The following is a 129,705-nucleotide window of genomic DNA, read 5'->3' on the forward strand; positions in this document are numbered from 1 at the left end:
GAGTAAGTTTGCTAATAGTGTCTGTTAAAGCTAACAGGCAGTCAACAGAAATAAATAATAGCGCTGTTTTAACAGCACCCTCCTTTAACTGCGAACAAATGCACCCTCCTCAGAGTGCACCCAAATGCAGCAGCGATTCATTTATTCAAACTCATAACAGAAAGAAAGAACCGCAGTAGCCTATGTTCAGGAAAGAAAAGCATTTTATTTAATTAAAAAAACACAATGGTCGGGAAGGAAACAAAGAGAAACTGGCCTCTTTTTTTCCATTATAACTGTGTTTACAGGCCGTTCCAGTGTTTATCTGTCTTACACACTCGACCAAACAACAGATAAGTTAAAAATCAAAATGTCTCTTCCAGCGAACATAAAAAAAAATCCCCAATGTAAAGTTTAGTCTTTTGTGCGATTCGGCGCATCTCAAATAAATAAATAAATGAATGAATAATCCAAAAAAGTAGCTATATTAATGCTGAAACAAAGAAGAAAAGAAGGTAAAATATTCCCTCCAAACAAAACTTATAAATTCTTTGACAGGAAAACAAGCATTTTTACTTTATCCGGTTTTAGTAGTGTGCGCAGGTGGTTAACAATATTATGATGCGTTCTGAAGGTGTGCTTGTGGCTGGTATACACAGATATTTCCGTGCCATGTGTGACATCAATAGGAAATGTTTTTCATGAATTTTCCACCAAACCAGTGGATCGTCTTCTCTGTCTACGACCTCCTCGGTGAGGTAACAGTCCATTTCTATCTGCGCCTACTCCTGCAGTGTGCAAGTTGGCAATTAGTTCGTCCATGTTTGGACTTCTTCTGTGTTGTAAACGGGCAAATCAGTCCGTGCATTGTTACATCACTCTGCCCATCGAAAAGTCTGTGCATCCATGAATATATCGTCTATCGTCGGTTATTGGACTGACGATTGTCGGTTGGAAAATTTTTACATATCGCCCAACCTTATTCTCTGGACTACAACACTGTGTGGGAATTTCCGGCTTGGCACTTTTGTGGATAAAATCATATCTTTCTAACAGGAACTTTTGTTTTAAGTTGGGTTCTGCTTCATCATCTGTGGCCCCTTTACAATGGGGGGTACCGCAGGGCAGTACTGTTTTCATTGTTTCTCCTGCCACTGGGTATGATTTTTCAGAAAACACGATATTTAATTTCATCTATATGCTGACGTTTGCCAGCTTTATCTACCTTTCAATCACTCTGATATCTCCTCAATTGGACTCCTGCTTGTTTGTCTTAGCGATTTGAAGTCATGGATGGCTCCAAAAAATGCATCTAAAAATAAAAATCTAAAAATATTTCTGCTGTGCAGCACTTTGATCGGCTATGTGTTGTTTTTAAAGTGCTATATAAATAAATTATGAATGGAGCTACAGATGTGTGCTGCATTCAGGTGCTAGTGGAAACACTGAACATCTGTATTTCATGTTGTTTCACTGTTACTTTCTGTGTCTTTCATGCCGCAATTGCTTTTATGAACTGTTGACGGTTTTTTCTTTTTTTTTTCTTTCAGACACATCTGCTCTTTGTAAGGTTGCTGCTAATGAAAGTCTCTGCCCACAGGCAAACTCCATCCACATGCCTTCACCTCTGCCCAGCCCTGCCTCCTCAGACATCACCTGTGCAGCTAAAAGTGATGACCATTGGAGAGGCAGCCAAAACTCACTCTGCATTAAAGGGACAGATAGGAGAACCACAGACAGGAAGTCCAGTGGGCAGAGACAGCGGACAGCATTGTTGGCGCGCCCGACAAATCAGCCTTGTGTCCTCTGTGGAAAGATTTTCCGCCATCGAGGGAATCTGTTGAAACATGTGAAATTGCACTCAGACTCCCCCGAGCATCTCTGCGGGGTCTGCAAGCAGCGCTTTGAGTCATCAGACAGTTTGTCAGACCATCTGAGATCTCACATGGAAACCATGAGTGGTGGAGGCGGGACCTGCAGGGTCTGTGGGAAAATGTTTCAGAACATGGAGACACACATGAGGAGCCACACTGGAGTTAAACCTTTCAGCTGCGTCCTCTGCCAGAAGAGCTTTCCCCGATCCGGAGCATTGAGGCGCCACAAAAAGATTCACAGCAGAAGAAGCACTGACCCTTGCCCCATCTGTGGACTCAGCTTTGCTCAGAGTGAACTTCTCCAAGAGCACCTGAAGATCCACGAGCACGGTGGAGACCAAAATGAGAAAGACAGCGGGAGTGAGGACAGTCAGCCGGACTCACTGAAGCCAAAGCGCGAGGGACCAATGCCAGATCTGAAGTCAGCAGTGCTCTACTGCAGAGTCTGTGGTGATTCGTTCCACAGTCAAGGCTTCCTTAGGAAACATGCCCAAATGCACTGCAGGGAGTCAAAGAGCATGTGTGGCATCTGCGGACAGCAGCTCGACTCGCCAGATGTTCTTCTAACACATTTGCAGTCACACAGAGAGACTGGTGGGACCTGTGGTGTCTGCGGAAAGACTTTCCAGAACATGGAGACACACATGAGGAGCCACACAGGCCTCAAACCGTACCACTGCTTGGTCTGTGGCAAACACTTCCCCCGGCCAGGTGCGCTTAGGCGCCACAATAAGATCCACAGTGGTGAGCGCCCGCATGTTTGCAACTGCTGTGGCAAGACCTTCATAGAGAGCAGCGCTTTGAAAACTCACAGAAAGAGTCACTCATTAGAGGGTCAAGATGGCGAGTCACCGGCGCACTCTCACACCAGGACATCTGACATAGAGAATGCCAGAATGCCGCCACGCTGTAAAGTTTGCGGTGAGTCTTTTCACAGTAAAGTAAGTTTGAGAAAACATGCCAAAAATCACTCGGCAGAGTCTGTCTGTGGGGTCTGCGGTGAAAGTATGCCGCCATCAAAAACGCTCACAGAGCATCTGCAGAGTCACAGAGACACCGGCAAAATCTGTCACGTATGCGGGAAAACCTACCAGAACATTGAGACTCACATGAGGAGTCACACCGGCATCAAACCGTACCACTGCAGTGTCTGCGGGAAGTCCTTTCCGCGGTCTGGTGCTCTGCGGCGCCACAAGAGAATCCACAGTGGGGAGCGACCATATATCTGCGAGTTCTGTGGCAAGACGTTCATCGATAACGGCGCTCTCACCTTGCACATCAGGAACCACACCAGAGACAAACCATCCAACCGCATCTCTTGCGAGACATGTGGGAAGAGCCTCGCCTCCATCCACGTCCTCGAGGTTCACAGGAGGATCCACACAGGCGAGAAACCCTTCCAGTGCTGCATCTGCGGGAAAGCCTTCAGGCAGGTGGGAGGGCTGAATGCCCACAAGCTGACACACACAGGTGAGAAGCCATTCAGCTGCAGCCTGTGCACTAAGAGCTTCAGCACCAAAGGTTACCTGGAGACACACCTCCGCTTCCACAGGAAGGAATGCGCGTTTAGCTGCCACCTGTGCTGGAAGGCCTTCGTCACCAAGAATGACCTGAAAAAGCACCTGCTGACGCACAGTGGGGAGAAGCCATACAGCTGCCGGCTCTGCGGCAAGAGCTACCAGGAAAAGCGCTCCCGGGACGTGCACATGAAGGTCCACGCAGACGCCAGTGACGACCCAATCACGGAGCAGGACACTTTGCAGCCACAGCTGCTGCAGCTGTAGAGACCAGTCCAGACCAGTTTGTACTGGTTTTACTAACTGATCGGAGACAGAAAATATTTTCACAAGACCAAATAAAATCTTCCTGAATATGTATGTTTTTTGGTGTTTGCAATAAAAAAAAAAAAGCTCCTGCAGGGCTTCAAAAACAGAGGGCCCTGAAAGGATCCAGTTCTTTAACCCAGGATTGTTTATTCTGAGTTCCACTGAATCCTGGGTTCCTGGTAATGTGCTAAAAATAATCCTGGGGTGAATGAGTCAACTACTTTCATTAAGAGTTTTTAGCTAATGAGCTCAAAACATGTTTGAGACCACAGGACACATTTCTGTTTTTTTCCAGCATTTTACTCTTCCCAAAACATTTAAACATTCAGAAATAAATAATTTGGTTTGATAAAATGTTCTCATAAGAAAATTAAAAACTACAGAAATTTAAAGGTGCACAATTTAAATGAAAAATAAAAATTTAGTTCATAAAAAAAATTATATTTTTTAATTTCATTTTCCAGTTTTCCTCCTAATGAAGCTACTGAGTACAAAGTTCTTCAGTTATTACATTAACAGTAGCCAGTGCTGTTCATTATTGTAGCAGTGGGGTGAATTTAAAACTTTTATATCAAACTGCTGCCATGTTTTGTTGTTTTCATGGCTCAGTCTGACTACTTTGATTGATGTAATGTAGTGACCTCAGAGAAGAGCAGCAGAATGAGTGTGTACATGACAAATGGTTTTACTGTCCGTTAAAAACTGCAAACACGAGTAAACCAGAAACGCTTTCTCGTGTCTGTTTTTTTTTTAAATTGGAAATTTGAAGACCAACAAAAGGAAGTAAAACAACATCATTAAAACTTGTCCAGTGCTTTTCTGTTAATACTCACTCAGTTACTGCTGTAAAAGTACCCCTGACCTCGACTTTTACTGCACTGGAGTTACTGTTTTTTGGGGATGACTGCCACCATCACCAAATATCAGGTTCATCCTGGGTCTCCAGAGCTCCTCAGGGACTTGGACCAGAATCTGCTGGTGATTTGAGTTTAGCTCAGAGAAACACAGGTACGGACCAATGACTGTAGAAACACGGACCCATATCAGATACCCTGCCTTCGGTCTGATCATAGTATCTGTAGAACATCAGCAATGAGAAACCTGGTGGTGACCTTCAGAATGAGGATCTTCATTTCAGTCTGAGAGGAGATCTGCAGCTTTGCAGCTCTAACCTGAGCTGATGAGGTGTCTCGTCCCTGCCAGCAGCCAGTGAAAGGAGTCTGCTCTTGTCTCAGTGCTTACTTACATTTCTTTGCTTCTGTTCACCTTTAGAGCTTTCTGCTCTTATATAGCTGTGGACTCCAGTCTGGCTGCTACTGTTCATTGTGTGAAAGTGCGTTTGAGTAGTCCATGTTTCTGATGAAGTTTCCTCACTGAGAGACATGACCCTGTCTGTGTATCTGTGTGGGAGCCATAATCAGAGCAGTTCCAGTTTCCAAACACTAAGGAAAGGAGTTCCTTTATTGTTTCCTTTAGCAAAGGCCACACTGGAGCATCCTTTGTGAAGAGGGAGGAGCTGAGATGGGTGATGCAATTTTACTGCAGTCATAGAAATTCCAAGCAGAGCAGAACACAGCAGGTGAATATAAGAAAATAAGATGGATTAAATTTTATAGGCTAACAGACAGAATAACTGAGACAAATTACTGTGATGTGTTCAGTCACAGCATGATGTACTTATAATGTGCTGTAATTTATTTACAAAGACAGAGCCAATTCACTTCAGTAATAATAACTGCAATCTACCAAGAGCAGAACACTAGTCTCTAAATTAGTTGTTACAGTTTTTCTCGATTGCTTAAACACTATAACCAGGCCTCTAAACTAAAATTTCAAAACCGTAATGCTATTGTTCAAAAAGCTCACCCATTTCCCTGAACTATAAACACTATTCCCTGCTTTGACACATGACTCAAATTTGGTGAACTGTTACTGCAAAACTCTACACACAAATCCCTACATTTTACAGTGCTTACACCATGTAGTCATTTAGAAAGCACTAGCATGCAATAATGTTAACTTAAGTCAGCATAGCTTGAGCTCAATTAGCACACAATTAACCAGGTGGAAACACTAGGAGTCAAAATTTAGCACACACCAATCAGAACCTGCGATGGATAGATAAAAGGGCCAAAGCCAGCTCATTCAGGTTTGAAACAATGGATCCAAAGAGATGCAAAGGAAGAGGACGTGGTGGAGAAAGAGGACGTGGTGAAGGAGGAGGACGTGGTGGAGGAGGAGGACGTGGTGGAGGAAGAGGACATGGTGAAAGAGGAGGACGTGGTGGAAGAGGAGGAGGAGGTGGTCTAGGACAACAGGAAGGTGGTGGAGCAGGAGGGAGAGGTGGAGGAGGAGGAGGACGTGGTGAAGGAGGAGGACGTGGTGGAGGAAGAGGACTTGGTGAAAGAGGAGGACGTGGTGGAAGAGGAGGAGGAGGTGGAGGAGGAGGAGGACGTGGTGAAGGAGGAGGACATGGTGGAGGAAGAGGACATGGTGAAAGAGGAGGATGTGGTGGAAGAGGAGGAGGAGGTGGTCTAGGACAACAGGAAGGTGGTGGAGGAGGAGGGAGAGGTGGAGGAGGAGGAGGACGTGGTGAAGGAGGTGGAGGTGGAGAACGACGGCGACAAGGAAGGGGAAGAGCAAGGGCAAGAAGACAGTCAGTCTCGGATGAAATTCGAGCCACTTTAGTTGACCATGTCCTTGTCCATGGGATGACTATGAGGGAGGCTGGGCAACGAGTACAACCAAATTTGAGTCGCTTCACTGTTGCCTCCATCATCAGAACCTTCAGGGAGGAAAACAGGTAGGTGTACTTGCAGTAAGACTGCTTTGTACAGTAACATTTAAGTTACTGAACTTATGTGTCTTGAGTTTCAGTATGTTTCCATTATTTGCCTGTAAAATGAATGTGTGACAGTTACAGTAATGAGTGCTTCTATTTTTGTAGGACACAGAGACGACCACCTGGTGGAGGCAGGTTAAGGCTTTTGTCGGAGGAGCAAGAGAGGGAACTTGTAAACATGGTAATTGCAAATAATGTAATCCGCCTGCAAGAGATTCAAAGGAGAGTGATTGAGGATGATCATCTTTTTCGAGGCATAAATGCCATCAGCCTCTCCACAATTGACCGCATCCTCCGAAAGAATCAATTCCGGATGAAACAGGCATACCGAGTCCCTTTCGAACGAAACTCTGACAGAGTGAAAAACCAACGTGTGGAATATGTTCAGGTATGAGTTTTCATACTGTATAAAGTATTGTGTACCATCACAGCATGGCAGTTTATGCTGCCATTTCAGCACTCTTGAACTGTGGTTCAGGGTACCGATTGACTCTACTGTGTTATGTGTTTTGCAGAGAATCTTTGAGATTGAAGGACGGCCTGTTCCCCATGAAATAATCTTTGTGGATGAGGCAGGTTTTAACCTGACCAAAAGAAGGAAAAGGGGGAGGAACATAATTGGCCATCGGGCTATTGTAAATGTCCCTGGTCAGCGTGGGGGGAATGTCACTATGTGCGCAGCCATCAGCCAACGAGGGGTACTCCACCGCCATGGCGTACTAGGACCCTATAACACTATGCTTCTCCTTGCTTTTCTTGATGGTTTAAGACAACATATGTTCCAGCTGGACTACAGGGAACCCAGCACAGCCAGAGCAGCCTCACTACGTTGTTGTGTGGGATAATGTCAGCTTCCATCGCGCTGCTCTGGTTCGTGACTGGTTTACCAATAACCCAAGGTTTTCTAATATCTTTCTGCCTGCATACTCTCCCTTTCTAAACCCGATAGAGGAGTTATTTTCGGCAACTGTATGACCGAGAACCTTATGTCCGTGCTCACCTCCTTCAGGCCATGGAAGAGGCCTGCCTAGACATATCAGTAGATGCATGCCAGGGGTGGATCAGGCATGCAACAGGATTTTACCCCCGCTGCCTGGCTGGGGCCAATATAGCCTGTGATGTGGATGAGATTCTCTGGCCTGACCCAGACCAAAGACAAGATGCTGAGGTGGGATAATGTTTCTGGTGTGTGTTGTACTGTATAGTACATGAATGACAATGTGCTACTGTACATACATTGGTTGCGTCTTTTGTGTTTATCATGTGACAAGGGTTTTGAAGGGGAGAACCATAAGCAACCTATTTGTTTTGGAACTATTGTTTTGAATTAATTGTACCAGTGTGCAAAACTCTGTTGTAGTGTGTGTGTTTTTGAGGGCTTGTGTTTGATGTCTGAGGGCAAAGTTTGGTTTTTCAGCAGGAGTGAATAGTTTTGGGTGTAGAGCTTCATTTTGACCTGGAAATAGGATGTTTGGGAAATTGAGTGAGATGTTATGGATTTGTGTTTACTGTTGTGAGGATATGAGGCGTAGTTTCAAGAAATGTGTTTTAGCAATCGAGAAAAACTGTAAAAAAAATTAAATGTTGTAAACTGTTTCACCATAAACCTGAAATCTGTGTGAACAGCTGGCCTCCACAATGTATAAAAAAACATTATTTACGGTCAGCTCACAAGCTGTCACAGTTAATGTTACTTTGCCACACCATGTTTTTAGTTTTGTTTTGTTTTTATAGCACACTGCAACATTCAGACAATAATCTAACACATTGACACAATTCATTAAAAGATGGATTTTCTGCATTTATCTGTTACAGATTCAGTAGAGAAAAGTGCCCCTCAGAGTTCAGTTCATTTCTGCCTGTTTCAGTAAAATACAGTATTACTGGGGAGCAGAAATAAGTGTATTTGCCTCTAACACAGCATGAAAACTGAGTGAAGACGTTTGTGACAGAGTTTTGGTAACGAGCTCACAGCTTTGAGCCAATTATGCACTTGTTCTCAAGACATGTCCCCCTCATAAACTTTTCTAGTAGCAGCTATCACAACCACAACAGGCAGAAGAAGATTTTTTTCTGCGTTAGATTTCATGCAGTTTGCAGTAAATTGTGTACCACAGACTTTAGATCACGCAATTGTGAATTACAAATATTTTCCAAATCCATATGACATAAGGCTGCAAAAATCCTCTTGTCCACACCGTTCAGTCACAAACTGACTCTTCTTCAATAATTCCAGAAGCTTTGTGCCGTTATATAACTCAACTGTGTCCGTCTTCGGCTCCAAGCCACGGTCAGCATCTGACTTCATTTTTTCTGGACTCCACGAACAAAAGATTCCACAAAACCTTTCAGCTGAAAAACTTCATTAACAAACAACATTGGGCTGGTAGCAGCTCTGTGTGAAAAAGATGTGGACTCCTCTGGCTGTCAAAGAAGCTCTTCAGATGCCACTCATATTTTTCTTTGTAGTGTCTCACCTTTTAAAGCAGTTTTTGCTTTAGTGCCTTTTGCATTTTCTGCTATCGTTTGAGTGCTTGATGTGCTTAGGATTGGTTTTGCACAGAAGCAGTGAAATGACTGCACACAGTATGCGAACGTCCAGACGTCACACTGTTCCCGCATTGTGGGCTTTGTTGTTGTGGAGGTGTAATCAGTTTCCTGTGACAAGTGTTCCCTGTGAGATTAATTCTGTGTGATTATATCTCAGCAGACAAAGAATTTCCACAATTTCTATAAATAATAATGGCTTTTATTTCAGGCACTATTTACAGGGTTTAAAAAAAAACACTAATCCCTTAAAAATAAACAAATGATAAAATAGTCTGCAGAGGTACAAAACCATCACCTGCTGAACAAATCAGATAGCCCATAAGCTGGAGAGGAAATGGTGTGTCACTAATTTAGAAGATCTTCATTTAGCCTGGAAAAAGAGTTAGTTGTTCGAATTCATTCATCTGTTTATGCTCAGTTTGGTTTTCAGATCTCCTCGTTCATCCTCACAGCAGAGTCAGACCTGAGCCTTGGCACAACTTTGTGTACCGACTGGATCCTCCCGCAGATGGCTTCACAAGACATGGCTGCTCATATCAAATTTACCCTCAAGTTTTACCAGCCACTCTGACTCGTTTATGACACTAAAGAACCGTTAACGGTGATTGAGTGCTCCTCTCGACTTGCTGTCTGCTGTCTCCTGTTCCAAGTTTGGATGTTCATATTAAACATGTTTCTACTTCATGCTCCTCCAACCACTGCCAGCATCTTACATTCAGCAAGCTCTGTGCAGGGCCACCTCCTGAATTTTTTCAATGTATGGCCATATGGCGACCACTAAAAATATTGGGGTAGCACACCAATTCAAAACAGCACAGGGGTGTAGCAGGAAACCGTGAGGGTCATACAGGGAGTGCAGAATTATTAGGCAAATGAGTATTTTGTCCACATCATCCTCTTCATGCATGTTGTCTTACTCCAAGATGTATAGGCTCGAAAGCCTACTACCAATATAGCATATTAGGTGATGTGCATCTCTGTAATGAGAAGGGGTGTGGTCTAATGACATCAACACCCTATATCAGGTGTGCATAATTATTAGGCAACTTCCTTTCCTTTGGCAAAATGGGTCAAAAGAAGAACTTGACAGGCTCAGAAAAGTCAAAAATAGTGAGATATCTTGCAGAGGGATGCAGCAGTCTCAAAACTGCAAAGCTTCTGAAGCGTGATCATCGAACAATCAAGCGTTTCATTCAAAATAGTCAACAGGGTCGCAAGAAGCGTGTGGAAAAACCAAGGCGCAAAATAACTGCCCATGAACTGAGAAAAGTCAAGCGTGCAGCTGCCAAGATGCCACTTGCCACCAGTTTGGCCATATTTCAGAGCTGCAACATCACTGGAGTGCCCAAAAGCACAAGGTGTGCAATACTCAGAGACATGGCCAAGGTAAGAAAGGCTGAAAGACGACCACCACTGAACAAGACACACAAGCTGAAACGTCAAGACTGGGCCAAGAAATATCTCAAGACTGGTTTTTCTAAGGTTTTATGGACTGATGAAATGAGAGTGAGTCTTGATGGGCCAGATGGATGGGCCCGTGGCTGGATTGGTAAAGGGCAGAGAGCTCCAGTCCGACTCAGACGCCAGCAAGGTGGAGGTGGAGTACTGGTTTGGGCTGGTATCATCAAAGATGAGCTTGTGGGGCCTTTTCGGGTTGAGGATGGAGTCAAGCTCAACTCCCAGTCCTACTGCCAGTTTCTGGAAGACACCTTCTTCAAGCAGTGGTACAGGAAGAAGTCTGCATCCTTCAAGAAAAACATGATTTTCATGCAGGACAATGCTCCATCACACGCGTCCAAGTACTCCACAGCGTGGCTGGCAAGAAAGGGTATAAAAGAAGAAAAACTAATGACATGGCCACCTTGTTCACCTGATCTGAACCCCATTGAGAACCTGTGGTCCATCATCAAATGTGAGATTTACAAGGAGGGAAAACAGTACACCTCTCTGAACAGTGTCTGGGAGGCTGTGGTTGCTGCTGCACGCAATGTTGATGGTGAACAGATCAAAACACTGACAGAATCCATGGATGGCAGGCTTTTGAGTGTCCTTGCAAAGAAAGGTGGCTATATTGGTCACTGATTTGTTTTTGTTTTGTTTTTGAATGTCAGAAATGTATATTTGTGAATGTGGAGATGTTATATTGGTTTCACTGGTAAAAAAAAATAATTGAAATGGGTATATATTTGTTTTTTGTTAAGTTGCCTAATAATTATGCACAGTAATAGTCACCTGCACACACAGATATCCCCCTAAAATAGCTCAAACTAAAAACTACTTCCAAAAACATTCAGCTTTGATATTAATGAGTTTTTTGGGTTCATTGAGAACATGGTTGTTGTTCAATAATAAAATTATTCCTCAGAAATACAACTTGCCTAATAATTCTGCACTCCCTGTACAAAGTGACACAATACGAATGGCAAAATAGTATATGCAGGAATAAATAACGGTTAATGTTTCAACTCACTGTAGGGTGTCTTCCTCTCTCTCTAACCTCATGTTTATTAAAATAATACCAACATATAACAGCCTTGCTAGGGTGGACCAGTGCCCCCCCCCCTCCCCGGCCCCTCCTTGTGGCGACCCTGGCTGTATGATATCACACAGAGAGGATATCCTCACAGTCATCTCATCATAGTTTGTTTACCTGTATGAAGGAAGAAAAAAAAAGATAAAGTTTCTATTTTCAGATCAGCGTTCACTTCATACAGGAATCACAAGATCCCAGTATGAAGCTGAGCCTTCAGCTGTACCAGTTCAGTCCAAACCAACAACCACAAGTCATGTTTTCAGTAGCTTCATGTTGTCTTTTTTTCTCCAGTAGACACAGCACAATATAATACTTACAAGGTTCTGTTGGCAGAGAACAACCAATCAAAAGAGAGGAAGAGGCCGCACTATAACCCAGAATCAGACACAGAAGGATTATTCTGAATACGGAATCATGCAAAGCTTCTCTAACAGAATCAGAAGAATAAAAGGAGGAAACAGCTCACCTTAACTGTATTTACTGACTTCCTTTGGAGTCGACTTGCTGTATTCAAGTGTGACCTTTACAGTCAAATAAGAGAAACATTAATGTGTGTTTTCATTAACAGGAGAGAGTGGGAGGAAGGCAGGACACATGTGAGAAAGAGAGCAAGAGAGTCTGAGTATGAGGGTGGGTGGTGATCATTTCCAGGAAGAGGTACAGAGAGGGAGAGTTTGTGTGTTTCCAAGTGACTTCCTGGTATACCGGGTGTATCCTGTTAAAACACACACACACACACACACACACACACACACACACACACACACACACACACACACACACATTCTTTGGTTCTCTATATATGTGTTGTGCGTGAACTTTATGGACAATAACAGACTTGCAGTGTGACGTCATGTGTGGCTGTTAATGAACTTTAATCTAAAATCTCTCCTTACAAAGAGGTCAAAGGTCAGCAGTGAGTTCAGAGATGCTGGAAGTTTGATGAGAAACTGATCAATCATTTAACTTAACTGATGTTAGATAATTCTATGAAAGTTGAACTTTTACTGAGCGGAAGGAAGAATCACAATCATCTGTCTATAATCCATAATCACCCTCAACCTCAGTCATTTTACTCGGGGTTCAATCTAACTAATCAACTGACTAGTGCCGGTATCCAATCAATAAAACCAACTGACGGACGTTTTGTCATAGCTGCAGACAGCCACCAGGGGGCTCCATATCCACATGCTCACGTCGCAGAGCAGCTTATTTATATAAAGTTTTTGATTAAAAGTAATATTTCAGCCTATCAGGCCTACCTATGCGCAGAGCACGGCGAGGAGGGAGTACTGCGAGCAACACATATATAGCCTGTGTCACTTTGGTAACTGAATACACGTAGGTTCAAGCACGCGCTTCAGTTCGCGTTTTCAGGACTGCCCTCTTACCCTCCACACCCCCTCAGTGTGCGCGCACGGCGGGAGGCTGGATTATCACCGGGATGGTTTGTGAGCGCGGAGAAGCGGAAACGCGCCGGCAGCAGCGGGGCGCGAGCCTCCGGTGAGCCTCCGGTGAGACAGAGTTCCCACCGAGTGTTCACGAGGCTTCCTCCTCCGCACGAGCTGCCGCTGAAAACAGCTGGATGTCGTTCTGCGGACACACGGAGATGCGCTGAGCGCCGAACAGGTAAAACAACGTCAGCCGCTCCTCTATTGATGAACTTACACAGGAGAAAGGCGCCGCGAGTTAATAAGCAGTTAGCAGAAAGTTATTTTTAGTTCTTTTCTTAGTCTCTGTCCTGGTTACGCTTTCAAATGAACGAAGACTCTGATTTTCCTTCTTCATTTTAACCGAAGTCTATCTGCCTTCAGACAAAACAGCCCACATTAAGAATACATTCAGTTCAACTTGATTTATACATCGCCAAATCACAACAGCAACAAAACAGTGAAAGCCAGCAACCATTAAGCACTTGGCGACACTGGAAAGGAAAAACTCCCTTTGAACAGAAAGAAACCTCCGGTAGAACCAGGCTGAGGGAAGGGCGATCATCTGAGAGACTGGATGGGCATGAGGGGACAAAATATTCATAATCGATCGCGAGAATGATGCATTTGACATCCACGATATCATTGACTGTTTTACATAACAATAGTATTATTAATAATAATAAAAATGATATGTGAAGCACACAGACGGACACACAGACACTCAATGGTCAGATGGACAGTCACCTCAGAATGAAAGTGAGAAAGTGTATTTTTTTGTATGAGGTTTGATGTGTGCACAGATCCTGATCCTAAAGAAGCTGAAAGTTTAGAAACAGACCTGAGTGCTGACAGCTTTTTGTTCCGTGAGTGATGTGTTTGAGTCTCACTGATGTTGCAACAACACTTATATACAACAATGGCACACACACACAGACCGGGTGGCTGAGTGTGTTTTACCTCCATCTCTGGACAGTAAAGTTTTAATCAGCATCAAAAATCCTGATGTGTTAAAGACACTTCAGCCTGACTGAAGTTGGCCTATACTTCTTCTTCCTGTCAGATTTCCTGCTGCCTTTTTTCACAGCAGCCTGCTGTCAGAGATTTATTCATGCGCTCATATATGCGGAGAAATGGGATGATTAAAGTCTGATTTTGTTTCCACATACAGAGAAGCTATGCACGCATTTCAAGACCACACATCATATTACTTTGCGCTACCTCCCACCATTTGGACAGACCCAGAAACACACGCTGCATTTCAAAACTGGGATGTGAGGGCGTTTTGATGGATTCTTGAGTTTAAAGTGGGACCTACATTTTGGTCAACAGCTCAACAACAGGTGTGAGTCATGTAGGCTGAAAGCCGAAGAGACCAGATCATCTGTACTCTAAATGTGTGGAATCATAGGCAAATTAACATCACCATAACAACCATAACCCTTTACTTAAAGAAAATGAAATAAAGGAGATTTCAAAGTTATTAGGGAGAGCCCAATTCTGTTGATCTGGGCGTAGCATTTTCAGTGGGAGAAACATTTTGTCACTCTTGTTCAGCTCGTCAAGAAACTGACCTTACAGCCCATTGTTCACCAGTGGAGTTAGTTTGAGTCATTATGCAAATGTACTGTTTAAAAGATTGGGGAAACCTACAGCTGAGACTGAAGAAGTCACTTGGATGAGTGATGAAACGTTTCTCCCACTAATAAAACTATGTCCAGATGATTGAGCATGCATCAAGAGTTATTAGGGAGTGGTTTTACTCAACCAGCACAGCTGATGAATTTGAATGGTAAGTGGCTCCGGAATAAAGCGTTTGACATCCCTGGTGCAGATACTGGTACTGCATCTGAAGCTTGACGCCAATGCAGAAGCACTCTAATGTCCAGCAGGGTGCAACTGCTTTGGTCTGATTATACAGAAGTCTAGGGGAAAATGAGCCCACTCCTCACTTGATCGCCGAGCTCAGTACACACTTTCCTGATGAGTTCATGATCTCAGTCCCTAGTTTTAAATCCATCCGTCCATCCATCCATTTTCTTTCACCCTGGACTGGCAGACCTGGTTTCAATTCTTACTGAATAAAACATCAGGTACATATTTTGGAGCTTGTTTATTCATTCTCCTTGAAATTCAGTCATCCCTGGAGTGCATTTGATGAAAGAGAGCCAATTAAGTCAAATGAAATGATCCGAGCTGTCAAGTTGCTATAATGCGAGTGGACTGATTCCAGTCATGGAGCCACACCACCTGGCTTCAAACTTCACCGTGACCTCAGTTTTGTTTCTCTCTTCTTTGTTCGCTAACTGTTAAAGATGAGAAGACGAGAAAAGGATCCTTCGTTGTTTGGAACAGCTGATGAACTAATGCTGTCACCATTAACATTGTGTTGTCTTTGACCTCTGCTTACCTCATTCCTTGTATTTTATAATAATAATAATAATGGATACTTTATTGATCCCCATGGGGAAATTACTTGTTTTTCTCTGCATTTGACCCATTCACTCAGTGAAGCAGTGGGCAGCCCACTAAGCAGGCGCCCGGGGAGCAGTGTGTAGGGACGGTACCTTGCTCAGGGGTACCTCAGGGTAGCCGTTAAGTGGATTCGAACCGCCGACCTTCCGATCATGGGGCGACCACTTTACCTACTGAGCTATCCCTGGGATGAATTAGACCTGTTTTAGTATTTTTAATTCTCTCCTACCTTGTTAAAGTGACTCAACTCAACATTTTCTGCATTTATTTCAAATTAAAAGCCCTGTTAGCTTTGCAGTACAGAAACTGTATGTCCATATGTCAGTGAGGCTTTTATTATGGAAACTAATGGATAAACCGTGCACATCTGCTTCCTCACGCAGGTGTTACCCTATCACAGGACTGTATAAATGAGGTACAGAGAAAGATGACAAAGGAAACCCAGGTAGAGCAGAAAAATGTGAGGAAGAAGCTGATGAAGATGTTCAGATTAACTCTGTGGTCTGTTGAAAGGAGTCACATAGCTCTGCAGCTCTGATCAAAAGGGACTAGGAAGCCGGGGAGGATTTGGAGTTTGATGAAACCTTAACCCTAACATGCAGTCAGACTTCTCCCATGCGTTCGTTTAGCTTTTAAAGAGAACAACTCATTTTATTCAGAGGACCCTGAACTCTGATGTGTTCTCTCTTCACTCTTTAGTTGGCCTTTCCCTCACACCTTACTCTTATCATTCACCTCTGTTCGGTTTTACGGCTCTATGTTACCAGGAACAGATGGACTGTAAGAGCGTGACTGCTTCACTGACTCTCACAGCAGCAGATTAGATCTAATTGTCACTCACATTACTCATTAATCAAACGGTAAACATGGTCAGGCTGCTGTTTAACAAGCAATTATCTTGGACCGGCCCAGTGGAGGACTTCAGCTTCATGTCTGCAAACACATGGCCACGTGAAGGATGGATAGATCCCACTCAATGATCCCACACGGAAACTCGCACAGACTTTCCAGAATTCCCAGCAGCTTCAAGTTTCAGTAGCTGTTCTGATGAATAAAGGTTTGTTTTGAATTTTCTCTACAGGACACGCTGATTAACACTGTGTTATATTTTCCCCACAGCTCGTCTGACAGGCTATTAACGCCTCTTCATCATGCTGCCCTGGGCCTGTCCCTTGCTCTTCCTGGTCCTTCTTCCTGCCCAATCAGCTGCAACCTCTCTAACTGCTGACAACAGAACGGAGGACCTTCAGGAGGTCACCCTGGCAGCCATCTTGCCTCTGACTAACACTAACTATGCATGGGCATGGCCTCGGGTTGCGCCCGCCATCTACCAGGCATTACAGCAGGTGAACTCTGACCCCTGGTTGCTACCAGGTCTGAAGCTGCGGCTAGTTTATGGCAGCTCAGAGAGCCGCGACGGCTTTTGCTCAGACTCCATAGCGCCGCTTGTAGCCGTCGACCTCAAGCTGTCCCACGACCCCTGGGCCTTCATTGGACCCGGCTGCGACTACTCATCCTCACCTGTTGCCCGCTTTACCACCCACTGGGATGTTCCCATGGTGACAGCTGGTGCCCGAGCAATCGGCTTTAATTTGTACGCTGCGGTCACCAACACGGGCCCCACTCACAAAAAGCTGGGTGAGTTTGGTGTCAGGATCCAGGAGATGTTTGGCTGGCAGCGGCACGCCACGGTCATCTTCAGTGACAACAGGGACGCCAATGATGATCCGCTGTGCTACTTCGCTGTGGAGGGGCTGTATGAGCTGCTGGGCAAACGTAACATCACTGTCCACGACCACGTCATCCAGGGCGACGTCAACTACAAGTCGATGGTCCAGGATATCCGTGACAATGGCCGAGGTCATATTCTTCTTCTGCTGCTTTCATTCCTCATGTTTTAACAGTTGTTGTTGTCCTCATCCCACTGCTTTCTGTTCGTCCTTTTCTCTAAAATTAACTGCGTAAAAGCTACGCTGTTTCTGCTCACTCTTTAAGAGCAGACATCTCAAGGTTACTTATTCTTTTACGTTCTCTCCTTCATGCCATTCCTTTTAGCCGAGGTGATCCATGATCTTGGGGAAGATGGCTTTTCAGCTGCTTTTGTTGCCCAGTTTCAACTCCTCCAGCCTTGCTTCTTTTTCATTTCTTCTTCAGACACTTCAACTGATTTAGCATTATTTTCTTCATTCATTTTGTTCTTTTATTTTCCAGTTTTCCTTTTTGCTTCCTTCCTTAACTGAGTTTTTTTCTTTTCATTCTTTGTTCTTTCATTCTTTCATCAGATGAAAAGCTGTGGTCAGATGCTTCATTTGCTCTCGTGTCACTGATTGTTTTTCCTTCATGACACTCCTCCTTCCTCCTTTCCTTTCCTCCCTGCCTTATTGTTGTTCTCCTTGTTAAATGATGGTTAATTATTCTGAGATTTTTATCCTCACTGGTTAATGACTGACTTCACCTCTGTGTGTTTGGGTGCTCCTACATGTTTGTGAGGAGTAATTTCATTTTAAGACCTTGGAGTGGGGACAGTCCTGTGGGGACCTCCGCATGACAGTTCAAACGTCATTTTAGAGGAAAATTATATTTTCAGTCTCTAACTTATTAATGGAAATTAGCTGCTTTGGACTTTGATTTGCAGTCAGCGGTGGTCAGACTGGAAGTGTCAGTCATTTAGCTTAGTCTTCAATCAATGACAAGCGTGTTCATGGTGTTTGGGCAGCACTGGCTGCTGAAGGTGACTGAAACACAGCTGGAGCTGGAAATGCTTTGCATGATATCAGGTTCAGTTTGTGGGTAATGATGTGAGTGAGGGTCTACAAGTACAGAAAACAAATGTGTGTCTGTGTGTGTGTTTGCTGAACACACATGTAAACAATCAGTCTGTAATTTAGTACAGAAGAAGAAGCAGAAGTGAGCCTGTTTGCTGTGTTTCTGCTCCTCGCCGTCAGCACGTTTTTATTGTAAGCATCACTGAAACGCTGCTCTGATGGCGTGAAAATGTTTGCAGTGACCTGCATCGCCCGCTGATGTCACAGTGTGAATTAGATCACGAGATCAGAGCTGTGTGACATGATGACATCATCACAGACACACTATCGTCCTTTAACCAACGCCAGCTGCTGCACCCAGCAACATGGACGTCCTAGTAATTACCTCTGAACCCACACCCACCATTGGACACTACATGGAGAAACATTATGAGCACGCTTGTGTTCATAATGTTTGTGTGTGTGTGTGTGTGTGTGTGTGTGTGTGTGTGTGTGTGTGTGTGTGTGTCAGCATTAATCAGTCAGTCCTGTTTTCTTTTCTGCTTCCATTAAAAGCACTTTTGGCTGCAGACAAACCAACATGTGACTTTCTGCCTTTCGCATGTGAAATTCTCAGTATTCACATTTTTTTGTCCACCTTGGGGACTGTGTGGACAGAAGGGGGTTGGGTGGTGGTGGTATTTGTCTTTTTTCTCTGACAGTTGATTATTTTCAGGCTCTGTTATAGCAAGGTGGGGGATGGGGGGTGTTTTTGTTTTTCTCATCCCACATTTATTCTTGATTTCTCTGGAGAAAAAAATAAATTCAGACCATGAAGTTCTCATCAGTTTTTTATCAGGAACCCCAACAATACCCCACAACAGTGTGGGAGTGGTGAGAAAGAAGTATATAAACGACGGATAGCCAACCAAGAGTTCACTAAGCACCATCCATGTTGGTTTATTATTTCAGGAAATGACCAGGAGAGAGTGGCATGCTAAGTTATCAGCCAGTGCTAGCTGATAGTCATTTATGAACTGAATCATTGTACATTTGCCAAATTCTGAACACATTTTAATGAACACCATGATTTTAGCTATCCACAATAATTAGTTAACACAGTTTTTTATATGTTGATTTGGGATTTTTTTAGAGACCTGGAATGTAAATATGCCTGTCTTTAAAGGACTTTGGGTCAGCTTCTGTTGTTTAAATGTGGTATGGGCTATAAAGAATTGACATCACAATATTTTTTCATTAAAAAAACTTTCAGTTCAGTGGGATTCAGTGAGGTCAGGTTAATTGGTGATTCTAAATTGCACATAGGCGTGAATGTGAGTGTGAATGATTGGCTGTCTGTGTGTTAGCCCTGTCACTGCGCAATTGCGGAAGAAAATGTATGGATGGATGGTAAGGTTGGGCGATTGGACGAATATCGACCATCAACAATAGGCTGAGTTTTTCACTGATCGTTTTTACTAGAGCTATTTATTTATTTATTTATTTATTTGCCCATGAGTAAGTTAGCTACTAATGTTGGTTGAAGCTAAAAGAAGCAGCCAACGGAAAAAATAATAGGGCTGTTTTAACGGCAGCGTCTTCCAGCTGCGAGCAAATGAACCCTCCTCAGTGTGCGCCCAAATGTAGCGATTCAAACCCAACAATGGTGGGGAGGGAAACAAAAGGAAACTGGCTTCTTTTTTCTACGTGTTGACAGGCTGTTCCAGTGTTTATCCGTCTTACACACTTGACCAAACAGCAAATACAAAATTAAGTAAGTTAGTAAGTAAGTTAAAGTTAAAGTAAGTTGAAAGTTAAAATGTCTCTTAAGCACAAAAATGGTCCAGAGGTCCAGTTCTGGTGAATCCTAACAGACAGCTAGCAGCTCCAGCTGCCTGTGTCACTATCCACCTGTCAGTCAAAGAGGCCACGCACCCAAATAATATTACCCCAAAATAATGGGGTAATGTTTACACATCTCAGTTTTTTGACTTCAGAGAGGTGCTTGCTCTGTCCTTTCTGCTTCTCAAAGGTGCTGCCTGGGTCATGGACTGCTGCTTTGGTATGATGAGATGTGATTTCAGATTTTAGAAGATGAATCCAAGACTGGTTATGAAAGGTGAAAGAGCTACAGAAAGTTGTGTGGGTGTTATTTTTTAATTTAATTTAATTTTTTTAATAACAAATTAGGTTTTTTGAGACGTTTGCAACAAAAAGGTTGCGCAAAGCCTTTCTGAGGAAAATGAACTTTGAAGAGTTTATTGAATCTGTCTTTATTTCTATTCCTGCCCAAATCTGTCCCATGAAAGGACACATGTGGGTCTGCTAAGAAGAGGAGGACGTTACCAGCTCTGGGCTGTCCCTAACATCTGCATGCTTAAATCAGTCACCACAGGTCAGATTTCGCACATGAGCAGCAGGATTTGAGACATGACAGGTGCTGTAGTCTTGGACTTTGGCTCCAAACTTCAATTTAATTTTAGTCTTAATTTAGGCATCTCAGTTTTTTCTTAGATTTAAGGTAATTCTGGTTGACTATATATCATAAGATTATAGCAGACTATATCTAAAGCTGATTCAGTGACTAAAATCTAAAGTTTGAGGAGTTGTTTTTAGCAGTGAGAGTTGCTCCACATGGTTTACAAATTGATATAATATTTGAAATTTGTCCATATGTCTGCTCTTCTCTTCCTCTCAAGAATTGAGATTTTCATCAAATGACTGCACCTAACCTTACTGTACAAGGAGATTCTTTTTCTGATTGGATTGCATTCAAACTCGTCCCGCCTTTCTACGCAACTTAATTAGCTCTGATTGGATCTTCCATCTCTAGAATCACCCCACAGGGTGCGCAGGAGGTGTGGACTAAGTTTGTGAATGCGATACCTTGAGAATTAAATCTCGGATGAGTTCACATCTCAGTGACCTCAACCTAAAGGTCAAGGGTCAGAGGTCAAGTTTTCTGAAAATCTTGTGAATGTGATAACTCGAGAATTGGGATGGGAATTGATAAGAATTTATCGATTCAGATTCCATTATCGATTCTTTTATCAATCATCTTATCTCATCTTATCTCATTGGCTCCATTTTGAGAGTCACCACCAGCAATAAAGAAATTAGGCTCATGCAAATTAATAGCATGCTGTCGATCAAATGTTTGTGCATGTTTGTTGAGGTTTTTCCCCTCTTTGATATGAGCAGTGTTGTTACTTAAAAAGGCCATTATTACTCATATTACACAGAACACCTTTCTTAAAACTAATGCAGTATGTTACTTAATTCAATTCAATTCAATTCAATTCAATTTTATTTATATAGCGCCAAATCACAACATAAGTCGCCTCAAGGCGCTTCATAGATACAGAGAAAAACCCAACAATCATATGACCCCCTATGAGCAAGCACTTTGGCGACAGTGGGAAGGAAAAACTCCCTTTTAACAGGAAGAAACCTCCGGCAGAACCAGACTCAGGGAGGGGCGGGGCCATCTGCTGCGACCGGTTGGGGTGAGAGAAGGAAGACAGGATAAAAGACATGCTGTGGAAGAGAGACAGAGGTTAATAACAGATATTATTCAATGCAGAGAGGTCTGTTAACACATAGTGAGTGAGAAAGGTGATTGGAAAGGAAAAACTCAATGCATCATGGGTAGGGATGGGTATCGTTTAGGTTTTATCCGATACCGGTGCCAAATCGGTACTTTTGAAACGGTGCCGGTGCTCAAACGGTGCTCAAACCGGTGCTTAAAGAATGGAGAACACAAAATTGGTCCAAAAACCTCTCATGTTCAGCTGTTTTTTGTAAAAATATAACAATGTTAGCCTTTTCTGCAGCTATGGGGCATATATGGTATCACTCTTGGCTGGAAGCAGTGCTTAAACAATGGAAAAAACACAAACTTTGTCCTAAACCTCTCATGTTTAACTGTTTTCCACTTTTTCTTTGGTCATTTTAGCCTTTTTAGCCAGGGTGAAGGGAGTATCTGCCATCAAACAAGAGGACAGCCGCATGTAGCTATGATGATGTTTGCTAGTTCACCTTACATGCATTAATGTAATAACGTGGTTAGCCTACTCAACGTAAATTAGCTACTCACGCAGAGAAGAACGGCTGCTGCCACCATCATCCGTCATCATTTCTGCTACACTGGCAGGGCTAGGGGCCAGGACTCTCCTCTTCGTGTTTTTGGGGGATGTTGCATAACAGGCAACCCACCCGCAGTAGATGTGCTCGGTGTGAGGTCTCGCAGCAAGCTATCAAATACGGCGCATTTCTGGGCTTTTAAAAAAAAACGCTATGCGTCGCCAGGTGTTTCATCGGATTTGAGGTGTTACCTCCTTTGACAGTATCACAGTATCAGCTTCAAGCACTTGTTGCAGGCTGCTGAGTTTGCATCTTTTGCTGTGAAGTACAGCCAGACTTCTGACCGCTTCGCCTTGGACATTTTTAATCTGTAGCTCTGCTCTAACAGAACTACGTACCTGGCCCCGCCTACTATCCTCGGAAACGTAAAATGATTGGCTAGAATCTAAAGTGTATCACAGCTCAGGAAAAAAAAGCACCGAAATAAAGCACCGAAATGTGCGCTGCTTTTCGGTCTGGTTACTACCGTTTATGATGGCACCGGACACCGGTACCCATCCCTAATCATGGGAATCCCCGGCAGCCTACATCTATTGCAGCATAACTAAGAGAGGATTCAGGGTCACCTGGTCCAGCCCTAACTATATGCTTTAGCAAAAAGGAAAGTTTTAAGCCTAATCTTGAAAGTAGAGATAGTGTCTGTCTCCTGAATCCAAACTGGAAGCTGGTTCCACAGAAGAGGGGCCTGAAAACTGAAGGCTCTCCCTCCCATTCTACTTTTAAATACTCTAGGAACAACAAGTAGGCCTGCAGAGCGAGAGCGAAGTGCTCTAATAGGGTGATATGGTACTACAAGGTCATTAAGATAAGATGGGGCCTGATTATTTAAGACCTTGTATGTGAGGAGCAGGATTTTGAATTCAATTCTGGATTTAACAGGAAGCCAATGAAGGGAAGCCAAAACAGGAGAAATATGCTCTCTCTTTCTAGTCCCTGTCAGTACTCTTGCTGCAGCATTTTGGATTAGCTGAAGGCTTTTCAGTGAGTTTTTTGGACATCCTGATAATAATGAATTACAGTAGTCCAGCCTGGAAGTAATAAATGCATGAACTAGTTTTTCAGCGTCACTCTGAGACAGGATATTTCTAATTTTACAGATGTTGCGCAAATGTAAGAACGCATTCTTACATATTTGTTTAATATGTGCATTGAAGGACATGTCCTGGTCAAAAATGACTCCAAGGTTCCTCACAGCGTTACTGGTGGCCAAGGTAATGCCATCCAGAGTAAGAATCTGGTTAGATACCACATTTCTAAGATTTTCAGGGCCGAGTACAATAACCTCAGTTTTATCTGAATTAAGAAGCAGAAAGTTAGCGGCCATCCAGGTCTTTATGTCTTTAAGACATTCCTGCAGTTTAACTAATTGGTGTGTGTTATCTGGCTTCATGGACAGATAGAGCTGGGTGTCATCTGCATAGCAGTGAAAATGTATGCTATGTCTTCTAATGATACTGCCTAAGGGAAGCATGTATAATGTAAACAGAATTGGTCCTAGCACCGAACTCTGTGGAACTCCATAATTAACCTCAGTGTGTGAAGAGGACTCTCCATTTACATGAACAAATTGGAGTCTATTAGATAGATATGATACAAACCACTGCAGTGCAGTACCTGTAATACCTACAGCATGTTCTAATCGCTCTAATAGGATATTATGGTCTACAGTATCGAACGCTAATTACTCCCAGGAGAAAGTAATTTGTTATACTGCTCGTTACATTACTTTCATATTACTCTGTAAAATAGCTGAAACACTCATAATCACAATTTAACAATATAAACTTGAGAGGCTACAATCTCACACCGAACCAGCACAAAAACATGAAATGTGAACAGGTAGAAAGGGAGGCTGCAGCTCATCTTTTTTTTTTTTTTTACATGTTGAAGTTAAGGGTCTGGCTGCTGGGGTTGGCATTCACCCTGGGTTGTTGGCGGGCTTAGCAATAGCATGCTGTCTGGGCAGATGCTTACAAAGAACCAATGTTATGTTAGCAGCATAATGCGGTTGTTTCTGTCATGCATGCAGAGATCCACTTTACCATTTATTCCATCCTTTAGTGCAAAAAAAAATAAATGTGACTACGTCATTATTTTCCCTCTCTGACACCTTAACTGAAATCAGCTGATTGTAGTGTGAGTGCAAGAACAGATACGTAGGATCGATAGGCAGGCAAACTAACAGTTCCAAAGAATTGGACTACTGGGAACCAGTTTCCTACAAGAACCAGTTCTTGATTCCCAACCCTCGAGAAGGACTCTTCTGGAGTATCAAACTTAAAGCACAGGTGTGTGTACTATGAGACTGAGGGGTAGCACTGGTGGTTGCCATTACATTTATTTTTTTTCATCAGAAAAATGGTCATTGATGAAAAGTATTGGTCATGGAAATTGAGAAGTCTTGTTGATGAGCTGGAATGGGGCTTTTGTTATCCAGGCTTCCACGCAGGTCACACCATGAAGCACACATGGTGTGTGTAATAAAGATTTACCATCAAGCGTTGGCAGCTGTCTCTGTTCCTTTCCTTTATGGAATAACATTGCTGCTTCTTTGTCTTCAGTTGTGTACATGTGCTGCTCCTGGGACATCTTCAGGACGTTGATGGTCCAATTCTGGAAGGAAGGGGTGGAGCTGGAGGACTATGTCTTCTTCTTCATTGATCTTTTTGCTGAGGGTCTGGACGGGAGCGCTCCCATCAGGCCCTGGTTCAGAGGAGACCAGGAGGACTATGCGGCTCGCAATGCTTTCAGGGTGAGACAAGATGCTCTTTCATTGTTAAATTTTAAAGGATGCTCACTGATGTAAAGTGATCCGGTCAATTGATTAGCTTGTTATTGATTTCGTCAGAGTGTGAAAGTGCTGACGTATCTGCAGCCCCAGAATCCCGAATATCTTCAGTTTGTTAAAACTCTGAAAAAAGACGCAAAGGCGATGTTCAACTTCACCATCAGAGACTCTATGGTACAAATAACAATCCTTATTGATTAACTGAATCTGATATTTCAAATTTTTATTCAAATATGTGAGAGACTGATATTCATCTATAACAATCACATGCTTTGTCCCCTCAGTACAACCTGATTGCCGGAGGGTTCTACGACGGGGTGATACTGTACGCTCATGCTCTGAACGAGACCCTGAATTTGCAAGGACCAGGACTGGGACCAATACTGGGACCAGTCCAGAGGCCCAGAGGAGATGAGGTGACCCGGAGGATGTGGAACAGGACAATCAAAGGTGAGCACAGATATTTGTCAGCGGGTGACTAATCAGAGCACAGCACTGGGCTGAAAATCGCATGTGCACTACAAGTAACTGAGTAAAGTAGCACAGGTGTAGACTTCTCTAACTAACTGGAAAACCACACGTGGCTCTCTGATTGGCTGCCTGTGTGTGATGCTGTTGGACTCAGAGTAGAGGTCATGGACACCCAGTACTGGGTCCCAGTAAAATCTCATTTTGGAGTTTTAATTAGGATTCATTTAGACTGAAGATTGGACATGAATAGGAATCCAATCAATCCTGTATGAAAAAGCCGAAGAAACATAGGAACACATCAGATCAAATGCAAGTGAAAAGAAACACCGACACTAAAGCTTTGGGTTTTAGATTTGCCTTTATTGGATAGTGGCAGTGGAGATAGGCAGGAAAGTGGGGAGACACAGAGAGGATTGGACTCAAACCTGGTCGGCTGCTCTCCTTGCTATATGGTCACCTGCTCACCCACTGGCTAAACGCAACTGCACAACTTTCACACACCTCATCACCCTGTCAATGCCTTATGAGCTGTGGTTGGTGGATGCATGTTGCTAATGTCGACAATGACAACAGAAGTTGATTCAGGTCACTGAAGTCCAGCCTGAGGCTCCAGTGGTAGTTCAAGTTAAAACACTGCTGTCACAATGCGAGAGACAGGTTGCACCTGGACAGATAACCGGTCCGTCACAGGGCTGACACACAGAGACATTCACACCTGCAGTTGATCTAGAATCACCTCTTGTTCTAACAAGCTGTATGGTATTCATTGATCTAAAGTCTAAAGTTTGTAAAAGTTTTTAGTTAAAAAGTGTTCACTGGCAGTTCATAATACACACAGATAACACAGTTATCATGCTCCAGATGTAAGTTGGTGCTCGCAGATTTAGGTATAGAGAAAGCGGGGCCTTTGAGTGCACAGGTCAGGGACAGGGTCTCTTCAGTGTCATCCTGAACCATAATATGACATTAATCATAAGCTGGAAAATGAACAGCTTTCCAGCTTATGATTAATCTAAGAATTTGCAGGGGGTAAAGCATGTTAATGTCCTGTTGTTCTTTTGTGCGCAAAAACAATAAAAAAAAAAAGATTTTCATATTATTCTCTAACATCTGAAAGATCTTAGTTGAGAGCTCATTTTAAGAAATGCAGCATTTTGATGGGGGTATTATTGACATCATGCAGGACAGGCGGCGAGGACACTAAAGATTTTGTGAATGCAATGACTCGAGAACAAAGTGACAAAATAATTTTGAAATTGGTACCATAGGTGCATCTATTAAAAATCTCAGAGGAGGTCAAATTCTGGTCACCTGAAGGCCAAAGATCAACTTTCCTGAAGATTTTAGGATTTTTAAACTGATACCACAGATGCACCTACTGGGAGGAAGCCACCAGTGTTTTTAACAGTCTGCAATGTCTTTCTTATTTTTGTATATTTTGCTCTTGATTGTATATATTTCGCCTATTCGCTGTTCATTCCTGCTGTCTTCGATTTATATTTTATTCCGGCATAGTTGATTTGAAGCACTTACAATTTCGTTGTACCATGTACAGTGACAATAAAGGGCTTTTCTATTCTATTCTATTCTATTCTATTCTATTCTATTCTATTCTATTCTATTCTGTTCAAACAGAAGAACAGACTGGGCAAAAGATAGCAGGGCAGACAGGAAGGAGAGGAGAAGATTACAAACATGATTGGGGGGGGGTCCAGGTGTAGAAAACGAATGTCCACCACAGGATATAACAGCCGGACTCAGCTGGAGATGAGCGCTAATCCGATCTGTGTGTGTATATTTGTGTGTATAAGAGAGAGTGTAGTTGGTCATGTATAATAAAGTTTCATAATGCATAAGAAATGAGGACGAAAGGCTTCACAGACCTGGCCAACCTGTTCATCTGCAGTCAGTGTTGTGAAGGTTACTTTTAAAATGTATCCCACTACAGATTACAGAATACATGCCCCAAAATGTATTTTGTAATGTATTCCGTTACGTTACTCAATGAGAGTAACGTATTCTGAATACTTTGGATTACTTCATATATTATCATGCTTTTTTACAACTACATGAATGTACTATTGCTGTGTGATTTATTACTATTACTGAAGGTTACTCGCCATACGAATACAACTAGATTTTTAAGTCTTAATATAAAATGAGTAATAGTAGGGTGGACATTAGGTGAGGCTGCACTTTTTGCAGTGATCTCGTATAGAAAACTATTCCGTACGTATATAAAACAGGTCCGCGGCTCCGAACCGTAGTAAAGGGACCTCTGACTAATACGTCGGGCTCCGTGTCGGGCTCGTAGCTGAAAACTAGCTTTACTTTGTTGTCTGGGTCGACTGCTAGCGAGAGACAGAGAGAGGCATTGAAAGGCTGCTCCAACGGAACTTGCTGTTTCAGAGAAAACACGAACACAGTGTACAGTCGAGTCTTAATAGCTTACTTACAACTGGGCTCGTCAGGGACTCTTTTTGGCTGCAGTGGTTATTATTATATTTACATGCTTCCAGCTCCCGTTTCTGCTCGGTGACAGCTCGTACTTTTCCTTTTTCTCCCTCCCTCGCGCTCACAGAAACATAACGGGTATGGCAGTCCATTCTCCCTGCAGCCCAGACTACACTGCTCATGAGAGGCTACATTCTTTAGGGCGATGCCTGTAACACTCTCTTATTGCCTACATATTAAATCATTTTTTAAAATATTTCCTCACGTCATTATGAGACGCTAGATTGAGACACAGACATTAGAGCCTCTGTGTTTTGTTTGGGTTTCCACCGGCGTGGAATTACCAAAAATAGAGAGGGGACAGCCTAACATATGAAACAGGAAAGTACCGCAGTGTAATCCATTTATTTCAGCAAAGTAACTATTCTGAATACCACCTTTTTAAATGGTAACTGCAATGGAATACAGTTACTCATATTTTGTATTTTAAATACGTAACGGCGGTACATGTATTCCGTTACTCCCCAACACTGTCTGCAGCTGTGAGTCAGATGTGAAGCACAGTGTGAGCCTGCTGACTGGTGCAGACAACGCTACACGTGAATCTCTCAGGGTGACTTTTTTAAGCAAGCAAACATGGTGGCAGGAAAAATCTCCTCCTGGTTTATCATTCATTTACAGCACACACTGAACATGACATTGATTTTTTTTTTTAAATTACATAAAAACAATAAAACTGCTTAAAGGAACAGAACACAGCAGATTAGCACTTCATCAGCTAACATGGTTAGATCCTATTTTAATATACAGTGTGAACACACTGATCTCCAGTGTTCTCTTTCCATGTCACTGGTGCACTCTGACCCACAACCACACACACACACGTTGGTCCATGTGCAGCGTAAACTCTCCAGAGGGGACTGGGTTACCATCCTGTGCTGCCGATTGGTGTGGATCAGGGAAGGACGTCCATCGATGGTCCAGTCAGTTTAGGATCAAGCTTTCATGTCCCATAATGACTCGGCTGTCAGAGCGTCTGTTGGAGGGAGTGGAATTAAATGTTTTTCTATGCATTTCCTAATTGCCATGAAGAACCAGTTAGGTCAGTCCTGAAAACTAGTCTAAACTGGGATAAATTACAACTGCATTCTCAAACTGGAACAGCTCGAGCCTGGTTTCCTCGCAGTGCTATTTCTGTTGTAGTATTTTTGTAACCCTGTTTCCAAAAGACTTGGCCGACTGCTAAAAACAATGTAATCATTTACACTCTGTCAGGTCTCAAATTTAATTGAAACAAGTCCAAAGACTTATCATGTTGAATTTTAATGAAAGACAGAAAGTTTTAAAATTCCCTTTTAACAGGCATAAACCAGAAGACAGGACAAGACATGCTGTGGAAGACAGCCAGAGACTGATTAATAACTAATGATTAAATGCAGAGAGGTGTATAAAAACACAGTGAGTGAAAAAGGTGACTGACGTAGAAACACAGAGGAAGGCACCAGCTGCATAACTAATGGGTCCCGTGATCCAATCATAATAATATGCTTTATCAAAAAGAAAAGACAATAAAAACCCCTTGCTTTACTCTGCAACAGTCTGTCTCTTCAGAGAGGTAAAGATGAGGTGATACAGCTCAGAGGAAAACGAGCTAAACTTCGGCCATGTGCTGTTTTCTGTTACAAGTCAAAGTCTCTCTATTTTACGGAGCCCCTCTGATGACATGGTCCAAAAAATAAATAAATTGTGGCCACAAAATACTATTTCGAGGGCACGAAATAGGTATAACGTGCGCAAGAAATGCTCATTTGTGGGCACGAAACACTTGACCGATAACCGTGATCCTTCCCAGGCCCTTGCAGTTGGTTGACAATAAAATCTATCCCGGCATCCAGGTCGTACTTACGTCTGTAAAGCAGCTGGGCTCATAATATCCCGTTTAAATGTCTCTCCGTAATAATGGTTCCTTGCATTGCCAGGCTTTTCAAAATGCATTTGTAGCTCATTCCCAGCCTAAAAAAAACCTCAATCATACTGTCTCTGTCCATGGTGTATAGGTTTAGCCTACTCTTATGCTTATGTCTCTACGCAGCTGTCCAGGAATTGTATCAATATGATGTGCCCACGTTATCTATTTTGTTGCCACAAATGCGTAATTCATTGCCACGTTATACCCAATTCGTGCCCACAAATTAGCATTTCGTGCGCACGTTATACCTATTTCGTGCCCTCGAAATAGTATTTCGTGGCCACAATTAAGTATTTCGTGGGCACGTTATACTATTTCGACGGCACGAATTAGTATTTTGTGGCCACAATTTATTTATTTTTTGGACCACGTCATCAGAGGGGCTCCGTACTATTTGTCTCCCTTGGGAGATATTTTTTTCAGTTACACCACACAGACCCCTCCACACAATCACAAAAATGATACATATATACATAGAATAATAAAAACATTAAAAAGATTGTTCAGAGTAAGTAAATAAATAAATCAAAATAAAAACACTTATCCCCCCCCAAAAAACAAACAAACAAACAAAAAAACCCCCAATGGAATCCAACACATGCATCTGTAACCACAATAAAACATTTTTAAGGAACTAAGCAGCCAAATCTGTGCAGTGTTTTATTTTTCTGGGCCTGTTAATCTCGTGCTTTGTGTGGACTATAAATAATGTGTAAGGATCACCATCTACTTTATTAATATTTGGAATGAGCATTTTTTGGAAACAGGGCTGTACCTTAGAAACAGATATGTCCTTATATTTATCACGTATATGTCAACCAGCACTAATATAATCAAAACCAGAGTCAGACTCAGGAGCGGGACGCCCAGGTCCCACTGTGATTTCGGTGTGTGTTTCTTCAGTGTGTATGCGAGTGTGTTGATGGTGCTGATAAACAGGCTGCTCTGTGTGCTCTTTATTAGATTGAACAGCTTTTATCCACAACATACACCGAAACACCGTCAGCGGCCATCAATCAGTGGGCATTTGCGTCAGAGGTGTGTGAGATGGTGGATGGGGGTACAGGAGAAGGGGAGGGGAAATGAGGGGGTGGTAGTAAACAATCCTAATAGATGAAAGGAGGACAACAGTAGAAATGAATATAAACCTTTAACAAAAAGCAAACCTTCACCAAGCCTATGTAGTATTTGCCATTAAAGAATAATATTGTATTCTCTATATATTCTATTAATTTTATTTCTCTTGAAACACACATTAAGAGGTTTGTAGTGCAGTAAAAACAAAGTGCTAAGTGCAGTCTTTTGATACTTGCCTGGCTGAAATTCATTTTAATTTAACTGACATCATTTTGACTACAGATATAATTTTATTATTTTTTATTTATGCGCATACAAGTGGTAAATGGCCTGTATTTGTATAGCGCTTTTGCTAGTCCCACCTAGGGACCCCAAAGCGCTTTACACACCCAGTCATCCACCCATTCACACACTGGTGGAGGCAAGCTACAGTTGTAGCCACAGCTGCCCTGCGGCAGACTGACAGAGGCGAGGCTGCCATATCGCGTCATCGGCCCTTCTGGCCAACACCAGTAGGCAGTAGGTGAAGTGTCTGTGGGGTGGAAGGGTTCTCTCTCGGTATAGAGTGAAGAATTCAGTCATTAAGGAGGGACTACAGGTGCTGATCCTCCACATTGAAAGGAGCCAGCTGAGGCAGGCATCTCCAGGACAAGGTGTTATAGGCAGAAATGTCCTGCCATAAGGATAGCATACCAGCATAGAACTGGGACACGCTGGAGAGATTACACCTAGGCTGGCCTGAGAAAGGCTCAATGTTTCCCAGGAAGAAGGGGTGGTGATGAAGAGGTCTGGGCTTCCCTGCTGCCCTAACGTAAAGGCTAAACTCAAGGTACAATGTACAAAAGGGGCGACCGTGGCTCAGGGGTTTGGGAAGCGCATCTGTAACCGGAAGGTCGCCGGTTCGATCCCTGGGCTCTCTGTTCTGGTCGTTGTGTCCTTGGGCAAGACACTTACCCTACTCCGTCCACCAGTGTGTGTGAGTGAATAATGGCATTGTAAAGCGCTTTGGGTGCCTTGAAAAGCGCTATATAAATCCAATCCATTATTATTAAAAGTATCAGTTTCTGGAAAACAAATTTGAGATCAAAAACCTCTTTTCAACTTGATATTTTTTACTAAACGTTTGGATGAATTTTATTAAATGATAAAATGAATGTTACATGTACTATATAGGGGCGATCATGGCTCAAAGAGTTGGGCGTTCGCCTTGTAATCGGAAGGTTGCCGGTTCGAGCCCCAGCTCGGACAGTCTCAGTCGTTGACTCCTTGGGCAAGAAAGCTAATTTCTGCCGTTTTGATCCGTGATCTCATTCTAATGATAATGTTAAGAAAACATCAGGCCGAGATTAACGGAGTTTTGGTGTTTCTCACCAACAAATTTCCATCTGGTGGCAGATGGCTGCATAACATTAAGATACAACAATTTACTGGCATTAAGCATCAAAGAAAATGTAAACAATTAGATTAAACGACTAGTATGTCTGGTACCGACTAGTAACAGGAACAACTATTAGTTGACTAGTTGCGCACAACCCTAATAGTTATCAGTTATCGTTAACCATCACTTTTCAAAGAGCACTGAAACATCTAGGAATAGTAAGAACTACCCGAGGACTACATGAGGACTTTTCATGGACTACAGCTCACCATGATCCCAGACATCCTTACCAACAAACTGGACCACCTCAATATCCCCCTGTCCTTCTTTTGCGCTGGTGCTCAGAAAATACCTTGAGCTGAATATCCCAAAGAAGTCATAATGGACTCCAGGAGGCTCAGACAGGTCTACTCCCCTCCCATTATAAATGAAGAACGGGTGGAATCTTTCTCCACCTTCAGGTTTCTGGGCACCCACATCTCCGTCAATTTCACCTGGACTCACAACACCAACACCCTGGTAAAGAAGGCCTAACAGCAACTGCACTTCATCTGTGTCCTGAGGAAGAAAAAGCTGGACCAGAAACTGCTGCTAGCCTAGCATGCCTCACTGGAGAGCGTGCTCGCCTGATGCCTGGGTGTTTGGTATGCTTGGGCCACTACTGAGAACAGTAAGGTTGCACAGAAGGTAATGAACACCGCTCAAAAAAATCATTGGCTGCCTTCTGCCACCCCTGGAGGTCATTGCCAGATCCTCCTGTCTCAGAAAAACCAGGGCCATGATGACTTGCCTTGCATCCCACCCACCACATGTTTGACCTGCTGCCCTATGGTTGGTGCTTCAGGTCAATCAGGTCCCACACCTCCAGACTTAAAAACAGCATATTCCCCTGGGCTGTTCGGACTGTCAACAAACACTATCCCCCACATCACACCCCTGCCCACTCACCTCACCAATCGGAGCCTTCATCTGAGTAACCATCACCACTCAGACCACTCGCACGTGGACTCTTTTCAGACCGAGTAATTTGCATCCTTGCACTGCCTTTTGCAATTTCTTCTGTAATGTGTGCCTTTTGTGTATACCCCTCATGATTGTATGTATTTAAGCTGTTTGCTATTTATTCCTGCTGTCTACTATTCATATTTTACTCCAGCATGGTTGATGTGGAGCACCCACAATTTCATTGTACATTTTCAATGACAACAAAGGGCTATTCTATCCTGCCTGCTGTGTCCCTTGCATCTTGTTAAGTCCTCTTTGCTGCATGAGATAGCCCCTTTTAGTTACTTCCTGTTTTATTTTGTTAGTCTCTTGTCTCATGTGTTGTATTTAGTTGGATTTTCTGTTTGGAGTTTCCATTGTGCAGTTTATGTTCTAAGGCTTTTTGTTAATTGTGAACCAAGAAAACATTAAGTTAACCTTCATCATGTTTGCAGACAGAAAGACATAAAAGCACTCAAAGGTGCTCACGATTACATCTCAGTGAGTTTATTCACATTTCTTTAAATTTCAGAGCATTTCACCATAACGCGCCCACTAAAGGACAGTCTCAGGTAACTGAGCTTTGCCAAAATGCAGCGAGTATGAGGGAATTCTGATGGACATTTGTTGTGTCTCAGTTACTCATTAAATGAGGCTGTGCTGGAGTCTAGCTTCACTGTGTTTAACTTTGTTGTGCTTCACTAGAAGCATTGTTGTTTCTAGCTAATCAGAAAATATTCAGTTATTACAAAACTGTTGAGTAAAAGAAAAAAAAAGTTGACAATGACATTTTATTTACAATAATCTCTTCTCTCTGCTTGGTGGTATTACAAACAGGGTGGAGAACCACAGGGCTTTAAATGAGGAACCATTTCAGCTTAAAAACCCTCATTTGTCCCTCCATGTCCATACAGAACAGTGGGGTGGGGCAGGCTGCAGTAACCATGACCATACCACTGTAAAACCAGAAAATCTGACAGCTTTTATTTGATAAAGGTTGGTCGGTCGGCTGATTCTTTGAGGTCCCTCCCCCCTCGAGCTTGTATATTGCTGTTGTTTGCTGTGACACAGTGTCTCCATTCCTGATAATGGTCAGGAAGAAAACAAGCTCCTGTTTCACTGATTCCTTAAATTGAAGGTGAACCCGAGTTTAAATCCTGCAGGCTGTTGAGCTGTATGCAGTTTAATTGGCTCAGAGACTTCACTAGCCACGAGCCCGAGGAGGCCATGCTTCAATGTGCAGATTGATTTCCACACAATTGTGTGCATTTATACATATTACTACAGGCATAATAAAAAGCGACAGATGTTTGACTGACTGAGGAGCCAAAATCAGTGTGGAGAATTATTCCTGTAAACAAGCCGCTCTGTCAGTGATCATTCCACCTTTTTTTTTTTATTGTTGTTGGTGTTTGTCAAGGGATCTGAGAAGACTGCAGAGTGGTCGCAGTATTTTTCCATGTTGGAGCAGAAATGTGAGAATTACATCACCAACCCGTCAGGCTTCAGTTCACATTTGTGTTTGTCTAAGCTAGATCTTTGACCTTTTGGGTATGCGAGATAAAGACTTCCATCATTCAGGGTGCCAATAAAATATGTCAAATAAATAAATTTGATTGTGAAAGTAAACATTTCTCAGAACATGGTAAAAAAAGATTAACGTGACCTCACGTCAGTTCAAACTGTGCCCGAGCTGAGTGAAAATATTTCCCCATCGCTGCAAAGCAAACACTCAGAAATAACAGAGAAAAGAGTTAGTGTTCTCCAAGATCACAAACAGATAACATCTGCTCTGTGGCGTCTCTGCAGGCGTGATGGGCCCTGTGGAGATGGACGAGTTCGGGGACAGAGAGATGGACTTCGCTGTGTGGGACATGACCGATGTTGAGTCTGGAGAATTCCAGGTAAGACTATTGATGTCATCATTGTCATGTAACACCTTAGAGGTACGATAAAGGCTGCAGAGCTACCGTAAAACCGACTGGAGTAAAGTTCAGTGTGTCAGGGGAGACCCCGACGAGCGAACCAAGCTCTTGCAATGGTTGTATAAGGATCGAATGGCCCGTAGTAACGGGCCAGACACCCTATACTCCCCCAACAGCTCCCACAGGACACCCCGAGGAACACGGTCGAATGCCTTCTCCAAGTCCACAAAACACATGTAGACTGGTTGGGCAAACTCCCATGCACCCTCAAGTATCCTTGAGAGGATAAAGAGCTGGTCCAGTGTTCCGCGACCAGGACGAAAACCGCATTGTTCCTCCTGTATCCGAGGTTCGACTAGCGGACTCTCTTTTCCAGCACCCTGGCGTAGACTTTCCCAGGGAGGCTGAGGAGTGTGATCCCCCTGTAGTTGGAACACACCCTCCGGTCCCCCTTCTTAAAGATGGGGACCACCACCCCGGTCTGCCAGTCCAGGGGTACTGCCCCTGATCTCCACGCAACATTGTAGAGGCGTGTCAACCAGGACAGCCCTACAAAAAATAAAATAAAAATAAAAGTGCCAATAATCCCCAAACCAGAGTTCAAATTCTAAACCCTGCGTCCCCAACCCAGGGCCCTGACACACCAATAAACCCTATTCCAGGGGTGGCCAACTCCAGGCCTCGAGAGCCAGTGTCCTGCAGGTTTTAGATATCACTCTGGGTCATCACAACTGAATCAAATGATTAGTTCATTACCAGGCCTCTGGAGAACTTCAAGAAATGTTGAGGAGGTAATTTAGCCATTTAAATCAGCTGTGATGGATCAAGGACACATCTGAAACCTGCAAGACACCAGCCCTCGAGGCCTGGAGTTGGCCACTCCTGCCCTATTCGATACTGTTAGGGAGTAAGTGAGATTGCAGGCTTTGAACAAAGTGAAGAAACCAGTTGTGGTGTGTGTATGTTCCCAGGTGGTGTGCGTGTATAACAGCAGCATAAAGCAGCTCATCCTGCAAAATGGTCTAAACTTCCACTGGCCCAAAGGTTCTCCGCCACCAGACATCCCCAAGTGTGGCTTCAAGAACAACAACCCAGCATGTCTCACAAGTACGAACGCACAACTACAGACTACAGACCAAACTGCACAAAGGATGTCACGAGAACCAATGCATGGACTGGTTCTTATATAGTGCATTTGTATATAGTGCTTATAGTGAAGTTTGATATGTTCAAAAGGGTCTTTGCAATGGCTAACGTTATACATCCTTAAGGTAACTTAATGGAACTAACTTTAAAGTAACACTAACAGTATACTCAGTCATTTCAGCCTCTGTGCTGTCAAAAAATATAGTTAACACTTTAAAGAAACAGCTTGCTGCCAGGATGCCATTGATTTATTAAAGTAGTTTATCTTTAAGTACATGGGATGATAATTTTTTTTCCTATTGATAATCATATAATTTTAATGATTCGTACCTACATTTCTGGTATTGTGACATTGCTAAACTGCAGATCACAGGCTACGTCACAAAAACGTCACATTTTGAAGCCTAAACATCAGCATTTTTTTCTGCATAATCCATCATATACAATTGAATCAAATGAAAAAGTCTCTTTTTGAAACTTGTTTTTATTAGTATTTATCTTTTGCTTGATGCAATGTGCATAAAGTTTAAAATGAAATTATATGGAACAGTCTTTGACTTGAAGAAATTTGTTTAACAGTTAAACCTGTTTTCTGCGTATTCCAGCATATTACACTTGCTCTTTCAAACAGATGCAAGTAAAACACAGCAAAAAATAAATGAAATCTAAGATTCAGCAGCACTAATTCTATTTTCAGCTGATTAGCAGAAGCAGGGCCGGTGGAGGTTTGCCTGGTGCCACAGCGGTCATGTCAGTGGGGGGATCCGGGGGGTTTCTCTGTGAATTTTACGTTCCCATGGCAGCGTGCTAGGTGCTTGCTGAAATTTTGAAATGTAATTTTTCACTGTAGAAGGAAGTTTCATTCCCACGCAGAGTGTACAGCAGACACTAATGTTTTGGTCACTTTTTATGGAATCAAACTCAAAGTAATGTCAGTACTTCCAAGCTTTAAACGCTGCACATACTCTCTCCCACACTCCATATTATCCATTGTTGATCTACACACGTCTGTGGCTGCCACAGACGTCACACACTTGTACGTCATTGTCATGAGACACTCTCACAAACAAAATCACTGTTTAGTAATGCAGCATGCTTATGGGAAAGAAGTAAGAGTAATCTAATTACTTTTTTGCAATAGTAATCCCTTACTTTACTTGTTACTTTAAAAAAGTATGCCTTACTGCCCATCTTTGCTTATAACACATGTTAAGCCCCATGGACTGAAAACCGCTTCACCCAGAGCAAAAGAGCTCAAACTGGTCCTCACTCCTGCAAACAGTAATGGATTTTCTTCCTGTCTCATCTTTTAGGTACAGTTGCTATGCATCAGATGGTTGCAATGGTGATCTGCTTTGTCTTTGTCATCATCGTTACTGTCACCATCTTCATCTACAGGTGAGCCAAACATGTTTGTATCTCTGTACTGAGTATGAAAACTGGACGTATGACCCCATTGCGACCCCGGCAGATCTCAGTTTAAATCATTACACTCATGCTGCACATCAGGCCCAGAAAGAAAGGAAGGCTCGAAGGAGAAATCCTCATCTGACTTCAACAAAGAAAACCCTGATTTGATTTTGAGTCATTGAACGTGAAAATGAACAAAGCATAAAACTGACAAGAAGCTCACTCATGCACTCAAATTCAAAAACTGACTCCATACAGGCAGGTGAGACTCTACTGTTACGGAGGTTTGTTATCATCAGTTCATAAGCTGAAGTCATTCCCTTGCTCTGGTCTGGCTGCTTTTCCACTTATAGAGCATAATCCTAACTGGAACAAACGCTAGTGTAAAGCCAAGCATCTCTGACTGAGATCCTCAAAGCACACTCAAAGCACTTTCTACTACAAATTTCATCCACCCAATCGCAGACATTCATCCAATGCTTTTATCCATACCTAATACTTTCACACACGCTCACACGCCAGTGCTCCAGTGGTTCTAACACCAGAGCCACAGCCGCCCCACCAGATCTCTGTGTAACTCATTCAGCCTGTTTATCCTTTCCATCAGCTTTCTCTCCATTTTCCTTCCCCTCAAATTTCAACACACACACTCGCACATATGCACATATACACACTCTCTTCCTGTCTGCTGAACAGGAAGCTGAAGCTGGAGAGCGAGCTTGCAGCTCAGCTGTGGAGAGTTTCCTGGGATGACGTCCAGATGAGCAACCTGGATAAAGTCCTGAGGAGAGCGTGCAGCAGGCTCACCATGTCTCTGGTAACACAGCTGTTATTATACTATAAATAAATCATCCGTACTCACTGGAAACATATTATACCTAATACAGTGCCTGTCTTTACTTCCTGAAATTTTCCAGTTTCAGTTTATAGTCTGAAATGTGTTTGCATTTGTAAACAATGACTAACAGATGGAACAGGAAGCCTTCAACTGGATTTCTATTTTTCCCTTTCTGGAATTCCCGGCTACACCGGAAGCTCTCTGGGCCTGGATCAGCTGACTGACTGATTTGTTCACATTGAATTAAATCATTTTCCTAAATTCTTCATTGTATAGTAGAGTTGTGCAAAAAAAAGATAATTGAAGTCTCCTTCAAACCATAAACCTGGTTTTCTTTTCTTTATATAATATATATTATGTTATATATTATATAATTATTCACTGTGATGCTGATTACTCTATTAATTAGTAACTACTGGGCTGGACCACCCATGCAAAACATGAGGAAAAAAGTTTCCTCCGTATGGTAGTGCTGCATGTTATCCAGGACCTACACTCTTCATTGAAAAAAAGCCGAGTGTCTCGATTGTTTGTGCTTGTGTCTGCAGAAAGGATCCAACTATGGTTCTCTGATGACCATGGAGGGAAACTTTCAGATCTACACTAAAACCGGATACTACAAGGTCTGACAGACGCTGACAGTCCCATCACATGTTCCTCTAACAAGATGGTGTCAAGTGGTAATCTGGTTCACTGTGTCTCCTGCAGGGAAACTTGGCAGCTATCAAATACATCAACAAGAAACGCATCGAACTGACCCGGAAGGTTCTGTTTGAACTGAAGCATGTAAGAACTATCTGCCCACTAACCTACCAGCTAACACTGTACCTGACTGACCTAGCTTATAGGTCTTCTTGCAGGATGTTGAGCTTTTGTATTTGTAGCAAATGAAATAATAGCCTAGCGACTTGCTATAGACTGAAAACCTTACCTACTTGCATGCATATATATATATATGTGTGTGTGTGTGTGTGTGTGTGTGTGTGTGTGTGTGTGTGTGTGTGTGTGTGTGTGTGTGTGTGTATACACCTATCCGATCTAACCTCCTAAATGATCTCAACCTACCAATCTACCCATTTTGTTTGTAGAGCATGATAGGATTTAAAGTAGCAGCCTCTGTGTTTTTGTAGATGCGAGATGTCCAAAATGAACACCTGACCCGCTTCATTGGCGCCTGTATTGACCCGCCGAACATGTGCATCATCACAGAGTACTGTCCAAGAGGCAGCCTTCAGGTACGTCACACCCAGCTAATGTTTTGCTAGAAATCTGTGCATTATTTTTCATCGACACTTTCAGCTTGCATGTCAAAACCCTGGTCCAGTTTTACTTTATACAGATTAGAAATATTGCAAAAAGTCAGAACAATATTTCCAAATAATATAACTGCACACCTTGTCCACATCCTCAGTTTACTTTGGTTAGATCGCGACAGCTCTTTGGATGCAAACTCTGACATCAAACATGGAGATGGCTGCTGTGTGGAGCTCGTGTTAATACGGGAGCAGTTGAAAGCTGGTTAGGCATTAAGATATCTAAATGATGCAGTGGTTTCTACAGTCAGGAGGTAGCACTGCAGCCATCCTCTGCTCGTTCATTCCTTACATTTTTTCATATGAGATGTTTTTTGTGTTTCAGATGTTCTCTCTCCTCTCAGCTACAGTTATCTGTCAGCACTGTAGCATAGCAACCTCCCAGCACAGTAACCTAGCAACATGCAAAGGTTGATGTGGGCCGTGTGGGGGTTTGGGTTGTTGTCAGATGACCGCTGGATGTCAGGGCTGTCATCCTAACACAGAGCAACTCAGGCGGTTTGAGTTATTTTGAGTTTGTGCTCTGAGATGAGGATGATGCTTTTAGTGTGGGGAGGAAGAATGAATATCAAATATCAGCTGAAGCTGCTGCTTACAGATAGTCACAAGCAAAGACACCATTACTCTGCTGAGTGATTCAGTATTCAGTACACAATTTTAACCATGCACAGAAATGTCCTCGCAGAGCAGAAGTGTCCTCAGTGTCTGTCACTGAGGACCAGTGTTGGTCAAGTTACTTGAAAAGAGTAATCAGTAACTAATTACTGATTACTTCCCCAAAAAAGTAATCCAGTTACTTTACTGATTACTTATTTTCAAAAGTAATTAATTACTTAGTTACTTAGTTACTTTTTAAAAACACGATTTACAACCTGAAGAGGTGATAAAGTGATAGATCTTTCAGCCCAATTCTACTTTTTCTGCATAATCCATCATACAAAATGTAATCAAATGGAAAAGTTTCTTTTTAAAACTTGTTTTATTAGTTTTAATCTTTTAACTTTATGCATCAAGCAAAAATTTAATTATATGCAACATTCTCTGACTGGAAGAAATTTGTTTAATATTTAAACCTATTTTCTGCACATTCCAGCACATAAAATAATTTTTTTGTGTGTGTTTACACTCACTCTTTCAAATAGATGCAAGTAAAGCAGAGCAGAAAATAAATAAAGTCAAAGACTCAGCGGTCCTGTTGCTCTATTTTCACCTGTAAAGCAGGAGTAGGGCAGGCGGAGGTTTACCCTGGTGCAGGTGTGCCGTGGTCAGTTGAAGAATCCGCGAGTTTCTCTGTGAGTTTCCCATTACGTCATAGCGCACTCGGTGCTTGCTCGGAAGTTTAGGGATTTTTTCGCTGTAAAAAGAAGTTTTCTTCCCACGCACAACGGACGCTAATGTGTTTGTCACTTTTTATGGAATCAAACTCAAAGTAAGGTCAGTGCTTCCACACTTTAAACGCTGCACGCTCACATTCTCTCCCGCACTCGATATATTGTCCATTGTTGATCTGCACACAGCTGTTGTCACGAACGTCGCACTCGCTTACGTCGCTGTCATGAGACATTCTCGAAAAAAATCACGGTTTTAGTAACGCAGCGTTACTACGGGAATGTAACGGTAATCTCATTACCGTTTTTGCAATAGTAATCCCTTACTTTACTCGTTACTTGAAAAAAGTAATCGGATTACAGTAACGCGTTACTGCCCATCTCTGCTGAGGACCTCACTTGGACTGAATGGCCAACATGCGTGTGTGTCTGTCCCTCAGGACCTGATGGAGAGTGACAGCATCACACTGGACTGGATGTTCAGATACTCTCTCATTAATGACATTGTCAAGGTAAAAACTTGTCTCTTTGGCTTGGGGGGTGGGGTTACAGAAAACACATGTAAATGAAAAAGTATGAACGAGGTCTCTGACATCAATGTTGGACTCATGTTTCGATTCTAGAGAGCTTCAGACTTTTCACCTGAATGAGCTGTCTGTCTGTTTGCCTCCAGGGAATGGCATTTCTCCACAACAGCGTCATCATCTCCCATGGTAACCTTAAATCGTCCAACTGTGTGGTGGACAGCCGCTTTGTCCTGAAAATCACTGACTATGGCCTGCAGAGTCTTAGGACCAGAAACTGCCCCGAGGACACACATGCTTACTATGCACGTATGTATTGAAGCTGACGCTCATTAAAGACTGTCTATGAGGATGTTGTTTTCACTGATATCAGTTATTGATCACTTGGCAGGGAAGCTGTGGACAGCTCCAGAGCTGGTGAGGATAGATTGTCCTCCGAACTGTGGGACACAAAAGGGGGATGTGTACAGTTTTGGAGTGATCCTGCAGGAAGTGGCTCTGCTCAGAGGAGTTTTCTACCTCGACTCACACTCTCTCTCCCCTAAAGGTGAATGTGTGTTTCTCAGGGTTAAATTAATTCAGTTCAACCTTATTTATACAGCAGTCACCTCAAGGTGCTTTATATTGTAAGATAAAGACCCTACAATAATAGGTCAATAGATTAATGTGTGTCTGACCTGAGTCGCTGCTGTAGGACAAATAAACGAGACTTGACATTCACACCAATTGTCCGCATGCTGAGCTTCTAATATATAAGGGAGAAGGTGATAGACAAAGCTCCATTTTTAGATGCTTGGCAGCTTTCTTTTGTAGCGATGTCACAGCACCAAAAACCGTTTTACAGCATCTTCCACTTTAATTTGAGGCATGAATCGAGCAGCAACCTCATAATAGCATCAGCTTCAGGCACCACAGCCAGTTTCTTTACTCACATGGATATTTCTGCTCGAGTTCAACTACAATCCTAATGGAGTTATCATCTCTAAATTGGTGCCATCGGCAATGACCTCTCTCAAGTCCCAAACCAATTAGCAGTTTTTTCACTGTAAGAACAACTGAAGGACAGAAGAGTTGTGTTATTTCACTTCAACGTGTGGAAACAAAAATTAAAGTTTTTGTCTGGAGTCAGGTGGTCATAATCATTTTAACTGCTATATTCCCTCCTGTTGCTGCTAATGAAATACACTTCTGATCCCCCCCCCGTTTTTCAGCTTCACCTGAGCTCTGTTCTGACAGCTGAACTTCTAAAAACATCAGTTTCTTACTTGTGCTCACTTTTGGAGTGGCTGTAGAGCAGGTCATCTGCTAACTGGAACATTGGTGATTTGATCCCTAACTGCTTGATCTGCGTGACAACTTGCCCTTGAGCAAGATACAACCCCCCGAGTTGCTCTGTGATGTTTTTATCGGAGTGTGAATGTTTGAAAGCAGGTGGGAATAGGGTATATTGTATAAAGTGCTTTGCATACTCAAGTATAAGAACCAGTCTAATTAGCAGACAGACCATTTCTTTGTTTTGATACTTCAGCACTTCCAGGTGAACACTGCTTGTGCACTCAGGCCTACCTATCTCACAATGGTAAATTATCACTCCAAAATGTCCTGGATCCACATTAGGATTGACTCCAAAAGTTCATCCTGTTTCATGGAAATCCATCCAGGACTTTCTGAGCACCCTGAACCAGCCTCGTGAGGATGAAAGAGATCTGAGCCTGTGTTTGGAGCTTCTGTAGATTTGTTTATCAGCTGATTTCTTTCAGACTTACTTCAATGACATGAGGTTTGTGTATGGTGATGGATGGATGTCCCCCTCACATTTGACAGCCACAGCTGTCAAATGTAATAATTTTACATCTTCAAGTTCAAAGATAATCGACCATTGTGGGGGTAGAGTTCACGTAGCTACTCTGCACTCTGTTGGCACATGGTATTGAAGAAGATAACAGTGGAGGAATTATATCCTTAAACTTAGTTACAACCCTTTTAGAAAGACATCTGCTGTAATTAAATGTATTCCCAATAATACATCCAATAATGTATTAATGCTGTGTAATCCATTATTGTAAATGTATATGTTAAGAAATGATCAGACAAAGGAGGATTCACAGGATTGAGTCTTCTAGAATTAGAGCATCAGCGTTTTTAAGTGTTTGTGTTTCTACTTACCTCTTACTGCTGAACGTGTGTGCTTTTGCAACCAATGCCCCCCCCCCCCCCCCCTCCCTCCAACAGAGATTGTGCAGGCAGTGATTCATGGTGGCACCCCACCCCTCCGCCCCTCCCTCTGCTTCCACAGTCACAGTGAGGAGCTCGGTGTCCTGATGCAGCGCTGCTGGAGTGAAGAGCCAAGCGAGCGTCCCGACTTCAACACCATCAAGATCCTGCTCAGGAAGCAGCACAGGTGAGGGAGAGGCGACGGACCCACATTTATTCTGAGACAGGTTTTTATGATGCTCTGATTAATGCTGAAGCAGGAGACATGCAAAACATCTCAGAGTATGCTCTCAGCTGTACAAAGCTTTTATTCAGCTCTCTGTTTGGACACTAAACAGAGCTGGCAGAGAGCGTCCCCGGTAACTCTGTAAAATCAGCCAGTAAAGAAATATTGAAATATAAATATTCATGTTGTTCTTTCACTAAAATAGAGGCTGAGAAATGAGAGAAATATGTAGAAAAACGGTCACTCACAAAACAGAAAGCCAAACACCTGTCACCCTGTCTGTCTCTGTCCAATCATGTGTCTCTTCAGAGGATATGGCTCTAACATCCTGGACAATCTGCTCTCCCGGATGGAGCAGTATGCTAATAACCTGGAGGAGCTGGTGGAGGAGCGAACGCAGGCCTATCATGAGGAAAAGAGGAAGGCGGAGGCCCTGCTGTACCAGATACTCCCACAGTAACTATACTTCAGTACTACTGCCCTGAATACTACACTAAATACTGGATACTGCAGTACTATAACATCCTATTTATGTGTCAGTTCTGTAGCAGAGCAGTTAAAACGAGGAGAGACAGTTCAGGCTGAAGCGTTTGACTCTGTCACCATCTACTTCAGCGACATCGTTGGCTTCACCACTCTGTCTGCAGAGAGCACGCCACTGCAGGTTGTTAACCCGGAGGAAACTACAGGGAAACCATCCACATGAGGGTTCTCCAACTCAGGTCCTGGAGAGAGGTACTGTCCTGCAGCTTTTAGATGCATCCTTGTTCCAACACACCTAAATCAAATGAGTGGCTTGTGACCAGGCCTTTGCCAAAATTGATGGCATGCTGAAGAAGCTGCAGGACAGTAGCTCGTGAGGACTGGAGTTGGAGACGCCTGATCTATACATTCAGATCACAACGTGCAAACATAAGGCTGCCATCTGCTGGTTTGAGCTATTATTGCAGTACATTTCTGATTGTTTTGGTGTGAAATCTCACTCACCTTCTGTGTCTGCGTTTTCCTCCTGCAGGTTGTGACGTTATTAAACGACTTGTACACCTGTTTTGATGCCATTATAGACAACTTTGATGTATACAAGGTACAATTTGCTAAACTGAGCTAATCTAAGCTACATCCCACCTGTGAGTCAGATCAGTTTACCGTGTACATCTTCACCTTTCAGGTAGAAACAATCGGTGATGCCTACATGGTGGTCTCAGGACTACCTGCCAGGAACGGTAAACTTCACGGTCGAGAGGTCGCCCGCATGTCCCTCGCCCTGCTGGAAGCTGTCAAGAGCTTCCAGATCCGACACCGACCCAATCAGCAGCTACGGCTCCGCATTGGCATCCATAGCGGTACTACATACACTGCAGCCAGAAATACTACAATACACGGCATTACTATCACTACTATCATTACACTACAGTAAAAGAACAGTGCAGACTTAGTGTTGGTGTGTGTGTCACCAGGTCCGGTATGTGCTGGCGTGGTTGGGTTGAAGATGCCGAGGTACTGTCTGTTCGGAGACACGGTCAATACAGCGTCACGCATGGAGTCAACTGGGGAGGGTAGGGCCTGCTTCCTGCTAAGTAATCACATGTCTGTGTCCACCAGGACAGGTCTAACTTGATTGGTTCTTTAGTCTAATCAACTCTGATGGCGAAAGACAAAAACATCATTTAGTGTATGTTCTAGGAATAAAGTGAATCTAAAAGATGGATGTAGCCACATACTGGTTTGTTGCACCTGCTGCCTATTTTATTTTTATAAAGCCAGAGGTGACTTTCAGCCTCCCCTCTTACAGTTGTTATGAAGGGAGAAATTATTTACACAGGCCAAACCAGTTTGTGTGTCAGGCTGTAAACATGTTTATTTCTGCTAAAGTTTTAACATGGGTGTCTATGCTGACTGATTTGCTGTTGGAGCCTTTGGTGAACATTAGAGGAACTGCAGGTTTTGGGACCTTACATATTTGTCATGCTGTGGTTGTACTTGAGCACTTTATCCCCTGCTCGGCCAGGTGTGACGTAATGCGTTGTTGTGTCTTTGCAGCTCTGAAGATTCACGTGTCGGAGGCGACTCGTCAGGTTCTGCAGGAGTTCAGCTGTTTCCAGCTGCAGCTCAGAGGAGAGATTGAAGTGAAAGGGAAAGGACGCATGAGGACGTACTGGTTGGTGGGAGAGAACGCCACTAACTAAAAGATCAGGAGGACATCAAGAACCCGCCTCCTCATCTTCCCATCTAATTGGACAGAACATTGTTTAAGATGACAGATAAAAGACTAAGTGAACTTTCACCAAAGACTGTAGAGAAAAACAAAGATAGGCAAATGTTTTACTGTAAGATAAATTAATCACGAGGAAGAAAATGTGTAAATACAACAATAAACTGTGTTTGCTACCTGTGTGCCTTTATTGTCAATAAATCCATTGTCATATTTGCCACATCAGGTGATTTTTTTTTTGCATGTTTTAAGTTCATAGAATAGTCTTTTATTGTCATTGCACATGTACAATGAAATTATGGGTTCTCCACACCAACTGTGCCAGATTAAATATAAATAGTAGACAGCAGGAATAAATAACAAACAGGAGAAATATATATTATCGAGAGGGATATATACAAAACAAAACAAAGGCACACATTAGAGGATCGAGTGCTTGGACAGAGTGCAAAGGACTTGGTCTGAGAATAGAGTCCATGTGTGAGTGGCCTGAATGATGAGGGTTACTCAGGTTGCAAAATCCCTAAAAATGTGTGATTTATTTCAGTTTTTCAGGATTTAATTGTACCGTGTCAAAACTTTATGTTCACTGTGATTTCAGCACAAAAATATTTCTCAGTACTACAGCTTCTAGGTTTGCTGCCATTGCCAGTGGTTATGAATGGTCACTCGTGTGAAATATAACAAGCCATAAGGGTGAATTGTAACTTTAAGCTGCTGTTGTGAAAGATGGTGTTTTGCTCGATACTTGGTAGAAGGACTGGTTTTTAATATAGCCCTTTTCTACTCAAATTGAGCACTCAAAGTTCTTTATACTACATCTCACACACATACATGCAAGCACTTTTTTTTCTTTCTGTATTTACAGAATTCATGATTTTATCAATTACAGCATGTAGTCCACATCCTGAAGCAGCAAAGCAGTCCCAGACCATCACACCACCATATGTTAAAGTTACTATGATGCTAGTTTGATGTCAGATGTGACAGATTGTTGAATCATGAACTCTGACCTTAACAAGACAACTGAAGACTGCAGTTCTTTAGGTGTTGTTAGGGGTTCTTCTGTGACCTCTTGGATGAGTTGTCAATCCACTCTTGGAGTAAATTTGGTAAGCCAGGCACTCCTGTGAAGGTTTCCACTGTTCCAAGCTGGATAATGGCTCTCACCGTTTTTCACTCGAGTTATAAAGCCTTAGATATGGCTCTGTAAACCTTTCCAGATTCATAGATGTCAGTGACTTTGTTTCTCAGCTGTTTGTGGCATGTGCCTGATTGTGGCATGATGACTTGTTTTTTGAGATCTTTTAGCCTTTCACTTTGTCAGACAGTGAAATATTTTTTCCCTTTCTAAATGAAATCATCAGTTATTAACTTTATTTTGTATTTACTTAGGTTATCTTTGTCTAATATAATAATGTGTTTAATGATCTAAACATATAAGTGTGATAAATATGCAAGACAATAAATAAATGCAGGAGTTGGCAAACACATACGGATCCACCCACCACTGTGCATCACTAGAGGTAAAATGAGAAACCTACCAATTAAACAGAGATTTCTAAAAGAGAGCCTCAGGTTTCAATGTCTTCATTAGTTTCTCAACATGACTTTTAAAGGAAAGCAGCTACTCAGATTGTCAACGGAAAATTGTATTTAGTAGTCAGTATAATTTACAACTGTTTACAACTTGCATAGTTCCCATTTCTGTATAACTGTATATCTCAGATTTCTGTAAAGTTTTTTATCTCATATTCTGTATAGTTTTTCATATTTATATCCTGTTCATATCCTGTACATAGCTTGTACTCACTACAGCCTGTACATACTTATAGTTATAGAATATTCACAACATACTTCATACCGTGTACATTATAACATATCATAATAGACCCATTTCTGTAATATACTTACATATCTATATTATTGCTAATACATATTGTAATATATCTATATCACTAAAGCACTTCTGGATGGCTGCAAACTGCATTTCGTTGCCCTGTACCTGTGCATGTGCAGTGACAATAAAGTTGAATTCTATTCTATTCTATTCTATTCTATTCTATTCTAATCTTTTAATGATATAAGTTTGCATATGGTAGAATACTGCATGTAATCATTTGTGTTTAGAAGTATATAATTGGTGGCATATTGAAAGAATGTCTCATCCTAGGAGGTCTGTAACATTCCAGGGTGTTCTGGCGTTCACCCCCACATCCTAGGAGTATGGGAGAGGTCGTACCTTGTCTTATTGTTTTACAGTAGGATTAACGTAGCTATATCTGTCTTAGTCTAAGTGCCTTTTGGTTTGATGAACTGCTGGACTTCGAGGCCAGCAGGTTTCGGGAAGTCATTTATGGGGTCACACTCTGACACACACACACACACACACACACACACACACACACACACACACACACACACACACACACACACACACAAGCACCCACTGAAGTATAAATAAAGACCGGGGCAGTTTCTCAGCGCGAGTCTCAGTTCGGGAGGCAAGAAGTTCTGTGTGTTTCTCTTCTCTGATTCCCTACTGAAGAAGTGTTTTAGAGTATACCTCTTAACACAGATAGTTCTATCATTTTTCATGTCAGTAACATGTATTCAAGTCCACATCAATTAACATGAATTTGTCTATGAAAACAATACAGTCCACTTTAGACAATCCAGCAGTTTTTCTAAACCTAAAGTATTTTGAAATCGACCACTGTTGTAACAAATCAGTTTATACACTTTCTTCCTTCCTAGATGTTCTGGGATCAGCTGTAAGTGCTGTTATTACAAAATGGAAGCATTTAGGAACCACAGCAACTCAGCCATGAAGTGTCAGACCATGTAAAGTTACATAGTTGGTCACTGGGTGGTGAGGTTTAAGTGACCAAGTTTAAGTCACCAACACTCTGCCGACTCTGCAGTGCTCCAAATCTCCTCTGTTATTAACATCTGCTCAAAAACGGCACCAGGAGCTTCATGGCTAAGTAGACCCTGGAAGTGGAATGTGCAGGTGGTCCAGTTCTTTCTCCTAGAGTGTGCAGATTGATTTTTGTTTTTACTTTACTTTATATTGTCCTGTTTTGTCCATAATAAAACTAATAGATATGAGGAAATGGACGTCCGCACTGAGCCAGCAGTGCGGACGTCCGTTATGTTAGTTCCAAAATAGCCCACTGCAGAGTAGTCAAATGTGGTTAAAAATCTGGATTATTCTTCTTCCCACTGTTCTCTTTGCTGGTCTCCACAGTGAATCATCATCTCCATTTCCTCCTATACCACTATCCTCCTCAGTTGTACCAACAGACAACAATGCATGATAAATATGAACAAATTTTCTGTCTCTGACTTTTTGGACCAACAACAACTATTTCTATCTTTTCTCTGCCTGGTTCTAAAAGGTTTTGAGACATTTAGGAATTAATGTCATCCATGCAGCTCATTTGTTTGGCTGTCTTTTTGTCAGTGCCAATGTCTCCAAACCTTCCATCACAGGAGGTCTCACTACCATCTTTTAAACATTCCATTTCACATTCCTCTTTTTGAGTTTATGTTGTTACTGGTTTTTACTTGTTAGATGTTGACATTTGGGATGAAGAAAACCAGTTTTTTTAAATTATTATTTTGTACATACTTCAAAAGTATCTCAAAAGGTGGTATAACAGCAGTCTAAGTGCAGTAAGCAGACAAGTACTGCGTACTTTACAGTTCTTCAATATTTGCTCTACAACACTATAAACACGCTGAAGCCCTTTCCATGCTGTTGGCCTTCAGTATAGGCGATCGAGGATTGGCTCCAGGTTCTCGCTCCTGTTATTGGTCCACGCTCACTTCAGTCTGTGGTGTAAGTGAAATGATTGCTCGGCGGCGTGTGCGGTCCCGCCTCTTCCCCCTGCTGGCTCAGTGCGGACGTCCGTTATGTTACAGTGTCGGACAGAGTGGGACTCACGGTCCGAACTGACCCCGAAAAAGTTCTGAAAACACACATTAAAGGTCCGAAGCGGCTCACCGCAAGGCACCGACCCTAAATCCTCCGTTATACTGACACAGACAACCATCACGCCCCCCAGCACAGGTAGTCCCAGTCCGTCTCAACTCCGCGGGGCCCGGCGAGGCGCAGTGGGAGCAGATGGAGCCTGCACCGGCGAAAGCGAAGCCGCAGGGCCGGCTCCTGGTATCCACCCCACTGGACGCCAAAGACGAGCTGGAGGAGGTAGGTTGACGCTGTTTAGCTGATCTCAAGGCAGACTAAACCCGGACTAAACCAGGACAGAGCGGGCTTATGGGCAGACAGCGCAGCCTTGGTATAAAGACTCCGCGGTACCATTTTATTAGACGGTTAGCACGGCTAGCAGCAGGCTCATAGCGTTAGCTCAGCAGAAGGGTACGTTGCGGGACTCGGAACTGCTACCGGAGGTGTGGAATTTGTGTCTCTGCTGTCGTGGTCGTTCACGGTGTGAGGGACTGCGGACCGAACCGCGGGGCTCATTAAAACCAAATCAGTTAGCTTAGCATGCTAACTCTACGTAAACATACGAACATAAGAAAAGTGACATGCGCAGTGTCTCACTTGTCAGACGCTAACTGTGAGTGCTGTTTGATAAAGTTCAGTTTTTCTGTGGGGCGCCGTCAGCTGATCGACTAGTTGATGCTATTTTTTTTAATCTTTACTATTTTCTGTTTGTGTTTCTCGTATTTGCATTGATTCTTGTTGTGCTTGTGTTGTCGGTGTGTTTAGTGTTTGTTGTCTTGTTTACACTGATTGCTGTGTTTGCTTGCAGAGATTGGAGCGCTGTGTTGGAATCGTCCAGGCACTGACCAATGGACTGTCAGAGAGGGAGGCCAATGACGCACTCACGGCCAACGTAAGAAACATCAGTACTACTACTGCTGATACTACTAATGACTTCCACCCATGTGAAGAAACGGAGTAGCATTTGGAGCTAACATAAACACATTTTGTGCATTCAGCCTTCCTGGGGCACAGTCTGAGCTGCAGGAGCTTTACATGCAGGCTGCATTTGGCGGGTTTGTAAGGTACAACTCAGCAGCAACTCATTTATAAACTTACTTTCCAGGAAAGAATCTAAATCACGCTTTAAAGCCAAATAAACGAGAGCTAAATAAAAGAATCAGTGAAAACATGGCACATCCACCTCATTTTTAACTCAGACTCTGAACATAACCTGATCTCCAGCAGGTGATGTGTTGAGCATCAGTTACCATGGTGATTTAGTCCTTCATGACACAGAAAACTCTGACTTTAGCCTCACAGCTCACTAATGCCTTTATCTTCACAATTCGTAGCACACCTCTCAGTACTATTACATTTAATACTCACACATAGTACTGCAATCACCAAATTAAACGACTATGCTTGTATTTAGGCATGATGTGCTTGTAGGCGAAACCTAACAATACTGCAGTATCTGAAAACCCAGAGTTTGTACTAAAGAACGACTGAAGACTCTTATTAGGGTTATGTGCAGGATATGTAATCTGTGGATTAGTTTGTTATGATGTGCCGCTGATGTGGGCTGTGATCCGAAAATATGACGTCTACAGATTGCATGTCAACAACTGGCCAGTCAGTGGTGTCAATCAGTGAGTCAAGAGTAGGGATGGGTACCGGTATCCGGTGCCATAATGGCACCGGTTCTGACATAAACGGTAGTAACCAGACCGAAAAGCAGCGCACATTTCGGTGCTTTTTTTCCCTGAGATGTCATACACTTTGGATTCTAGCCAATCATTTTACCTTTGCAAGGATAGTAGGCGGGCCCAGGTAGGTACGTTCTTTTAGAGCAGAGCTACAGATTAAAAATGCCCAAGGCGAAGCGGTCAAAAGTCTGGCTGTGCTTCACATCAAAAGATGCAAACTCAGCAGCCTGCAACAAGTGCTTTAAGGTGATACTGTGCAAAGGAGGTAACACCTCGAATTTGATGAAACACCTGGCGACGCATAGCGTTTTTTAAAAGCCGAGAAATGCACCGTATTTGATAGCTTGCTGCAAGACCTCACACCGAGCGCATCTACTGCGTGTGTGGTGCCTGTTATCGACCCGGAGTTATCAACATCCCCCAAGAACCCAAAGAGGAGAGTCCTGGCCCCTAGCCCTGCCAATGTAGCATAAATGATGATGAATGATGATGGCAACAGCAGCCGTTCTTCTCTGCACCTTGAGTAGGCTAACCACGTTATTAAATTAATGCATGTAAGGTAAACTAGCAAACACCGTTGTAGTTACCGGCACTGTTTCAAAAGTACCGGGTTGGCACCGGTATCAGATAAAACTTAAACGATACCCATTTAAGTTTTGGGTGGCTGTAGCTCAGGTGGCAGAGCAGGTCAGCCACTAATCAGAAGGTCGGTGGTTCGATCCCAGGCTCCCTCCTGGCTGCCAAATATCCTTGGGCAAGATACTAACCCCATGTTTGCCTACTGGTGGAGGTCAGAGGGCCCGGTGGCGCCAGTGTCCGGCAGCCTTGCCTCTGTCAGTGCGCCCCAGGACAGCTGTGGCTACAATGTAGCTTGCCATTGCCAGTGTGTGAATGTGTGTGTGAATGGGTGGATGACTGAATGTAGTGTGAAGCGCTTTGGGGTCCTTAGGGACTAGAAAAGCGCTATACAAATGCAGGCCTTTTACCATTTTTACCATCCCTCGTCAAGAGAGAGATTTCTCAATAATCGAAAGTGTCATTTTTGAAACCGATTCATGGCTTGTTTTTCGAGTTTTCTTTGGCTCATCATCATATCGTATCAAATTTAAAATATTGTTGCTCACCTTTTAAAATTATAAATAATTTAGCCCCTAGCTATCTTGTCGATCTCCTTAGTCCATATGTCCCTGGGCGAGCCCTCAGGTCTTCAGCCCACTTACTCTTGGTTCAGCCTAGATCTAGACTTAAATCTAGGGGTGACCGTGCTTTTGCCCTTGTTGCACCTAACCTGTGGAACAACCTTCCCATCGCTATCCGTGCGTCAGACTCCATTCTATCTTTTAAATCTCATTTAAAAACTCACTTATTTAACCTAGCTTTTCCATCTAGTTAGTGTCCCTATTTTACATTTGGCTCCATTTTTATCTATGTACTTTATCTTTTAGTTATCTGTTCTTAGTAAGTTTGTTCTTATATTCCCTTTTATTCCTGTATAATTAGTGCCTTCAACCTGCTGACATATGTGGTAATTTGTTAATGGTCTTTTATTTAATCATGTCTTAATTTCCCTATTTCTATTGTAAAGCACTTTGGTGTCCGCAGGTTTTTAAAATTTGCTATATAAATAAAGTTGTATTGTAAGTTGTAGCTCCTCTGTGAAGCTAAGTGTGATCAGTTCTGCAGCATCAGTGAGAATGTGAGGGAGTACAACGCTGCACACTCCACACATTATCCTGCTGCTTCTATCAGCAGTCCACAAAGATTGTGTGGATGCTTCAGATCAACTGTTCCTCTCCTTCTTCAAACTTTTCTCTTCCATTGTTTTGGTACAGGTTCATCTTGGTTTCATTTTTTTTTTTCCAGAACTGTGCTGGCTGTGTTTGATGCTATCTGGCAAAGTCTAATCAGATGACCACCAGTGGTTTACACCTTCTTGGTTTTCAACAAGGTGCAAACCTTGTTTCCTGTTATTAAAGTGTTTCTTGATTGTCTCTTGAATGTGATGCTTGATGATGCTCCTGCCTTCTTAACACTATTCCTGACTTAGTTAGATGGTGGTTTTTCTGAACTGTGGAAATAATTCTGTCACCATGCTCTTTAATGTATCTGTGGTCTTGGTTTGTTGTTGCTGCTTGGTGCATTCAGTCTTTTCAAGAATGAACCAGATTGTTGGATACGTCTAAAGATTTAGCTCTCTCTGATAGGGCTGTTCGATATAACGATATATATCGGATGACTATATAAAAACGTCTATCGTTTCATTTTACGCTATCGTTTGTTTCGTGGTGTCGCAAAATAAACTGTTTACGGCAATATTTACGGCTGTGTAATAAATACTCACAAAGAAAACGGCGGCTGTTACAACTTATGTCTGAAAATGTATCGTTTCATGCATCGGTTAAAACACTCGACTCCAGGTACATGACGCGCAGCTGGAAACACTTCACGCAAGTTGAGCTGCCCGAGATTCACAGAATTTACAGAAAATGTTACATTTTTGTGATTTATATCGTTATTGGACGATAGATGTCTTAATATCAGGATATGAGATTTTGGTCATATCGCACAGCCCTACTCTCTGACTGGTTCATTTGGGTATTTCAGCCTAACAATGACCTCCTTCACTTACACTGACATCTCTTTGACCCTCATATAGAAAATTTCAGTGACTATAAAATACAAATACAATCCTTGGAATCGACTCCAGATCTATATTAACTTAATGAAATAACAAAAGAACAGGTCTCTCCATGAAATTGAAAATAGGGAACTGTGAATAAAAAATTCCTGGAATTCCTTATTGCAATATTTTTATTATACTCCTTTAACTAAAGCAGAGAGTTTGATTTGAAATTCAGTGTGGTAGTGTGCAGAGACTAAACTACAAAAATGTGTCCTTGTCCAAATACTTCTGGATGTCAGAGCTGGAAACATCTAATCTCTAGTCTCTCTAATGTGCTCCAATTCTGAATCACTTCATTCAGTCTACTCTGTGTTTAACAGCTGGAACCAGACACCTTCCTGATTTTCTGAGACCTGAAAATGAAAAGACTATATTTTTGTAATTTGTGTCTAACTTCCTGTTTTACCTGTTCTGTAGGCATGTAAAGGTCAGCAACAGCATGAGGAGGTGTGTTTGGGTCTCTTCACACTGGTCCTCACAGAGCCGGCTCAGGCCCAGAGGGTGAGTTTCTGCAGCATTGTGGGTAATGTCTGATGCGACTCTGACATTACAATAACATCACTATGTGTGGTGATAGTGTTACAGAGACCTGGCACTGGTCAACAGAGATGGGATGAACGTTGTCCTGGTTAAAATCAACCAGATCTTGATGGAGAAGTTCCTGAAACTGCAAGACGTCCCCCGAACACAGGTAAACCAATACAGGTGGAGACACACACACACACACACACACACACACACACACACACAAAGATAACTGCACACAGTTATATACAAGTGTTTTGGGTAGCAGGGACCCGTGTTTACCATTGTGAAGGAACAGAGGCAGACCAGGTTAGGTCCTGAGAGGACAGGACAGCAGCGTCCCTCCTCAGGTCCTGGTCTTAAATGTGGGATCTCACCTGAACCTGACTGTGGTGGTTACTAATGAAGTGCTGGTGTGTGTGCAGCTAGTGTGGCTGGTCAGAGAGCTGGTGAAGAGTGGCGTGATGGGAGCTGATGGCGTCATCATGACACTGCTGAAACAGATTGCAGGTGAGACACTTGGATTTTTACCTGAGCTGAAACCACGAATCCTGTCACCACTCGCTCTGACTGTAATGTCACTGTTCTCTCTGCACAGGCGGAGACATCTCCACCAAAAACCTGTGGCTGGCTGAGAGTGTCCTGGATATCCTGCTCGAGCAGAAGTATGATTCACTGTTTTTTTCAGACTGTAGTATCAGCTGCTTTTTTCTGTCTCTGTTAGAGCCCAGAGTGGGTTTTTATAGTGCAGCAGCTGATTATTTGTGTCTCTCCAGAGAGTGGGTATTGAAGAGTGGGATGCTCATAGCGATGTCAGTCTACACTTACCTTCGCCTGATTGTGGACCACGGAGCTCCGAACTTGCTGCCTCTGCGCCAGAAAGAAGTGGACTTCTGCATCAGCATGCTGAGGGAGAAGGTAATAAGGAGAGGAAGGAAGTATGGTGTGGTCTGTTATGTATTTAACGCCTTCTCTTTACACTGATGACCTCTCTCTGTCTGTAGTTCATGGATTGTCTAATCATCGGCAGAGATCTGGTTCGTCTGCTGCAAAATGTTGCTCGGATCCCAGAGATGGAGCTGCTGTGGAGAGACCTGCTGCACAATCCTCAAGTCCTGAGCCCTCAGTTCACGGGTGTCCTCCAACTACTGACGGCTCGGACCTCCAGGAAGTTTCTGGCCTGTCGACTCACACCAGACATGGAGACCAAACTACTGTTCATGACCTCCAGGGTAAAGCCTCTTTTACCTCATAAATGTAATGATCTTTAAGAAGAGGGTACCACTCTGTATTTAATTATGTTAGAGTGGTTCTCCACATAACTAATTTCCAGAAGTTGATTCTGTTCATCTGCTTCTTCACTCATTCTCAAGTCTCACCTGACTGCAGGATTCCCCAACCTTATAAGTAGTACATAATGACTGAAACTATCACCACCAGATCTTTTAGTACCACAATATGGAATTCAAAATCTGAAAAGCTCAGTCTCGTTTTGGCTTTAAACTGGACAAGCACTGATCAGGTGACCTCAGAGGTGTAATAGTTATGTAATGATGTAGTAGTTCACAGACACAAGAGAGCTTTTAAGGAGACAGACCTTGGCTAAATTCTGGGTTCTGGAACCGCATGTCATCTGGATGTCATCTGCGTAACAATGCTTTAAGATGCCTTCAAAATCATTCAGATGTGTCCCTGTGTAAGCATATACAGGAAAAGCAACATGGGCCCTAAGATCAAACTTTGGGACACATCACAAGGTAAAGTGGGAAAATAAACTCCTGTGAGAGAGACAGAAAGAGAACAAGCCCAGAACTGACTCAGAGTTGTCCACCCACAATTGCAGGCTGTCACTCAGGATACCACAATCTACTGTGTCAAAGGCAGCTGAAAGATCCAACAGTGTTAGCCCCTTGCTGTGAGTGGGACCTGAACACATGCCGAGTTAAGTTAAGAGTCCATTACAGTCCGTTTAGCTGCAGGTTTATCTGTAGCATCTGTTTCTGTCAGAGACAAGAAAACCAAGTTTCTGGTCTGATTAGGATCATTTAAGATGAGATGGACCATGCATTTATCAGTGCTGTCCTGCGAGGAGCTGGAGGATCGTTTCACCTCCAGCACGGTGGCTGTCAGCACCTGACAGAGACAGCAGGTCCTGCAAAAGCATCCAGGGAGGAAAACATGTAGTATCCTGATGAATCAGGGAACACCATGCTGATCAAATAGCACTGGCAATTGCAACAAATCATCATCACCAATATCGCCTGGACTCCAGCCTTTTTCCCCCTTCCTTCTTCTGCGTTCACAGGAGGTCAGCTAAAGGGTATATATAGGGCCCTGAGAGAGTGGCTCACCAGGTTACACAAAAGAAGAGCTGTGATATTTCTTAAAAGCTCAGATGTGTAGTAGAGCCTGACAGTCATACTCACCAGTGCAAAAGCCTCCAACAAAACAAATACAGCAGGTAAACAGGTCAGACAAAGGTGCCATTCGCACTCTCACCTCAACCACGTTATTAAATGCTGTGATTTGGGTGTTTCTCCACCTGTGACTCAGTTGATTTTGACTCTTTCTCCATCTCTGCTCAGGTGCGTTTTGGGCAGCAGAAACGGTACCAGGACTGGTTTCAGAGACAGTACCTGTCCACAGCAGAGAGCCAATCACTACGCTGTGATCTGATTCGCTACATCTGCGGGGTAGTACATCCATCCAATGAGGTCCTGAGCTCTGATATCCTGCCACGCTGGGCTATTATTGGCTGGCTGCTAACCACTTGCACGGTAAGGGGATCTGGTTTCAGGCTGTCAATCTGCAGGAATTGTTATAGGTCAATAACTAATAATCAATTGATTTGTGTGACTGCAGTCAAACGTGGCGGCCTCCAATGCTAAGCTGGCTCTCTTTTATGATTGGCTGTTCTTCAACCCTGAGAAGGACAGCATCATGAACATAGGTAACACAATTTAGGCTACACCAGAGTGGTGTTGGTCAGAGATGATGTCATCATGTTATTAGGTAGACAGGTAAAACAGCACTCACCTGTGATGATGTGTTTCAGAGCCAGCCATTCTGGTGATGCATCACTCCATGAAACCTCATCCTGCCATCACTGCAACGCTGTTGGACTTCATGTGCAGGGTAACACACACACACACACACACACACACACACACACACACACACACACACACACACACACACACACACTTTACCAGGTTTTAATTTCTCTCCTCTTATTGTTGGTCTGCTTTCTCCCCTCTTCAGATCATCCCTCATTTCTTCCCTCCTTTGGAGTCTCAGGTCCGTCAGGGTGTCTTCAACTCGCTAAACTTCATTATGGAAAAGAGGGTCCTGGCGTAAGAAGCATCAATATTTATTGATCATTGACCACTCTATCACAGGGATCATTTTTGATTATTGGTTATTGATCTCTCTTTCAGTCACCTCGCTCCACTGTTTGATAACCCAAAGCTGGACCGAGAGCTCCGGTCAATGCTCAGAGAAAGATTCCCCGAGTTCTGCAGCCCACCATCACCTCCTACTGAAGGTAACACACACACACGCACGCACGCACGCACGCACGCACGCACGCACGCACGCACGCACGCACACACACACACACACACACACACAGGTGAGTAGACACAAACATTAACCTCTTCCCTCTCTTTCACTTTATTTTTTTCAATTATGCAGTGAAGATGGAGGAGTCTGTTTCCATGGAGATGGACAATCATGTGTTGGACAAGGAGGAGAGTTGCTACGACAACACAGAAGCAACTTTCAGTGACGATGAGGAGGAAGTCAACAACAAAGGTAACACCTGGAGAAACAACTTCAGATGACTTGATTGCATGCGCTGTTACAGTTCCACGCTCTCGCTGGTAGCTCCCTGCGTTCAGGGAGAAATCCTTCTCATGCGAGTAAATTTACTTTTGACAGTTTGTAGGCGGAGCTCAAATGAGGACGGGGTCCTAATGGGATTGGTCACTTTGTTGTTCAGGTTATTGCGTTAAACTGAGTTACACTGGCAATGACAGAAATGCTGTTTTAAACTGTGTTTGTTTACAATTTGAAAAATAACATTTGCTGAATTAATTATTAAGTTATTGTTTGTTGTGCAGCAGAAATACTGACAACTGTCACTGGATTACTTTAATGTTGAAGACATATTTTAAACCAGAGGATTCTAAGGCAAGTCCTGAAGGCTCTCCACTGCTGTCCCATTAATCTGTTGTACAGTATTGCATACCTTCTATGATTTAAGTAATTTAAAAAACTCATAACGAGAATCAGGAAAGTAAATGTGGATCCAAATCTGGTAATTATAACTTTGGCCAAAATACAGACATTGAAAACTGCCAACAAGAAGTTGCTCAGTCTACAGCGAATGTGTAACTGCACATACATGTTTGGATGGGAGTGTTTCAAAACGTGCCCTAGAATTCTGATGAAGATGTTTGTCACTATTAAAGTGAAGCAATAAGAGAAATGCAACACAAACAAGAGACTGTCAGCAGTTTCCATCAATGTTTGCACCATGCAAAACCCTCAGTGTCTAAGATGTATGTAAAATTGAGAGGCGGTTTGCAGTGAAGGGGTGATTGGGACTACCATTGCAGCCCCACCTAACTACACTAAGTCATGAAATAGAGATGATGGGGTTTAAATTTAACAGTTATATTTTTCTATGCAAATAAGTCAAAATGACTGAACAAAACTGAATGAATTTATTTTAAAGTGGAGTAAACAAAATAATACAAGTTGGACCAATGAAACAAGTTTAATTGAAATAAATTGTATCCTGGAATAAAACAGTTTAAAATGGTTTAGAAACTACTTTAAACCAGAATAACCTGTTTTATCCTGGATTTAACTGGTGTGGTATTCCAGTTTGGGGAAGAAATATGAGCTGTGAGTTTATAAATATAAATTCAATTTCCAATTCATAATTTGGAAGTTTTACTATAAATTTCTAACAATTCACCCCAAACAGGAAGTAGAGTATTTGACCACCTGTCCTCCCATCACTGTTCAGGAAAAAAGAGGGAGTTCAGATTTCATCCAATCAAAGAGGCTGTGATTGAGGAGCCTGCTGATATCACACCCTGGCTTGACCAATTAGATGACACAATGAAGGAGAAGGTGCAGCAGATTCAGAAGACCAGGTGAAAGTCCAGTCTTTTTTCAGGTCCTCAGGTTAGATGTTACATCAAGGTCATTTCCTGTTAACTGACAGCAACACTTCCTCTGCAGTGACACAGAGACTCAGTGTGAGGTGATGCAGGAGATTGTGGATCTCATCCTGGAGGTGAGCTATCTTGTTGAGTTAAGTGAGTAATTCGTGGCTTATCAGAAAAGAGTGCGGCCAGCTGCAGGGCTTCAGTGTTAAGAGATGTTGGTACAATGTTGTGTTCTGTCCTACAGGAGGACTTTGACACAGAGCAGATGTCAGCTCTGGCTTCCTGTCTGGCCGAACTGTTCAAAGATCATTTCAGAGGAGAAGTCTTGCCGGAGGAGATCACGGAGGAGTAAGATCAGACTGACTCTGTCCCCTTCTCTCTCTCCTTATTGACTCATGTCTGGCTCTCTCTGATGACCCGTCTATATTTCTCTGTAGGTCCCTGGAGGAGTCGGTTTGTAAACCCGTTTGTCTGATCTTCAGGAACCTTGTCACCATGCAAGAGGACAACAGCGGTTTCTCAGTTCTGCTAGACATGCTTGCTGAACTTTACCAGAAGCAGCCAAAGATCGGTTATCACCTGCTGTACTACCTGAAGGCTAGGTGAGCAGGTGTGACAAAAAAGCTGCTGTCACAGATGTTGATAGGAGAAACGTGGTTAAACTCCATGTCTGTGTCTGTCAACAGTAAAGCAGCAAATGGGAAGATGATGTTGTACGAGTCATTTGCTCAGGCGACGGCACTTGGTGACCTCCACACTTGTCTGATGATGGACATGAAGGCTTGTCAGGAGGACGACGTCCGGCTACTCTGCTACCTCACACCCTCAATTTACTCTGAGGTAGGCTTACCCAAGTCTTACATGCACCACAAAAAGTCTCTAAAAAAGAGACCAGCCAGAAAATCTTCACACAGTAGAAGTACTGATTTAAGAGCATCCTTCCAGGAACTTATTTTTTCCCTTCATGTCCTTTAAAATGCTCCTGAAACTTCCATCCTTCTTTTCCAATGAGCTGCTGTCATTGGGGACCAGAGATGGGCAGTAACGTGTTACTGTAATCTGATTACTTTTTTCAAGTAACGAGTAAAGTAAGGGATTACTATTGCAAAAACAGTAATTAGATTACCGTTACTTTCCCGTAGGAACGCTGCGTTACTGCGTTACTAAAACCGTAATTTTTTGCAAGAATGTCTCATGACAGTGACGTAAGCAAGCACGACATTCGTGACAACAGCTGTGTGCAGATCAACAGTGGATCACATATCGATTGTGGGAGAGAGTATGAGCGTGCAGCGTTTAAAGCGTGGAAGTACTGACCTTACTTTGAGTTTGATTCCATAAAAAGTGACAAAAACATTAGCGTCCATCGTGCGTGGGAAGAAAACTTCTTTTTACAGCGAAAAAAACCCCTAAACTTCCAAGCAAGCACCGAGTGCGCAACGACGTAATGGGAAACTCAGAGAAACTCGCGGATCCTTCAACTGACCGCGGCACACCTGCACCAGGGTAAACCTCCGCCTGCTTTACAGGTGAAAATAGAGCAACAGGACCGCTAGTCTTTGACTTTATTTATTTTCTGCTGTGTTTTACTTGCATCTATTTGAAAGACGGAGTGTAAACACAAAAAATATTTTATTTTATGTGCTGGAATGTGCAGAAAATAGGTTTAAATGTTAAACTAATTCAAGTCAGAGAATGTTGCATATAATTATATTTTTGCTTGATGCATAAAGTTAAAAGATTAAAACTAATAAAACAAGTTAAAAAAAGAGACTTTTCCATTTGATTACATTTTGTATGATGGATTATGCAGAAAAAGTAGAATTGGGCTGAAAGATCTATCACTTTATTACCTATTCAGGTTGTAAATCGTGTTTTTAAAAAGTAACTAAGTAATTAATTACTTTTGAAAATAAGTAATCAGTAAAGTAACTGGATTACTTTTTTGGGGAAGTAATTAGTTACTGATTACTTTTTTCAAGTAACTTGACCAACACTGTTGGGGACACACTGTATGATTTAATGTTTGACTGTACTGAAACAGAGGAGTGCGGTAGTAGTGACCCAGCATAAGACAAACACAAGTACAAGAGTAGCCTAACCAGTAAAAGTACAACATAACAGCTTAACAATAATTAAACTAACTGAACTCTTAAACATCATCAAACTGGAACATCATGTCTTGGGTCACTCGTTCTCAGACATGCCCGGGCTTGTCTCGGGACAAGGGAACATAAAAGTATGGCATCGCTATAGAAATGGTATCACAATATGACATTTTTATGTGACGTGAAAATGTAGTACTCTTTTTTTTTGGCCTGTCCCGTTTGGCTCTTTTGCCATCAGAATTATTGTCTAAAGGCGAAGAAAGATGCCCAACGGATTTACTTTACCAAATAAACCATCCCAGCCTTGCCGTAATGGTCTATTTGATTCACCTTTTATTGTTTATTTTATTTTTTTATTTTCACTTGTTAGATACGGGACAGACTTGAATGAGGAAAAGAAAAGGGAGAAAGAAAGAGGGGGGGGGAAAACAGCGGAGAAGAGGGACGGGGATAAAGGGCAAAAAACAAAAACCAACAAAATAAGCAGACAAAAAATACATATATCAATCACCTGGATCACCTGTTGAGAGCAATAGAATAAACAACATCATGATGATCGATGGGAATATAACAGTAAATACTAAATGTTAAACATTATTGTGCAGCACGTAAGATCGACAGCGCACAGTGTGCTTTGAGGTAGGAGCCAAAAAGGGTGTAGTTTGTGTGTGTGAGCACTGAAAATGTAGTACTCTGATGAAGGTCCCTGCTCTTGTTCAGTTTCCAGATGAGACGCTGCGGAGTGGCGAGCTTCTCAACATGATCGTCGCCGTTATCGACTCCACACAGGTAATAAACCTGATCGGTGCGTCCCCGCTGCTCTGGCTGGGAAACCATGTCTCATCTGTGTGTGTTTGTGTGTGTGTGCAGTTACAGGAGCTGATGTGTCACGTGATGATGGGGAACCTGGTGATGTTCCGGAAAGATTCTGTGCTCAACATCCTCAGTGAGAAACTCGGATTAAAAGTTTGACTCTTCAGTTTTTCGGGCCATGGTCCATCTTCATTTGCTTGTTTATCCTCGATCTCCACAGTTCAGTCACTCGAGTGGGAGACCTTCGAGCAATATAGCACCTGGCAGCTGTTTCTGGCCCACAGCATTCCCCTGGAAACCATCATCCCCATCTTGCAGCACCTCAAATACAAAGGTGAATAAATCCTCAATAGACAGGGACACAAAGCAAAGGAAAGATTGTAACCCTCCTTTCTGTTTATGGTTCAGAGCACCCTGAGGCCTTGTCCTGCCTGCTGCTGCAGCTTCGCAGAGAAAAGTATGACACATAGCAGACACCCCATTTCACATGTGTTTCTGTTCCGCATTTGAGCTGTGTTTCTGTGTCCCTGTTAACATCCCTTCATGTTTTTGTGACAGGCCCAGCGAAGAGATGGTGAAAATGGTCCTGAGTCGTCCCTGTCACCCAGAAGACCAGTTCGCCACTAGCATCCTGAGACACTGGGCTACCAAATACGACGACACACTGGCAGAAAACATAAAGGCCCAGCTGATCAAGAACAACAACCAACCCCGCAAGAGACAGAGGTAAGCACAGAGAGTTAACCACAAAAAGTGACTAACGTAGAAGGAGACTGAGTTGAGGGAAAAACTCTAAAAAGACAGGTAAGAAAAGAAAAACAGATGAGGGCACAAATAGATGAAAGAGAAAAAAGACAGAAGAGGTTAGGATAACGTAAAAACAGAAATTACAATAAAAAGGACAATTTGAAGGCGATGACATAAGGACGTAAAAAAAAAACAGGTGAGGACTGTGAGTTCTGCCTGGGGCTCTCCCCTCTTTGCATCTGTACTTCTTGGGGCTCTCCTCAGCTGTGTCCCATATCAGGGGCTTCACACTTGCAGGACTCGGCCCATGCAGAGTGGGTTCTTCAAAGACCACAAGGCCACAAGTAAGTGGCTATATGATACAAAAACACAACATCCTTATAAAATATGATGTAACGCTGTAGATCAGGGGTGTCCAATTCCAGGCCTCGAAGGCCGGTGTCCTGCAGGTTTCAGATGTGTCCTTGATCCAACACAGCTGATTTAAATGGCTGAATTACCTCCTCAACATGTCTTGAAGTTCTCCAGAGGCCTGGTAATGAACTGATCATTTGATTCAGGTGTGTTGACCCAGGGTGATATCTAAAACCTGCAGGACACCGGGCCTTGAGCCCTGTAGTTGGACAAACCAGCTGTTGATGAACTTACCCCAAAATATATAAAACGTTTTCAGACAAAGGAAATCAAATGTGCGGTAAGTCGCAGGATTAAAACACAAATTAAAATAAAAAAATGTACATACTTTATATCTGTAAGCAATTGGAACCTGAGCTGCATTAAGTCAGTGGTTCCCAAACTGTTTTTGCTAGGCCCCCCTTTGAAAAATGTTCTTGTTGGTTTTTCTTCCCTTTTCATACCGCGCACCCCCCCCCAACTTGTTTTCAAATTCAGGTAAAAGGAGAACACATTTGTTGAAACCTTTGAATTGGGGCAGCCTTGTACGCCTTCAGATGCAGCCTTTAAAGGATGTAGCTCCTGAACTGGGACATGCCCCTCCTCTGTTCATCTGTACTTCTCAGGTTCATTTCTTTGTCTGTAGTGTCAGTTCTGTTAACGTTATTCTGTCTTCAGTCTGCGCAGTTCGAGCAGTAAACTGGCTCAGCTGACCCTGGAACAGATCTTGGAGCACATGGACAACCTCAGACTGAGTCTGAGCAACACCAAGAACAACTGTCAGTACCCTCACACACAGTTCTCGATTGTCAACCAATTACTGATGACCTGAATGTGCTAATGTCTGTATGTCTCTGTCAGTCTTCACTCAGACTCCGATACTTCAGGCTCTGCAGCACGTCCAAGCAAGCTGTGATGAGGCCCACAAGATGAGGTACATTTACTCCCACAGACACACACAAACGATTACATCACAACACTGCTGTTTACGTCTCATCTTCCCTGTCAGGTTCAGCGATCTGTTCGCCCTGGCGGAGGAATACGAGGACTCTCAGACGAAGCCGCCAAAGTCGCGCCGTAAAGCTCCAGCCTCGTCACCTCGTTCCAGGAAGGGAGTCGCTCCACCCACCAACAATGAGGAAGAAAGTGCATCCAGCAGCGGCTCTGTATGTACCCCCTCTATACACGTTCAAGTCTTGTTTTGGTTCAGGTCTGTTTCTGATCTTGTTATGTTGTTGCAGGAGGAGGAGGACTCAAAGCCCAAAGCTCCAAAGAGGAAACGGAAAGGATCATCAGCTGTTGGCTCTGACAGTGACTGAAGGAACCTCCAAACAAGATCACATGCCAGCTGCTCCATGTACTGGGAGAGACCATGTCTCTTCCTGATGACATGCACTGACTGCTGCTGGGAGGTGGAGCTCTGAGATGCTGCCAACTTTAACTCCATGTGATGAACTGACTTTTAATGTGCTGTTTCCATGGAGACCAGCAGTCGAAGGTCACTGTGTGTGGCTGATCTCCCACAATGCACTGGGGGAAGGAGGAACTCAGACTGATTTTAACAGCAGACATGATGATGATGATTTTTGTTCCTTTTTTGGGGGGATGGGTTGTACTTTTTTTTTGGAAAATCCTCACTTCTTGCTGTTTTTAGCGCCTCCTTCCTGTTTGGCTCCCTGCAGTAAAAGCTCCGTCATGTCAATGAGTTCTTTGTATAAAAACTGATGGTTGGTTTCAGACTCAGCTGTCTGTTATTGGGAGTTTGATGGGGGTGGAGAGGGTGGAGGGGAATGGGGTGTGCCGCAAAGGTCCTTTTAACACCTTTTCGTGGCGTTCATCAGATGCAGGAGGGTAAAAAACAGAACAGACGAAGCAGCTCAGAAGTGAACTGACTTAAAGCTGGGTAATAAAACGGTGAGAGCACGGAGCAGCCAGTGAGGAGCAGTGATGTCATTGCATTTCTGTTATAGCTGGACTGAGCCAATAGCAGGACAGTTTCAGAATTAACCCATGTGTTGTCCTTGGGACATTTTTGTCCTCTGCAGAAATCTTTTGCTATCAAAAATGTGTTTTTTATTCATCAAATGGTCTGAAAATAACAGTTATTCAGTACTATGCTATGCATGATTGGAATAAGTTTTAAGTAATTTGTTTTATTTATGGGGTTTTTATTGTCCTCGGGGATGAAAATGTGCCCAAAGTACAAAGTGTTGCAAAGAGCCGTATTTTCACACCATACTGCTTTCAAACATCTTTGATCTTGAATCACTGATGTGTGGGGTCAATGGTCTTGCTTAAAGGTCATAACAACCACAACAACAACAACAACAGGCAGCCCAATGAGGAGGCAGGTGCTCTACATTCAATTCAATTGTATTTTTACAGCGCCAAATCACAACAACAGATGCATCAAGGTGCTTCATATTGTAAGGTAGACCCTACAATAATACATACACAAAGTATGCTCACAAGCCTCCATTGCACTGGAGGCTTGTGAGCATACTTTTTTTTTTTTTTTACCATGTTGAGGAAAGGAATGACCAGTAGAGCAAAGCATATATTGTCCTCTAGTATAATGAGAAGGACGAATCAACTTTCAGGAAGATCCAGGGTTAGAAGATAAAGAAAATATTGCCAATATTTAGAGCACATGCTACCCTTTCTCTGAAAAAGCACATCACCCTCCTGCAGAAGTGGAAGAAGGCTATGAAGTGAAGGAAGTGATGAAGAATCTGAACTATGTTCAAGTAGGTTCTCATCAATCCAGGACATGGTAGTCTAAGGAGCTTGGAAAGAAAGTGACTGGGCTTCTTGAAGTTTCTTGAATTTTCAGAATGTGAAACTGAAATAGAAGATGTGTCAGAGGACTACACATCATCCATTTCAATTATGATGAAGATCAAGCAAGAAAGAGGAGTCAGCTGAGACAGGAATATTTGCAGTAATGTGAGGAAACACTGATCTGGTCTTCTATCCTTCCCAGTGACAGACGATGCATGACTCTCTCGTGCGTCAAAGAGAAAGACAATCTACCACAGTCCAAGCACATGTGCCAGGTCCCATACTCCTTCAGTGGCTTTTCTACTCGAGTACTGAAAGCATTATACACAGTGTATTCTGCTTGTATTATGCTTTTTAATTTTCAAATGCCAATGGATGCATCAGAGACCAAGTTGGGGTTCAGTAACTTGCCCAAGGACACCTAGGTAATAACTCCAGACTAGAGCACACAGAGATTGAATAAGATAAAAACATGGGCAGTATGTGATGCCAGGTACAGCTGTACATGGAGTGTATGATGGCAAACCGTCTGGCCGCGAGTTGTCCCTAACATTGCAGAAGGTTTCCAAAAGAAAACAATCACCAGTAACACCTTGTTTACTTCATATGCCCTTGGCCTGCAACTGCAGAAAAAGAGCTGTCCATGATGGGACCAGTACAGAGGAATAAACCTGAGCTTCCTCCTGCACTTGTGTCAAATATGGACACGCCTTTGTTCTCATGAAAGTTTGCCTTCACTCAGACCCATGCCCTGGTGTTCCTACCATGCCAAAACAGAAAAATATCATGTAATGAGTCAGAATAAAGTTGAATAAGACCTTGAAACACAGAGATGAATGATATTTTATACTTACTGCTTTATAAATAGTCAAACCAGTTGAGGTCATTTTTGAGCCCAAAGGACAACAGATGTGATTATTTGCTGCCAGTAAAAAACTTGAAGTAGTTTAAAAACAGCTTCCCAAATTAACTTCGACATATACCCGTCTGTGATCATCTGTTAAAGCAACCAATTTTGGTTGTGAAAGGATAATCACAATAACTGATGATTTTATTTATTTTGTTACCTGAAAACACCTGAAACATTTTGTTTAAATGAGGTTTTATCAGACATATGGAATAAAGAAATAGTGTCAAAGTGTTTGAATTAAGTTTTAATTAAAAGTGGGGGAAAATCCACTTTATATTAATTAAGTATCAATCAAACCAGATGGGGACATTTTTGACCCCTGAGGACCACAGGTGTGATTATGTGCTGCCATTTAAAATTTGTAAATGATTAAAAAAAACATTCTCATTAAAAATCAACATACAACACTCTGTGGTTATTCAGATAGTCATAATAATATAAACATTTAAATACTTTATTGTCTCATTTTGTTTTCGCTCAAAAACAGAGTATACTTCATGTAAACAAGGTCGGGTGGCCCTAAAATGTAAAATGTAGGGTAAATTTTGTGTTAATGTGTTGGTCTTAAGTAAAACTAAAGTGTAACACTGAATTGATTGAAAATTTATACTTTAAAAAACACTCAAATGAAATGGGGACCTTTTTTCCCCTGAGGACCACAGGTACATGGAAATCGAGAGGACATTATGACGATTAAACATCATATCACAAACTGCCCTGAGTAGGTTTAATATGAAGCCTGGTGTGGTCGGCTGATCATTACATTTCATGAATTCTCCAGTGTTCAAAGTTTTTAAGTTATGTGACCTCTGAAATAAAGAAAAAATACAGGGTGTATCAGAAAGAATCATCAGATTTCAAAGTACTTGAATTCTGCAACTGTTCACGGTAACCATTAAAACACATACAGCTTGAAAGAACATATTATGGAGTTTCACATGGTTCCTGGTGTTGCGCTAAAAAGTGATTTCTTATTTACCAAAAAACCTGCAGACCTGCTCACCATATGGGCTGAGTTTGACTGTCATATTGACATACGCTGTGTGTCTGGAGGGGACACATTTAGCACTTATGAACATTGTAAATCTCTGATATACCCTGTATTAAAAAAAAAAGTCAGTGAAAATGTCCAGATGTCTTTAAAAACATGAAATGAAGCAGGAGGAATATGGAGGTGGTCTTCATCTGGAAACCTGAAGAATATGAATGTAGTGTGGTTAAGTCAGCATGGCCCCACCCTCTTTGTGATAACTAAGCAGTTGTTTACCATGTAACATAAATCCTGTGTTATCAGAAAGAAACCTAAATAATGAAACATAAGCATGGGATCAATGTTGGAAAAAGCTCCTTAATCCAACAAAAAGTCACAGGGTTAGAACGGTCTGTGATATATTAACAGATTCATTAATACGAAAAAAGTGAAAAAGATTGTTCCTAAAATCAAATTCTTAGATCAGTGAAGGAGAAAACAGATTATGAACATGTAAAGGTTCCTAAAATGTGAGAAAGAAAAGATACAAAATAAAATGTCTTTTTAAAAGCATCAGACATCCAAAAGAAAACAAAGTAGAAATAAAATAAATTGAGAGCCACGTAAATCAGATGATTCCACTGTAATTAAGGTGGACTACACCTTTAACAGGTGTGTGGTGTCATTGGCTGCTGCTCAAATACACCTGAGAGTGAACCCTGTGTGATAAGTTGAGCGTGTGCAGACAAACTATCAGGTTGTTCTGGAAGCCTGAAGGTGTGGATGTGAGGACGTGCTGCCCCCACCTGAATGTTATATTGTCCATGAGGTGAGCAGCAACAGGCAGAGTAATACAGAGATCTTCTGATGTGACTGTTTCTGCTAAGTGACAACTTTGACTTCAGCTACATTATGTGTATATAGAGTCTTCAAACCTCTTTAGTGTTTACAAGGCTTTCAAATGTTTGACTGCAGGACTTCCACACCCACGTTTTGTGAAGTACAGCCTCTAAATAGTTCCTGTTCCTGATAAGTTGAGCACACGCTCAACTTATCACACAGGTTTAACTTATCACACAAATAAACGGTTTGAGACACTTGGTGCACAAAGCTAACTAAATTCTAGTCCTTCAGTGCCTCTAAAACCTTCTCAGTCACTCTAGGAAATGCACATGATTTGTAATCAAAGTTTAATTGCTTTCATGAACTTTGTGTGCTTAGTCCTTGGTGAGTGAACCCAGTCAGGTCCAGTTCAGTGGTTCCAAAGATTGAGAGATGCTTGCCAAGACATCTGCCCTTTTTCTTTTTCTCAGCGTCCCTGCAGCTTCAGAATTGCTGTAGATCGGGGTGTCCAACTCGAGTCCTCGAGAACTACTGTCCTGCAACTTTTAGACAATCCCTGTTCTGACACACCTGAATCAAATGAATGGCATCAGGCCTTTGCCAAACTTGATGACATGCTGAGGAGGTAATCCAACCATTTGATTCAGCTGTGTTAGAGTAGGGATGCATCTAAAAGCTGCAGAACAGTAGCTCTCAAGGACTCGAGTTGGACACAACTGCTGTAGATGAAATGGTTCTGACCAAGAATTAAGATTTTTCCCAGTAACATGTTCATCAGAAGGTTGTGACTACAAAGTTTAACACAGCCAGCTTTGCTTTGCGCTGGCAGCTTAAACAAACCCAAACCACAGGTGAAAATAACAGTATTGTGAAAGCAGTTATCAACTCTGTTAAGCTGGGCTCTACTTTTCTGCTTTGTATCATAAAATTGATCATATGGCTGATAAACATGTTAAATTATTTTCTGATCTTCATGTGAATCGCATGAAGCGTGAATCCTTTTTTCCACTGCATGCATAAATCAATATTTTGTACACCAAACATGTAAGGTCAGCAAGACGTCCATGTGAATGAACACTTAAAAATTGCTGCAAGAAATTAATGTTTGCAGCTCTGAGTATGCATTTTTCTAAAATTGATAGTGATTTTATTTAATAGGGTTGAAACTTTTAAACCTCTCACAGGATTAGAATTTTCTCAAATGGTGTGAATGGATGATGGGATGAGCTTGAAGGGAGAAAATTATTAAATGGTTATTTTCCCAAACCATGAAGTGTTAAAAGCCAGTCATTTAATATGTGATGTCACCACTGTTATGCAAAATAGAGATTAAATTGTACTTCAAAATAATATAGATAGATAGATAGTGGAAATGCCCCAGAGTGGTAAAATGGAATACCTGAATTGCTGTGAATGATTTTATCTAAGCATGTTCAGGGCTGCCATTTGTTTCTAAGGTGATGGCTGCACATTAGAGCTGAAACTTTAATGCATGCATGCATCCAGTTTAATGTTTCCTGTCCCACAGCCTCAGGAAGGACATGTGATAATCACAATCATGTTCAGGTGTTTGTTATGTTTGCAGAAATATCAAAGAGACCACCTATAAACAACATTTTGGAAGGAAAGCACCATGTCGGCCTTTAAGCCTAGATCTTTGCAGACTCTGGTTCTAACCCCGGAGAAGATCCCGAGTTTCTTTCTCCTACCCTGCACGCCGCGGCCTTATCCGGTGTCCCCGGAGCGGACCAGACTACTTTCTCATCATGGTGGTGATAGTGAGCGCCCCCCTGAGAACCCACCTAGCCCTGCATCCTCTCCCAGATTCCACACACCCCTACCAGTCATTCACCCTCACAATGCCGCTGCAGTATCTGCGGACGTAGACATGGACCTGACCACACGTGCAGCTATGTCGCTGTGTCACGTGCCGAAGGTGACCACGCCCTACGGTTTCCGCAATGTGTTGGCTGTGAGCCCCTGCACACGGCGACGGGAGTCCCTGTTTCATCGGAACAGAGGAGACCCCCACACTGTATCTGACCCAGCAGACCTTGGTCCTGGTCCCAGTCCTAGCAGGCGTGCTAGGACTGCATCCCTGCATCCAATGAGGACTCTGGGTCTGCAGGTCATTAAGGCACTCCAGAGACCTGAAGCTACTCTAAAAGCTCTAAGTCCTGCAATCCAAAGGACTACCCCCAAGTGATGTCACATACAACCACACTCATCTGATAGGTGGAGCAGATCTGAAACTGCTGCTGGTTTTAAGCTGTTTTAATAAAATGTTTGAATTACACTTTAGTTTCCTGTGTGTCTGAACAAGATTACTAAAGACTGTTCTATGCTTTTATTGTGACAATTCTCAGCAGGGAGAAATATTTCCTCTTCCTGTGGAGGAATTTAATAGTCTTGGAGTACACAAGCCTTATTTGGCGAATGTGTACATGAAATGATCCAAGCAGCAAAGGATAATGATAAATTACAAAAACCCACCAAAAAGTGTCTAAATTGAATCTAAATGACATTACTGGGGCTCATTCCAAATGGACTGCTGGTACTTATGAAAAAAAATAAACATTTCCTTTTCCTCTAATTCAACAACCAGAATTGAACAATAATCAAAATGTTTCTACAAACACTCCTGATTTTTTTCAGTATGAAAACCCAAACATCCATATCATATTCTAACAAATTCCTTTAAATCTGGTTAGAACCAGAGTCTGCAAAGATCTAGGCTTAAAGACCGACATGGTGCTTTCCTTCCAAAATGTTGTTATAGGTGGTCTCTTTGATATTTCTGCAAACATAGAACAAACACCAGGGCCCTGTTTCAGGAAGCCGGTTTAGAAAACTCAGAGTGAAAAACGATACTCAGGGTTGAGTAACCCCGAACTGTCCAACTCGGAATATTCGGTTTCAGAAAGGCTGATAACAATTAGTTCAATCAATGCGGAGTTGCTTTAACCCCAAGTTAAACGCGCGCACGAGGATACATAAAGCCCTGATTAGTGGAGCACAGATTACGCGAGTCACCATGGAGACGGAGGGAAAGAAGGTGCGGTCGACGTATTTCACAGCGCTTGAGGCCGAGGCCCTGATGGCAGCATATGCCGACAGCATGCACATCTTGCAGAAAAAAAGTAACACAGCCGCAGCTGCAAAAGAAAGGGAGCATGCATGGCAAAACATAGCTGACAGAGTCAATGCGTGAGTGTTAATTTAAACATTGATCTAGGGATCTCCACCCATTTAACACGTTATCTTAGTATATGTTATTCCATTTTTTATGTCATACATGTTATTTTGTGATGTGATGTGAGCGCAGGTGCAACCCAACAGGCCCCAAACGTTCCTGGCAGCAAGTAAAAATGAAATATAAAAATATAGTCCAAACAGGTAAGGTGTAATTGTATTATGAGCCATAGTGCTTGGTCTGTTTGTCCGATGTAAATCAATTGCAGTTAGAGGCTACATTAACTTACCGCCTGTAAGCACTCATTGAAATTATCTGAGCACATTACAAGTACACATTTGCTTACTCTGTATGCTCAAATGTGTGCCGTCACAGCCAACAGAAAAAAAGCGGAGGCCCGAAAAACAGGTGGGGGTCCTCCACCACCACCACTCACAGAGGCTGAGCAGTTGGCCCTCAGCCAAAACAGTGGGCGCCCTGTGGCTGAAGGCATCTCTGCGGGGACATCCTCTGAGTCAATAACCCCACAGGGCACAAGTGCCTACATAAGAGGTAAATCCAAAACAATACATGATGTGTATACATCCATTCTTCACAGTCACCTTGACCAAAATGAACTATGTCGTAGTGAAGTCATTGTCCTACTGTCAGAGATTTACAGTTATCAAACAGTCAGGTGAATAAACAACACTGAGACACTTGGAGACTGTTAACGTGCTGCACGGGTGAGGGCTCAGGGAGAGACTCACTCACACCGAGCTGCAGTAGTTCGTCTTTATTTATAGCATAGCAGTGTCCTTTAATTTTGCATGTGTGTGTGTGTGTGTTAATCTCTCACAGGGTGAACTTCCTGAGCGAGTAGTACATTTTGTTCTTTTCCTATTAAGAGTAACATATGAACATATACTGTAATGCAACATAAAACTCATAAAAGCGTTTCCACCTTAACACCTACTGATTTTGCCTTCCCTCAGTGTCGGTTGTCTCTGAGAGCATACTGACAATGAGGTGTATGGTGATTGGTATGTCTGGTAATTGCCAGTTGCGCCCACATAAGTCATGAGTGACCTGTATGAACCCCATATTCTTCCAGTTGATGGTGATGGTGTACTGCATCTGGTGCAGCCCCCTGTTGAGCCAGACCAACATGCAGTTGTGAGTACTCGTAATACTCCACAGACTACATGTGTCAACAGTAGAACAGCAATGTTGTTAAATGTCTCCACCACAGGCATATGATGACGAAACAGTGACAGCTGTTACAGAGGAGGACGCAACAGAGACACACCATGAGGTTTACAGCGTACAGTGGAAAATATAACAACTGACTACAATTTGGTACTATGATAACACCATGGACTTACTATGTCCCTGGCAGAGTGATGCTGGAAATGAAGAGGAAGAGGGTCCAGCCACTCCTACAACAAACCTGTCCACAGTAGGATGTTCAGCACTGATTTACAACCAACCTAAGTAGGCATGTACTATGGATGCCAATGCTATGTCCTGTGTTGCAATAGCTCCCTGTGAAGCTGTACAAGACATATCTGGTCAGGAAAATATAGAAGTGCGACATGGAAATGGTACACCTCAAGCTGCAGATCCAGAAGTCCAAGTTGGAGATTGTACTGCTGGAACAACAGTTAAGGGTGGGTGGAGTGATCAGAGATGGACGAATCATGTCAGTGTTTGTACAACATACTAATATACGCATTTATACTTTGTGTACAGGACATACAGGGCGACCAATAAAGCCAGTTGACCACAGAATCTGTGTATTTGTCTTGTAACATGTTGAGGTGACGGGTCACAGGAAATGGTTGTGGCATATGGTGTCTCTGACTGCTCTTCCATCCTGTACGTTCGTGGGTGGGTCAGGATGTTCATCGTGTGGATCACTGCTGATGTCTGGTTCAGCTGGACAGTGTTCACCTCTAATCGTGGCAATGTTGTGAAGAATCACACATGCCACAATAATGTCACATGCCCTTTCTGGGGCGACCCGGAGTCTTTGCAGGCACTGGAACCGGGCCTTGAGCATTCCAATGGTCATTTCAACTCTGGCCCGTGTCCTGCAATGGGCCAGATTATAACGCTGCTGTGGGCCCGGTTCAGGGTCAGGGTAAGGGGTGAGCAAATAGGATAAACATGGGTAACCCCTATCACCAAGCAAGTAGCCAGTGAACTCTCCTAGGACAGAAGAATACATGTCAGTGCAAACGTCCCTGTGGCAATTGGTCTCTGTATATTTCACAGTAACTTCGACCCACCATGTCCAAATTTGGTGCTCAGTGTACATTCCCGGAAGATTCGTGAGTCATGTACAGAGCCTGGCCACTTGGCTTCCACATTTGTGATGATGTTGGCAGCATCACATATGATCTACACAGTGCAAAAGAACACAAATTAGCATCCATTACTATGATGCCATCACTTGTTAGTGTGAAATGCTACAGGGAACTATGTACCTGTACATTGATGCTGTAGAAAGACTTCCTGTTCACATAGTCTCCTTCATTTACTGAGGGTGCAATGATTGGAATGTGAGTGCCATCTATACAGCCAATCACGCCTGGGAACCCTGGAAATTAATGTACCATTTAAGTAGTAGTTCAAGTATCACCACATCATGAATTAAGTTTTGGTCATCCTGATACCTGCAATTTTGTGGCATCCCTCTTTGATAAATCTTGTGGGTCTATGACCGGGGAACACCACAAACGAGTGCAGGAGACGTTTCAGTGCAACTGTAACATTCCTGACTGCCCGACAGACGGTAGCCTTGGAAACGTGCTCAGCGTCACCAATATTGTACAGAAAGCTCCCGTTTGCAAAAAAACGGAGTGCAGTACAAAGAATATGTACAGAACTGAGAGCATGTCCGCGATGTGTCACATGAGCAATATTAGGCCTGAGGATGTTATTCAAATAAATTATAGATTGTGCTGAGAAACGGTAACGTTCGCACAGAAAATCATCAGGGAATGATAAAATGTCCAAACGCGCTCTGATCACTCTCTCCCGGCGGAGAGCTCTGCGGAGAATTTGGGCTTCAAGATCTACTGGCTCTTCGAGGTAGGGGCACGCCATGTCCGACACTTCCTACTGTCAGGTTTCCGACAAAGAGGCGGAGACAGTCAGGGTTAGTTGTAGTAAACCTGCTAGGGGGCAGGTTAGCTTCACGGAGTGTGTCGTCATAGTAACTCACTCAGGCTTCATCAGAACTCGCTTTGTGAAACCGAAAACCCAGAGTTTTCGTTAACTCAGGGTATACTTACTCAGAGTTTGCACTAAACCGGCTTCCTGAAATAGGGCCCTGAACAATGTGGAGAGGGTGTCCTCTAAGTTCCTCGGCACCCACATATCCGAGGACCTATCCTGGTCCACAAACACATCAGCCCTAGTAAAGAAAGCCCAGCAGCGCCTCCATTTCTTGAGGGTTCTGAGATTGAACAGGCTGCAGACTGAACTCCTAGAGTCCTTCTACCGTGCCACTACCGAGAGTGTGCTGGTGCACGCCATCCCTGTGTGGTACGCTGGTTGCACAACAGCTGACAAGAAGAGACTACAGAGGGTCATCAGAACTGCAGAGAAGGTGATCAGCTGTCCACTCCCCTCCCTGGACTTAATTGCCAGCTCAAGATGTCTCTCCAGAGCCAGGGCAATTATAAAGGACCACCTCCATCCTAACCACTACCTCTTCAACATCCTGCCCTCTGGAAAAAGGCTCAGAACCATCAGGTGCAAAACCAACAGACTAAAGAACAGCTTCTTCCTGTGGGCTGTCAGAACTCTTAATGCAAACTAAGAGTGTGTAAAGACTTCCCCAACACATCCACCCTGACACTGCTGCTGATCATCTATGTGCAATATCTCAGTCTTTCTATGTTCTGTGCAATATTTTTGGCTCATGTGCAATTATTTTGGTCCCAGTCTGTTTCAATGTTTCCTACACATACACCATGTATATAGTTCCACTCACATATGTATACATATACACTGTTTTTTATTTTATTCTATTTATTTAATTATTTATTTATTTTCCGCCTTCGTTGTATATTGGTTTCTCTTCTTACTTTAGCACCTTTGTGGTTCAGCTACCCAATTTCGCTGTGCAAGAAACTGCACAATGACAATAAATGACAATAAGGCTCTCTAAGCCTCTAACAAGCCCTGAAGTATGTAAAGAAGCCCTTCGTTAAAAGTGCAGACTTAACTGTTCAGCTTCAATGTCAAAAAATCAGCACACAGATAAATATTGTTGGCTTAAATTTAAACTTCTTTCATTTGGAGGTAATAAAGGAAGGGACAGATCTGGTTTGAACTTTGATAGTTTCCACACCTTCTCTTTTCTCAAAGTACAATTTTTCTTTTAACAGGAAGAGTAATAAAATCCCAGACTACCAGTTACAAAACATTTACTGTCAAAGGTAATCGTAAATTCTGTGACTAGAAAAAACAGTGTTGGAGGAATACTATATCATTATTTTCACCAGATAGATTAAAAATGGCTGTGATGGCTTTAACTCCAATAAGGGGTAGGGATTTTTTTGATGTTTTCCATTTTGTTAAGCTGAACTCTATTTTATTCATGCTGCTTTTGATCATTGTGCATTAGTTTCTCCTGTAGGTGTCAGAAAGTCAGCAAGGGTTTGTTTTCAGTAGTCAAAAAACTGCTGCTGTTCTGGAGCTTTTGGTCACATCACATGACCTTGATGATAGACGTATTAAAGTGGACCAGTTCTGGTTCTCCTTATTTGCCATTACCCACCTCTGGGTGAGGGCAAATAAGGGATGTTGATATCAAACATGAGCACAGTCCCAATAACGAGGTCAGTGTGTGAGCCAAATTTTCAGTCTGCCCTGAACAGTTTAGTTTACCACAGTTTCTCCTACTCTTGGATCAGAGGATGTAAAATGGATAATAAACACAAGCCTTTGAGAGGGGCAGCAAAGAAGAAAATTCTTGTTTCAGATGAGAGCCTCCTTTTAAAGCTCCTCTAGAGAGTCCAAAAATTAAAAGACAAAGCTGAAAGTGATCGGGATGAATCAACTTTGATAAATAAAAACCATGATTATACTTTTGACAAAAAAAAAGGAGAAAAAAAAGCTGTGTGCAGGAATGCGGGAGTGAACTAGAGCAAGGTCAAGAAACAAGCTCTCACAGATAGATGCTGGCTTAGGGTCATGAAACTGTGTAACAGGTTAGGGAAGGCAGGACTGTGTGTGTGTGTGTGTGGGGGGGGGGGTGTCCATCCCTACACTGTAAAAAAATATTCCGTAGAAAAACAGAAATTGTCCTGGTAATTTTCTGCCAGTACATTTTCTGTTTTTTTACGGAGGTTTGACAGACCTTTCTGTAAATGATAAAACGGAAAATTCTGTAGATTTACAGTATACTCTCTGTACTATTTACGGACATTTCCTTCAGCTATAAAACAGAAAATTCCGTTTATTCACAGTATATTTTCTGTATCATTAACTGATATTTTCCGTTAATAGAAAAATTGAAATTTCTGTTTATATTACTATTTCCAAGCACTTCTTTTCACTGTAACTCATTAAATATAGTTCTTTATATCCTTAAACGTACATTTCTATGCAATTACAACCTAGTACACCATGTACTCAAAAATTCATAAATTAAAACTTAAATTAATTTGTGCTTCGTACACAACAACATTGGTACAATTAATGTTAAATATTCTTTTATTCTCCTTAACTCAAACACTATACTTAAATATAATGACAGCATCCATCTTGTCATAAAACTACTAAACAGCTGATACATGAACAAAATGACTCACAAGCTTTCAAATTTGAGCATTTTTATTTCCTTGAAATCAGGTTGCCCTCATGTAAATGTGTTTATTTACATTCATTCAAGTGGCTACCAAGTGTTTTCTTCAAACAGGACACCTGACAAACAAAAAATGTCATATTTAACGACATGTTCACATTTAATAATATCCAGAGTACCTTTTAGTTAGAATCACTGCCTTGTGGTAGTTTTGCCTCAGCCAAATGGTTAAGGTGTGGTTTACATCCATCTCTGTCCACTTATGATACAGTATACACATGTAGTCAGTTATAGCCAAACACCTTTGATTACTGAATTGCATTCACTTCATTAATAAAGTGAATGTAATTCACATTTGTGTGAACATTTGTCTGAGATTAACTCTTTGGGCTCTTTACCTTACAATATAACATACTTGAGTCAAAATTTGTTGACTGTTTAAGTGGTGCCACATGAATACAACTGAACAGATCTAAAGAAGATGTTCCTGAACTTTGGGTTTATTCGAACAGGACTGATGGATAACCACAGGACTTTTCCCCATATGATAACTACAACACATAATAAATTAAGACAGATTACTGTCCCAAACTTAAAGATAAAAGTGTATTTACGGGACTTGTTTTGTCAGTGAGGAGCAAAGTATAATTAGAAGTGCTTGTTCTGATGAAAAGTTAAACTGTAAACAGCAGCATAGTGAATAAGGATCTGTGTCCACGAATCCTCAGCAGTGACAACACTTAAACATCATAGTTCAAAATCCTTAATGCACACCTTTTTCTCCACGGTGTTCAAATTCTCTAAGCTGGTTAAGTAGAGGAAAAAGTCTGACATATTTCATGACCATTAAATGTTAGACAAGGCTCTGAAAACGAGGTTACAGTTACAAACAAAAACCTCTGCTTGTGCGCACAGACCCTAAATCACAACAAATAAGACAATAGTAAGACAAATTACTACAAAGTCTTGTTACCGCTCTTCATATAACAGTGTGACAAAGTCCTGAATGCAGCCTGCATGTTAGTACATCAAGGTCCATCTGAGCTTTAAGTAAAATACACTCAGCTTTTCCTGGGATTTTAAGAGTTGCTCAGTTCATACAGGAACTGCAGCAGTCGGAGTTAACGTGTCGCTGTGTTGCTCCTCCGTGTCAGCCATTGAGACTAGTCGCAATTTATTCTGAGGAAAAAAAGAGAAACAAGACATTTTTAAAAAGTTTGTATTTTTATAAAAATTTTTTACCTAGAGCATAAACAACATAAACAAAAAAAGGATTAGGGCTGTGCGATATGACGATATATATGAGATTACGATATAAAAATGTCTATCGTTTCATATTATACACTATTCTTTGTTTTGTGGTGTTGCAAAATAAACTGTTTACGGCAATATTTTTTTCATGGTTTTGATGGTCACTGTAGTTGCTATATTATTTCTTAAAGTTCTCTCCTTCTCTTATACTTAAAATAACCACACTATGGACGGACAAGTGACTGTTTTTACGCGTACTTTCGTTACCAACAATGAGGATAAAACCATCGTGTGGCTCCGCCGTCTGCTTGTTTATTTTCCACATAAACCTTTCACAATAAAGCTCAAGTTTCTGTTGAGACTTTTCAAACTAAACTGAAATGATATACATTATTCTCAAACATAAAATTTCAGAATATGCATCAAACAAATGACCTCAAATAAAAACATCAAGTAACTATAAATGGCGCTTACAGTCACCACGCAGATGAAGGCACAGAGAATACCAGCATGGCCAGCAAGGATGAGGCAGAACCAGAAGGACCAGTCAAAAGAAATCGAGGACCTTATTGTTAAATGAGGGGCTACCTCTGTAGCATGGACATGGTTTGGTTATGAAAAGTCTGACACGCCCCAGAAAACTGTACTATGCAAATTATGCCACAAACTGGTCCCCACCACCACTCGAACACGACAAACCTCTTTAACCACCTACACAAGAATCACATGAAAGAGTTTCGAGAGAGTTTACGAATGAAAAGCAAAAAAGAGTCGTCAGGTGCTCAAAATAATCCTTAGACTCAAACGTTAGAACAGGCTTTTCCTTGCAGCACGCCGTCTAATAAATACTCAGAAAGAAAATGGCGGCCATTTAAACTCATGTCTAAAAATGTATAGTTTCATGCATCGGTCAAAACACTCGACTCCAGGTACACGACGCCCAACTGAAAACACTTCACATAAGTCGAGTTGCCCGAGAATCACAGAATTGACAGAAAATGCACTATTTTGTGATATATATCGTTATCAGGAGAGATACGTCTTATATTGGGATATGAGACTTTGGTCATATCACGCAGCCCTACAAAGGATTATAATTCACGTAGAGTTGCATACACATAACACCATTCTGTTGCAACAAAAGCAGTTTATAATTAAAGTAACATACATACCTTGAAAAACTAAATCAACCACAACATTAAACTCACCTTGTGTTTGTAGAGAAGGTGATCAGGGTTTTTCTTCATTTCCTGAGACCAGCTGCTCTGGATCATCACCAGCTTGTATCTTCATCTTTTTTTTCACTCGGGGAAGTCTTTCCTTTTCTTGGCCATTGCTCTGCACTGGAAAACCAAAGTGTGTGATCAAAGGTGAAATAAGGGATATTTTTCCACTGCAGGACTTAAAGTGCTTCAAGTAGTGATAGCTGTTGATCCATTTCTCAAATAATCTGTAAGGATCTGGATTTTTAAGAAAGATACAAATATCTCTGCTTATATTTGGCTAAAAGCTTGATATAGACAAGGCATATAGAGCCCCTGCACACCAGCACTGCGCTTACATTATAGTTCAATCAAGAAATAGTTATTATTGATTTATTATTGAATTTTTTTAGTAATAATTTTTAGTATTTAATCACATTAGCACAGTGGGGTGACAAAAATATTCCACATACAAGAAATGCTGCTCAGCATTTCATAAATTACATTTTCAACAAATGTTGGAGTAAAAACACAGTTACAGGGAAAATGTGTCTGTCTGTAAATATTAACTAAACATTTCTATGTGCTACAAAATAGACATACTGTAATTGTAAATGTGCTGAGGTGAAACTATACTTTCAATAATTTTACCACTACAGTCTGTTAACCACCGAAATAATCTATGCTGGTCAGCTAGCTAAAAGTCTTTACTTTAGCAGCCCAAATCAGAGGCTAACATTAGCATTTGCTAGCGTCAGCCAGGAAGGTCTGAGGCTTAAACTAGGGTTAGTGTAACTTTGCCTGAAACCCTTTAAAGTGTACAGTAGAGCCAACTGTAAAACACAGGTATTGATACAGTACTTATTAGAGTCCTAGAATAATTTCTAGAACCATGAAGTTCTCACTTTCCCAGTTAGCCACATCGCTGACTTTCGCTAATTAGCTAGTTAGCAGTCACAGCTGTGTAATACCCTGAGAGACACAGACAGCTAACTATAATATTTATGAAAACTGGTTCAGCCACTGAAGGGCAAAACTGGTGGTATCACAGTAAAAATTATTTTAACATTAATTAAAATAAAGCTTAAGTCATGTTAAACCTAAATAACAATTATTTTAAAAAATGAGTCAGCAAAATATTCCTGACTTGTCTGGAGACAGCCGAAACCAGTTAACAAATAAATTAACAATTCTTTCTAAATAAAAACACGGAGTCTTTTGAAAAACATTATTTTAATAAAACGAAACATGAGTTTTAATACTTACCACAGAAATTTGAAGGCAGTTTCTCCAACTTCAGAATCCAAAATCCAGATGAAGCCTGAAAGAAGCCTAATGGCTGCTCTTGCGCTTACTTTTCCCTCCTTTTCAGGTTCTTTTTCCCACAATGCATTGCAGTAGTTGAGAAATACAGAAAAATACCTGTAAATGACTAATACGGAAAATTCCTTCACGTTTATACAGTAGATTGTACTGTATTTTTACGGATTTTTTTTACAGTGTAGGTGAAGCTGCACTTGATGGAGGAGAAGAAGAGAGCCATTAAGGGGGTCTAAAATCTAAACCACGGCCCTTCTCAATGGTTTTTGACCAATCGGGTAGAAGCACATCTCTTTTATAAATATGTGTACCTCTAAGTTAGGGGCATCTCTCTTCCAAAAGTTGGTTACAGCAAACTACTGCAGACTGTGGCTTTCTAACTCGAGAGCATGAATTATTTTGCTGCTTGAGGCAGGCTGGGAAAAGAGAAAGAATTGGATAAGATTCGCGACTGGAGATTTTCAGCAGGACCTCGGAGGAACGCTGTTCATTCACTCATCATCATAAATAACTGAAAGGTGAGCAGACACCTGTTGGAGCCCACTGCTTTTGAACTCTTTAGGGTCCTCCATGCCTTATTTGCTCCTCTTGGTGGAGCTCTGCAGGTCATTCAGGCAGTTCTGCCTCTTGAAGCAATGACCTCTGCCGGAGGAGTTAAAGAGCTCCAGCTCTGCTGGTGGATCCAGCCCATCCACGTCAATTAGGTACCTACAGACCAGGTACCCAATGTGGTTCACGCCATAGGTGCAGTGGACTTAAATCAGCTTGTCATTGTCCTGGCTCTCATTCAGGAAGTGCATCGCTTCCCATTTGAAGCTCAGGATGGAGGCATCAGAGGGAACATGGTGGTCTTTGATGAAGATCTTGATGTAAAAGTAGGACTGCAGGATGTCGATCAGTTTGTAGTACCTAGTCATGAAGGTCCTGACTCTCCAGGTCACAGACTGTTTAAAAGGCACTTTGAAGGCATTGAATCAAGTCCCAGGGATCCTCTGACCAGCCACTGGTCTGGCACATCCTTCTTCTTTTTCAGATGGGACATCTGCACAGCTATGACGTTTATACTCCCATCTGAAGCTTTTAGACCTGAAATCTGTCTCATTAGCTGCCCTAAATAAAATTAAATACCCCCCCCCCCCAACACTGCTTTGAATGAAGGTGCAGTTTTAACATTCATATAGTGTGAACATCATGCAGCATCATTGGGAACATTATAAGAAATCCAGACCTCTCAGATCACTTGCTTTCTGTCTCATGTCAGAGGTAAACCCGAAAAAGCAGTGCTAAGGACAGTAGCATAATATCCACTCCACCAGCCCATAATGTCCTTCGCAAATAATGGTCAGCTCTCCAAGCATAAAAAACGTGTCCAGAGGTTTCTGTTCCCATATACTTCCTACCAATACGATATTGCAGTTTTTATTATTAGAAATCCAGCTCCAGACTCTTCTGATTTTTGAAATCTGGTCATGATGTGCCTGTGAAACGTCAGAATTATTTTATTAAAGATTCTTTAATAATCTTTTTTAAAGATTTATTTTATTTTATTGTATTAAAGAGTAACGGTCAGTTCGACAGACGTTAACACTATGTGACAAGTTGGATGGTGTCTTCACTAACCTCTATATTTAAACTCAGTATCTGCTTGTTAATGGTTCTGGTACATGCAGAAATTAACAGGAGACGTTGTTAATTGACAATTTACCTAAAGCTTTATTATTGAAGCTGTAGATCTCTGTGAATTAGTGAAGACATTTTAAATTGAGGTGTTTTTGACAAATTTCGTGTCACGTGATGCATTGACATTTGAGGCGTTTACACGACACTGGAAGAAAAGTGAAAGCTGGACACTTTAGACTGAAACCTGAATAATTTTACACCTTATTTCTCTGTCGGACGTTTCTGTCGGATTTTAGCTGGTAGCATAACAGCAGCTGTAGAGTCACATTCCGGTTCACGCAGGAAATGAGCGTCCGCCTCCAGTGACGCTTGCCCGGCGATCCCGGAAGTGTCTCGTCCTGTTTACATTCTGCTCTTTGTTCGCTGCAAAATGTCGAAAAAGCGGTCCGAGAGCCGCAGGCTGAAGGCCACCATCGAGCAGCGGATGGCGGCGGCCGCTCAGGAGATCTTCCGGCTGCTGCATGAACGCAGCCGAGCCGAGCTGCCGGAGCTACGGGAGCTGCTGGTGGAGCGGCTGTCGGCGGCCATCGAGCTCATCCTCAACGCGTTCGAAGCGAGCAGAGCGGCCGAGAGAGGCGCGGAAGATCCCGGTGGGGAGCACAAAGGTCAGTGTCCACATTCAGCACCACACTGCAGCCTCAATTAGTCCCATTTACTGGCGCGCTCACGGTCCTCCCCCAGATCTTTTAGTGCTCATTCTTCTGTTTATATACGACAGATCTGAATGTATATGTATAAACTGATTTTCAATGATAACTTTATCTCCTTTCTGCATTTAAATACTCCGAATACTACATGGATTTAATGAAGTATTTGCACACAGTGCTATCAGGAAACATTACCTGTCAGTGTGGGAGTTTAGCCAGTAAATACATCACGTTTATTAGTTTCACATAAGTAAGTACTAAACTAACACGAGGCTCAAGAATGCTTGAGACTTCGTTTCAAATTTAGGATTAAAATACAGACCGAGCTGAAACAGTGTTGATGTGATGATGCTGGAATAAAGGAGCAGACATAAGAAACTGTGCAATGACAGAAGGAGACCAGATGCATGAAGATGGAAAAAGATGCTGGAGATGGTCCGAGACAAAGAGATGTTATGTGGTCCTTTCTGTACTTCTAGAGCAAAATAGTTCTTATTCGTAAGGGCTTTAAAAAACATTTAATTCAGTTCAATTCAATTCAGTTGTATTTATAAAGAACTGAATCACAACAGCAGTCACCTCAGGGTGCTTTATATTGTTGTAAGGTACAGTCGTGAGTGCATGCTCAAAATCATCCATCCATCCATCCATCCATCCATCCATTTTCATCCGCTTTGTCCGGGGCCGGGTCGCGGGGGCAGCAGCCTAAGCAAAGAGGCCCAGACCTCCCTCTCCCCAGCCACCTCCTCCAGCTTATCCGGGGGAATACCAAGGCGTTCCCAGGCCAGCCGAGAGATATAATCTCTCCAGCGTGTCCTGGGTCTGCCCCGGGGCCTCCTCCCGGTGCTCAAAATCAACAGAAGCAAATTCACGATACACGGAAGAACTACAAATTACACTAGAGCACTGCGGACTGCTTCGGAGGCATTTATCACCGACCCTTGCTACTAGATCTCGCCCACAGTGGAAATGTCTCAGGCGGTGTGAGAGGAAACAGAAGAGGGGTAAGCGCGGAGGCATCCGGAGTAGGTTAGCGGCTAATCCACACAAACCCGCTATTCCCACCATTGAACTGTCCCAATGTGCACTCCCCTGGACAGCAAGCTGGATCAGGCTCGCTTACTTTGGTCCACTTCGAAGTCAATGAGGGAGTGTTGGGTCTTCGTGTTTGTGGAAACATGGCTTAACATGTTTCCACATGTTAACATTCCCAAAAGCGCCATTCATGCACTTTTGGAATGGGGTAGGGGGTAAGGCTCATGGAGGGGAACTCTGTGTTTACATCGATGATGCCTGGTGCTGCGACCCTGTTGTGGCTTGCAAACACTGTTCACCTCTGCTACTATGATCATCAATTGCAGACCATTCTACCTACTGAGAGAATTTTCAGCCATACTGTTTGTTGCTGTTTATATCCCTCCCTGCTCCATTAACAACAATTGGAGTGAGGCACTGAATGAAATGTATCAGCATGTCAGTGAGCAGCAGAAGGCCCACCCAGATGCTTTTCTCATCCTGGTGGGCGATTTGAATCATGCAGACCAAAAGACTGCCCAAACTGGAGAAACACGTGAAAATTCCTATACGGGGAAACATGTAATGTGGCCTTCAGAGCCGGGGATGAGGTGAGCCTAAGAACAGCAAGGGCAAACCTGTCATGTAGCATCGCCACCTTTTCACTGATTCCTCCACCCCACTTGCACACAAACTCTTGCCCACGAACACTTGGATTGTGTTGGACACTGTTGTTTATAAAAGATTGTATTGTATTGTGTTGTATATAAGACTGTTATTTTATTTTTATCTCTATATTGTTTTAGTGCACAATGAGGGCCATGGGAGCATTTCAGTTTTAAATTCCTGTGTATGACTGTACATATGGTGTTTGACAATAAAGCTGACTTTGACTCAATCAGATGACCCCCCCCCCCCCATGAGTAAGCACTTGGCCACAGTGAAAAGGAAAAACACCCTTTTAACAGAAAGAAACCTGTGGCAGGATCAGGCTCATCGAGGGGTAGCCACCTGCTACGACTGGTGGGGGGTGAGGTGAGGAAGACAGGACAAAGACCCACTGGAAGAGAGCCACAGATTAATAATAACTAATAATTAAATGTGAGTGGTGGTAAAAGCTTTGTCTGCAGGATAGAAATTATCAAATTAATGTGTGGCTTTACTTGTGGTTCCTGCACTATTGTTCCTTTGGTAAAAAAGCAACTGAATGTATTAACAGATGGAAGTTTAAGCATTACTGCAGAGTTTTATTTTCAGCATGACAGTGATCTCAAAAAACACCACCAATGCAGTAAAAACATACTTGGATGGAAAAACATGTACTGGAACACTATCAGTAACTGGTCTCTCCAAATCCCGCGCCTCAACATTACTGAAGCAAACTCTGATATAAACGTTAATGTAATATACAAAGTTCAGGTATCAGTAGTTCAGTAAATTTAATCCCACGACAGCAAGAAAATGATTAATTTTAAACTACAGCAATGACAGGAAACAAAAGAAGCAAAAGTGTGTGCAAAACAAATCAGGCTTCTGGCGTGGACCATGCAGAAAGGGCATCAGAGGGAAAGTATGGGCGGGGCTAGTGTTTAGGTAACACATAAACCTTTAAAAAAAAAAGTGATAGAGTCACATGATTTAAATAATCACATGTCATGTATTTTCTCTCCAGAGTTGTGTTTGTCAGTTGGCGTCACGAGTCTCTCTGACAAGAAACGTCTGAAGCCAAGCAACTCGATAGACAACCAACTGAAGGAGACTCTGCCTGGCACATCCTCCAGACCACAGACCATCTCTGAACTGGATCGCCAGCTGGCCTCTCCAGATGATCCAACAGGAGACGAAGAACAATGTGAGAACGACAAGCAGTTGGTGTCTCACCTTTGCAGAGTGTGTGGGAAGTCCTTTGACAGGAAAGGCTTTCTGATGAAGCATGTGGAGAAGCACTTGAAAGAGGCCGACTGTCTGTGTGGTCTGTGTGGTGAGCGTTTTGAGTCCAGTGATGGCCTAATGCTGCATCTCCAGATGCACCGTGACAGCACCAAGACATGTGATGTCTGCGGCAAGAAGTTTCCCTCAATCCGAGCTCAGGAGATGCACATGAGGATGCACACTGGAGAGAAACCTTTTAGCTGCGTTGTCTGTGGGAAAGGCTTCAATCAGAAGGGCAACATGGTAACCCACATGAGAATCCACACGGCAGAGAAGCCATTCACCTGCAACATCTGCCACAAAGAGTTCAGTCAAGGCAGCTCGCTTGAACGACACATGAAAGCTCACGACGGACAGACACCGCTCAGCTGCAGCTTTTGCGGAAAAGAATTTGCAAAGAGTGCTGAGCTGAGGCGACATATCCGGTGCCATGGATCAGATGAGCAAACGACCATCAGTAGCCGGCACAGAAAACCCAGCCTGACCCCTTCTCACTGCTGCAAGGTCTGCAGCAATGCGTTTCACAACAAAGGAAACTTTGTGAGGCATGCAGAGACACATCTAAACCACCCTGATTGTCTCTGTGGCATCTGTGGAGAGCGTGCAGAGTCCTCTGAGAGTTTGCAGCTGCACATCCAGAGTCACAGAGAAACAAGCCGGATCTGCGACATTTGTGGCATAAGCTTCAGAGACATGGAGATCCACATGAGGACACACACGGGCCAGAAACCATTCAGGTGCAAAGACTGTGGGAAGGACTTCCCCAGAAAGGGATCGCTGGAGAGGCACATGAAGCTGCATGCTGGTGAGCGGCCGTTCATCTGCGAGTTCTGTGGGAAGACTTTCATAGAAAACACAGTCCTAAAGAGGCACATCAAGAGCCACATGGGAGGGAAACCACGAATATACTCCTGTGAGGTCTGCGGCAAGAAGTTCACCATGAGCCAACACCTGGATGTTCACAAGAGGATCCACACTGGGGAGAAGCCATACACCTGTAGGGTGTGCGGGAAGAACTTCAGGCAGATCGGAAACCTGGACTCTCACATGAGGATCCACACGGGTGAGAAGCCATTTATCTGTAGCCTCTGTGGGAAGAGGTTTCGCCAGAAAATCTCACTCGAGACACACGAGAGGTTCCACAAGAAGGAGAAACCCTACAGCTGCCAGCTCTGCAATAAGGGCTTCGTACAGAAGATCGACCTGAAGAGACACATGCTAACTCACACAGGGGAAAAACCCTACAGCTGCCAGGAGTGTGGGAAGAGGTACCAGGAGAAACGCTCAGTGGAGTCACACATGAAGGTCCACAGGGGAGAGCAGCCTGTCAAAGACTGTCAAAGACAGGAAGTTCAGCCTGACTTCATCCAGCTGTGAGCTGCAGACACAGCTCCTGTTAAGTCCTCAGTTTGAGAAGCTGTTGCTTCATGAACATGTTGAAGTATATTTATGTTCCCATATCTTCAGAGATGATATAGACAGAGTGTCAGCTGGACAGAATTGAAATTACCATAAAGATCTGAGCTTCCTGCCAGACAGTGTGGCTGCTTTTATGCAGAAATATTTGAGTTTTTTTTAAATTAAAACTACAACAGTCAAGATTCCAGTCTATCACTTTTAAATCAGCTGAATGAAATGTGTAAAACTCAGGACAAGGAAGCTTCACAAGAGACAGCCCGCCTAAAAGAAGTATCCTTCAGGGGGCGGCACTTTCTGATAGTCTAGGAACAGCAAGGGTGGAGGCTCAAAACCTTCGAGCTAAAACTTTGAAACATGCATTAAGAAATTAGTTAACAATCGGTAATTTTTACAAATGACGTATTCTGGGAGCTCCACAGATAGAAATAGTTTCTAGTTTTCAGTGTTTTTAACAACTGAGTTTTTCTCATATTATTTCTTGGTGTTTATGGAGCAACATATTAAACATATAAGGATGCTGGTAAACAGGTTGATCGTCCACAGCTACAAATCTTAAAAATGAAATAAAAAAAAGTCTATTTTGGATTTTAGGTTGTGTTTAAGTTTCAAGTGAATACAGTACATAAATTAGGGCTGCCACGATTAGTTGACTAGTCACGATTACGTCGACTATCAAAATTGTCGACGACTAATTTAATAGTCGACACGTCGTTTGAAGCTTTGTAAGATCCCAAAAGACACAGGAATAAGTAGTAGGATTTAAGCGTGTAATAACGGACTGAAACAGAAGATGGCAGCACTGCATGTACAAGGATGCCAGCTGCCGTTAAACCCCGAAGAAGAAGAAGCAGTGTCCGGTATCGTAGCTGTGTCCAAATTCAGGAACCGCATCCTCCTGTGCCTGCATTTGTAGGCCGATTACGTTACAGCGACATGACGAAGACTGTCCAAGTTTGAAGACTCCGACAAATGCGGCCGACAAATGCGCCCTTCGTTTCCCCAGATTTGAAGGATGGGTCGGGTGTATACTTCGTGGCCCTACCTATCCCAGAATTCTTAGCGTGGCCCTGCTCAGTTTCCAACAATGGCGGCAGCTAGTTAGTTTTAATATTACTCTTATTATTCTTTCTGGGTCACAAAATAAACGTTTAACATATTTTCAGGCGAGAATGTAGCTGTGTAAACCTCAAATATCTGCTCAGTTTATCAAGACACCAGATATTTTCAAAAGAGCTCCGAGGTTTTCGGAGACGTCTGTTACCCACCAGCTCGATAGCTAGCTGGGGTTCAAGGCTCACTAGAGCCGGTGGGGAAATCGTTTTCAAACCCACTGCTGTCTTTCGCTACTCAGGTTAAACATGATACATAGTCATTTAGATAACTTAAAAATGTTATTGTTTGGCTTTTTTCAGTGTTTTATTTGTTCCTGAGTAAATCGGTTTGGCTGAGATTAAAATTATAGTTTTTACACAGCTGAATAAACGTCAAGCAGACAACTGATTATCAGAAGTGTGAGACGCTCGAGAATATACTCCGGTGTGCTGTTATATTTTAGATAGCAAGGAGCACACAGCTGAGTTTATCAAACTCCACCGAAACAATCAGCAAATGTCATTAAAATTTAATAAACTATCATCTTGTCTTTATTTTTAGTTAGCACATACCTTAAACACTTAAAGCTGTAAGCTAATGATAGTTATATAAGAGCAGATGCTGCTGGTGCAATCAGCTGTACGTTTTACGTCCAATGGATGCACGATCTGATTAGTCGACTAATCGCAAAAATAATCGGTGACTAGTCGACTATCAAAATAATCGTTGTGGCAGCCCTAACATGATTATTACAAGTATGTATTCATGTACTGTTGTGACCTTTTTATTCATACAAATATTTCCTACCATTAATTTGAATCTGCTTCTGTAACTATTTATTTTTAGATTTTTACAGGAATTATTCCATTGGTGGAGTGAATATAATCGAAGGTTGTGGGAAATATGTGCATGTTCGTGAACATAATCAGCAGATTGTGTTATTTTGCAGTGAACTGTAGCTAGCTGAGCTGAGCAGCTTCAGAGTGTGTTGTGAAGTCCAGAGGTTTGAACAGGCAGGCAGGCATTGGGCAAACTCGCTGCTATTTATAAAATGTTTGTAGCCCAGTGACTGGATTCAGACCAGGTGTCCCTTTCTACATCCCACACATTCAGCCAGTGTTCCACATTTTGATTTTCCTGCATTTTCATTTTTTTTGTATCTCACAGGTTTGGACATGGCAATGCTTTCCTCATGCTAACTTAGAGGCTAGAATGTCTTGTAAGTCGCTACAAAGAATTGGTATGAATATGATGGAAACTACCCAAAAGAAAGAAGAAACTGAACCAACAACACAAGCTGACAAACTGCTTCTCCCTAGGATGAAGCCAGTGGGAGGCACTGAGTCTTGTGATTTTTTTTTTTTTGTGCTATTTTGCAGTTTCATACAAGGATGCATTAGCATCATAATGAGCTTGAAAGAGTCATATCAGCCCATGGATGTACCCCCTGAAGCCCCACCTTGGAGAGAGTGGAGTGGGAATCTGACAGGTGGATTGGAGAAAGGTCTGCAGGGATGTGGTGTAGACAGAAGTGAGTTTTATCCTCAGATATGACTACGTGGGTTGAGGATACCAGCAGCAGGAATGAAATAAAATGAAATTTCTGTCTGTAATTTAAATAGCTTGGTCACTTTAAGGCCAAATGGAAGCTTATACAGCAAGCAACTGACAAGATCAGCAGTTTTATACAGGATAAAGATACGTTCCCATGCTCAGTCACCATAAACGCACAGTAAGTTATTAGAAACTGCTAGTCCATGACCGGGTCCTCACTTCACCTGCTGCTTGTCGTGTAGAGATGTTCAGGAAATTTGGAGCTACTGTGTGTGTCACCAGTGTCTTTATGAATAATTATCCTTTCATTTGATTAAGATCTTGCTTTTTTTTTTAAATGGGGTACTTGTCTTATTTATAGGGATTGTCATGTCTCACCAGAGAAGAAAACAGGTGATTCATCAAAAGACTTGCTGCAGGACTAGAAAAAGGAGAAAAGAAAACTAAAAATAACAAGAATTTATATTACTGACAAACTTTATTAACAACCTGACTGCATCCAATGAGCTCTAGCTAACAGCGGCACCTGTGTCAGGTAAGTCCAAGGTGAGTGACAAACAGCAGCTCAGTGATGACCTAGTCCTCTGACAGTAAACTAGGAGGACAGAATCTTGCTCCATCTGGCTGCTGCTCATAACGGAGCCAACAAGGCAGCTGCTGGACCACATGAGGACTATGGATTACTGTGGACTCAATCTGAACCAGATTCCTATTTCTTTAAACTTTATTAATAAAGTTGCAATTATTCAACAAACAAAAATGACAATCAGTATAAAGTCAAAGTATATAATCGAAGTATAATTTTTCAAAATTTATTATTAAGCAGTTTAAATTTCAGGTAACTAACTGTGCCATGCCTCTTCCTCTGGTCCATATGCCAAAACAGACAAAGCGCTCCGAACCCAAGCAGAACACACTTTTGTTAGGAGACACAGAAAGAGAATATTCATATCACTGGTTGAGAGTTTGGGTGAAGACTGCAGTTTAAACTTGGTCCCCCTGGTGTGGGTCCATCCCTTAGGTCATCTTGCACTTTATGCAGCGAGCTTCTCCCTGTGATAGGAAGAAAACTCTCCCCACTTCACCATGGCAACTGTCTCTTGTTCTCTGGCCAGGCCTGTAGAGAGCAAGAAAGATGAGGAGAGGGAGAGCTCTGCCAGAATTGATATCTTATAGTTTCTGTGCTTTGCTGTGCCATATAGAACAGCATCCTATCACAACCCGTACACAATCCGTGGGGCGGTGTCTTCTGTTTGTTTGTGTCTGTTAGTATCAGAGTGTACCAGTCTACTTTCAATGCTCTATTCTACAATACCTAAACATGTGATCAAAATTATGAGGTAGTTTAAAAATAAATAAATTCTACCACATGTGATGCTCCTCAGCCTCACCTGCTCATCATTGAATGCGCAACCTTTTTCTCATGGCTTTCTGATCAGTTGATCTGCTGACTCACAGGCGGTTTACTTCTGGCTAAAAATGTCCCGCACAACCAGAAAGTAGCAAGGAGACGCCGGCGCACGCTCACAACTCTCCTCTGACTCCGACAGCCTCCGCTTCAGCAGGGGCGCTGTTCGCTCTCTCCGCACCGCGCTCCTCGACGCGGAACTCGCAGCGTGTTTACCTTTCCACTGGCTCTCTTTGTCCCGGAGGCTCCCGGTGGGGAGAAGCCGCAGAATGTGCGCCGTGCAGCTGCTGCGGGTGTCGGTCCACGAGCGGATCAGCGCCGCCGCCGAAGACTTCCTGCTGCGGCTGGAGAAGGGAGAAGAAGCAGCCGAGCTCCCGGCGCTGAGAGCGCTGCTGACCGAGCGGCTGACGGCGGCCGCGGAGGAGATCGTCGCTCTGTTGGAGGAGACCGTGGCGGAGTACCAGGACAGAGTGGAGCGCTCAGAGCGGGAGATCTGCCGCCAGAGGAGGCTGCTCGATGCCGTGCTCAAGCCCGAAGTCCGGCTGCGCGCGGCAGGTCAGTGTCCGGAAACAGCCGAGAGCAGCCGAACCGAGCTCGCGTTGTCAGCTGATGTCCGCGCGCAAGAGTTGAGATTGCGTGCATCCCAGCAGATACAAAGTAAAATTATTGATGAGAAAAAGAAATGATCACTTTTTCACCAGGTCAGGTAAAATCCTGAACTCAAGCAGAAGGTTTACACTTTTATTCACATCTTCACTAATTTAACATCCACTTTGGTCGTACACAGAGGTGAAACTGTGTCAGAGTGCCACAAATCACAGACCTGACTGTACATCACTCAAACTGCAACAGACAGCGTCTCTTGTCTTTCTGAGCTGTTATTAGCAATAAACTGATCGAGCATGGAAAGTTTTTAGTTCATAATGTTTTCATTTCAGGAGAAAAAAAAGGAGGCAAGATAAAATGAGATAAGATCAGAGAGCCTTTATTATTCCCAGAGTTGGAAAATTAACATACAGAGTAGACAGAACAGGGATAAATAGATGCACCAAATGTTAAACCCAGCAACATTTAATTATCTATAATTCTGGTCCAGTCGTGTGTACAGTCAACACTTATTTTGTTACACTCCAACTGTGACATCTGCAAAGCCCTATGTTTATACTGGCTCTTTGCAATTTTTTCTTCAACTTCCTTCAGAAGGTGGTGCCAGTTTAGCTCAGTTGGATGAGCAGGCGACCTTATGCCGCATGGCTGAGTGTGGCCGGCCCGGGTTTGAGTCCGACCTGCGGCACTTTGCCGCATGTCTTTCCCTTCGCTTTTATGTCAGTTTTCACTGTGCACCTATCTAATAAAGCCAAAAAAATATATTAAAATTTTTTCTTCAGAAGCAGTGCTGACTTTTGGTGCACACCTCTGTTCATGAGCATAAACTAGGCACTTCCACAGAGTGTCTGTGGTCCTGCTATCAGCTAGTTAGATAATCTTCTCTGTGATGGACCACATCTGGTGATAGTTCCATTAGACCAGTCTGCAGCAGGCGAGGACCTGGTTCATAAGCTGCTGCACTGAGCACTGACCAGAACAACACGAAGAAAAGACTCTGAGAAAGGCAGCTGATTATTAATCCAATTTCACATATGCCACAAATTACATATTTAGTTATTTGCCCCAGAAAGGTCGAAGTCCTCACTGGCTGTGCTCACATCTTTTCTCTTTCTTGTTTTATCTTCAACGTCATGCTGCTCTGTTGTATCGTAATTGCCTCCTGGGGATAAATAAAGTCTTTCTGATTCTGATTTCTCCTCACACCCAGCTGTTCATGGCAGATGTCCGCCCCTCCCTGAGCCCCTGATTTCCTCTTTAACAGTGTAGGATCTTTACCTTTTGTAAAATAAAGCACTCTGAGTCAACTTTATGTGATTTGGCACCACATTGTAAAGTTAAATAATCACACAGATCAAATATATTCTCATTCTGTTCCCTCTGCTCTCTTACTTTCTCCAAAACAGAGATAGGTTTAAGTGTACAGGGTTAAGAAAGTGTGCTTCTGGCTCTTGGCATCCCAATTAGTCATGTGCCTATGATGGTGTCACAAATTGACCCCGAGCTGCTTCTTCTGCATAACAATCTGTAATCTGTAGTGGACATTATAACATATATGATGGTACAACATATTTCTGCTAGGATTGAAAGAGAACTGAGATCACATTTTGTGTCTGTTTCAGTGTTTCCTTCAGATGTTCAGCAGCCGTTGGGGAGCAAAGATGAAGTTTCCCGTGAACACCAGGAGAAGAGCTCCAGCCTGGACCCGGGGGAAGACCCAGTGCCCCCACAGATTAAAGAGGAAGAGGAAGAAGCCTGGGCCAGTCAGACAGGAGAACAGCTTCAGGACCTGCAGGTAGCTGAAATCACCACGTTCACATTCAGCCCTGTGCACGTGAAGAGTGAAGATGATGAGGAGAAGCCTGAGTCCTCACAACTTCATCACTGCTGGACTGAGGAGAGCAGAGGCTCGGAGGGAGGACCAGAAGCAGACAGGAACTCAGATCCAGATCCACTGTTACAGCCTGTTAGTGAAGACAACTCTCTGGACTCGACTGAAACTGATGACAGTGACTGTGACTGGACACAAACAAAGGAAGCCCAGTCAGGTAGAGATGTTAAAAATCCTGACATTGATGTTGGCACTGTAGTCAAGGAGAGACCATTTCCCTGCTCATATTGTGGGAAAAGATTTAGCCTTAAGGGAAATTTGAACAGACACATAAGAGACCACACAGGAGAGAGACCATTTCCCTGCACAGACTGTGATAAGTCATTTAAAGACAGTGGCTCCTTAACGGCACACATGCGATGTCACACTGGGGAGCAACCATACAGCTGCTTGTTCTGTGGGAAAAATTTCAGTGGGAGGGGAAACATGACCAGACACATGAGGATCCACACAGGAGAGAAACCGTTCACCTGCTCAGTGTGCAATAAAAGTTTTCATGTTAAAGAACATCTCAACAGACACATGAAGTACCATACAGGGGAGAAACCTTTCAGCTGCTCTGTCTGTGGGAAAGGCTGTGCTCAGAAAACAGACCTAAAGAAGCACATGAGAGTTCACACAGGAGAGAAACCCTTCAGCTGTCCTTTCTGTGGAAAGTGCTGCGCAGAAAAAGGAGACCTAACCAAACACATGAGAGTCCACACAGGAGAGAAACCATTCAGCTGTAATATTTGTGGGAAAAGCTGTGCCCAAAAGGGGAGCCTGAAGATCCACATGAGGATTCACACAGGAGAAAAACCATTCAGCTGCTCTGTTTGTGAGAAACGTTTCACTGTTACGGGACATCTAAAGAGACACATGAAGCTGCACACAGCAGAGAGTCATCCGCCTGGGTCTGCAGAGTCACATTCAGGCAAAAGTAGAAAATGATGAGTCAGCAAACACATTGTGACGCACAATGGCCTTCTCAGACTGATCAGCTGTTGCTGGAGATGGAACTGATAAAACATACAATCATTTACAATGAAGAGGATACAATGAGCAAGAATGTTTCTTTGTTCTACAACCAAATCAAAACAGGCTTATAAAAAGTGGCGAGTTTTGATAGGAGCGTAACAGTTTGTCTTTTTACCAGGAGCTGTGAATGCATCTCCTACAAAGCTTGATGTCCTATTTATTAAAAAGTGCAGGTGGAAATATGTTTCACATGAATCTGACAGGTGTGAACAAAAAAGTACATCCTCATATCCACTTATTTCCAGATGCAGTGCTCCTTTTAATAAACCACCAGGAAGGACATTTATGTGGATCATATAAATGTATTCACCGGCAAACTCTCACATTCAGCTTTAAATGTTCAAGAAAAATGTCTGCATGCACAAGTGTTACTGCAGGACTTGTAGTGTGTGCAACAATCAGATTTATTATTGTCGGGTCAAAGCGCCTTTGGTTGACTGTTGTTGTGAACTTGCGATTATTTAATTAAAATTAAACTCAACAAATCTGCTGCTGTCCAAATGAATGTTGCGATATTGTTTGAAATTGAGGCTTTGATCAATCTGGTTTAATTTTTCTTTTTCTTTTTTAATATAACGTGAACATGGCCCTTTATGGTCAGAACAAGGATGTGCTAAATTGTAGGCATCCAGATGTGGAGAAGAAAAGTCAGTTTTGTAGAAAGGTCACGTCACAATCACATCAAGATTTTAGAAATGGGAGTGGGAAGTGCCATAAATCCTGTTTATAAATGAGAACCTATTTGTTTGGTTTGTGTTGGAGAGGCACGACATCTGACTCAAATGAAAGGGCACTGAAGTCCAAAGAGAAAATTCGTGGTTTTAACGTTTAGTCGCAAAATTATCAGTTGAGTTTGTACTGAAGAACGTCCTGCAAACCACTTAATGAAGAGTTTGGTAGGAATCATCAGTCGAGTCATGACTCAAGTTCTACTTGGTGATATAAATGACATATCATGTACTTTAAAAAAGTCTTCACTCTGCTGTCCTGCTACAGAAACCGCTTTAGTGAAGGTTATACATTATCTTCTCATGTCCTCTGACAGTGGACTCATCTCTGTGCTTGTCCTGGTAGACCTCAGTGCAGCGTTTGATACTGTTGACTATAATATTCTATTATTATTAGAATATTATAGTCAGAGCATGCTGTAGGTAGGTACGGCGCTGCAGCGGTTTGAATCATATCTATCTAATAGACTGTAAATAGGAGTTCCTCATTAATTATGATACTGCCCCTGTGATAGCGCATATTTTCACTGCTATGCAGATGATATCCAACTTTTTTTATCCATTAAAATCGGAAAAATTAAATATATGTGTTTCAACCTCTGTGGACCCACAACACCAAAACACAACAGCAGTCGCCTCAAGGTGCTTTATATTATAAGATGAAGATCTAACGATAATCGTATTTACTGTCTCTGAGACTCAGACTGACTTTCTGTCAGATTTATGGAAACATGAGTCTGGGTTTGAAAAGGATTCTGGAAGAATCAGGTCTCCAGCTCATTTTTATATCCAAAGCTGTATAAATCAATGTTTAGAGCTGATTTCACTGAGAAACAAATGGATTCAGCTTTATTATCCCATCAGTGATCTCTTACAGAATAACTACCTGTTTATTTTCAATGAACCTGTGAGGAGCTGCACACTTTGTAAAAATGATAAAACACCCGTGTGTCTCTAAGAAACACTAACCTGGTTTTCTTAAATTACTTTGCCAGACAAAGATTTGCAGCAGTTTTCATTTGTTTTTTTACAGTTAAATTCATATATATATTAATTTAATATGATGTGCCACCATAAAAAATCGTATGTGAAAACCTTTAACAGAAAATTAAAAATAGTTAAATGATAATTCCTGCTGAGTTTTCCTTTACTGTATCACTGACTGAGCTGTGGACTGAGCTGAGAATCAAATCAGTGGGAGATTTCTGGTCAGAGCTCAGTCAAAGGTCAATGGAGGACCACAAGAGCCACATACATTGAAATAAAGAATTCTGTGCTTAAATAATGTTGTAGAATAAATTCTGCATTTTAAAAAAAATATCATTTTATTTATTCATTTATATTTATTTATTCATTGATTTATTTATAACATTACTAAAGTAATTTATTATTGAATAATTTAATTTTAAATAAAAACACTATTTTACTCTATAGTACTTTATTATTAAGAGCAAATGTATTAGTTACACAAAGTTGTTTATAATCGAATTATATATCGAGCTCAGTCTTGCATCATTTCGATTGGAGTGATTTATTACACCTGATCTGGTTTGTCTAGCCAGTATTGACTGAACACTTGGAGACAAGCAGGAAATACAGTTTCAACATTGCAATGCATCATAATTTGCAATGATGTCATAATGAGAGTTCCTTAGTGTGAAAGTACGCAGTAAATACATTTAGACAGATACACACAGGCTGACTTTTATGAGGGTAGCAGAATAAAATATATGCTCTCTTCATCACTGTATATGCACTGCACCTCTTTATAACTTCATTGTTTTGATCAGTCTTGACTTTATGATTTATCAAGCCTCATGTTCATTTTAGTATCCTAACACCCCCTTATTATCATCGCACACTCTGTATCTTATGCTGTATCAGACACACTTAACTTACAAACAACAGATTTTTCAAGCTTCTCAAATCATGTATTCTCAAAGTGCCATTCCAATTCACAGAAAACGAAAAAAGCATAATATTCCAAACCATTTAAAGATAAAAAAAAGAGGAAGAAAAGGAGGAGTGTCTTAAATGTCCACCATGTCAAGTCTGTTAAAAGATTCTGTGGTCAGATCTGTGTACTGTGTGCTCACAGACATCTGCGGACCTGCTCTCAGTGTGTCGCTCCTGTCCTCAACATCTCTGCACCCTGCACTCAGCTCTTTCTGTACACCGTTATAAATGTGCCACAAAACCAATCAATCACAGACTTTGATGCAAAAATTCTGATTGACTTTTGGTCTCCAATCAGCTCGCTAGCTTCTGCATTCCAGAAACACTGTCCAAAGTGTAGCTAAATCCAGTGGAGTGGTTTGGTTTAAACTAGATTAAAACCAACAATGGTTTTAATATATATTTTAAAATAACTAAAATAAAATAACATACTAACCGAAAATGGGTTTAGCTGCACTTTGGAGAGTGTTTCCAGTATATGCTGGTATTTACATATAAAACTTGAATTCATGGAGGGTTAAACTGCAGCTCCTGGTACCGGGGGAGCTGGGGTCAAGACATATTGTGAAAATATATATTGTGTATTTTGATGTAGCCAAAAAATATTGCAATATTAGATTTTCCTCATATTGCCCAGCCCTACCATAGAGGCTAGAGGCTATTAAACAAGCTTTTCTCCACTTGTTAAAGCAATTTTAATCAAAATTATGACATCACCTTGTGAATTCTGTAAATCCTTGCATTGAAGTTTTCATGAAAGTGTACAAAACCACAAGCACTTTAACAAATATGGAATGCTTAACAAAGCTATGCTTCATTCCTTCATTTTGAAGTTCCAGGTTGTTTGAAAGAGTTTTTTCCCCTTTCAAAATCATGGATGTTAAATGTAATAAAAATAAATAAATCGGCAATTCAAAGTGCGTTATCCTGTATTCAGGCACTGTTTGAGGTAAGTGCAGTCTTTCCATAACTCCAGATAGCAACAAAAATTTCTGGCACAACTTCACCTTCTTTCTTAAATTGATTTAAGACTAATGGAATATGAAAATAAAACAAAGGACCTCAAAAGAGCCAAATTCCTAAGAGATGAGATTATGCAAAAAGGGATTCACACACCCATGGTCCAAAGATACTCAATTCAACTATGAATGCTGCCACGATCACTGAACCACACCAAACGCAACAGAAAGTTTGTTTTAAGAAAACACATCCAAGGCTTCCTTTAACTACCACAAATAAGAAAAGGTCACAGCACAAATTACCCAACCACTCCATATATCCTTTCTTGGACCAAACGGAGTTTCCCCACCTGGAACCACTGTCCAGAAGAGGCCCAAATCCAAATGCACACGGTGGGGAAAAATGAAAAGACTCACAGAACCGTCCATGGACCCGATCCCGATTCCTGGGAAGAAGTTAGCTGTTGTTAACTTGAGTAACACTGCTTTGACCCCTGCTCAGCTGTCAGTGCTTGAACTTGGTCTTTCTTTTGTACCAACTCCTTCTGTAGGTCAATTTGAACTCTTTTGAGATTTACATAATGTTTTTAGAAATGTTAGATGCAATTTTTTTTATGAACAATGAACCTTCCCACAATAATGTACACAAAAGTACCTTTTACATTAAAAGCAGCTTTTGTCCTAAGAACATAAACCACTTGATAGATACACACTGTAGACTCATAGAACTTGAAAAATATATTTAACAGAAAACCTTTACTTCACACAACTAACAGATGACTAACAACAAGCACTGACAGAACTTGAACAGAATAAATCCATTGTCATCATTGTCATCAAACCTGCCGACAAAGGAGGTGCCATAGTCATAATGGACAAAATTCAATATGAAAATTAAAATTTAAGACGTTTAACAAAGGCAGCACGGTGGTACAATGCTACTATTTTTACTCTAATACTTTCAACCTTAATATTTGACTCTATTTAGGATGGTTTCAATTCAACCCAATGTTTGTATAAAAAAACATTATTGCAGATTAATGTGATATTACTGTGGAGTAACAAGTCTTGGGAATGCAGTCAGTCAATTCACCACAACTCTTCATCTTACCTTATATATAATGGCATTTTTCATAGAGGGCAGCATGGTGGCATGGTGGTTAGCGCTGTTGCTGCACAGCGAGAAGGTCCTGCGTTCAATTCCACCATCAGGTGGTGGAATTGGAAACTCTTTCTGTGTGAGTTTGCATGTTCTCCCCGGGCTCTCCGGCTTCCTCCCACAGTCCAAAGACATGCAGTTAGTGGGGATAGGTTAATTGATCAATCCAAATTGCCCATAGGTGTGAATGTGTGTGCGAATGGTTATCTGTCTTTGTGTGTTAGCCCTGCAACAGACTGGCGACCTGTCCAGGGTGTACCCCGCCTCTCGCCCTATGACAGCTAGGCTCCTGCGACCCTGAAAAGGATAAGCGAGTGGATGGATGGACAATTAACAAATCAAACTTTCTATAAAAAAACTTAAATCTCACCCTACAAAAGAATACTTTAAAGAACTATAACTGTTACTTGAAGAGGGGAGATTTCTCTGAAGGAGAAAACATTTTTACTTAATGAACATCTCTTAAGGGCTTTCTTATACATATTACCCCATATTCATAAAAACCTAGAGGAACCACCTGGCAGACCTGTTGTTTCTGGAATTGGTAGTCTAACAGAGAATATCAATATCAAGCTTTGTAGACTTCCACATTAAGAACTTTTTACCATCCTTAAATTATTACATAAAATATGGCTCCCACTTTTTGCTTTTCCTCAAAGATCTCAAACCAGATATAATATTGTGTACCCTGGATATTAAATCCCTGTATACCAATATTACAGTTTTTGCCCGTTGCCTGAACACATTTTGCAAAACTTTGCTCATTGTGCCAAAACCCTAAACACAAGTAAACATGACACAACACTGGGAAATATACCATTCACATCTGCACCAAATTGAAACTCTACTCTCAAAACCTAAACTCTGCTATCAAAACCTAACATTCCTTTGTCAAAATGTAACTCTGTTGACAAAATGACACATACTTGCATCATATGCAAACACTTACAGAGCAGGAGGAACACACTAGTCTACTTTATATAAAGCACTGCAGTCTTTGATTTCCATTGTTCATTCAGAAGGCATATTTTCAGGAGACACATTTGCAAACAACCAAAAAAGCAAATAGACCTACTCAATATTGTACATTGCAGTACCATGAATTCAGATAAAGCAAAAAAAAACAAAAACAAAAAAAAAACATAATACAGTAATAGAAAAAACACTATACTGTAAACAAAAAATCATGACAATTGTGCATACGTGGGCTCATGGATCCCGCCGTCTGTTGGGGTCTGGCCACAGGACCTCATCAACATCGCAAGCAATGTCTTCTCCCGCTAGGCACTGGGGAAAATATCCTCTTCCATGTCAAAACCATCCATGGATTGCTGTCACCTGAATGTCGCCGCATTGCTCAGGTCGAATCCAGCTTCATCAATGAAAATGTATTCATGAGGCTGTGCAGCTCCATCCATGGCCAAGATTCTCTGAAAAAAAGGGGAACATATCACTGTACTACAGTGCTACACATACAGCACCCTCACCCCATCACACAGGTACCTGTGTAGCTCTCAGAATAGATCCATGTGGTACTGATATGGTACATATTCAGCTGCTACTGGACTTCACCAATACTCTATTGTAAATGTAAGGGACAGTTACACGTACCCGTACATATTCAGCTCGAAGTCCTTTGACCCTGTCACTGTTCCTCTCGAATGGGACTCTGTAGAGCTGCTTCATGGTGATGCTGTGTTTACCCAAGATGCGTCTGATGGTGGTGATGCTCACATGGTCTATGTTGCTGAACACTCGCCTGTCTGCAAGTATTTTCCGTCGTAGCTGGTGGAGACGGATGGCATTGTCTGCCCTCACTAGGTTCACAACAGCAAGTTCCTGCCGTTGTGTGAACAGGCGTTGGCGTCCTCCCCCAGAAGGTCTTCGAGTCATTCTAGAGAAATACAACCACATATTGTCATCGGTTTGCTTATTTTTCTTACAGTACTTCACTGTATATACTGTATCATCCACTGTACAACACTGTACTTCAATATAAGTAATCATGGTATGTTTCACAGAAACTACCACTTTGGCTGCAAAAGGAGCATTAGCACCCCGTACACTTGATATGGTAATGTGATATACTGTAGAACAGTGCTATAAAACCATCTGAGTAGAGCAGAAGGTATGGAGGTGCAGACATACCTGTTTTCTAGTCGGAATGTTCGTATTACAGATGCCACTGTGAAGCGGCTTAGATGTGGGTGGACTCTCTGCCCAGCTTCCCTCATAGTCAGGCCGTGGTTGATGACATGGTCCACCAAAGTTGCTCTTATATCATCAGAAATATGGGTCCGTGCATGGCCTCTTTGACCTCCTCCTCCTCTTCCTCTTGCTCTCCCTCCATCCATGCTTGCAAAGTTCTTGAAATGGCTAAACTGAGGGCTTTTTGTGGTTGGCTAATTGGTGTTCAGTTTTGCAAGTAAGTGCCTTCAGGTGTATATTTGAGTGGTTGCAATTACCCGATGTGTTTTGTATTTTGGATACATGTGTTTTCCAAATGGCACCCTGAAATTTCATTTTTGAACGAAGTGTCTTATGTATGAAATAGAGTGTAGTATGCAGGACCATGTGTGTTGCATAAAGGAGTAAGTGTGTTGCATAATTGCAACCAGAGTGCAAAGCAGCACTTTTGTTTAAGGTATGGGTACATGTGTTTGAGGTATGGTAACAAAAGCTTCAAGTTGTGTTACTTTAGTCTAAGCATGAGTTTATAGTGTTCAAGCAACGAGCAAAAACTGTAATCAGGAACAAAGCCTAGAGACCCTGGAACATTTCCTTGATACCAGGTCTACGAAATTACCATCTAGCTCTCTTCTAACTAAACTGGCTGCTTTTGTCCTACAGAGGAATTATTTCTTTTTCAACAACACACCATACCTTCAGATCTCTGGCACTGCAATGGGAACCCAAATGACCCCCATTTTTACTTGCCTTTTTGTTGGTCGCCTGGAAGAACAAATTCTATATAATCACTAAAATAACCCTTATTTACCATTTATTATGTCTTGGAAACGGTATATAGATGATGTGTTTTTACTCTGGAAAGGACAAGTCTCTATATTACTAGTTTGTAGAATTCCTAAATGGACATTTTGTAGGCTTACGTTTCACCCTCAATTACAACACTGAAGAAATGAACTTTCTGGACATAAAAGTAACAGAAAAAGACAAATCTCTGTCCACCTCCTTGTATTCTAAACCCACTGATCGGAATACATTACTTCATGCTGCAAGTTTCCATCCGAGCCACCTCAAAAAAAGCCTACCTGTAAGCCAATTGAATAGAGTCAAACATATCTGTGAAACTTCTGAGAAATACAATGAGAGCAAAGAAGAGATGAACAAATTTAAAGAAAGAGATTACAAAGAGGACTGCTTAAAATCTGCTGAACAGAAGGTGAATTCAGTAACAGGTTTCTATTTAGAAACTAAGAAATCTCCAAAACTTAAACCTAACCTTGTCTTTTGTACAACCTTCACACCAAAAACCAGGAACATTAAAGAAATAATTTTAAAACATTGATATATCCTTCAAAATGACTCAAACTTATTGGGGACCTTTAAAGAGCCACCAATGATAACCTATAGGAGAGGAAAAAATATTAGAGATAGGCTTGTTAGAACTTCCCAGGAGCCTAATACCCCAGACAAAGTCAGATTGGTGGGATTTGGGGCGTTAAAACTCTTGCCATGTTCCAAGTATAGCTTTATTAGTTTGTCCAATAACATTTTAGCCTCTGAAAATGAGGAACTATATATAATAAATGGTGTAATTTCTAGACAGTTATATATTTTTTGTGGTATTTTGTCCCTTGAATTAGAGATGAAATCTGCACGTCAATCACATCTTGATTATTTTATTTAAAATTAATTTAAAATTTACTGTGATGATGTTCATTGGCAAAATAACAAAATTTTTTATATTGTCCATATACTTCTGGATCCAACTGTAATACCCAAATATTGCTCTGCCATCAGACTTTTCTTTTTTTTGCTGTTGTGTATTGATTATTGTCCTTCTGCATAACTCAAGAGCGTCAGGGGACAAACCATCTTCAGTTACTGAGATGGTTTACTGTTGAAGACTGAGAAACCACCAAGCCAGATTTAGGGCACATCGATTATAAAACTATATTCTTGGGCAATGGTACACCACTGAATGCCCCTTTTAAGTACATAACTGCACACAGGAAGCTCAGATTATTTCGTTTGTTCCTCTGAAAACTGGAACACATGAAATCTCATAGCATAGTGTTTGTTGATGCAATGCCACACAATAAACAGCAGGGGGCAACAGAATACTGGCCCTGATTTTAGCCTCCTGCTTCATGGAAGGTGGAGGCAGTGCCCACTCATTGGTGATTAAGGTTCTAGTGATGAGTCACAAGGAGAGGGTGGGAGATAGGATGAGACACAGAGATAAAGAGAAATTGGAGAGCAGAGTTAGGAAGGTGGGCTGGGGAGGCCTGCTTACATTACTTCCAGGTGTCCCCTCACATTGCCAGGAGGCTGACATATTTCTGTCGTCTGACCATGAATCTGCCTACTCTGTGCTCTTCTGCCAGGGTCCCACTTATCCATTTATCTGCAGCACATGTTCATTCAGAACAGGCACAGTCTCAAATCTTAATCTCCATTCAGGTCAAAGGTCAAATCAACAAACATCCTGCAATGAATATTATGTGGCAATTTAATAGTCTTTGCCTCAATCAAAACACAAATTCTCCGGCTTTATTTTTCTATATTTGGGGTAACAGAATTAGACATTTAGGCACCTGCTTGGTACTATTCAAATTCATCCAGGACTTCTTTTGCAATTATTTTAGATGAAGTTTCATTTTTTCAACCTATTTAACATATTTCACAGCATGCTTCCCCTTTGAGTTTCATGTCACATTTCCGGTTCTATTCTTCTTTTAGCCCTACAACAAACATCTGTGGATGTTGTTTTTCTTCTTGTTATCTCACACGTTTTATTTGTGCGGTTGACTTAGCTCAAGCATAACCACACGCAGTACCAACAGCAGCTGTGAGTTAGTGTCTATGAGCCAGCTAAGCTGCATGGGGGTGGCTGACTAAGTCTTCTTACCATGCAGAAACTTTGCCTCCCTCCTCCCAGCCCACCCACATATGAAGTGTCACGTTGTGTTTTGTTCTCGTGGCTCAGGTGTCATCACAGAGGAGCAATCGTAAATGCACGTGTACAGTCTGTGGACACAGTGAATGGAGCTTTTTAAATTGAAACATAGAAGACAAAGGTAAATTACTACTTTCTGTTTTGTCTTTGTAAATGCTGCAGTTGTAAAAGATGTGCCTAGAGCTGTTTATCCTCATTTTATGAGATGAGAAACAGTTTCTTTGTGCCAGCAGTGACAGTTTATGTGTATGTACACAAGTATGAGTTATGCCACGTGCATAAAACAGCAATATATATTCCTCTTGTCTTTAGTTTATACCCTTTCAAATCATATCTGGTTTTGTCATCTTTGGCCAGTCTTTAAAAAGAAAGCATAAACAGCAGCTTTTTCTTGAAACCTGCAAATTTGTCCCCTTGCACCAATGGTGTAAATTTACATGCCTGAATGAACATGTGCATCATGCCCCTGAGGACTATCTGAGCAACCCCCATCTTCCATAAGTCGAAGCTTCTGACTCACAGTGAGAGCCCTCAGCAGAAGCTGTATTTCAATTCCCTGTTAGTTTTTTTTTCTTTTTTCATCCCACTGTATCAACTTACAAATGTTACAGCTTTGAGATAATAGAGTCATCTTCTTATGGCAACGGTGAGTCAGGGAAGTAAACCTGTCATATATTTAAAGGATGATGTGTTCAAAAAGGCAGACTATGACCTCAAGCTAGTGAGCACTGGAAGGTAAACAACTACCAGTGTGCACAAACATCCAGGATATCTCTAGAAGAGCATTTATTAGGCTCCTTAAAAGAAATCTGTCCTCATGTCACACAGCTTCAATGGTTTTCAACTTTAACTTTACTATTTATTATTTTATTATTGTAAGTGGTTATATATAAAATAACACATTTTCAACAATTAGTTTCTGAGGCTGGTAAATACACTTCTCTTTTGCAGTAATGATCTTTCTTTGCAAGGAGGGTCCCAATGAGAGCTCGTTTTGTCTTAATAATTGCTTTTTGTGTGCTTGAATAAGCTTTCAGAGTCCTTGGAAAGACAGAAGGAGCTTTCCAAACCAAGTCACTTCTTTGGATTTCTTAACTTATCCAGCTTAGGGTTGCAGGAGAGCCAGAGTCTACTCCAGCTGTCACAAGCCAATCCAAGGGTAGACTGGGCAGACTGTTACCTTCGGCCACAGGGCTAACACACAGGGAAATAGACAACCACTCTTACATCCTCACCTACAGCAGATTTAGAAAGAGCAGTATGAAGCGTGGAAGGACTCTCGGGAACCAAGAGAAAACCCATGCAAGCACAGGAAAAAGATACAAACTCCACACAGAAATGCCTCAGATGAGGTTTTAATGAAGAACCTTGTTTGTTTGCTGAACACTGCATCAACATGTTGCCCAAGGCCTCTGCAAGTCTATATTATAGTGATATTACTGACATGTTTTAACAATCTGGTGTTCAGCAGCTTGTACTTTCTTTAGAACATAGTACAAATAAATTGTGAAAGACTTTTACACAAGCTTATTATCAGGCACGGACATAGGCAATCCTAAGCCCCCTAAGGCCTCTAAAATATTGCAACTGTCTAGACGCAAATTTTTTCCCATCATGCCAAACAGCACTTTACTCAAACAACATTAAAAAAAATTACAGCTATCTTTGCAAAACTTTCAACGTTCTTTAAATTTTCCAGTTTGACTGATCTGGACTGATCTAATATTCGAAAGTGGTGATAGACCATAATTTGACTTTCGTGCAGAGTGGCTGTCGTCATAATATGGACTAAAAAAGTAGATGAAAACGCCTTATGTCTGGTTGCCAGCATTACTTCAGCACAATAAAACTAACGGATGTAACACAACGCAAGATCAATGGAATAGTGGGGCATCTTGAGACTAAAGCCAGAGTTGTCGAAGTCACAAAACGTTATATCTTTGTGTAACTAAGCATGGACACTAATATATTTCCTAATAATAACATGCACCTATTCAGGCAAAATGTAAACCTTTCTGCATTCTCCAGAACTCTAAACACATTTTCACATTTTCACTCACTAAAACATCCTGTCTACATTCATGGTACATAGCAGTAACCATGGTTGCCAGTAATCAGACACAACTGCAATATGGATATCACAGTACAACTCTAAATTCTTGTTGCTATTGATTCCAACAATCAAGTAATAATCTCAGAGGCACAGGGAAAAAGCCATCATATAAGAGGTTCCGAACAATGAGAGAAGGATAAGAAAGAACAGATTCAAGCTTAGTCTGTTTTTAGCTTTTAGTGCATGAAACTGGTTAACTGAATAACACTGATTATCTCTTCATCATGGCACCTGTTAGTGGTTTCAATATATTAGGGAACAAGTGAACATTTTGTCATCACAGTTGATGTGTTAGAAGCAGGAAAAATGGGCAAACATAAGGATTTGAGGGAATTTGACAAGGGCTAAATTGTGACGGCTAGACGGCTGGGTCAGAGCAGCTCTAAAACTACAGATCTTGTGGGGTAAACTTCAGTGGTCAGTATCTATCAAAAGTGGCACAAGCAAGGCAACATCACTAAACTAGCAGCAGGGTTATGAGCGGCAAAGCTAACTGATGCATGTGGGGAGTGAAGGCTGGCCCATGTGGTCCCATCCGATAGATGAGCTCAAAATTGCCCAAAAATGTTGTGCTGGTGTCAGAATATAAAAAGGTGTCAGAATATACAGTGCATCATAATTTGTTGTCTGTATGGGACTGCATAGACACAGTCAGGGTGCCAAACTGAGCCCTATCCATTGCCAAAAGAACCCACAATGTGCACATGTGGATGGTTGGGTGCATGTTCGTTGTTTACCTGGGGAACACCTAGATACACTATGGGAAGAAAGCAAGTCAGTGGAGGCAGTGTTATTGTTCTTTCTGTAGGGAAACTTTGGGCCCTGCCATCCATGTGGATGTTACTTTGACACATAGCACCTAACGTAAGCATTGTTGCGCACCACGTCCATCCTTTCATGGAAAAAGTATTCCATGATGGCTGTGGCCTCTTTCAGCCGGATAATACACCCTACCACAAATCAAAAATGGTTCAGGAATGGTTTAAGGAACACAACCATGAGCTTGACGTGTTTGACTAGGCCTCCCAACTCCTCAGATCTCAGTTCAAGTGAGCCTTACTTTGATCCATGGAGTCTTCACCTCTCAACTTAAAGGATCTGTTGTTACGGCCCCAGCAGGGCCTCTTCCTGAAGTTGCTTGTGTGGGCATGCCCTACCATCTGTCTTGCCTTAGGTGCCACCTTTTTCTTTTGTACAGCTGACTCCAATCAGCAATTAAAAGTATTTAAGGGCAGAGAAAGGTGACCTCTGGTGCCAGAGTGCCATGCAGCTAGTGAGCTGTGTGTTTGTAGCTAGTGAGCTGTGTGAGTGTTTGGTGGTTGCAGCTAGCAGCTAGTAGCTAGTAGCTAGTGAGCTGTATTTTGTGATTGTTTGCTCCTGCTTGGTGGAGAGGAGTGTGCTCGGTTACTAACCCTTTTCTGACTTACTTTTCAGTTTACTGACCGACGCTTGAGTTTTGTTTTGTCTCTTTAAATGGTGATCACGGCTTGTCCGTCTCTTTCAGTTGACCTTTAATAACTCTTTAATTTAACCATTTTGCTTCTCTGTCTCCTTTTCCCGACCCGGACACTTTTTGTTACTTTCCCTCATCGCCTGGACCCTTTTAGGGGAACGTAACACTAACCTCTTGGTACCAGATTTTACAACACACCTTCAGGGGTCTAGTGGAGTCCATGCCTTAATGTGTATATATTCCATTTTTTAATATTTCATGTGTATGATAAGAAAACGCGACCAGAATCAAACTCCTAAAAAGGGAACAAAATCCACCAATGAATATTTGACACCCATGAAGATGCTGTCCCCTAATGAAAAGTCCTTAATGTTTATTTCATCCTATGTTTTATGTTCTGTGTTTTGTTTCAAACTGTAGAAAATCTAAACAGAGAGAAAAAAAAATCTCTGAATGAGTTGACATAATACTAAAATGTGGAATAGAGTCTACAGTGCTCCGCTGATAATCTAAGACCTTGATTGTCTAATTTAACTAGTAAACAAATGATATTTATCATGGTTCTGAAAAGGAAGCAAAATTAATCTAAGAACATAATACATGCTTCAGATATGGGAGATGCTTGAGCAATCACTGGCAGAGAATGTCATGCTTGTTAGTGGAGCTCAAAAGGAGGATAGCTGTGACTGCTGTGGTCCAATCAAATCAAAATGACAGAGTGACCTTGGAAAGGCACAGGGAGGTTGTATTTTTAGCCAGTCATTCTTACAACCCCCCCGCTGCCTCTCAGCTGAGGGAGTAGAGAGGGGACTGCATCACATCACTCGTCTTTTTGACTAGTTGTTTTTCATGCTCTGTCAATAAAAGGCTGTTGTTTACACGCTGGGTGTCAGGAAGAGAGCTCGACTTGTATATTGAAATTAAGTCCCCAAGGTACTGTCTGTTACACACCACCAGGTGAAGAAGAAATAGTTCTGTTGCTTGCTAAGCAGGTAATGCTAGTTGTCTTTAAAACAACAGCAACAGGCAATCGTGAACATAGATGGCACTCTCATTCAAGTGAAACTGTTGAAATTAGTCCAATTTTATTTAGTTAGTTCACCAACCAATCATTCACCCATCAACACTTAACTCTTATCCAGAGCTCATTCACATGCTAAAAGGGTTAGTCCAGACATCTTTGCCCAGTAACTGTCATGGTCCTGGGTCTTTTGACCCAGCGTTTTAAGTTTGAGTTTATTTTGTTCATTAGGTTATCTAAGTTCATTTGGTTATTAGACTCCTTGTGTTTTCTTCCCCTGTATTTAAGCTTCCCCTCACCCTTCGTGTTTCATGCTGCGTGTCTTATGTTATCAAGTTTGTATTATTATGCCTAAGTGTTTCTAGTTATTATTTTCCCCTCGTGTTTCCAACCATGTTAAATCTCCCCTGCTCTTCATGCGTTTCATGTCTGTGTCTTACGTTGTCAAGTTCGGGTTGTCATGTCTATGTCTCATTATGTTTCCTGTTTTATTGTGAAGAGGTCTGGTGTTCTGTGTTCATCATGTTCAGTTTTACTCTCCCACTGTGACGTCATTATGTTCATGTGTACCAGCTGTTTCCTCATGTGTCTCCACTTCCCCTAATCACCTCCTGTGTATTTAAGTCCTCTGTTTTCAGTGTGTGATTGTCAGGTTGTCTGTTGTCCACGCCATGCTTCCTATGCCATGCTTCCAAGTTTCTTGTCTAGGTTTTTCTTATTGTTTGTTTAGATTTCCCAGTTTAGGTTTGTGTTAATTTTGCTTCAGTTTGCCTTGCCCTTTGTTTGTACCTTTTTTACCAGCCATATTAAACGGCTCGCTTTTTGTTAACATTCAAGTTTTGTTCCCTGTTCCTTGGAGTCTGCATTTTGGGTCCTTTTTCAATTCATACAGTCTGCCCTCGCCAGACTGTGACAGTAACTTTTTCCAGCTCCTCCAGAGGAGTCCCGATAAGCTTTTATCTGATTCCCAAACAATCTCAGCTAGCTATTTTCCATGCTGCAGGAATGTATCTACACTCCTGAATCAATACCTAATTGGTTTGATTATTATATATACAAACAAGTTTAATGTACACATTTTTACAGATATCAAGAGGATCATGAAGTAGGCTTGGTCAGTCAAACATCGTGTTTCAAATGTTGTATATATTAATTTTTATTCATATCCTTCCATAATGGTGGCATGGAGTGCATTGAAAATAATAAATAAAATTAATGCTGATAACAAAGACGTGTTCATGTTGTGACCTACTTTATATAAAAGAATTTGCTCAGTTAAATTTCAACTTTGAGTTTCTCTAAAATGTTTTGTTTTTTTTTTTGGGGGGGGGGGGTTGTTTATTTATTTATTAAAATAGACTTTGATATTACACACTCTGAATAGTGTCATATATGGCCTCAAGGAAGTAGGGTAGGGTAATTTCCCCAAAGACGCTGTAACTGATGCTACCCTGGGAGACGCAGCTCAATATGCTAAGAGCTTGTTATGTGGGCACATTTGATATGTAGGCAAGTTTGGTATCATTCTGCAATCTCCCTGCTAACCACAGCTCTAATCAAGAACAGCATATCTTTTTTGGGGTAAACATTTTTAGACAAACAAACTATTTTATGTTTATTTGTCCGTTTTTTTCTAAATAAGTTGCTACCCTCTTTTCTTTTTAAATAGAAACTCCTTCTACCCGATATAGTACTGTCCCCAGATAGATGTGTCACAATGTCACAATTTAGCTCAGCAGAAACTTTGCTTTCTGTGGTCTCACACTTTGGTAATGTTTGATTGATTTCATCACTTCAATTTTATTTACATAATGCCAACTCACAGTTCACAAAGACAATTTCAATGCACTTTTTATAGGAAGGTCAACCCCTGCAACATTCTTCAATATAAGCAGCAGAGACGGACAACTGCAACTGGCTGGTCATGAAGAGGAAGAGAAGATAGAAAAGAGGAGCAGAGAGAGACGAGGACACAACACCAACTAAGAGAATACATTTAATAAATGAGTTTAATGACTTGAAAGAGAGAAGAAAAAATGTGAGCGTAACATGGTCAGTACCCCAGCAGTCTGAGCCTAGAGGAACATAATTAAGGGATATGCAGGGTCACCTTTTCATTTACGACAGCTAGCCAAGGTAAAGCTATATCTTGCAGCTGGTGTCTTTGAACGTGTTATTCATCTGTTCATTACTTGCAGACTGGACAAGTGCAATTCTCTGTACTTTGATTTGGACCAGACCTCTCTTCATCGTCTCCAGTTGGTCCAAAATGCAGCTGCTCGCCTGCTAACTGCACTAAATGGAAGGAGCATATTACCAGTTTTTGGCCTCTCTACACTGGCTCCCTGTTCCGTACAGGATCCAATTTAAAATCTTCCCTTTTTTTTTTAAATCGCTTAACGGCCGAGGCCCTTCTTACCTGTCCAGGTCCAGATCAAAACTAACCTTGACTATTCCACAGACTAAACTTAAATCTCATGGTGACAGAGCCTTCTCTGTGGCAGGTCCCAGACTCTGGAAAATCCTTCCTCTTAATATTTGATCTGCACAAACGCTTAAACATTTTAAATTGTTACTAAAGACACATTTTTATGGTCTGGCTTTTAACACAAATTGATCAAAACATTTTGGTTTTAACAGCCTTAGTTGTTGTTTTTGCTGTTTTTATTGACTTATTTTATTTATTTATTTGTTTGTTTTTTTATATTTTACTTCATCATTGTTGTACATTTTATTTATTTTAGTGGCATTTTACATTGTTAAGCACTTTGTGCAACATGGACTGTTTGGAAATGTGCTATATAAATAAGCCTGACCTGCTGTAAGCCTAAATATGAGCTTGATCAAAAACAAAAGTGTTAAATTTAATCTTAAAGCAACTAACGTTTTTTGTCTTCTGAACCCAAACTGGTTCCACATGAATAAAGCATTACAGCTAAGGACTATACCTCCAATCTTTTTTAGAAACTCTAGGAACCATAAACGAAGTAAAGTTATGCTTCAGCAGGGGAAGTGTAAAGGCAGTCTATGGGCAGTCAAGGAATGCCCTCATGCTAGCCCCCACTGAATCAGTGCCCATTGCTGATAGAGGCAGTGTATCAAATATGTGGTACAACTGGTCTGTGGGGCACTCTCGCTTGTGCTGTTGTTGTTCCACCAACCAGCTTGGGGAGGAGCAAAGTTTATAACATACAAAGAGCTGAAGCGAAACCAAGTGGTGTTAAAAACATCTGTCCACTGCAGCCACTGTCAGTACTTTTCATATAGTATATCTATCTCTAACCAGATTCTTGCTCTGGATGGTATTACCTCGGCCTCCAGTAACACTGTGAGGAACCTTGGAGTCATTTTGACCAGGATTTGTCCTTCAATGCACATATTAAACAAATATGTAGGACTGCTTTCTTCCATTTGCGCAACATCTCTAAAATTAGAAATATCCTGCTCGCTCAAAGTGATGCTGAAAAACTAATTCATGCATTTATTACTTCCATGCTCGGCTACTGCAATTCATCCCTGAAAAGCCTTCAGTTAATCCAAAATGCTGCAGCAAGAGTACTGACGGGGATATTTCTCCTATATTGGCTTCCCTTCATTGGCTCCCTGTTAAATCCAGAAATGAATTCAAAATCCAGCTCCTCACATGTAAGGTCTAAATAATCATGTGTTAATAGACCTCTCTGCATTGAAGCATACTTGCTATAAATCTTTGACTCTCTTCCACAGCATGTCTTTTATCCTGTCTTCCTTCTCTCACCCCAACTGGTCGCTGCAGATGGCCCCGCCCCTCCCTGAGCCTGGTTCTGCCGGAGGTTTCTTCCTGTTAAAAGGGAGTTTTTCCTTCCCACTGTCACCAAAGTGCTTGCTCATATGGGGTCATATGATTGTTGGGTTTTTCTCTGTATGTATTATTGTAGGCTCTACCTTACAATATAAAGTGCCTTGAGGCAAATATTGTTGTTATTTAGCACTATATAAATAAAATTGAATTGAATTTATTATTATGTCATATGTTGTTTTGTTTTTTTAGCGTTTCTCCCTTTCTTAGACTATAAAATTGCCATCAGTAATGTAGGAGATTTGAATGTGTACCATAAACCAATGCATATAGATCAGCATTTAAGGTTTGACTCTTATTATCCACTCCAACACAAATTGGGTGTCAACACAGAACAAACACTAACCCCCCAGACATAGTCGCTAGGGAAACAGATGATTTGGTGATATGGGAATTTCAGAACAGCTGAGACTCATTTTGGCGAAATACTGTGTTTTCAAGGCTTTTGAACCTTAATATAAGTTCTGCCAAAGTGTGGTCCATACCAAGGATCAGGTCTGCCTGCATACACAGGATAATATAGCATATGAGGTTGAGTGCTAAGAAGATTGAATTATGCATCAAGGAAACCAAACAACTTCCGCCTAAGCAGATTGCACAAAACAGAAGAGCTACCTCGTCTGTCAGGACACTGCAGTCTATTTACACCCACAGGCCAGTGATGAGATGTCATATGTCTGTGTAGGTTCTCAGTCATCCAGATCCTGGTAGTCTAAGGAGCTTGGAAGGAATGCGACTGGAGTCTCTAAGACATTTCACCTCTCATCAAAGAAGTGCCTTCAGTTCTAAAACCAAATGGTGGCAAGTCCTAGGTATTTAAACCCTGGTTGGAGTTTGTAGTGTGTGAAAACCTGTCTCTGTCTGTATGGAAATTCATACACAAGCTGGCACATTTGTAATATCTTAAATTACACATAAGTTCAGCATTTATGCATATTCTTGCCCACTACATGTTAATTACCTTGTAGTCAGCTCTTAGTGTTGTGGTTCCAATTGATTTGGAAGCATTTTATTTGTTTTAAAATAAAATGCTGGGAAATAAAATGCTTTGTTTCCCCTGGCTGCACACTGTTTATTTTTTGGTTCAAACACATTTTCCACTTTTTGTACAGTCCCTCACATCCATTCCAATACTTTCAGCAATCTCCCGCCAGGAAGTTGCTTTGGAAAGTGTTAGATTTGTGTTCTCATGAGTAAATATATTGATTTATTTTATGTTGGGAGAGACATTTTTTCTGATTGTCGTTTTCTGATTATCATTTTATTTTGAAAGAGATTTTACTTTGGTGATTGTTTTTTCATTTCCTCTTCCTGTTCCGTGTGTGTGTTCAGTTGGCGCGAACTGCAGCAATGCTGTATCTCATTCCCTTCCTGTGTTGCTAACAATAAAAGAAACGGGCAAAGTAATCAACCAAGTGAGTGTATTATTAAGAGAACATGGCCGAAGAAGAAGAAAACTCTTCAAGCTCAACAGAAAGTATTTCTAATTTCTTATATTTTTTTTACGGATGTTCCTTAAACCGAGATGCAGATTATATACTATATATCTAACAGTATACACACACACACACACACACACACACACACACACACACACACACACACACACACACACACATCTGTTTGTTTCATATTTATCTCTTTGAGGGTGTGTTTGTTTGTTTTTTTTCTTGTGGGTGCAGCAGTTGGCGACCCATTGTGCTTTCTATATATATATATATATATATATATATATATATATATACAACACCCAGCACGCCCCTGCGGGCGGTTTATCCTTCAAGCTCGGGTCCTCTACCAGAGGCCTGGGAGCTTGAGGGTCCTGCGCAGTATCTTAGCTGTTCCCAGGACTGCGCTCTTCTGGACAGAGATCTCCGATGTTATTCCCGGGATCTGCTGGAGCCACTCGCCTAGCTTGGGAGTCACCGCACCTAGTGCTCCGATTACCACGGGGACCACCGTTACCTTCACCCTCCACATCCTCTCGAGCTCTTCTCTGAGCCCTTGGTATTTCTCCAGCTTCTCGTGTTCCTTCTTCCTGATGTTGCTGTCATTCGGAACCGCTACATCGATCACTACGGCCGTCTTCTTCTGTTTGTCTACCACCACTATGTCCGGTTGGTTAGCCACCACCATTTTGTCCGTCTGTATCTGGAAGTCCCACAGGATCTTAGCTCGGTCATTCTCCACCACCCTTGGGGGCATCTCCCATTTTGACCTCGGGACTTCCAGATTATACTCGGCACAGATGTTCCTGTACACTATGCCGGCCACTTGGTTATGGCGTTCCATGTATGCCTTGCCTGCTAGCATCTTGCACCCTGCTGTTATGTGCTGGGTTGTCTCTGGGGCATCTTTACACAGCCTGCACCTGGGGTCTTGCCTGGCGTGATAGACCCCAGCCTCTATGGATCTTGTGCTCAGAGCTTGTTCTTGTGCTGCCATGATTAGTGCCTCTGTGCTGTCTTTCAGTCCAGCTTTGTCCAGCAACTGGTAGGATTTCTGGATATCAGCCACCTCCTCTATCTGCCGGTGGTACATACCGTGCAGGGGCCTGTCCTTCCATGATGGTTCCTCGTCTCCCTCCTCTTTCTTGGGTTTCTGCTGCCTGAGGTATTCACTGAGCACTCGGTCAGTTGGGGCCATCTTCCCAATGTATTCTTGGATGTTCGTTGTCTCATCCTGGACTGTGGTGCTGACACTCACCAGTCCCCGGCCCCCTTCCTTCCGCTTAGCGTACAGCCTCAGGGTGCTGGACTTGGGGTGAAACCCTCCATGCATGGTAAGGAGCTTTCTTGTCTTTATGTCAGTGGCTTCTATCTCCTCCTTTGGCCAGCCTATTACCCCAGCAGGGTACCTGATCACGGGCAGGGCGTACGTGTTGACGGCCCGGATCTTGTTCTTACCATTCAGCTGACTCCTCAGGACTTGCCTGACCCTCTGCAGGTACTTGGTGGTTGCAGCTTTTCTAGCGGCCTCTTCATGGTTCCCATTCGCCTGCGGGATCCCCAGGTACTTGTAACTGTCCTCTATGTCTGCAATGTTGCCTTCTGGTGGTTCAATCCCCTCAGTTCTGACTACCTTCCCTCTCTTTGTTACCATCCGACTACACTTCTCCAGTCCGAATGACATTCCAATGTCATTGCTGTATAGCCTGGTAGTGTGGATCAGTGAATCGATGTCTCGTTCACTCTTGGCATACAGCTTGATGTCATCCATGTACAGGAGGTGGCTGACAACTGCTCCGTTCCGTAGTCGGTATCCATAGCCGGTATCCGTAGCCAGTCTTGTTAATGATCTCACTGAGGGGGTTCAGGCCTATGCAGAACAGCAGTGGGGACAGAGCATCTCCTTGGTAGATCCCGCACTTGATGGTGACTTGTGCTATGGGCTTGGAGTTGGCCTCTAGTGTTGTACGCCACATCCCCATTGAGTTCCTGATGAAGGCTCTTAGGGTCCCATTGATCTTGTACAATTCTAAGCATTCCAGTATCCAGCTGTGGGGCATTGAGTCATAGGCCTTCTTGTAATCAATCCAGGCAGTGCACAGGTTGGTCAGTCTGGTCTTGCAGTCTCGGCTGACTATTCTGTCTACCAGTAGCTGGTGTTTTGCGCCTCTGGTATTCTTGCCAATCCCTTTCTGTGTCCCGCTCATGTATTGACCCATGTGCCTGTTCATCTTAGCCGATATGATGCCTGACAGGAGCTTCCATGTAGTACTGAGGCAGGTTATTGGTCGGTAGTTGGAGGGGACCAGTCCCTTCTTGGGGTCCTTGGGGATCAGGACCGTCCGGCCTTCAGTTAGCCATTCCGGGTGTCTCTCGTTAACTAGCAGCTGGTTCATTTGTGCTGCCAGACGCTCGTGGAGTGCAGTCAGCTTCTTTAGCCAGTAGGCGTGAACCATGTCGGGCCCTGGTGCTGTCCAACTCTTCATACTGGAGACCCTTTCTTGGATATCTGCCACTGTGATGGTTACTGGACCCTGTTCAGGGAGGTCGCTGTGGTCTGCCCTCAGATCCACTAGCCACTAAGCATTGCCGTTATGGGTTGTGTCCTTCTCCCATATGCTCTTCCAGTATTGCTCCGTCTCCAGCCTTGGTGGTGCTGTTCTCTTATTATTATTGTTCCCTTGCCACTGAGAGTACACCTTTGCTGGTTCTGTGGAGAACAGCTGGTTTATTCTCCTGCCTTCTATCTCTCTGGTGTACCTCCTCAAGCGGCTGGCCAAGGCTATGAGTCTTTGCTTGGCAGTTTCCAAGGCCTCAGGTATGGACAGCTTGCTGTATTTCTTAGGCACCTTATTTGTCGCACCTTTCTGCCACTCCGTTAGTTGGCTAACCTCCCTCCGTGCTACTTTGATCTTGCCCTCTAGCCTCCTTCTCCATGGAGGGTACTGCCCCTTGTGGCTGTTCAACTTGTAGCCAAGCATCTCACTGATCACTGCTGCCGTATTGTAGATCAGCTTGTTAGTGTCGGTAATCGTGGTTGTAGGTATTGCCCGTAGTGCTGCATTAACATCATCTAGCAGACCTTCTGAGGGTACTTCACGTAATCTTGGTAACCGGCTACGGGGGATCCAGGTTTCAAGCTTGGCCATGATCCTATTTTTCAGGTCAGTTCCTCTCGCACTCAACGATCCTTCTCCTATCGCACTTGGGGCTATGTACCCAATCTCGGGTGGGGGTGATGATATCTCCCCCCTGACCTGGCGTCCTGACTCCTCCTTGCCGTAGCATTTGTGTTGTACCTCGTCAATCTCTAGCTGTGAGAGCAGTCCCTTCTTTCGAATGTTGGAACACTGAGCTACTAGTTGTTTCGCCGTCATTGTGGATGTTGGGTATCGAAGAATCCATAGGTCCCTCATCCTATTCATGTAGCCCCTTCCGCCGGGGTTACTTGCGTAGTAGCATTCCAACAACGCCCTGTTTTCGTCTCTTGCCCACCGATGCCGTCTTGTTCCAGTAGCCCACTTCTCGCTCATGTCTGCGGTAGGCTTGCTTAGCATAGGGGGTCTAGCCTTAAGACCCTTACTGGATACAGACGCCCCAAGGCAGGAATCGAACTCTGTTCCAAAGGCGTGTAGTCTAACCACTACGCTATCCAGCTGGTATGAGATATATATATATATATATATATATATATATATATATATATATATATATATATATATATATATATATATATGTATATATATATATATATATATATATATATATATATATATATATATGTATATATATATATATATATATATATAGCGAGCCTACCGCAGACATGAGCGAGACAAATAAATATGAAGGCATGCCGGCTCGGACGTCGCCCGGATCAACAAGGTCCGCGTCAGGTCTTGAGGAACCAGGGCACCCTGACGAAAAGTGGGCTACTGGAACAAGACGGCATCGGTGGGCAAGAGACAAAAACAGGGCGTTGTTGGAATGCTACTACGCAAGTAACCCCGGCGGAAGGGGCTACATGAATAGGATGAGGGACCTATGGATTCTTCGATACCCAACATCCACAATGACGGCGAAACAACTAGTAGCTCAGTGTTCCAACATTCGAAAGAAGGGACTGCTCTCACAGCTAGAGATTGACGAGATACAACACAAATGCTACGGCAAGGAGGAGTCAGGACGCCAGGTCAGGGGGGCGACATCATCACCCCCACCCGAGATTGGGTACATAGCCCCAAGTGAGATAGGAGAAGGATCGTTGAGTGCGAGAGGAACTGACCTGAAAAATAGGATCATGGCCAAGCTTGAAACCTGGATCCCCCGTAGCCGGTTACCAAGATTACGTGAAGTACCCTCAGAAGGTCTGCTAGATGATGTTAATGCAGCACTACGGGCAATACCTACAACCACGATTACCGACACTAACAAGCTGATCTACAATACGGCAGCAGTGATCAGTGAGATGCTTGGCTACAAGTTGAACAGCCACAAGGGGCAGTACCCTCCATGGAGAAGGAGGCTAGAGGGCAAGATCAAAGTAGCACGGAGGGAGGTTAGCCAACTAACGGAGTGGCAGAAAGGTGCGACAAATAAGGTGCCTAAGAAATACAGCAAGCTGTCCATACCTGAGGCCTTGGAAACTGCCAAGCAAAGACTCATAGCCTTGGCCAGCCGCTTGAGGAGGTACACCAGAGAGATAGAAGGCAGGAGAATAAACCAGCTGTTCTCCACAGAACCAGCAAAGGTGTACTCTCAGTGGCAAGGGAACAATAAGAGAACAGCACCACCAAGGCTGGAGACGGAGCAATACTGGAAGAGCATATGGGAGAAGGATGCAACCCATAACGGCAATGCTCAGTGGCTAGAGGATCTGAGGGCAGACCACAGCGACCTCCCTGAACAGGGTCCAGTAACCATCACAGTGGCAGATATCCAAGAAAGGGTCTCCAGTATGAAGAGTTGGACAGCACCAGGGCCCGACATGGTTCATGCCTACTGGCTGAAGAAGCTGACTGCACTCCACGAGCGTCTGGCAGCACAAATGAACCAGCTGCTAGTTAACGAGAGACACCCGGAATGGCTAACTGAAGGCCGGACGGTCCTGATCCCCAAGGACCCCAAGAAGGGACTGGTCCCCTCCAACTACCGACCAATAACCTGCCTCAGTACTACATGGAAGCTCCTGTCAGGCATCATATCGGCTAAGATGAACAGGCACATGGGTCAATACATGAGCGGGACACAGAAAGGAATTGGCAAGAATACCAGAGGCGCAAAACACCAGCTACTGGTAGACAGAACAATCAGCCGAGACTGCAAGACCAGACTGACCAACCTGTGCACTGCCTGGATTGATTACAAGAAGGCCTATGACTCAATGCCCCACAGCTGGATACTGGAATGCTTAGAATTGTACAAGATCAATGGGACCCTAAGAGCCTTCATCAGGAACTCAATGGGGATGTGGCGTACAACACTAGAGGCCAACTCCAAGCCCATAGCACAAGTCACCATCAAGTGCGGGATCTACCAAGGAGATGCTCTGTCCCCACTGCTGTTCTGCATAGGCCTGAACCCCCTCAGTGAGATCATTAACAAGACTGGCTACGGATACCGGCTATGGATACCGACTACGGAACGGAGCAGTTGTCAGCCACCTCCTGTACATGGATGACATCAAGCTGTATGCCAAGAGTGAACGAGACATCGATTCACTGATCCACACTACCAGGCTATACAGCAATGACATTGGAATGTCGTTCGGACTGGAGAAGTGTAGTCGGATGGTATCAAAGAGAGGGAAGGTAGTCAGAACTGAGGGGATTGAACTACCAGAAGGCAACATTGCAGACATAGAGGACAGTTACAAGTACCTGGGGATCCCGCAGGCAAATGGGAACCATGAAGAGGCCGCTAGAAAGGCTGCAACCACCAAGTACCTGCAGAGGGTCAGGCAAGTCTTGAGGAGTCAGCTGAATGGTAAGAACAAGATCCGGGCCATCAACACGTACGCCCTGCCCGTGATCAGGTACCCTGCTGGGGTAATAGGCTGGCCAAAGGAGGAGATAGAAGCCACTGACATAAAGACAAGAAAGCTCCTTACCATGCATGGAGGGTTTCACCCCAAGTCCAGCACCCTGAGGCTGTACGCTAAGCGGAAGGAAGGGGGCCGGGGACTGGTGAGTGTCAGCACCACAGTCCAGGATGAGACAACGAACATCCAAGAATACATTGGGAAGATGGCCCCAACTGACCGAGTGCTCAGTGAATACCTCAGGCAGCAGAAACCCAAGAAAGAGGAGGGAAACGAGGAACCATCATGGAAGGACAGGCCCCTGCACGGTATGTACCACTGGCAGATAGAGGAGGTGGCTGATATCCAGAAATCCTACCAGTGGCTGGACAAAGCTCGACTAAAAGACAGCACAGAGGCACTAATCATGGCAGCACAAGAACAAGCTCTGAGTACAAGATCCATAGAGGCTGGGGTCTATCACACCAGGCAAGACCCCAGGTGCAGGCTGTGTAAAGATGCCCCAGAGACAATCCAGCACATAACAGCAGGGTGCAAGATGCTAGCAGGCAAGGCATACATGGAACGCCATAACCAAGTGGCCGGCATAGTGTACAGGAACATCTGTGCCGAGTATAACCTGGAAGTCCCGAGGTCAAAATGGGAGATGCCCCCAAGGGTGGTGGAGAATGACCGAGCTAAGATCCTGTGGGACTTCCAGATACAGACGGACAAAATGGTGGTGGCTAACCAACCGGACATAGTGGTGGTAGACAAACAGAAGAAGACGGCCGTAGTGATCGATGTAGCGGTTCCGAATGACAGCAATATCAGGAAGAAGGAACACGAGAAGCTGGAGAAATACCAAGGGCTCAGAGAAGAGCTCGAGAGGATGTGGAGGGTGAAGGTAATGGTGGTCCCCGTGGTAATCGGAGCACTAGGTGCGGTGACTCCCAAGCTAGGCGAGTGGCTCCAGCAGATCCCGGGAATAACATCGGAGATCTCTGTCCAGAAGAGCGCAGTCCTGGGAACAGCTAAGATACTGCGCAGGACCCTCAAGCTCCCAGGCCTCTGGTAGAGGACCCGAGCTTGGCTTGAAGGATAAACCGCCCGCAGGGGCGTGCTGGGTGTAAAAAAGTATATATATATATATATATATACATATATATATATATATATATATATATATATATATAAAACATTTCTAGGTAGCAACGTGTGAGGTTATGCTGTAGTTGCATTTGGGGTTATAGTGTAGAAACTATAAATGAGATCTTAAGCTCAATGTGAAGGTTCAAACATTTTGCCAATAGCTATGTTGCCTATTGGCAAAATTGCAATAGGTATCAGGCGTGCTGACAGTGCAATGTCTGAACTGCCACAAACACTACACACACTGTATTGTTTAAAAAACTACATGAAACCTTAGAAAACCATTGTTTGTCCACTGATGACATCATTGCCATTGTCATGAAATTAAGTTTAGTCCTTAATGCATTTCCATGTATCTTGTGCTTGCATGAGTGTGATCTAGCAAAAAGCAGTGTAATACATAGGGCGAACATGCTTTATACAGCAGTTTTTCATGTAATTTTAGTCAGTCCCAAGAAAAAAATATTGGCAGTCATGCAGGCATCTATGCAAATCCGTACACTCATCTTCTTAGACAAAAGCAGACCGAAGTGGACTTGCAGATGCAGACACTATAACACCTTTTTCACAATCTCCTGGTGCATTTTAACATCTGTTTTAACACCTCACTTTCAGAATCAATAAAGGTTGGAAGCAATACAAAAAAACATTTTTATGCAACTGCAATGACTAGACAAATTGATTATATATGTTAAAAGTATTTAAAAATCTGTTAAGAACCATTCCTGTAGTTACCTTTCCTGTAATTGTCCAGTTTTCTAGGATAACGGTGATGATCTGGTGTTGCGATAATGGTGGCAAATACAAAAGATAAAACTCATGACTGTACATTACTGTTTACATTATGCATTACTGTGTTATGCAGGTAGATTAACCTAAGCTAGATCTCTGTAAAATTGTAGAAATGACATGAATGACAGAAATTTCATATAGTTGTTGTAGGTTAATTAATTCTCATGTCAGTTGTATTTAAATAACAATAATTAGTATTTATTAGTAGCACAGATGTAAAAACAATGGATAAAATGAAAGAGAGAACATGAGTTGGTGGAGGGGAGCCTATAGTGAATACTCAAGGACACAGTGTGATGTGGGAGCCTGGCTGAGGTGTTGCAGGGAAGCAAGTGCGGATAAGAGGAGGGGTGGGAGGAAGGAGTGCTGACGCATTTAGGAGCTGGTGGAGGGGTGAGGAAAGGGGGGCTGCTGACGTGTGGACAGCCATGCAAATCTTGGAAACCAAGGAGATGGCCCTACTCCAAAGTGTGCCCATGGTGATTCCAGACAAAAGATGAAATGAAGCACCAGGGAGGCTCAAACGGCAAGTTTGGATTTCTTTGTTTGGCTGTTTGGTAGCACTTGCCTCTGTTTTACAGAGTGATCCACTTAAGTGAAGAGCACCTTCTTACCAAGGGAGTTTTGGAGACAGATAGCAGAGCATGTCTCGTGGTATGAAAAATGGGTTGTACAGTTTGCATTCTCTTTTCAAAAAAGATTTATGAAAAACATGATATTGTCTGTCATGATGGATTGCAAATGAGCTTAAACAGTTTTTCTTTGGTTTGTGTCCAGGGGTGGAAATTTTTAGCTACTCAAACATTTAACCAGCCACTATTTTACCGCTGCCACCAGAACAATCAAACTCTGTAAGAAAAAAATTAGTGCAAATAAATTTAACAATTTATCATAGATGTGTACTTATATAGACTGATGTAATACAACACAGACTATTTTCTCCAGAGCTGCAATTCATCGAATGATGCATTTCACCTCCGTAAGGCCTTTAGACAATTTGTGGTCATTGAAGCTATTCGTCTTGCTGCTAGAAGGCATGTGCAACCAACAGTTGGAACAAGGCATTGACTGGCTGCTCTCATCAAAAACGAGCCAGTCGCGTACCTGACCATTGTCAGTTCTTTTTCATTTTTCATTAAAAACTGCAGTTTAATATTAGGTTCTATCTTAAAACCTCTTGAGAAGCGTGAATTTCTGTTCAACGTGAATTAAACACAGTTACAGATATGTAGACGGCTGGAGATTTGTAACAGACACCACCAGATTTGCAGTTTTTACAGATTTATCACAGTTGCAACTTGACTGCATTCAGGTCCAAACTGAGAGCATGCTGATAACACACGCACTCGTCTTGGTAAACAAAGTCACTTTTTCTGACTGCAACCTGGTTCCAGTCTTTGAAACAACCTTTGAAACAACAAAGGCAAAAAGATCTAAAGTATATTGCAAACACTGGCAATAATCTTGTGCTGTAGTCTCCAACTGATCCTTTCTTTAGTGTCACCAATTCTAGGTTACACTAAGATTGTCAACTAGAATGCGTTTCAAATGACAGTTGAGCTATATCAAGGGTTAACTGGTGGAATTTGTTGCCATCTAAACGTGTTTAATGCCATCAGATGTATTATGCTGAGGTAGTGCTCATATATAGGAAATGGCTCTATTCATTTATTGTAGCAATAACTACAAAAACACCAAAGAAATAAATGTAAAAAGTTTTTTTTCCTGTATTTCAAGTAGTAGATTCATCTCAACATAAAAAATGTTCAAGTCATATTGATTCTGTCACAAAGAAACTACTAAAGGAGATCTTTAAAAGAAGGACAACTCTTTGGACCAAAAAAGAAAAAAAAAGAAAGACACCCATTGTTGGGTGTCTTTCTTTTTTTTTTCTTTTCTTTTTTTCTGAAGTGGTAAAATGACTTTTAATTCAGCAGTTTAGTTGCAGCAACCAGGTGTTTTTGAGGAGCAAAAAGGTGTAGAAATCTCCATGTGTCTTGTACTATTGTAGAGTTTCGTCATCTTTTTCATTCCTTAAAGTATAAACTGGCAAGAAAAATAGCAAAATGTGGGAGCTTATGAAAAAGTATTGAGGTCGTTTTACTTTTCAACAAGTAAATACAGGTTTGGAAGGTGTAATTCAGCTTGCAAACATTGTCTTGTCCCTGCACCTGGCTTAAATATAGTGCACACATTGCACAAATGCACATTTGCTCTTTGCATATGTGCACACATGTGCACAAGTCTCTACTTTCATCTTTGTTTAGGGTTAAGAGAGAATCATTTCTTTAGAAGTGGAGAGCATCCTGGAAAATGGTCAAATAGTCAGACAAATTAAGCTTTTCACCCTGACTCATATGCAGCAGATTTGATTGTCATCTTAAAGTGGTAATACTCCAGGTTGTGATGTCCTAATGAAGCAACATCCATAAGACTCGATATAGATAGAATTATCTGCTGAGTAACCGCTACAGCTCCACACAACTCAAATTTTAAGTTTAAATTTCAAAGAAGCTGTGCCATGTCAGATGTTCACTTGTTCAACTATGTGTGTGAAAGTGCTTCACAAGGTCAAGGTTCATAGCACAAATAGAGCTTTTCTGTTGTAACAGATTTTGCCAACACAGCAGCTTACAAATGCAAAACCAAAGTTAGTGCTGATGTAACTCTGCTGTGTATTCATTGGTCAAATACCAGCATGTAGAAAGGTGTGACTGGTGAGCAACACTGGGGCAAATTTACTAAATGAGACAAATAGTAAATTAGAAGTGCATATATATATATATATATATATATATATATATTAGGGGTGCAACGATACACAAAATTCACGGTTCGGTTCGGTTCGATACTTTGGTGTCACGGTTCGATATTTTTTCGATACAAAAAAATGTTCAAGCATTTTTAATTTGTCATTTATTAAAATTATAAATATATATTTTAACTCAAAAGTACAGTTTTTAAATTTAACCCTAACCCTTGTGCGTGTTTTTTATTTTGACAGCGAATGCACACCTGCGGACCACTTATGTGCAGCCCTGGTTATTTAGCTCGTCATATTGCAGCCACAGAAATTATTTTGTCCATGAAACCATGAAGCTGCACTTTCTTTTTGCCTTATAGTCTGATTTGTCATAACTTCTCCGTTTTGTGGTAAGCTTTTCTTTGGCTGTCACTTCTTCACCCTGACCTGTCTTATTTGGCTCAGCAGAACTGAAATGCTTTTACACACGCACTCACATAATTTCAGCGATTCTCTGCGCGATCAACCTCTCACATGTTTAAGCTTGCTGCGGGAGATTTCACTTGTCATGTTTGCATAGTAAGCTAACGATTAATAAGACGATGTCAGAGGAATTGGTGCACAAATTATCATCACTCACAGATCAGTGCTGTCGCTCTCTATACACAGTTCACGTGATTGCAAAGTGAAAGCAAAAAACAAGCGCAAATTCAAACGCGACTTCAATATGTCACATATTGACAGTGGCTCACCGATGCCAATGACATAATTACCCAGCTACATTTCTGAAAGAATGCAAAAGCATTGACATATATTTTTCCTACAATAGCCCGACGGGCAGGGAAGAGATAGAATTTTGGTAGCCCGACTGAAAAAAATCGCTAGCTCCGGGACGTCGGGCTAGCGATATTGCAAGCCCTGTATCTGATTGAGGAATCACTCATCTTTGGAAAAGAGAGTTTATTACAGAGAAATGGCTCTTTCCAAAATAAAAGCTATACTATCCGCTTCTTCTGGGCTATATTCTCAGCAGCATAAGGAGAATCATGTGCTAACAGCTGTCTAAATGACTCGGCTAAAGTTAGTAGCATGCTTGTTGTTTTTTGTCTGCTTCCACTTGTCTTTGCACTAGGATGATGTCGGCGTAAATGTGCAGTCATATTCGTTGTGTTCCCACTAGTGCTTTCAGGTTAATCTCGTTGAAATGACCTTAGCGCCACAACACGGCAAATCTCCGTTAACGAGCTACCGCCGATCGCTCCGTGCATGGGGCTAGACGGCCAACACGTTAACGAGCTAACTGCGCTAACACACTAGTTCACACCAATGTAATTGAGCATTGCATGGCACATCCAACATACTGTTTTACTTTAGTCCATGACTCGCTTACCTTCAGGGTCATACGTCACATGAAAACCAAAATAATTCCAAACGCCAGATCTGAATGAGAGTGGGGAACGTCCATGTTAAAAGGAGAGCTTAACTTCTGTCTAGCTAGCTTGCCCTGCGCTCTTCCTTCTGACTATGCTGTCTGTGTTGAGCGCTCAGTTATGGCGTTATTTTTGTGCCACTATTCTGAGCGGACGTAAAAAAAAATTGAGCGCACGTAAAAAAAAAATTGCAGGTGCAAGTGTTGCATTTTGAGGAGAAATTTATTTTGAGCTTACAAAAGCTGAATTTGAGTGAACAAAATTCATTGCTGCGTGCAAAAAACGTATTTCAGTGTTTGCGCTTATCCATATACACACACAATAGCACCCCCTCTCGCTCAGTTTTTTCATTTGCGCTTGCTCGCAATGTGTTGCTTGCGCTCACAACATTCTCTGCTTCGTACGCTCAACTCTCTGTACACCGTTATAAGTGTGCCACAAAACCAACCAATCACAGA

General features: G+C 42.3%; 4 protein-coding genes, 3 long non-coding RNA genes and 1 other non-coding gene across 9 annotated transcripts in view; 7 read left to right on the forward strand and 1 right to left on the reverse strand.

The window, feature by feature from the left end:
* LOC101464171 (uncharacterized) overlaps window positions 1-5,912 on the forward strand; it is a 7,934-nt gene extending 2,022 nt beyond the window's left edge. Inside the window, exon 2 of one of the 2 annotated variants that reach the window (XM_012922781.3) lies at window positions 1,530-5,910. In XM_012922781.3, the coding sequence (XP_012778235.3) occupies window positions 1,530-3,637 (2,108 nt within the window). In that variant the 3' untranslated portion in view covers window positions 3,638-5,910. Of the gene's footprint in view, window positions 1-1,529 lie in introns of both variants that reach the window. The other variant, XM_012922782.3, reaches the window with a different exon arrangement.
* Window positions 5,913-6,196: 284 nt separating this feature from the next.
* LOC106675295 (uncharacterized) lies at window positions 6,197-8,085 on the forward strand. Its single transcript, XR_013095433.1, has 3 exons — window positions 6,197-6,482; window positions 6,627-6,909; window positions 7,037-8,085. It is a non-coding gene; the product is annotated as an uncharacterized LOC106675295 (long non-coding RNA).
* A 4,838-nt stretch (window positions 8,086-12,923) lies between these two features.
* npr1a (natriuretic peptide receptor 1a) lies at window positions 12,924-46,873 on the forward strand. The gene is made up of 22 exons (XM_004564412.6): window positions 12,924-13,233; window positions 16,629-17,369; window positions 24,958-25,148; window positions 25,245-25,358; window positions 25,469-25,634; window positions 35,327-35,421; window positions 36,414-36,549; window positions 37,902-37,986; window positions 38,695-38,815; window positions 39,385-39,459; window positions 39,545-39,622; window positions 39,967-40,071; window positions 41,918-41,989; window positions 42,151-42,310; window positions 42,393-42,548; window positions 44,234-44,402; window positions 44,751-44,897; window positions 44,982-45,105; window positions 45,457-45,525; window positions 45,610-45,784; window positions 45,899-45,997; window positions 46,482-46,873. Exons 2-22 carry the CDS (start codon window positions 16,661-16,663, stop codon window positions 46,625-46,627), a joined length of 3,192 nt encoding a protein of 1,063 aa, XP_004564469.1. The 5' UTR covers window positions 12,924-13,233; window positions 16,629-16,660; the 3' UTR covers window positions 46,628-46,873.
* A 3,665-nt stretch (window positions 46,874-50,538) lies between these two features.
* On the forward strand, window positions 50,539-66,502 carry ints3 (integrator complex subunit 3). Its single transcript, XM_004564411.5, has 28 exons — window positions 50,539-50,866; window positions 51,435-51,518; window positions 55,415-55,498; window positions 55,575-55,688; window positions 55,948-56,032; window positions 56,121-56,187; window positions 56,299-56,440; window positions 56,527-56,754; window positions 58,108-58,299; window positions 58,385-58,472; window positions 58,578-58,657; window positions 58,784-58,875; window positions 58,960-59,066; window positions 59,216-59,335; window positions 60,558-60,687; window positions 60,776-60,830; window positions 60,947-61,050; window positions 61,140-61,304; window positions 61,389-61,542; window positions 63,531-63,599; window positions 63,681-63,756; window positions 63,844-63,957; window positions 64,032-64,080; window positions 64,182-64,349; window positions 65,442-65,542; window positions 65,625-65,697; window positions 65,773-65,929; window positions 66,005-66,502. Exons 1-28 carry the CDS (start codon window positions 50,783-50,785, stop codon window positions 66,080-66,082), a joined length of 3,060 nt encoding a protein of 1,019 aa, XP_004564468.1. The 5' UTR covers window positions 50,539-50,782; the 3' UTR covers window positions 66,083-66,502.
* A 3,498-nt stretch (window positions 66,503-70,000) lies between these two features.
* LOC101480732 (uncharacterized) lies at window positions 70,001-72,563 on the forward strand. The gene is made up of 2 exons (XR_013095176.1): window positions 70,001-70,253; window positions 71,853-72,563. It is a non-coding gene; the product is annotated as an uncharacterized LOC101480732 (transcript).
* Window positions 72,564-79,271: 6,708 nt separating this feature from the next.
* Window positions 79,272-83,211, reverse strand: LOC143414653 (uncharacterized). Its single transcript, XR_013095310.1, has 3 exons — window positions 82,980-83,211; window positions 81,720-81,854; window positions 79,272-80,439 (listed from the first exon to the last, which is right to left on the reverse strand). It is a non-coding gene; the product is annotated as an uncharacterized LOC143414653 (long non-coding RNA).
* A 1,710-nt stretch (window positions 83,212-84,921) lies between these two features.
* Window positions 84,922-99,282, forward strand: LOC101463868 (uncharacterized). Its single transcript, XM_076879051.1, has 4 exons — window positions 84,922-85,318; window positions 88,047-89,680; window positions 93,875-94,334; window positions 96,008-99,282. Exons 1-4 carry the CDS (start codon window positions 85,084-85,086, stop codon window positions 97,204-97,206), a joined length of 3,528 nt encoding a protein of 1,175 aa, XP_076735166.1. The 5' UTR covers window positions 84,922-85,083; the 3' UTR covers window positions 97,207-99,282.
* Window positions 99,283-107,277: 7,995 nt separating this feature from the next.
* LOC143414575 (uncharacterized) lies at window positions 107,278-115,824 on the forward strand. The gene is made up of 2 exons (XR_013095210.1): window positions 107,278-107,359; window positions 113,684-115,824. It is a non-coding gene; the product is annotated as an uncharacterized LOC143414575 (long non-coding RNA).
* The last annotated feature ends 13,881 nt before the right edge of the window (window positions 115,825-129,705 follow it).

Source organism: Maylandia zebra, linkage group LG22, assembly GCF_041146795.1.
Source record: "Maylandia zebra isolate NMK-2024a linkage group LG22, Mzebra_GT3a, whole genome shotgun sequence".
Classification (NCBI taxonomy): Eukaryota; Metazoa; Chordata; class Actinopteri; order Cichliformes; family Cichlidae; genus Maylandia; species Maylandia zebra.

Bases quoted from the DNA above. Each gene is read 5' to 3' on its own strand.
- LOC101463868 (XM_076879051.1), top strand. From the start codon at position 85,084: ATGTCGAAAAAGCGGTCCGAGAGCCGCAGGCTGAAGGCCACCATCGAG. The intron at 85,319-88,046 runs GTCAGTGTCCAC...TTTTCTCTCCAG, and splicing joins TCCCGGTGGGGAGCACAAAG to AGTTGTGTTTGTCAGTTGGC. The intron at 94,335-96,007 runs GTCAGTGTCCGG...TGTCTGTTTCAG, and splicing joins AGTCCGGCTGCGCGCGGCAG to TGTTTCCTTCAGATGTTCAG.
- ints3 (XM_004564411.5), top strand. From the start codon at position 50,783: ATGGAGCCTGCACCGGCGAAAGCGAAGCCGCAGGGCCGGCTCCTGGTA. The intron at 56,188-56,298 runs GTATGATTCACT...GTGTCTCTCCAG, and splicing joins GATATCCTGCTCGAGCAGAA to AGAGTGGGTATTGAAGAGTG. The intron at 64,081-64,181 runs GTATGACACATA...TTTTTGTGACAG, and splicing joins CTGCAGCTTCGCAGAGAAAA to GCCCAGCGAAGAGATGGTGA.
- npr1a (XM_004564412.6), top strand. From the start codon at position 16,661: ATGCTGCCCTGGGCCTGTCCCTTGCTCTTCCTGGTCCTTCTTCCTGCC. The intron at 17,370-24,957 runs GTCATATTCTTC...CTTTGTCTTCAG, and splicing joins TATCCGTGACAATGGCCGAG to TTGTGTACATGTGCTGCTCC. The intron at 25,359-25,468 runs GTACAAATAACA...TTGTCCCCTCAG, and splicing joins TCACCATCAGAGACTCTATG to TACAACCTGATTGCCGGAGG.